This window comes from Panthera onca, chromosome B3 (genome assembly GCF_046562875.1).
Source record: "Panthera onca isolate mPanOnc1 chromosome B3, mPanOnc1 haplotype 2, whole genome shotgun sequence".
Classification (NCBI taxonomy): Eukaryota; Metazoa; Chordata; class Mammalia; order Carnivora; family Felidae; genus Panthera; species Panthera onca.
In genome coordinates this window covers 103,510,837-103,655,015 of record NC_138344.1, presented here as the reverse complement: position 1 = coordinate 103,655,015, position 144,179 = coordinate 103,510,837, and the positions used below count along the sequence as shown (strand labels likewise).

Sequence of the window (144,179 nt, the reverse complement as noted above, 5' to 3'; positions counted from 1 at the left end):
AAAAAAAAAAAAAAGTGAAGTCTTGCACTTGGGTCCCCAAATCAAGTATGGGATGGGGAAATGGTGACATAATAGCACAAGTGCTTCAGGGATTTGGACTGACATCAAAATGAGGCAAAATCTACCAAAAGAAAAAAATTAAAAAGCCACAGGGAACACTGGTTGCATTAATACTTTTGTACAGAGGAAAAGGGAGTTAACTAGACTGTTCTGTACTCTATGGGTCAGACCACTCTTAAGGGTGTTGCATTCAGGTGGGGCACAGCACTGAAAAATACTACTGGTAAAGTAGTTTGAGGCACAGGAGAATGACAGAATATTAAAAGAAAGTGGAAGTTATTGAAGGAAACTAGAAAGAAGCAGTCAGAGAGATGGGTAGGAAGAAAACATTTGCATGTCTGAAAGATTACCAGGCCAGCAGTGGTTGTATGGAACGAACTCATTAGCCGGCACCTCTTGTTTCAAAGGGCAGGACTTGGGTGATCTCCTTCCTTGGCATAGCCTACCATCTTAAAAATTCATATCAGGAAACTTTTCCTTATGCCTACCGCGACGTTATCTTGCTCTAGTGAAAGTCCCGAGGCAGTCATCTTTGAAATGAGAGCTTAATTTTTCGTTTAATCAATGGCTCAGGAATCAGACTTGTTCGAATTCTAGGCACTGACTCTTTTGTGACCCTGGATAACTCCTTAATTGCCTCCATTTCCTCACCAAAAAAGAAGCTGCCAAGGAGGCTCTGTTGTGCATTTAGGAAACACCGGGCTTCCAGAGCTTAGTAAAGTTTGGTGTTTTGTTTGTTTTGCTTTGTTTTGTTTTTCCCTTTTCCCGCTTCTTACTGTTTACGTGTTTTGTAGAAATCAGAAACACCAACATCCCAGGGTTTCTATGTAGATGTGATGAAAAGAAATGAATACTACAAACTCGGACAAAAGAAAGACTGGCTGCCTGGATATTCCATGCAGGGGTTAACACTGCCTCCCAGGAACTAGTGTCTTTGTCGTCAGGTTACCATAGGTCTGTCACATGTTTTCTTCCTCTTTCCTGGGTTGGTAGACTTTTCTGTAAACTGGAATATTTCGCCTGCATTGTGCTCTAACAGAAACTTAATGTAATTCTGAACACCAAGCTGTTTTTCCTCTGCACTCTGGCTCTTAGCTGTGGGATGCCTTTAGTTTGGCCTGCTTACCTGGTGACCGCGTCTTTCTCTTGCTTTTTTGGGAAGAAATTAAGAAATTGACTGACACCTTTTCTGCACAGACAGACTCAAACTGCAGAACAAATAACTTAGAGTCAGGAATCAGCGTTTCCTGATGTTGCCTAATAGTGTTGACCTCATTAGCACACACTGGATACCTTGGTGTGTTTAGCATGGGCAGGTTAAAAGAAAAGATTTTTAATAAAGCTTAGCCTAATATTGTGTGCTATTTTGATGGACTTAGGAAAAACCATGGGTGTTGTGGCTCTAACACATCATTCTTTTTAATGTCTTATAGGTATTGTGAGCTAAAATACAGTTGTCCCGCTGAAATTTTTAAATAATCAATATAGCTCTATGATAAGAACACCAGGTTTATATAGCATATGCCATTGTGAGCTTCAAAAGCAGTATACCCAGAAGACTTCTTAGCGATCGTGCAATTTCTGTTACAGATAAAGAAACCGAGGTGCAGAGAGGTGAGGTAGGTCCCCAGCAGTTGCTGGTGAGAGGGAGATGTGGAGTCTGGAATCCCCAGCTCCTTTCTGACAGACCAGGGGTCTTCCTGCTGGACTGTCCCACAGGAGCCCCACTGCCCCCTGTGCAGCTGTAAGTGCAGAACGGAAATGGTGTTATAATGCCACAGAACAATCAGCTCAGACTTGTGAGCTGAGCCACTTCTAGTGAACAGAAAGTGACTTGGAAGGCAACACTTACTTTAATTGCACTAAGATGCCCTCAAGTGTCAGATGCATCCTTATAGAATTTTATTTACTGAAAAAACTTTTTTAGACTCACTGAGACACTGGTTTATAGACCTTCTGATTCTTGTGGGTAAATGGAAAGAAGATGGGGTGCCTGAGTGGCTCAGTCGGTTAAGCACCTGACTCTTGATTTCTGCTCGGGTCATGATCTCATGATTTGTGAGATTGAGACCCACGTTGGTTCCTTGCTGACGGCATGGAACCTGCTTGGGATTCTCTCTCTCTCCCTGTCTCTCTGCCCCTCCCCTGCTCGGGCTTAACCTGTCTTTCAAAATAAATAACTAAACTTTAAAAAAAGAAGAGATCTCTTTTAAAACGAAGATGTAAACAAAACTAATGATATTTCTTTTTATGTATTTATTTTGAGAGAAGAGCGAGTGTGAGCAGAAGAGGGACAGAGAGAGAGGGAGAGAGAGAATCCCAAACAGGTTCATCACTGTTAGCTCAAAGCCCCATGTGGGGCTCGATCCCACAAGCCATGAGATCTTGACATGAGTCAAAATCAAGAGTCCGTCGCTTAACCAACTGAGCCACCAAGGTGCCCAAAACTAATGATTCTAAAACTTCTTTATGTGCAATGTCCTTTTGCATTTGCAGTGGTTGCTATATACGTCTTTCCCCCCAATGTTCTTTGTGCTATCAGGAATATCAGTGACGCAGTATGACTATTTTTGAAAAGAGTGCACTGTTACGGCCCCAGGATTGGTTTCTTGAGCTACAGACATTCATTCTGCAGGTTTGATCGTGTGCCCAGGTAAAAACAACTATGTCTCAACTGCCACCTAATGACAGCAAATTTAAGATACATTCTGATTTCATAGATGTTAAAATGCTGAAAACATTTAAAGAAAAGAAGAAAGAAAAGAATGAAGGACAGAAGGGACAATGGAAGGGGTCTTAGAATGTATAAGATAGAGCCCTTCATTTGGTGTTCCTAGCATTCCTTCTCCATTCAATGAATGAATGTGTGTGTGTGTGTGTGTGCATGTGTGTGTGTGTGTGTTTGGGAACTGCTGGCAGCCAGGCCCTTTGAGGAAGTACATTTGCAAAGCAAGGGAATTAAAGAGACCCATATGTAGTGGAAGGTACAGAGAAAGTTTGGATGACATTTGCCCCTGGATTCAGCCATACCTGAAGCTACTCTTGCACTTCTCATTTAAGTGAGCCAATCAAATATATTTTAAGGCTCACACTAGCTTGATCTGGGTCTCTTTCACTAGCACCTCAAAGAGCCTTGACTTATATGTGGGACAATCCAATGCATAGTCAAGGAATGTTCTATAGATTTAAACATTTATAGGACGGTAAAAAGAAAAAAAAAATCAAGCCTGGCTACGATGTCAGATATTGTGTGCTATTTCGATGGACTTAGGAAAAACCACGGGTGTTGCTGTTCTAACACACCGTTCTCTTTAATGTCTTATAGGTATTGTGAGCTACTAAATTTTCTTTGTGATACAGTTGTCCCACTGAAATTTTTAAGTAATCACTATAGCTCGTGGACCAAAAAGAATATTGGGAAAATAGAAAAAGAAAAGACCAGGACAAGCGACAAAATAAAGCCGAACTTCTGAAATTTAGTCTGGAAAGTACACACAGAAACCAAGGGAGTGTTTATCGGTAGAATGCATCCAGAACGCTTTCCTTCTGCAGATGCTGCTGACGCTGTGGGTCCATTGTGGCATCTGTGTGCCTGAGCATGGACAGACTCTCGGTCTTCCACACAGACACTGCCACTTGTTGGGAAGAACACATCACTGAAACCTACTCGCCATGCCTGGCCGTCACACAGGAAGTAGCGAAGAAATGCTGGCTTGCCTCCTCTCTCCCACTCCATTTTCTGCGTGTGACTTCAGAGGAAGGGTCAGAATCTAGTTCCTTCCTTTCCTTTCCACAGAAACGTAATGTACACCCTGTCCACGATTGCTTGGGAAGGCATATCTATAAGGAAAGCTCAGGAGTTTGGCTGATGGTTGCATGTGTGTGTGTGTGTGTGTGTGTGTCCTCACCCAACAGCTAGGGTAACTGCATAATTTAGCCTCTAACCTAGGACAGGTTTGAGACTGCTAGGGGACACAAGTAATGAAGACTCAGGGACAACAAGTATGTGGACACTTATTAATAGGGCTAACTTGCATAATGCTTTGTCCTTCACCTTCATCTCCTCATGAGACAAACTTACGTCATCTACTAAACCGTGAGCCCCTTGAGGACAAGACTCAGGTCTTCTTCCTGTTCCTGATGCGAGAGAGTCATACAAGTGCTCAGTGAATGTTGAGTATTGCAGAAAACATCTTGAGCAAGAAGACAGTAGTAGCAAATATGCATGGAAATGCTGCACTTCTTAATTTTTTCAAGTAGGGAGCAGCAACCCCATGCTTCCTGAGCAGTGCGCTCAGGAGATTGGGCAGAGATAAGAAGTTCAGGGTAGCATTTACCCAAGGGATACAGGAGTGCTGATGCATAGGGGCACTTGTACCCCAATATTTATAGCAGCACTTTCAACAATAGCCAAATTATGGAAAGAGCCTAAATGTCCATCAACTGACGAACAGATAAAGAAGATATGGTTTATATACACAATGGAATACTACTTGACAATGAGAAAGAATGAAATATGGCCTTTTGCAGCAACACGGATGGAACTGGAGGGTATTATGCTAAGTGAAATAAATCAGGCAGAGAAAGACAGATACCATATGTTTTCACTCATATATGGATCCTGAGAAACTCAACAGAAGACCGGGGGGGAGGAGAAGGGAGAAAAAAAAAGTTACAGACAAGGAAGGAGGCAAACGATAAGAGACTCTTAAATACTGAGAATAAACTGAGGGTTGATGGGGGGTGGGGGGGAGGGGAAAGTGGGTGATGGGCATTGAGGAGGGCACCTGTTGGGCTGAGCACTGGGTGTTGTATGGAAACCAATGTAACCATAAATTTTATAAAAAAGAAAAAAAAGAAGAAGGAGGAGGAGGAGGAGGAGGAGGAGGAGGAGGAGAAGGAGAAGGAGAAGAAGAAGAAGAAGAAGAAGAAGAAGAAGAAGAAAAGGAAGACGTAGTTCAGGGTAGTAATCCCGAGCAGAAGATGTATGAATAAATCCGGGTATCTGCCACATTCACGGGTATGGGTAGCCGTACCCTTCCTGCCTGGTCGCTGGGTGTGCACGTACATAGTTTACATGACTTTCACACAGTTACAGCCACAGAAGGAGGGAATTGACATATAAAGCAGGAAGTTGGTCTGAGACCTGCAGGCACCTATGCGGGATCCTAGTGTGTGCCGGGGGAGGGGGTCTCCTTTCTGACCCCTTGGGGTAACCAGCCCCCACAGGGAAGACCCGAGGTGTTCAAGCAACATTGGCTTAAAGTAGCGATGCCCCCCCCCCCCTCCTCTTTCTTCTTGGAAAGAAACCAGAACCTCAGAATCAGGAATCCCAGGCTTGAGAGCCACACACACATGAGTCAGGGGGGAGTGGGGAAAGGAGGGACAGGAGAAGTGTCACTGACTTATTGGTGTCACTGTCCCTGGCAGGGAGGGACTTAGGCCACCTCCCCTTCCCTCCCCACCTCCTTCCCTTCCCCCTTGACCTCAAAGTTCCCACCTAAGCCTGGGGGGCCTCCAAGTTACTTCCTACTCTAGCAACCTTTAATGTGTCTATATTCTCTTCTTCTTTTCTCTGTGCTTCCCTTCCCCGAGGAGGTGATAGAAAGGAGCAGGAGCAGAAAGCTGGTGGCAGTTTTGTGAAGGTCCATCCTGACCCAACCCGGCCCATGCGTGGTGAGGGCTTCTCACTGAAGGCTCCTTGGGGCCAGTTCTTGGCAGGGTCTCCCCTGAGCTGGAGTGCGGCAGGGGACAGAGAGGACGTGAGGGGTGACCTGACGGAACCAGAGAGTGAGCGTTAGAGGACCAGGCAGGGGGCCGCACAGGAGACCCCAGCACTGAAGGGGTCAGCAAAGCCAGTGTTGGTGAGGACAGGCAGAGAGGGGCTGGAGGGAGGCCAGAGGGAGGGAGGGGTGCACCTGGGTCAGGGGACCAAGATTTTGCAGCCAGTGAAAATGGGGTCTAGGCACTAGCCAGAGGTGACAGTGCTGTAGGCAGAGGGTCTGGGTCGGCGTCTTGGACCTGCTTTGTGATTTTTGTGTATGGGCCTGGAGGGCGGCTGGTCTGGTTTCCAGGCCAGCACTGAACAGACACTGCTGGGAAGGTTGGAGGCAGGGAAGGAGGCAGAGACACAGTTTAGAGGTAGGTGATGTCCTTTCTTGAAGCCCTCACCTCCACAGTCGGAGGTCCCTTTAAAGCGTTTCTAGGTATTCGTGAGCATGGGCAGCCAATGGTTACCAGTCCTACACAGGCCTGCCTGCTGGGTGGGGGAGTTTGCCCGCAGCTCATTTCTTGCCCAGCCTCTCGTCCCTCCCCTTTCTGTCAATCAGCGTCATCTGTGGCATGGCAAACATGTAAAGTGGATTCGTTTACTGTTCAGTGTTTATAACTTATTAACATATAGCTCTCAAAACATGAAGACACTTGGTACGGAAGACAGTGTGAGTATTGGAATCAAGTCGACCTGGGTTCAAAGCCCTACTCTCGCTGTATGGCCCCGAGCACTTCATCTAACTTCTGGGATTCTACATCCATGCAAACCAGTGTCTGCTCACTCAAATTGTACATAAATTGCTCAGCCGAGAGCCTGGTGCCCAGTGGATGCCAAGCAAATATCCCTCTTTGCTCCTTTCAAATTCCTCAAAATCGTAGATCGCTATTCCTCATTTAATGATCAGTACGTAGTTTGTTTTCATTTGCTGGAGTCCACTTACAGGAACGAGGTCAAAGAATCTTAAACATTAGATTCAAAACTAATGTACTGGAAATCCTGCTTCAGACTACATTATTTTGGTTATTTCAAGTAAAACAATAGTTAAGATTTAGACTTCCACTCACAGAACGAAAAATGGACGGTTTTATCTGTTTCTAATAATTGTTCATAGTAACGCCAGTAATTAACTATGTCCCATCATGACAAAAGAGCCATCTGGCTGCTCTGAAGCCGAAGCAATTAAGCAAACGAGGACAGCAGTAGATTTGTAGGACAGTGTTGTATAGGGAAGGGAAGTAGGTCCTGAGTGGGTGTGGCTCCCCGTTTATGACTGTTGCAAAATTAAAGAAAGGAATCAAAGGAGAATTGGACACAAGTGGTTAAAAGGTACAAACTTTCAGTTAGAAGATAAGTCCCAGGGATGTGATGTGCACATGATGACTATAATTAACTCTGCTGTGTGGCGTATCTGAAAGTTGCAAAGAGAGTAGATCTCAAGGGTTCTTAGCTCAAGGAAAAAACATATTTTTTGCTTTTTCCTTTCCTTTTTTTCCTGCATCTGTATGAGAGGACAGATGTTAACTAAACTTACATGGTAATCATTTCGCAATTTGTGTCAGTCAAATCATTGTCCTATGTATCTTAAACTTAACAGCGCTGTTTGCCAATTGTATCTCAATGAAACTGGAAAAAAGAAAGAAGTTTTCAAGTGTTTACTTATAACTGGAAAATCAAAATTCTTCAGGCACGTGGCAACAAGCCTAGGACTGGGAGGTCGACAGGGCGAGGGCATCTCCTTCGTGGGACTCTGACGGCACTTAATTTCGTTGGTATTCTTTTCTTTCAAGACTAGAGACGCCACATCAGTATGTAGATGAAGTCACGGTAGTAGGAAGAACAGAAGTACCTAATCGCTCTTCTGGAGAATGGGCCAGTTACTTTTTTGGGTTCATATCTGAGAGTTGAGGGAATACAAGGGAAAAAAGGATATGGAAATGGTCCGACAGGGCTGGGCGGGAGAAGGCTTTTCTCTCGCCCTCCGGCCACAGCCCTCCCCACATTCAGTGAGGAGGAAACGTTTAATGAACTTCTCAGAGTCCCCACCACGGGCTGAATTAACCAAATGTGCACCAAGCTGATAATAGAGAAACTCTGGGTTCCTGCCCCCCTCATATAACACAATTTCTTTTCCCCACAATGTTTTCGGTGGGAGATAATGTACAGAAGGGGTACAATACCACCGTTTGTCAAAGAAAAGAAGCTGGGGTCCCTTCTAGTGGGTGGTAGGTAAGAATTACTAATCCAATCTGCTTGAGTTAACTCAAAACAAGGATTAGTGTAAAGTTCCAGAATATGTTAATCTTCCTTTATAGAAGTAAACTTCAGCACTGCCACCAACCCCATGGTTTATAGTTCCTGGGAACAATGAGCCAATTAAACTTGAGAGGGAAAAAGGATCTTGCCCAAGTTTACTGATTGTTACCTAATACTCTGAGTTGCTTTGATTCTTGATTATTTGGCTTTGTGTCTCAGACACAGGAAATAAAACATCATTTATTATTCATTAGAATGTTCCTAAGTACAGTATACCTCCTAATTAAACACATATCACTGTGCCTTGGTATTTTTTGTCTCCGACTTTATTAAAGAGGCTGTTAAAATGGCTTTTGTATATAGCTGATATATTGCTTTGCTAAATATGTCCATCAGTACTGATACAGTGTATTCAAAAACATATTTAGAGCTTTCATGATTAATGAATGGAACAAATTGTAAGTTATTTGGATTCAGACCCACTTGGAAGATATTTCCAAATGGAAAATGGATTCTTATTTTCAGAGTGAAAACATAGGAAAGACTAGAAAAATATCTCCCCTTCTTCCTGCCAACGTGGCATTAGTTGGGGGAAAATCTTTGCACCTAAAACTGATGATGTGAGCTTGATTTTAAGAAGGTTTTGATATCTGACAACATTTTGAAATTATTGGCTTTGTTTATTTATGTATTTGTGTTCCCTAAGTAACGGTTGGCTTATTTTATTGAAATATTGGATCAGGACTAGAAGGTGTAGAATAGCAACTACTTTGATCATTAGTAGTCAGATTATTTATTAGAAACTAATCACTAACTACAAACAACATTTGTTAAACACTGACGAGGTACAAGGCATATTACATATGTAGTTCCTTACTAAAATTATTGAAATCAATTTTAAGGTTTAAAATGAATTTGGACTTTGTGCTGCATAAAACAAAATAGGGACACACTCGTGTAATGCTCCACGTGATCCTGATTTAGAGTGTGTGTTAATATGTGTGTGTGTGTGTGTGTGTGTACATATTTTGTTGTTAATACACTTTTTATAGTGATTTGTTTTTTAAAGAGCTTAATGGTAAACTACCCCTTTTAGAAATTGCAAGCTGGTAAATATATCTTGGGATTCTGTACCTTTTGGAAGATATTTTTATTATTAATCTAAATTTAAGGTGCCAGAATTGAAAACTAGCTGCCTTTGACTCTTAGGCATATTATTCAGGTTATGTAATGACTTGACGACACTATGTGTATTTTTTTTTCTATAATCCAGTTTTCCTGTTTTGTTTTGTTTTAATTTGCAGCATCAGAAGGTTAGAGATATGAAAATGCAAAAGTTCCTTCATTTAAGTACAAAAATCTAGATTCTCTTGTCTTCTCGGTGCCCACGTGTAAACTCCCCACACATCAAGGGGAGCAAAGTCTCCCGCAAATAGGCTCACAGGCATGTGTTTCAGGAACAGTGGGCTTTGCGGAACAGATAGCCTAGCAATATTCTCAAAGAACTAGAAATTGCTTACATTCCAAGTATGTGAATGTGTGTGTGTGGGGGGGGTGGTTTGTTTGCTTGTTTGTTTGGGGGTTTTATTTGCATATCAACATGCAAATGTATTTATTATCAGTTGAATCTCATTGAAATGAAAATGAAAAGGCAATACTATTTCTTTAATATGGTTCACTGACCCTGTTCACACTGAGTTATTGATGCTCACTAGGGGTTGGCCAGCACCAGTTCTACTCAACCCTTGATGATTATGGTGGATTTAATTATAATTGAAAATGTAAAAAAAGAAGAAAGGAAGAAAGAGAGAAAGAGAAAGAAAGAAAGAAAGAAAGAGAAAAGAGAAAGATGGAAATCGAATCCAAAAATCAATTTGGCATAGAACTTAATAACAGATAAAAGCTCAAAATTCTAAACCTACCAAATGAAACCTATCAGCACCAGGAAGTAAAACTAATTCCCAGCATCAATCCCAACACCTGTGTAGATGCTTCCTGACCTGGCTTCTTTCGTCAAATTCATGACAAAGGACGAAGGCAAAAACAGGCCTGCAAACAGACAGCTTCTTCCTCCTCTTTCATACTGAAGCTGAGCCGCCCTTGCATCCATAGTCTCTAGTTGGTAGATTCCGCCTCCTGGGCCTGATATGAAATGAATGGGGAACAGCTTTAGTGGCTGCCCACAAAGTTAAAACAGCCCAGTGATACCTTATGTCTCAGATGGTTCCTCTGTATTTGCCATGCACTCTAACAGAAAAACCACAAGAAAGAGGAAGCAAAGCTTCCTCCATGGCCTTCTTTGGCTTGAATGCCGGAGGTAGGGGCTTATGAGTATGGGCCTACTCTCTGTTTTATACATAATATGAACCTCTTGATATACCACAGTTAGCAAATACTATTCAAAGTGTGACGCGTGTGTCTATTATATTTTCTTGATGCCATTATCCATGCTCTGAGAAAGTTGATTTTTTTTTGGTTGTTTTTCCGGCACGGACAGAGATAAAATACAGAGGTTTGTGAAGTGCTGTCCGTTTAAGCCAAATCAAAACCTACTGCTCAAATTGCAAAGGAAGGATGTCCAAATGGCAGGGGTGCCTTACATATCGAACCCCGTTTTGCCATTAGGCTTCCATTAGGATTTTGTTATTCGACAACTTGAATGTTCCCCCAGCCAGGCTCCCTCCCTAGGCCCTACTGTAAATAAATAAACAATCCCCTCCCCAGGGTCCTGGCCAGCCCCAAGGGAGGGGCCCTGGCCGGTGTGCCTAGACAGCTGACTGGAGCTTTTGGGGTAACACTAGTAATAATGTAACTGTATTATGGTGCTAGGCTGAGGGGAGCAGCGGATCGTTTGCTTGAAAACATGACCTTTTAATTTAAACAAAAGGCTTGAAAAAATAAAAGTGGGTCTTAAATGCAGTTTAATCAGTCAGGCGAGAGATGCCTAATGAAGCTGCCAGACGGATTTGTGGCCAGGCTGTCACTTCGGCCATCATGTTTACAGCTCCGGGAGTCAGATTGGCACCTTGTGAAGGCATAACCTCAGTCAAAATTTTCCGGGTCTGGGATGGCTGTAAATTTTGACAATTTGACAAATTATTTTTCTGTGGTGATGACGGTTTGGAAAAACTGACACGTAAGAGGCTTCCCGTTTTCCCACTGGACCGAGAGAGCATTTTATCAATGCAACAAAGGTAGCAACCTTTAGGAGGGCGTGGAAAGTGCCTGTGTGTGTGCCTGTGTGTGTGCATGTGTGTATGTGTGCGTGTGTGTGTGTGTGTGTTCAAAACCAAAACACTGGTAAGTGGGCTTTCATCCTTTCATCACATACTATTTCAACTAATACTTGCAGGGAAAAATTGCCATTTTGGCCCATATTTCAGCTAAAAGTTCTTCCCAAAGATTTTTTTTGTGGAGGAACAGACACTTGTGCCAGTGTGATTATATCACGTCATAAAGTAGTTCTTCCACAGTTTGAATTTCTGTTGCAATGTGCCATTGCTGCCGGGAAAGATCTGAGTGTAAGTTTCAAAAAGTCCATCTTCTGTTGGCGGTATCTCCTGAATGCTGGGGAATCTCAGGAAATGTGTATTCTCCTGTGCTGGTATTCTTTCTTAGTGCTGTTCAATGTGCCAAATCTTAATTCTCAAATGTTCACTGAGTATTTGGTTGAAGACATGCCACTGAAAGGGGTATCAGGAAACTCAAAGAGAATATAAACTTTTTTTATTATTGTTTTTCAGGAATGTTTTTCAAAAACAGAAAATTACAGGAAAAGGAATTATCGCCCTGGGTGGGGGTGGGGGGGGGGGGCATCATGGTTGAGTTTCCTTTCTTAATTTGCCATATTTATTTGCTGGAAATGGCATGCAGTTGTGCATAAACACTAATATTATCCACTTTGTTCCCTCTTAATAATCTAGGGAAGCCTCAGCTTAATCTCTTACTCATTTCATGCCGAAAGCACAAATGTATTGCTTTTGTTTTACTGCATGTTTCATTCCGTCTGCTGGAAGCCTCATAAGTCAATATTTATCACGTTTATAAATTCTGAATCACCACGGGGGTAAAAAATCGGGTTGGAGAAAAACACGCACACCGTTCTTTTTTTTTTTTTTTTTTTTTTTTTTTACTATTTTAAAGTTTAAAAGTATTGTCTCTGCCATGTTCATTTAGCTCTTTTGAGCTAAAATAATGCAGCTTGCATGATTTTTTTAATTAAAAAATATTTTTAATGACGTGTTCTCGAAGTTTTTCATTTCCCCCAAACCTTTCTATAATTGCCTTGTCATGATTATCATTTTCCTTTCACTGTCGCTTTCTGTGGAAGCCCCGGGAAAGAGTTCCTAAAAATTAAATTTCATGCTTGCATGTGTTTCTGTGATCTGCAGCGTGTATGATCTCTGAGTGGAAAACTTCTCTAAAAATAAATGGATTACCCTTTTTACTACACTGTCTGATGTCTCTTCAACAGATAGCACTGCTTCCCTGTGATCTCTAACCCACCACAATTGAAATGACAAGCGTTGAAATGGAAGCCTCACGGTGGCGCCCTCTACCTTTGCCGGCCCTTTCTGCAGTGTGGAGCCGGTCCCACTGCCGAGCACCGGTTCTCAAACTTGAATATTGCCCGGACCCCTCTTAAGACGGTAGATTAATCTCCGCACAACCCGCAATACATCAGTGGAGTCCACTTTGGGAAACGCCGGCTTAAAAATTAAGATCTCATTCTATAGCTATCTCTTTCCATTCAGAATTCTAACAGCAAAGACAAGTTCTGTCTTTGTAACTGCTAAAAGGTGGAACATTGAACTCTTTAGTCTTTTCTTGAAACAAAGCAATTAAAAATATTTTAAATACCCTAAAAGTCTTGGAATCCTGGAAACATGTCCACGAACCCCCAATTTGAACAACCTGCTCTCCTTTTTGCAGGGAGAAGCATCGCTCCTTGGCAGAAGACGCGCATTTGACCTTTTATAAACTGCTCTGTAAATATCATCGTTGCTTAGTTTGTGAAAGACTAATGTGTTTCCACTAACAAAACTGTCTTTCCAGGGTTGCTGCTCTCTAGAATAATGCTTGTTTTCCTACTGGGCTTTCTATTGCTGGCGTTTTTTAAAGGCAACTAAATTTGTCTAAGGGATTGCACTTTGAGGCAATCCAAGGAATTTTAATCAAGAACCAATGAGAAAGCCAAAGTTTCTAATGGGAAAAAAAGAATGTGACAGAGTGGCAGACCTCAAAAATACGAAGTAAGTAGATTTGCTAATGTTTGATACTTTAGAGACAAACTGTTTTCTAAAACATATTTTTCAGGCAAAGGTTAAAAGCATATTTCTTTTTCTTCTGGGATAACTGGTCTCATGTAGGTAATGTCATCGATAGAGTTGGCTTTTCTCTCCTCACAGCAATCAACAAATTGGACTTTCTTACGCCAGAATAAATGTGTCTAAAGGATCTAGTCTCTCGAAAAGGGTGCATTGCAAGGGAATGCTGCAGGGACTCAGTTTAGAACATTGGCATTCCCATAACATGTTGCCTGCTCTTGTTTGTAACAGAGGAAGGAGACAAACTAATTAATAGTCCTCTTAATAAATGAGCTTTGAATTAAAGTCTGCGGCTAGGAAATTCGGGCCATGTTGCTCCAAGGTACCGGGGGCTACCTTTGATCCTTTATGGTTCTTGGAATTCTAATAAGCGTACAGCCACAGGTGAGGCTAGCACTGTTGTCGATCTCTGAGCCAACTCACACACCTCAAAAACAAACATATATAGTTACTCATGTGCCACCGTGGGAACGTACCATAAAACCAGTGGAAAGAAAAATAATAAACATGTCATCCAATAAGCACGTGCTATGATGCGTAGCCTCGGGTTTTCAATAGCTGAGCTTTATTACAATAACCACAACATGAACAGCTTTGGGAAACAGAACAATCAGGTCAACGTGTAGGCCAAAAGAATCTATCACTCAAATGGTCTTCTTTTCAAAACACAGCTATCTGTGCTGAGCTAGAGTTAAGTACTTGGCACCAAAAGACTTTGCTCATCCCGGTGGCTTCATAGATAAAAATAAAACCGGGGAGCCTGAATTGAAACTCACTTTTAATAGATCATAGAAGTCCTGTAAGTAAATTCTTTGTGATCAATCTTAGACAAGATTCTACTTTAATTAACCTGGCATGTAATCAGGCTATATGTAATAGAACACTCCAGGTATTCTGTCATAAAAGCTTAAAACGTAGAAAAATGTGTATTTCCTGAGTCTCCATAGGCTTCATCTGTAAGACTAGGTAGTGGTTCTTTTATGTAATTATTATTTGGTGGACTTAAAATACTGAATAAGAAAGTATTTCAGGGGTGTCTAGGTGGCTCGGTCAGTTAAGTGCCTGACTTCAGCTTAAGTCGTGATATCACAGTTCATGGGTTCAAGCCCCCCATTGGGCTCTGTGCTGACAGCTCAGAGCCTGGAGCCTGCTTCAGATTCTGTGTCTCCCTCTCTCTCTGCCCCTCCGCAGCTTGTGTTCTCTCTCTCTCAGTAATAAATAAATAAAACTTTTTTAAAAATTATTAAAAAAAGAAACTATTTAGAAATTTTTATTTAAAATGACAATTATAACCTCAATTGACCATGGTGTTGTTCTGGATTTTAAATATATTCTCCAGAAAAAAAAAACCCTAAGCAATTTCTTTTAATTCCAAAATATAATGCCACTGTGCTGATGTTGTTTTATTAAACCAGAATGTGGTAGCTGAAGACAGGGATTTTGTTTGCTTTTCTCACATATCCTTAGCCCCTTTTGTGGGTGCTCAATAAATATTTGTTGAATGAATGAATGAATTTTATGGTAAGCCTATAAAAGGTGTATATTATAGTTGTATACTACATGAAGACTGTAATTATAGTTATCAAAAGAGATTGCCTTTTGATGTTTGCATTTCCCTAAATATGAAGAGGAAGCATCTAGTCTTTTAAAAAAAAAAGTTTTTATTTTATTTTTGAGAGAGAGAGAGCACGTGCAGGGAAGGGGCAGAGAGAGAGCTCTGCCCAAAGAGCAGAGGATCCAAAGCAGGCTCTGTGCTGACAGCAGAGAGCCCGACATGGGGCTCGAACTCACGAACCAAACTGTGAGATCATGACCTAAGCCAAAGTTGGAAGCTCAATAGACTGAGCCACACAGGCACCCTGCATCTCGTCCTTTTTAATGTTGATTGTTGTGCCAAACAGGACTAGTTCTTCTCTGACTTGGAAAACTTTCTGCTTCTATCAAGCATCTTGGTGAAGTGAATGTTCATCAGGGAAATGTCCAATTCTAGTAAATCATAAAGAATTCATTTAGTTCGTATAATCGCTGCTTTGGATCTTTCCCATAATAGATTTGTTTGTATGTGAAATAGGGAGTGTATTTTTTTTGCATCACTGATCTACAGAATTAAAGTGCACTATGTGTTTGGTATGTGAGAGCCCCAGCTTGGATGCGATGTATTATCAACTCTAGGTTAGCCTTTAGGTGTGTGTGAGAGTTTGCGGCCAAAAATAAGGACTCTACTGACCTCCTAGAGAAAAATCAAGTCTTAGTTATCTTAGAAATTCATTTGATTACAAAATCTTAGCACTTGAGTATTTCTCATTTTTTCCCTACGAGGTAGAAAAGCATACATACTAGGGACAGGAGAATTATTGGTAGTGGTTAAAATATCTGACCGTGCAATCCAGGCAGAGGAGAGATTTTTCATCAACAAGTATTTTTAAGCATCCGCAGTGCCCAGACCCGTATAAGGCACTTTGGGAATTCAAAACAGAAAGGATCTGACTGAAGGGACCTGTAGTCAATAGAAGTGAGGCACACGCACACGTGTGCGCACACACATGCACACACACACACAAATTAATAAGAGAATAATTAAAAACAACACATGAATAATAATAATTGCAAGATGGCAAGATTAAAAGCTTATATAGAAATCCACGAGTACAAAGTGCCTTCTGAGAGTGGGATTCGTCAGGAAAAGCCCTCTGAAGTAGTGGGATTTGAGCGGGGCTTGCTAAATGCAATATTTTATGTTGCCTTTCATTCCACAAACATTTGTGAAGGGTCTCTGTGGGCTGGGTCCTTGGTTAGCTAAAGTGTGGGATGGCAAGATGAACAAGACAAGGTCGTATTCCCAAGCCTTGCTGTTCATTTTGACCCTGGCACATACGATGTTTTGGCTCACATTAGAATTTTTACGTAATTCTTTCTACATCTCGGTTCTGATGTTGGCTTTCTGGTCACTGCAAGATCAAGGAAAATCAAAAGGGCTACACAGCCTGCTATCTCAGATGTGTCTCAGAGATAATGTAGATGGGACACCCTAAAACTCTCTACTAAAAGGAGCTTACCAAAGGCCTCGGGCACATGCACGCTTCTTAAAATCATCTGTCAGTTTGGCCAACTCTGTCAGAAAGTATTCCAGTCAGTTATGTGCCATTTGGCTCACAAAAAGTTCGCTTTGTTAAACTTTTCAACTAGTGGGGCAGCTGTTACAGAGATTAGGTTGAAAGGCTCCTTTCCAATTTCTGCTGATGCTTTCACTCTCTAATACTTATGATATTGTATTGAAAGGTTTAAACATTTTCTTCATGGAGAATTTGTTTTTAGCATTTAAAAAAAATTTTTTTAATGTTTATTTATTTATTTTTAATTTTTTTTTTTTAACATTTATTTTTGAGACAGAGAGAGACAGAGCATGAACGGGGGAGGGGCAGAGAGAGAGGGAGACAGAATCAGAAGCAGGCTCCAGGCTCTGAGCCATCAGCCCAGAGCCCGACGCGGGGCTCGAACTCACGGACCGCGAGATCGTGACCCGGGCTGAAGTCGGATGCTTAACCGACTGAGCCACCCAGGCGCCCCAAATGTTTATTTGTTTTTGAGACAGAGAGAGACAGAGCATGAGCAGGGAAGGGGCAGAGAGAGAGAGAGAGAGGGAGAGGGAGAGGGGGAGGGAGACACAGAATGTGAAGCAGACTCCAGGCTCTGAGCTGTCAGCATAGAGCCCGACGCGGGGCTCGAACTCACGAACCGTGAGATCATGACCTGAGCCGAAGTCAGACGCTTAACCGACTGAGCCACCCAGGCGCCCCTTTTTTTAGCATTTCTAATTGCTAACTTTTAAAAACGAAAAGTGGGGGAAACTGGGAAACTGGCCTGGGTCAGCCTGTGTGAAACCCCGCGCTCCGGCTGCCCCCACTCCCCCACCCCCACATCGCAGGGCCTCTGTGTGAGGTTCCCAGTGTATCCCGATTGTGACCCGCCACCTCCCCACTCTGGTCGGCTTGGGCTGGACCCCCATGGCACCCCTCTGCGGGTGCAGCTCCTGGCAAAGTCACAGGTCACTGTCCTACATCTCACAATCAGTGTCTCCAACTCAGAATTGCTATCTTCTCTCCCAAACAGGCGTCCTCTCCCACTCACTCCGTCTTCGCCAGCGTTACCCTTCCCAGCCTCCCAGCACAAAGTGCCACGCGTTCCTGGCTTTCTTCCTACCCGTAGGCACATCTTTCTCCGTCTCTTTTGTAGATTCTTCTGCCACTTATGCCCTAAACACGAGTGTTTGCCAGCTTCTTCCCGGCTTTTCCTTTCGGGTCACTCCACTTGGTCTCCCGTGTGAGCTCTTTCGAACCTGTGTCTCCAGCCCCCATCCCCAGCTCAGTGTGCCCCAAATTGTATTTGTCATTTCTCCCCAGTGTGGCCTCTCCCCTCTCACCGTGTGCTCCCCTGTCTTCAGGCAACCATGTGCACCTGCCCATCCACTTCCACAACCCGGGGAGCATCCTTGACTCTTTCCCGGCACCCCACTTCCTGCAGTAAGTCGATCCCATTAATCTGGCCTCCTTAGGGGTCTCAGGGGCTTATATCTACCCTTATGTCCACCAGATGACCATGGCCTTCTTTCCAGCCCTTGTCATTTCTCATCTGCATTTCCAAGATGCCATCATACTTAATACCCAGAACAGAAGAAAACACTGGAGTTTGGTTAGATTAAGTGCCTGCTGCATATGATGACATGCGTTCGTACCAGGATTTAAGCCAAGATTATATCGTTTCTTTGTTACTCACAACCGCACATCGCCTGAGACCCTGCTAGAAATGCTGAATCTCAAGACCACCCCAGACCCAGGGAATCAGAATCTGCATTTAACAACATGCCCAGATGACCCACGAGCTGGTGAAGCCCTGGGCCCTGGTCCTGGGTGGCTGCTGAGAGTAATGCGTGCAGATAATTAACCCAGTACTTCCTTCATGTCCCTACTCTTTGCTTCCCTCTCAAATGGACTTACCTGAGGTTTGAGGTGAGCATTTTTCTTTTAAGACAGAAGCACTTCTAACCAATGGCCACATGTCTTTCTAACACAACTCAAGAAAGCTTTGGGGGCACATGAGAAGGTGGGGACTCAGGTCACACAGCCGTTCCCTCTAGGTGCCAACTCCAAGCCTGGCCGTGCCCTGCACTGGTTTCTACCTGTGCTAACAGGCAAGGACACACAAAAAAGTTACTTCTGAGAGGCTAGCTAATGTGCAGGGAAAAGGTAGCCCTGCCCATCGGTTTATTGCAGAGTTATATTCCTGCACAGTCATGAAGAACAGCAATGGAGGGGCACCTGGGTGGCTCAGTGGGTTAAGCATCCGACTTCAGCTCAGGTCACGATCTCACTGTTTGTGAGTTCGAGTCCCACACTGGGATCTGTGCTAACAGCTCAGAACCTGGAGCCTGCTTCGGATTCTGTCTCCGTCTCTCTCTCTACCCCTTCCCCATTCGTGCTCTGTGTCTCTCTGTCTCTCAAAAAAATAAATAAACATTAAACAAATTAAAAAAAGAAAAGAAAAGAAAAACAGAAGTGGAAAATACATAAGGCTCAAGTGCACAGTGAGTTGGCAATGGATGTAATCACAAGACCCAAGAATTCCTAGCTCTTATTCTCTGGCTCCAGCAATGGGAATACACACATGAAATCCTTTGTAACAATTATTAAGTCCTCCTTTACAAAAATCTTTTTTCTTTTTAATGTTTATTTATTTATTTTGAGAGGGAGCTTGAGGGAGGGGCAGACTGAGAGAGAGAGAGAGAGAGAGAGAGAGTATCCCAAGCAGGCTCTGCACTGTCCCCGTAGAGCCCGATGCAGGACGATTGATTTTACAATCGTGAGCCAAAATCAGGAGTCGGACGCTCACCCTACTGAGCCACCTGGGCGCCCCTCAAAAATCTTGCTCTGGGTACACTTGTCCCCATGGGTACAATCTTGCTCTGGGGACACTTGTCTGAGGCCATGTGCATGGGAGGGTCATGAATGCCACCTCATCTGCTTGCATAGGGGAGGTTTACTTTTTGCATTTGCACTGACATCCATAACCCGTGTGTCGCTCTCCTGTGACGCCCCAGAACTACATCCAAAGACTGCGATTGTCTTACTGCTTCAATGAGAAAATCCTTACCGTGGCTCTCTGATTACCACAGAAGTGCTAAATGGCCATACTGATGAGTCTAGAGACAGAACCAGAAGTCTGGGGGCGATGTGTCTGCATTTCTGTTTTTAAGAGCAGAGAGTACAATTTTTTAGCACTGAATCCAATCCCATTAAAACGGGTTGTAAAAAAATAAAATAAAATAAAGTTCCCATGCTGCTAAGCCGCTTTCATGTGACAGCGGCCTCTCGGCACGTGGCGTATATGTTTCTGATGCTTCGGTTCCAAATCAAGCTGGCGCCCAGGTAGACTTCAGATCTGCTGTCTTCACTTATGAGTCTTCCGAGAGAGACACCCGCCAACTCCATCTCTCTCCGACTAAGAGACACTAGAGCCTTCAGATGGGGAAAAGGGGAAGTTTAATCAAGCACAGTTTCCTAAATACCTGTGACTCATCGCGAAGCCCACACCGCAGAGAACTGCCAGCGGGGACACACGACGCTGACCTACTTTGCCAGAATAGGATTTACTTTTCTTGGTGGGTGTGAATCTTTCTTCTTTATTAAGGGAGAGGAATTTAATGAACATTAGTTCTTCAGGAAACCAGAAGCAGATACCCGAGGGTGGGGCCGAGTCTCCTTTCTCCTCCAGCTTCCCAGACTGGCCCAGCCACCCGGCCTCCGCGGCAACCTTCAAAACTCTTATCTGTCCGCTGAATGGCAGACTTCTTTAACCTTTGACCTAAATTGTGTCTGAACCTTCATCTTGAGGAAGTAAAGTTTTGAACATTAAGCCACTGAAGACTTCAAAAGCCCCTGGATTTAGGTCCCGTACTTTAGCAAGAATCCCAATACCCTCGTCTTTGAGCGGCCAATAAAGTCGAACCCACTCGGCCCAGTTCGAGTAGTGATGAGTAAGGGATACGCTAGGGGAAGAAATGCCTTCAGGAGGAGGGTACTTATTTTGTTTATTGGTTTGGTTTCTTCCTTCTATTCACAGGATAAATGTGAACCTAGCTTAAGACTTTCATTTCTGCCTCCCCGAGAGCCCTTTATAGGCATTTTAAAAGTAAGTCGTGGTAGTATTTTAGGGTCCCCATTTAAAACGTCCAAAAGTTAGAATATCTCACGATCTTTTTAGAACAGGTTGCATTTGAAGCAACAATGGCTATTTTAATGGCCTGCCCTCTATACTCCCAGTGAAATTCACGGGGGATTTACACGTAACTGTAAACACACACCCAGATGAGGATACGCCTCAAAGAGAATATTGGAAGGGCAAAGTCAATCTGAGAGGATTAACAGCAAAATAAAACCCAGATTAAATCAAATGACCAAAGAAAAATTAGTAGAACAAGAAAGATTTTAATGCTTGTACCAGGGAAAATGCCGACCTCGGTGCATTGAAAAACTAGGAATACCCAGCTGACTTAAATCAAACTCCCAAACTAACTCCGATTCGTATTTGAAAATCTTTGGACTTGCTCTTTAAAAAAAATAATTTACATTAGTTTTATGTGTCCTGTCAGTTAAAGCAGCTGAAGCTGCCAAAACACTGTCATTTCTTATAACTGATTACTCTCCCTTCCCATGGCTGTCATATGTGTCTCAAGTGCATTTGTCTTTGGAATGTTGTTCCTTTATTGCCTTTTGTGGGACCTGTCTTGCTCTGGCATTTTTACTGTGGTAGACACATTGCTATATTACAGGAGGCCAAAGGTCAGCTACACAGCCATCAAGTCGAAGAATGATTTTTTGGTTAATAAAACTAATTTTCTTAGCTGAGGGCTGCTTGCTGTGAGAAGAAGTTATATTTGCCAGGTCATATTTTCAGGAAAGTGATAGAATGCCAGCCATTGAGCTATAATTTATGGTGCTACCGTAGTTTGTCAGAAACAGAATTTTGTTTTTTTAACATGTGGATGTTAAGTACGATAGGAAATCTGAGCTTATGTGGTAGGTGGCAAGATGAAGTAAATATGTGTTTGGGGAGAATGTGTAACAAGCGTTATTTTCCTCCTGGCTCAGAAAGCACCTAGACCGAAAGGACAGAGGTGGAGCGCTGATTAAGAGCCAGGACTGGGAGCCAGAGAGATGTGGAATAAAAAATTGCCTTAGCCATCTGCAGTGACCATAGACAACTTAATTAACTTCTCTCAGCCTAGGCTTTTTCATCCTTGAAATGGGCATAACAAGGGCGCCTGGGTGGCTCAGGTAGTTAAGTGTCTGACTCTTGATTTCGGCTCAGGTCACGATCTCGTGGTTCATGGGTTTGAGTCCTGAGTCAGGCCCTGCGCTGAAGGTGTGGTGCCTGCTTGGGATTCTGCCTCCTTCTCTCTTTGATTCTCTCTCAAAAAAAAAAGGGGGGGGGTGCATAACAATAATACCTGCCTCCTAGATCTATTTGGAGGATGAATAGTGTATGCATAAAAGTGCTTAACTGTATTTAGTGTATCAGTCAGTCTAGGCTGTTTATGCTACATAACAAACTGCCCTATATTCTCATGGGCTTAAAGCAACTAATTATTTCTAACTTAATGCTACACATCCATGTAGGTTAGCAGGGCAAAGGTCCGCCCATGATAGTCATTCAGGGATAGTCGTTCAGGGATGGAGCAGCCACCATCTTGGACCTTGTTGGTCACATGCAGAGGAGAAAAGACCTCTAGGGATTTTATGTCAGCCATTCAACGTTCAGCCCACAGGTGACACTGATCACTTCTCATCAAACCTATTGGCCTAGAAGCTGGGAAACACCCCCTTTCTTTATGCAGAGACTTACCAGATGAGAGAGGGCTCACACATTAAGTCACTGTCCCTTTCATTATGAATTCAGTGGCCACCTTGCCTTCAGTCACCTCTGTAGAACTCGAGGGAACAGAATCTAGATAAAAAAGGTCAGGCAACGAAGAAACGATTGCCCTGAGACCTGAGTCAGGGGCAGGATGAGAACAGCTGCCTCCAGAGTCTCATCGGTGTCAGGATCACGTCTAGAAGGACTCAAGGACCAGGGAGTTGTAAGAGAGGAGGCCCCTGGTGATGTCCACACACCACAGCTGTGCCTGAAGCAAACTTTCTCTCACCAATAGCCCTACAGCAATAAGCTCACAGGGCCAGTTTTTGATAGGAGGAAAGACAAGGGAATGTTGCCTAATTTGTGGCTGGGAGCAAGGTAGCATCAGTAAGCATCACCGTGTTGTCTTCAGAGCAGAACAGTTGCCTCCATTCTCAACTGTAACTTTCTCTGCTTTGCTCCGGGAGCCATCTGGAGGTGGCACGCAATGGGGAGCCACACCAACAGCTAATGTTATTTGAACACTTACTTTGGACAAGCTTTGTAGCGGGCATGTGTTACTTTAAGTAAGCTCTGCACCCAATGTGGGGCTTGAACTCACCACCTGAGATCAAGAGTTGCATGCTCTACTGACTAAGCCAGCCAGGTGCCCCAACACACATTATTTCAATTAATCATTAGCAACCCTCTGAGGAGGGTAAAAAGTTGTTATCTTAACATCTCGGATGTGGAAGCAGAAATTCAGAATTAAGAAAATTCAGACAGAGCCAAAATTCGAACTTCACATATATCTCATCGTAACTCTGATACTTTTATTTTTTAACTGTTTTAATCACTTCTCTCTCTCTTCTCTCCATTTTTTGCTCTCTCTTCGTCTTCTCAATTTAATCACTGCTAGGGAAAAATTTAATATTTAAGGAAAAGAGCAGACAGAAAACATGGAATTTCTGTGTCCTTCTCGATTTTGTCATATGCATCTGCTCACATGCTTTTCCTACTTAAACCCATCTTTGACTTTCTAACACCTACAGAGGAAAGTCCAACCTCCCCAGTCTTGTTTTCCGAGATCTTTATAATCTGATGCCACAGCCTTTGCAGATTTATTTGGCTGCCACCACATCTCCAAGCACAGCACCAGCTACCCAACTTCCTGTTATTTCCCAAACACAACCTGTGCCTTCATGTTTCTGTGCCTTTGCTCATGCTGTTCCTTGTGCCTGGAATTCTCTTTCCTTGTCCACTTGTTTGTTGATTCCACATATATTGAACTCCTCCTATGGGCCAGATTCTGGGGCTATGGAGGGGAGTAAATCTGGGTGTCTGACCTCAACCATCTCACAGTCTGATGGGATGCACTGAAAGAAGGACAGTAAATGATAATACAGTGGGGGTGTGCCCATTAGGACAGCTCACTGAGGAGTACTAACTCAAATTTCAGGGTGAGGAGGGAGGTGCAGGGAATGATAACTCACATCAAGGGGCTTTTCACAGGAAAGATGCCTGAGTTAGGGCTTGAAGAATGTCCCTAGACAAGCAAGAGGGAATGAGAGAATGTGTGAGTATTTGAAACTGATTTGAAACTTTCAAGAGCAGATGAAGAAAGAAAGAGTAAGTGGGAGGGGTGACAGATGAGGCCGGGAGGGTCTTCTGGGTCCTGGACAGGATTTTGGACTTGTCACTTGAAAAAAATGGACAGCTACTGAGGGATTTCTGTACTTAAGCAGGGAAACAACAGCAGTATTTGCAGCTTTGGTTAAATCAATTTGAAAATAGGTTGGGGAAGATGCCAGAAAGTTAAATATTTCTAAGACTTGAATAAAGCTGGTCAAAGTAAGAAAACACATGAGAAAGCTCATCACATCCTCAAAGAAATACATTCCCTCCCATTTTCTTGAAGACATGGCCCCATTCATTATCTTTCATTTTTTGGTTTTTGATAGATACAACAAATGAATGAAAGAAACACTTGACTCTTCTTTCAGCCACAGGAGTAACCAATAGCAAACACTTTGATGAGTGGCAATGCCTCAGTGGGGGAGAATGTGGGGCAGGGGCTGCAGTGAACTCTGTAAAGCAGGTGCCGTGGAAGGGGTACAGCCCCCATTCAGCTCCAGCTGCCTGTTGCCGTGCAAGAGTATAGGAAAAATCTAGACCTCTGCTTTTTTCAAAGAAATCTTGAAATCAAAATTTTAAGGTAAAGATACGATTAAAAAAAAAAAAGCAGCAGCATGCTGGTCAAACTAGGATTGTAAGATTATACACACAAGTATATATATATATATATATATATATATATATATATATATATATATATCAACAAGGCCCTAGTTATAAGACAAAGAAGAAACAAAAAGAGAATTACTTCAATAGTTGCTTTGGTGGCACAATTGACTGGCAAGGCATTTGAGGGACATGTGGCTGCCCCAGGTGCTGCAGGGTGTCTAGCTTCCCTGGACCGTGACAATTAAATGCTTGCACTGCCTCGCAATCTATGTGATAACAAAAAGTAACCCCCCACCCCAGTCACCTTTCCCAAATGCCCCCTAGGTGGGGTGCTGTCCCCAGTAATGAACACCGGTTAGAGAAAGATTGGCAGTCGTGGAGGGGACAGGCAGAGAATGACACTGGAGGTTCGGGAGCACAGGTAGGAAGTGGCTGCTTTTATCTAAGGGAGAAATGGCTGGAGAACCAACTGGAAGAGGAGGGAGCATTCAAATAAGGAATACCGGAGTAGGATTTTGCTTCAAAATCAATGAATTCCTTTTACTGAGTTTGGGATTCCTGTGGGAGATCTAAGGGGTGCTGAGAGCTAGGCTATGGAATGTGTGCGTGTGGTATTCTGAGGTCTAAGGTGGACACAGAAATTTGGGAATGGGCGGCAGATCATCTACACATTATGGAAGTCGTGGACTGGAGGGGATCCCTCCCAGGGACGCTGCAGAGTCTGAGGTGATGTGGTCCACAGACGCAGCCCTGGAGAACACCAAATTTCAGGAGATGCCCAGCCTCCATCACAGAGGTGTAAAACAGTTTCCAGAAACAAAGTGGGGAATCCAGAAGAAGGTGGTATAATAAAAAGGGAAGGCGGAGAGGTAAGTGGGCCAACCCTGCAGAGAAGAGGCAAACTCTACAGAGAGGGCAAACAAGATCAAAGTTGAACACATGTCCGGGGCGCCTGGGTGGCGCAGTCGGTTAAGCGTCTGACTTCAGCTCAGGTCACGATCTCGCGGTCTGTGAGTTCGAGCCCCGCGTCAGGCTCTGGGCTGATGGCTCGGAGCCTGGAGCCTGTTTCCGATTCTGTGTCTCCCTCTCTCTCTGCCCCTCCCCCGTTCATGCTCTGTCTCTCTCTGTCCCAAAAATAAATAAAAAACGTTGAAAAAAAAAAAATTTTAACAAAGTTGAACACAGGTCCAATCAGAAGATCCCTGATGGCCTGACTACAGTTTTGGTGCGTGCTAGGTGTGGAGGCCTACTTAGAGCTGACGAAGAAATGCAGACAAAGTATACAGACCACTCTTGGAAATGTCTTGGCTGTGAAGGAGTATGAGATCTTACTCACTTTTTTTTTTTTTAAGGTTTTATTTTCTTAAGTAATCTCTACACCCAACTTGGGGTTTGAATTCACAACCCCAAGATCAAGAGTTGTGTGCTCCACCAACTGAGCCAGCCAGGCTCCCCTATCCTATTTACCTTTTAAGACCCTCCTCATACGAGGTCTCTGAAGTTTCTCTGGATCTCTTAGGCTGCTTTTGCTGATAAGTACCAGAAAACTGAATTCAAACTGGCTTAAAAAGTAAAATCCAATAGTGGCTTTGGGCTACTGAAAAAAGTCCAGCGTGGACTTCAGGCATAGTTTGATCAGGTTTTGGATCCAATTCTCTCAGTTCTTGCCCTTTGTGACTTTCCTATTTTATTTGTTTATTTAAAAAAATATTTATTGGGCACCTACAGCATGCCAGGAACTTTCTCGGTTCTTGGGACACAACAGTAAGCAAAACTAAATAAAGATCCCTGCTCTTCTGAAGCATATATTCAAATGGGAGAAGATAAACATTAAAAATATATATATATATATATATATATATATATATATATATATATATTGTTTATATTTTATATGTACACTTTGCACATATGTAATTCATATAGCATGTTAAATGATGATGAAGTCCATGGAGAAAGAAAAACATAGTGCAGAGTGAAGAGGATGGAGAGTGTAGGAAGGGGGTGGGGGGTTGAAGTTTATGTTGGTGATCAGGGAGCCTTCATCCAGAAAATGGTATTTGAGCAAAGACATGAGGATGTGAAAGAGAGACATGTGAATGGCTTAGGGAAGAGTGTTCCGGGCAGAAGACACAACCAGCACAAAGGTCCTGAGCAGGAATATTCCCAGCATGTTTAAACAGCATCAGAAGACCAGTGTAGCTGGAATGGAGTGAATAAGGGATTAGCAGCTGGATATTAGATCACGGAAGTATCAGAGGGCCAAGTCATAAGGGCCACTATAAAGACTCTGGCTTTTCATCTGCAGGGTTTTGAATCAAAGAGTAAATGATCCAAGTCAGGTGTGATAGGATCTCTGTGGCTGCTGCTTTGAAGGCAGACTGTAGGGGCGTGGGGATGGAATCTGGGAAATCAGTAGACTCAAAAAAGTCTATTAAAATAATACAGGCAAGAGATAATATGGCTGGACCAGGGTGGTCACAAGGGGAGTGATGAGACATGGTGGGATTCTGGAAAGAGTCCGAGTGTAGGGCTAACAAGATTTCCTGACAGATAGGAGGTGAGAGATGAAAGAAGAGTCCGGAATGTCTCCAAGATTTGGGCCTAAACCATCGAGATGGGGAGGGCCCTAGATAGAGCAGGTTTGGGGAGGAAGATCCTGGTGTAGATTTTGGACATGTGGACTCTTAGAAGTCTCTCAACACCCAGGTGAAGAAGTTGAGTAGGCAGAGGGATCTGAGTCTACCTTTGGGAGAGAAGTCTAGACTGGCAAGATACATTTCAGACTTGTTGGTGTACAGATAATATTTAAAGCCTTCCAACGGGATGTAAGGATCTTTGTACCAGTCCCTACGACCAATGAAAATAATAGCGTCCATTTTTGAGCTAATCGCCCAAAGGGGTCTGGGAGTGGGTTATACTTGTGAAGACTCAGCCCTGGAGCCAAAGTGGGGATAATCCTTATAATCCCACCCAAAGGAAAAATTAAATATTTGGAAGCAGGCAATAAAGTGAGTCTATGACCTTTCTACACATCCTCTAGGAGGAATTGATCATTTGCTCTCACATACTCTGGGAGCCTTTTCCATAGTGATAATTTTATAGTTATTATGTTGCGACACAGTTGGCTATCTTATTTACCGATTTCTTCTCAGATTGTTAGGTCCTTGAAGAGGAACCATGTGGTATTCATGTTTGAACCCCAGGGCCTAGCCCAAGCGATCACATGTTGAAGTGAGTTAACTATGAACGTGTGAAAGTATGTAGATTTTTGGTCTTTCTATGAAGCCTCCAGGGTGATCAAAAGCCTTAAAAGGGAAAAATTTTAAACTTAGAAGAGCCTGACCCATCTGTTACATAAGCACAGGGACCCTCACCTGGTTAAATTGCTTTTATGAAGCTATTTCTTAATGAGTATGGCTGCCAGCACCATTCATTCTTTAGATAGCTCTGAGACAGAGAAATCTGAAAGAGATTTTTGGTAATTGAATACACACACATAGCTAATGGCTGAGAGTTCATGAAAAGTACCTAATATCTAAAGGACCTATAATCATTGGAGAGAGAGAGAGAGAGAGAGAGAGAGAGAGAGAGAGAGAGATATTGCTCGTGAGTACTGATTAAAACTTAAATGATAGGGGCACCTGGGTGGCTCAGTCGGTTGAGCATCTGACTTCGGCTCAGGTCATGATCTCACAGTTTGTGAGTTCGAGCCCCGTGTCGGGCTCTGTGCTGAGAGCTCAGAGCCTGGAGCCTGCTTCAAGTTCTGTGTCTCCCTCTCTCCCTGCCCCTCCCCACCCCTACTCATACTCTGCTTTCTCTCTCTCTCAAAAATAAATAAATATTACAAAAAAATTTTTTTTTAAAAAGAAAAAACTTAAATGATAATGTAGTTGGCCAAAGACAGTGCACAAAGAAAGTAAACTCTTTAGAAGGAAATCAAATAGATAGGCATATGCTCATATAAGCTTTTTCTCTTTTTGCAGCTCTGATTTTTTTGTTGGTTATGATTTGTGCCACGGAATATCTGAATCTATACAGTGAATTGTATGATTATGGAATTCTAGTTAACTCTGCGCTTGGTCACATGTAAAGCAACTTAGACTTTCTTAGAAGAGAATAAATGAGCCAAAATATTTTTCTGTCCAGTATTTATGTGGGGAAAAAAATGACAAAATGTAAACATCCAAGATATTATAAAGTATATTATATCCATTCAATCCATCACTGACTTCACACTTTTTGGAAAGGGTTTCCATTGTTATCTCCTCCCGCAGACATATTAGGATATATTTGTCTACATGGGCATTTTCAGAAATTTAAGCGCTACTATAACTTCTTCAAATTACAAAAGACCCCAAAGGTTTACTTGTTTGCTTGTTTGTTTTTAGAAGATAATGGGAGGACACTGAAGCGGTCCCTTTGAATACGGAAGGCATTTGGTGCAACGAAATATTTGATCCTTATCGAATAAATTGTCAGTATTTAAAATTTCTCTTTGAAGGCAAATTCTTTGGTCCTTATAAAAAGCATTGATCATAAGGACTAAGACAAATGCCAGTCACCGCTATGGAATCTGTCAGCTCAACCTGTACACAGTGCTTCACAGTTCTTGGATTACTAAGCAAGTTACCAATTTTGTCAGGCTAGACTCTCTTCACAGTGAAATAAAAAGGAGGGCGCATCTGAAAGGCCAGATAGTGTAATGAGTAAGGCATTTGGTAAATGAGAGCAATTAAAAATCAAAAAACAGCTCACATCTGAAAAAAACAGATAATAGAGCAGGTAAGACACTCAGTAAATAGAACCCGATAATGATGTTGTAAACCTCACCCTGAGGCTACCCAGGGTGCAACTCTACTCAAATGATTCTTTTTCCCCCTTTACTAGGTCTATTCCAGATTTTTGAAAAATCGAAGTAAACTCCAAAGGTCACAAAGATGTTGCCTTGTAGTGTTCTCCTGACTGGGGTACAACTGGAAGTGCAGTGAGATGGGCACTTTGGGGTTCGTGTTAGAGGGAAGGGGACCTTCCCTTAGCAGCTTTGAGGCGGGGACCCGGGAAAGTGGAACTGTGCCGGCCAGGAGTTTAGACGGAGAGAGTGCAAGGCAGGTGCAATGGGAGGGCTCATGTTCTCCCACGCAGTGCTCTTTCTCGCTGTTTGGTGGTGGCGATGGGGGCTCCCTCATTCTCTGTTCACTGGCCGTGCTAGCACATCTCCTTCCTTTTGCCCTTGAAACTGGCATTAAATGATTCCAGGCGTGTGCGTTTGAGAAAGCCAGCGCAATATCCTAGTAATCCGCTGAGCCACTTCAACAACTTGAAACTGATCAGAGCATGGCTGATGACCGCGTTGGTCAGTTGGCGAGAGCTTTACGCGAAGGCCGTGGGAGTCAATCCATTTAAGGGATCTTCCCTTCTGTGGTCACTCAGACCACCTCTGCCCAACAGCTCGGCGGCCTCCGCGTGGCCCATTGTCGCCATCCTTCCGGGACGCGGGGGCAGTTTGGGGGCGAGGGAGATCGTTGTCTTCTTCTCCCTCCAGGGAGCAACGTCCCTTCATAAGGATTCTTTTTCCCAGCAAGCAAAGATGACCTGGAAATTTGATAGTGCGAGAGTTACAAACTATACTTTCTCAAGGGAGAAATATTACCTTATAGAAACCAGCTTTTATCCTGCTGAGAACCTGTACTGTGCTGCGGGGATTGTCTCTTATTACAGCTGTGAGAGCCGGGGGAAGCACGTACAGCTCTCTTCCGCACACCGAAAAGACTGCTGGAATCGCGGATGACCCTGAAAAGAAACTGCGGTGTCACTTACGGGGGGGAGGTGGGGAAAGACAAAAATGCCAACGTAAGCCAGTACATTCCGCGTGCAGATTGAGCCTGAATACTCTTAGGCACACCAGGAGGAAACTTCTCAAGGTTTCGAAACTTCTAGGTGACGGTGGAGTTCTTGCATTATTTGGTATTATAAATGTCCTTCGAGTCCATGCAGTCCCGTAAGAACAACAAATGGTTACGGGGATTTTCGTATGTAATCTGCAGGGGAGCTAAAGCCCTTTGAATGCCATTTCTCAATGAAAACAATCTCTTATCGTATAAAATTCATTAGAGAAGATTGAGAAATAATTTTATAACAAAAGGGTATTCAATCAGTCTGTTAAATAATACTCAGCGAGCACTTACCATGCTCGGGCACTGTAGAAGGGATGGGATTATGTACTGTAGACATGGTCCCTGCCCTCATGACGCTTACACTTTAGTGGGCAGGATGGGTACAGAGCAAGTGACCTGAGTGAGCCATACCTAACAAACGTCTGGTTAGACTTTACTTTTTTAAAGCTTTATTTATTCATTGAGAGAGAGAGAGAGAGAGAGACAGCACGAATAGGGGAGGGGCAGAGAGACAGGGAGAGAGGGAGAAACCCAAGCAGACTCCACCATTCACTGCAGAGCCAGGCATGGGACTCCAACCCACGAACCATGAGATCATGACCTGAGCGGAAACCGAGAGTCAGATGCTCAACCCCCTGAGCCACCCTGGTGCTCCCGTCCGGGTAGACTTTACAGTCTCCTAGCTCAGAGGTAACTAAGGACATCTCTTTGTAAGATTTAGACATGGAGTATACTAGAAAGAATGCAATCTTAAAAATACTCATGTTACCTCCTTTCCTACTAAGCTGCCTTTTGCTCGGGTAGGAAGTTGGATGATATTTATTTCTTCGTAGGGAATCTCAAGTTCTCATTCTTACACAACACAATACAGTGAACTTGTCCTGTGTCTTCAGAGGCTGTTGCTTTCTTTTTTGGCTTTTCAGACATATTTATTCCCACATCTTCCCCAAATCTGGTTTTTTTTTTCCAAAAGTTTTATTTATTTATTAAAGTAATCTCTATCACCCAACATGGGGCTTGAACCCATGACCCTGAGATTAAGAGTTGCATGCTCCACCAGCTGAGCCAGCCAGGCGCCCCTCCACATCCATTTTTACTGTATGATTTTCTTTCTCATTTTTGAAAACTATGTATAACTAACTATACAGGTTAAACTAGGAACCCCCAAGTATCTGTCTGTCTCAGTCAGAGATACAAGACCTAACTTCCTAAATAATGATAAATGTTCACATTGGCAAACTCGGGCAATATCTATTTGTACCAAAACTGTGAGTAGGAACATTTTTTCTTGAATTTTAGAATTTTATTGTTTAAGTTTAATTACAGATCTTTTCAAATATACACGGAAGTGGCGAGGACAGTCTACGAACTCCTGTGCCCTCATCATTGAGCTTCAATCACTTTGTCAGTTTTATTTCATCAATGTAACTTCCTCCACCACACATAGACGCTTTTTAAAATTTATTTCTGGAGTATTTATTTATTCATTTATTTATTTTTAGGTAATCTCTACACCCAAGGTGGGGCTAGAACTCATGACTCTGAGATCAAGAGTCACATATTCTACCAGCTGCCAGGCACCCTGCGCTCTGAAGTCTTTAAAATCAAATTTCAGACAGAATGTCACAAATACTTCACTATTCACATCTAATAGGTAAGGAGACTTTAAATATAACAGGCCATTTCTACAACTAACAAAATTAACAAAAATTCTTTGGTATTGGATAACACGACCCCTAACCAAGTTCCCCTGACTGATCTAAAAAATGACTTTTTATTGGTTATTCAAATCAGAAACCAAAAATGGAACGTACAGCATACTTCGCTGTTATATTTCTCAATTTTCTTTTAATCTGTAGTGCATCCCTTCCCCTTTTATTCTTACCATTTAGATTTTTGAAAGGACCAGGTCACTGACCCTGTTGATTTCCCCCAATTCTGGACTTGGCTCTTAGCTTCTTCCTGGCACTGTTCAGCTTATTCTTCTATCCCACCCCCCCCATCTTCTGTAAACGAGTACATCTATAAGCTCAATTAAATTTACATTTGTCCTTCCCTCCCTCCCTCTTTCCCTCCCTTTCCTTCCTTCCTCCCTTGGCAAGAATATTTATGGGTGGTGCTAGGTACCTCCTACTGCACTACCTCAAGAGACACTTGGTATGTAGTTTCCCCCTTTTTGTGATGCTGAGGTTACTCTGAGGGCCCAAGTTTTCTCAGACAGATACTGCCATCTTGGTCAGGTTTTAGAATTACATTGTTATGTAATATAATAGCATCATGAAACACATTGGGGGGATTTTTATCTTTTATTATCTAAAATAGTGAAAATGATATCGTTTCAAAGATTAGGTTGAACTCAGCTATAAAATCATATGAATATATTTTTTAAATGATAGAGCTTCAGCTGTAAAGTCACCTGACAGTTTTTTTAAAAAACCAGTAGATCTTCTGGCCACCTGGGTGGCTAAGTCAGTTAAGCGTCTGACTCTTGATTTTGGCTCAGGTCATGATCTCACAGTTCATGAGTTTGAGCCCCAAGTCGGGCTCTGTGCCGACAGCATGGAGCCTGCTTGGGATTCTGTCTCTCCCTCTTTCTGCCCTCCACCCCAAAATAAAGAAATAAACTTAAAAAAATAAAAACAAAAACTAATAAATCTTCAATCACCTTTGTAATCTTTTTTTTAAATTTTTTTAATGTTTATTTTATTATTTTTGAGACAGAGAGAGACAGAGCATGAACGGGGGAGGGGCAGAGAGAGAGGGAGACACAGAATCGGAAGCAGGCTCCAGGCTCTGAGCCGTCAGCCCAGAGCCCGACACGGGGCTGGAACTCAGGGACCGAGAGATCGTGACCTGAGCCGAAGTTGGACGCTTAACCGTCTGAGCCACCCAGGCACCCCACCTTTGTAATCTTTTATATGGTGATTATTCTTTTCAAGTTTTTCATTATGTCTTGGGTCAATTTTGTAATTTATTTTGTTATTAAATCATCTGTTTCTTCCAGATTATCAAACTGTTGCCACAGGGTTTCCCAATGTACATCCCTTTAATTATTTTCATCTCTTTTATATTTGTGATTGTGAACTTATTCTTAATCTTGCATATTTCCTATTTTTCTTACTCCAGTAATAATTTACTGATTTTATTGCTCTTGTCATAACATCATTTTTTCTTCTTCTTCTAGTTTTCTGTTTTCTATTTTATCAATTTTATGTTTTGTCTTTTTAAATCCCTACTGCATACTTTCTTTGATTTATTTTATTTCTTTTTACTAATTATTTAGATGAATATATTAATTTGCTAGGGCCTCTATAACAAAATAGAGTGGGTGGCTGAAACAGCAGAAATGTATGCTCTTACTTTCTCAGTTCTGGAGGCCAGGAGTCCAAGATCAAGATGTTGGCAGGTTTGATTTCTTCCAGGACCTCTCTCCTTGGCTTCTCATCATGGCCTCACAAGGCCTTTTGCAGCGTGTATGGCTCCCTTGTGTCTCTTTGGATGTCCAAATTTCTTCTTCTTATAGGGACTCCAGTCATATTGGATTAGAGCCCACCCTTTTGACCTCACTGTACCCCAATGACCTCTTTCTTTTTTAAATAATTTATTGTCATGTTAGCTAACATACAGTGTATAGAGTGTAGTCTTGGCTTCGAGAGTAGATTCCTGTGATTCATCCCCTACATACAACACCCATTGTAAAGTCCCTATCTCCAATACAGTATGGGGGTTAGGACTTCAACATATGAATTTTGGGTGGATGCAATTCAGGCCATAACAGTGAGTTTAAATTATTTTCAATTTTCTTCAAATATGAAAGAATTTGAGGCTGTGTGTTTTTCTCTGAATATAATTAAGCTGTTTTAATATAAAGTATGTAATGTGAATTATGCTTTCCATGTTTTCTAGATAGCACGCAATGTCAGTTTTAAATTTCTTTGATTTGGAGGCTATTTAGGTAAATATTTCTTAACTTCCAAACTTTAAGATGATTTTAGTCATTAGTTTGTTATTTCTTTGTAATTTTCTTGTGGCCTGTGAATACTCTTACCTAAGTTTTAAGGATTTTTTCTTTTGTAGTCAAATGTATCATCATTTTTACACATTTTATAATCATAAAAAATACATACTCTGTATTGGCAGGATACAAATTGTATGCAATTTTAGTAAGTCAACTTTATTGCTTTTATTATTTAATTTCTCTGTGTCTTTACTTATCCTTTTGTGTATCTTTCCCCTTCTAAAAGTGACATTTTTTTAATTGCAACTCTAACAATGAAATATTATTCAACCTTGAAAGAAAGGAAATTCTGACATATGTTACAACGTGGATTAACTTTAAAGATATTATGCTGAGTGAAATAAGCAAGGAGAAAGAGGGGAAAGAGGGGAAAAAGGGGAGAGAGGGAGAGGAAGAGGAAGGCTTATTACTAAGTTTATTATTCCCACAATGGTAAGCTTTTTATTAAAGGGACCATGCCCAAATTTCAGAATTAGTTTATGCTCTGAATAACATTGGTGGTTATTTGCCTTCTTGTTCATTTATGTGTCTGGCTGTGACTTTAGATAAAGAAATGGATCACCCACATGATGAAGTACAATAAAAAGAATGTTATTAAAAAGTCCAAGAGAGCAGTCTAGATTTTGTTTTCTCTTTAAGAGTCACAGATTTTGCCTAAGACCATAAAAGTATACACATTAGCTTTCTACATGGGAACCTAAACAAAATATTGAATTTTTAAAAAATCTTAGAGCTTTAAAATTTCTGTAAAGATCCTGGTTTTCCCATTTCTGGAAAAATTATATTGTTAAAAATTATTTGGAAAGACTCAGACTTTGTGCAATTTTACTGTAATGAATGGAAAATTAAATATAATTTTGCACTGCAATTGACTTTGACAATGAATAAGATATATTTTACCCCATAATATCTGTATTGAGCTTTTTATTTCTATTTCTTATACTGATTGACTACTTTTTCTATTTTGAGGGAGTTTATTATTTAAAGAAATATATGGATATACTCTACTCTTAAGTTTAGATCATATTCCATGAAAAAATATGTACAGTAGAATTTAGAAATCCAGAGGAGATAATGCCAGTAGCCAGGATATTTTTAATTCATATGCTTGCAGATAGTATGCAGTTCCTAAGATTTGGGGAAAGCTTAAAGCAAGCCAACATTAAGAAACAAGTGTTGGGGTACCCAGAGTAAGGATTGATTGGATTGTGCTCTACACAGACATATATTGTCTGGCATATTAGGAAATTCTTTGCTACTAGATCATGTTTAAACAAACATTTATTTTAGCAAAAGTTTACATCGGGGTTGTGCAAACTTTTCTATAAAGAGCAAAATGGTATCTATTTTAGGCTTTGTAGGGCCATATGACCTTTGTTGCAACTACCGAACTCTACCATTGTGGTGGAAAAGCAGCCATAGACAATACATAAATAAGTGAACGTGGCTGTGTTCCAATAAAACTTTTATTTATAAAAACAGGTAGCAGACCAGATTTGATCCCCATCCCATAGTCTGCTAATCCCTGACTGAGGTGATCATTTGTCAATTACTAAAACTGAACAAGGCAACTTTGGGGAGTATCTCTTCCTCCTATGAAAATTTCAAGAAACTTTTCAGTCCATCTCTTCATCAGCTTAATGCTTTTAATTTTATACCTATGAATAGTTTAGACTTATTTCAGCTGCCATGTAAAAGTGTATTAGCCCTGGCAGTAGAATGTTTGGAAATGCATATAACAGTTTTACTGGGGCTAATTAGAAATCCTCCGAATGCTGGCACAATGGCAGGCAAGCAGTGCTTCTTTCTTTAGAGAAAGTTTTAGGCTGACTTTTATCTCCTGGGGCCCCACTTTTAAGTTTCTGAGTTTTATTAATTCCAGTCCTTTCCTTTTATTTCCGCAGCCCTAGCCGTGGTCACTGCTTCCTGCAGTTGCTGTGTCAGTGAGAGCATACAGTTCTCTCAACTCTCTCTTTTTTAGCCTGTTTAGTTACCAAATTGATAATTTTGTATAGCCAACAATTCTTTGGATTAATTTCTCTGCGTTCAAATACTGATGTGGTTTGTCTCCTAAGTGGACCGTGGATGACACATCTGAAATGAAACTCAATTCGCTTATTAGAAAATGATTAACTATTTTTGGAACAAATTGGGTATATAAAAAAAATCATAAAAATATAATTTATAACATATAAAAAATATATAAATCAAATATAAATTTTGTGAAAGCGAAATACAGATCAAATATTTCCAATTAGTGTCCAAGTTTAGATGTACTATAAATGTAAAAAGAATATAAACTATGTCCTCAATAATTTTTACAGTGATAACATGTTAAAATGATAACATTTTGAATATATTAGGTTAAATAAAATATACTGTTAAAATTGCTTTCATCTTTCCTTTTTACTTTTTTAATGTGGCTACTAGAAAATTTTAAATTACGTATTTGGCTCTCTTTTATTTTAACTGGACAGTGCTGTTCTAGGTTTTTTTTTCCTACATTATTATCATGTTTTACATGAGGATTAGAATCCAAGGGAGGGCAAAAGGACTGCCAGAAGATTGAGAGAGGAAGAAAGGGAAATTTTTTTATCTTCATTTTTAAATACACCTTCAGGTCAAAATGCTTGAGCCTGGTTTTCAAGAATAAATTACATTTCAACATATTACAGGGGGCCATCCAAATTTTCCTTTTGTACAATAATTTAATTCCATTTGATATTGTTTGCAATATCTGAGCCATTGGCTAGAGTTCCCTTAAATATTTTTCAATTAAATAGATTAATTCTGCAACAGGATTAGACTGTATAGGCCTTTGGCAAAAGAAAAAAATTTTTTTTTCTGTTCAACATTTTTTAAAAGTATATCCTGGTTTGTAAGAAAAAAAATTCATACTTTCAATGTAACAAACCCAAATATATACATGACATAAGTACTGTGATCAAGCCGGATTCATTACTAATCATTCCACTAAAGAAATGAATTTAAATTTTGAGTAGAATTTCAATAGCTTTTTTATTTATTTAGAGAGAGTGGGGGAGGGGCAGAGAGCGAGAGAGAGACAGAGAGAAAGCATCCCAAGCAGGCTCTGCACTGTCAGCGCAGAGCCCCAAGTTAAGCTCCAGCTCATGCTTGGTGAGATCATGACCTGAGCCAAAACCAAGAGTCAGACACTTAATCAACTGAGCCATCCAGGCGCCCCTGAAGAGCTTTCAATACAGAAGTCAGTGGTGTCAAACATAATCAGTTTAGAGCCTCAAGTAGTATGTTACCTCACAAGTCAGGGTGTGACCCTGAAAATGGGGCTTTAACTGGAACTCGGCATTTTCTCCTGGAATTTGGGACTGAGACCTAGCCTTTCCAAACCAGGTGTGAACCAGTAAGACTGAGCTGAATGCTGTCTTCCTCAAGTGTCGTTCTTGTTGGTCCACAATCCTTCTTTCTATTGGGAACTGCTCTTGCTCTTTCCCTTGGTTCTGGAGGTAGAGTTATCAGATAAAATACAGAATGCCTAGATAAATTTGAATTGCAGATAAGCGAAGAATAATAAATAAATGGAGCAATCTTATCTGCCAATCAGAATGTCCACCTGGCTTCATATAGGTGGGTACCTGACCCAGAACTGACCAATCACAGCATCCCTAATCCCCCTGTTCACATTGATTGGTCTAATGCATAAGCTTTGTCCCAGGTAGGGCCAATCAGAACCTCTCCATGTGATTTGATACAAAGAGGCTGGGGAAGTGATGGTCTCTTTTCCATGTTGGTTGCATGCTGCAAGGATGTGAGCCTTGTGGGCAACCGCTGTGATTCCTACCATTTGAACACAGCCCGCCTGTAGTAAGAGAATAGAAGGGTAACTAAGAAGAATCAAGAGATAAAGACAGATGGGCGGTACTCTGACAACTGTTTGGAGGTATTCTTGGTGTTTTCTGCCAAGGTTTGATAGTGATTAAGTGCTCATTCCCTACCTATATTAAACTAACCCAATTGCAAGTTCTTACCGTATACTATGTGTTAAATTAAGCCGGCAGCTGGGCCACAATGCCATGGTAAACATTTGTCTTCTTATGTGTTTGGCATTCTTTCTCTAGAGTTCATTGGGCAGGATGGTGGCGTCCAGCTGTGATACAGATCAGAGCACCTCTTCTCTGATAGCAAATATACGGCACTGTTGCCACGAACACTTTGAAAGCACGGACCCGGGTTTCCTTTCCTTTTAAAGAGTACTTACAAGAAGGCAGGGTGTTTTTTATTTCCAACTCCAACTCCAGCACCATTCCATTCATTTTCTGAGATGGCTCTGTCCTTAATTAGGCAGCGCTTGCCAACATTAATTTTGTGGGCATCTGTTTCTAGGATCGTCAAGGCACAAGGCTTCTAGTATTGCCTTCAGAGAATAAAGTGGCCCCCTCACTCTGTCCATGGAAGTGCAGTGTGGTGGGAAAAGGTTTGAAGGCAGGACTGGCTGCTTAATCTGTGGGACCCAATACAAATATATATATGTAGTCCCTTCAAAGATGCTTAAGAATTTCAAGATGGCAACAGCAGGGCACTAAACAAGCACTGAGTCCTTCTAAGCACAGGGTTGAAGACCTATGTAGCCAGCCCAACCTGAGGGTCATATTTTTTTTTTAATTTTTTTTTTAACGTTTATTTATTTTTGAGACAGAGAGAGACAGAGCATGAACGGGGGAGGGGCAGAGAGAGAGGGAGACACAGAATCGGAAGCAGGCTCCAGGCTCTGAGCTGTCAGCACAGAGCCCGACGTGGGGCTTGAACTCACGAACTGTGAGATCATGACCTGAGCCGAAGTTGGCGCTTAACCGACTGAGCCACCCAGGCGCCCCCTGAGGGTCATATTTAATCTCTTGATGCCTTAATGTCCCCATCTGTAAAATGGAAGGCAAAATTGGCTGTGTGCTATAACAAATATTAAATGAGTTATTTGTTAAACTTGTGAAGCTCCAGCCACACAATGGTTCTCAGTAAACTAAGTAACTACTGTCCTGACTCCATTGTATGTGGAAGCCAAGAGTGAGGTCTCTGGAGTCAGTCCGACATAGACTCAAAACCTGGCTAGACGGATTCCTGTGGCCAATTACCTAGTGACTCGAAAGCTGGGATTCCTTACTTACAAAGAGGAGATAATATATTCAAGTACTTATAAACGGTTATTTTGAGGATTAGGTGAAATAATGCATTTAAAGCATTTAGCACAGTTCCTGGCACACAGGGCTCACTAAAATGCTAGCTATTATGGCTCTGTGCCCTGCCCTATGCTGGATATTTTGCATATACTATCTCATTTCAACACCTGCAAACTTACATATTGTTACCTTCAGTAGATTTAGACTGGGGAGGTGGAGTGCATTTCAACTGTTACTATGTGGGGGTCTAGAGTTGAGATTCCGGGTCTCTCTCATTCTGAAAACTAGGCAAACTGCCTTTGGCTCTGTAGTCCTTCTTGCCATTCATTCTCAAATCCTCAGTGTGGGTCTGCCTTCCTGGAGCTGCCAGGGATGAGGGACATAGCACACATGAGGGAGTTTTTAAAGATTCATATATTTGAGGGGCGCCTGGGTGGCTCGGTCGGTTAAGCATCCGACCTCAGCTCAGGTCATGATCTCCTGGTTTGTGAGTTTGAGCCCCATGTCGGGTTCTGTGCTGCCAGCTCAGAGCCTGGAACCTTCTTCCGATTCTGTGTCTCCCTCTCTCTCCCTGACCCTCCCCCACTCACACTCTGTCTCTCAAAAATGAATACACGTTAAAAAAAAAAATAATATATTTGAAAGGCCCTTGTAAGATGCTTCTGTATGCATCTGTCTGTCTTAGTCTCCACCTATCTATCTTATGAAAAGCCAAGAAGGGCTGGCCACAAAAGCACTGACAGATGTAACCAGACATGAATACTTGGGGACGGGTTTGAGACTTCGAGATACTCATCAAACTTCAGCCAGAGCTGGGTTTGTTTACTCCCAATTATACGTTCTTCATTTGGGTGTTTCTGAAACAATACTATGAAGGGCCTTTTATGTTGTTTTTCTCCACTGAGCAATTATCGTTTTCCTTTTGAATGCATGCTGCTATTTCCTCTGCAAGGCCGAGGTGGTGCCGGCCACATCCCAGCATACAGCCCCGGCAGAAAAGCAGTTAAAATTGCACTTGAACCTCTGCTTGTTCACTCTGTTTTCTAACTAGCAGGGGTGTTGCAGTTTGATTTTGCTTTCATCCTGGCGTTAGAATTTGACCCTAAATTCAGAGCCTAAAGAAAGTGGGCGGGTGCGGAGATGCATTTGCCTTGGCTTAGCCGGCCCTGCAGCCCCAGAAGTATTTTTGTAGCCCTGAAAACTAACTCGAGGCCTGCTTTGGAATGTCCAGATGATCAATACTTCCAGGGACTTTTAATAGATTGGGGTTTTTCTCTTGCTCTGAAATGGGTTAAAATATAAGGTGGGGGGCAGAAGAGTTCAAATAAATTTGCCATTTGCATTTTTAGTTAATTAAATGGCAAGCTTTTTTGTTAAATGCCTGCTGTAAACCTGGCACTGTACTAGGATTGGAGAAGAGGCTGGACCTAAATGTCTCGTCGCTAAATTACAGAATTATAGAATAAGCAAAGTTACCTTTTGTTTATTTCTCTTTCTCCTTTCAGTGCCTCTTGCTTCCTGCCTCTCAAACAGCTTTTCTTCCTCCTAATTTCCTCCACAGTAGATATTCTGAGAGGTTAGTAAATGACTTGTGTTTAAAAGCACGGTTCAGTGAGTTTAGAAAAAGCTACATAATAATAAAAACAGTTTTTATCAGGGCGCCTGGATGACTCAGCCAGTAGAGCATGCAACTCTTGATTTTAGGGCTGTAAGTTTGAGCCCCGTGTCGGATATAGAGACTGCCTAAAATAAAATCTTTAAAAAAACACAATCTTTGTGGACTGCTTCTGTGTTGCTGAGGTGCTAGGTGCTTTATATTCATTACTTCATTTAATTCTCCCACTAAACCTATGAGTTAGGGGCTCCTGTGATCCTCATTTTGTCTAAGTTACACAACCGGTGGGTGACAGAGAGTCATTCCTCTTCACCGGACAGTTTCCTGTTTATTTTTTTTTAATGTTTACTTATTTTTGAGAGAGAGAGAGTGCAACAAGGGAAGGGCAGAGAGAGAGGGGGACAGAGGATCTGAAGCAGGCACCTCGCTCACAGCAGAGAGACCGATGCCAGGCTAGAACTCTCAGACCACAAGATCATGACCTGAACTGAAGTCGGGCACTTAACTGACTGAGCCACCCAGTTGCTCCCCTGCCCCCCAGGCAGTTTCCTTAATGAGTCAGCCATTCTCACCTCCACCAAACCCAACCTAAATAGGTTTCTTCACTGCAGGAGTTCTCAGAGCCTTTAGTATGCTATAGTGCCCGTGAGTCTCCAACATGAGAAGGTAATAGACTGTGGCTCTCTTACTTATTTGTCTCCCTCTCTTATTTTTTTTTTTTCAGGGAAGATCTTGAGAGATTGGAGTTTGGCAAAACACATTTTGGGAAATATTGGCCAAGATATTTGTATTTTAGTTAACAACTTGGAAGAAGAGAACAACTTCAGGAGTGATTCTAATAGTGTTTCAGAGACCCACAAAATAAAAAAAAAGGGGGGGGGGAGAGTAAATATGAGGGCTTGCGGTTGCCTCTAAATCACACTGTGTACCTTCTCAACAGTTCTTCTTGCTTATAAGACAGGTGGGCTTTTTGAACTTTGCTTTTCTGTTATTAAAGAAACTAGACACAACAGTGGTCTTCTAAGGATGAGTTAAGTTGTATGGTAGAACACATTTAAAAGGTTTGAAAGTGAAAAATGGTTAGTCACAGTCATAAAGTTCAACCAAGTTGCTGAGTCCTTACTGTGTCAAACACTGCGTTCTGCTGGGCTACCAATAGAGGCAAATGAAGATACCCAGCCTGTTCTCCAGCACAGGAAGTTATGCCGTTCCCAAGGCACTTTTGTTTGCGGGTGACAGACTTAAACTAGTACAGATAAAGAGCAGTTTATTGTAAAGATCTGGTGCTTGCAGAATCCAAGGATAGGATTTAAAGCTGAGTTGGCATTTTGGCTCCTGGTAGGTCCTCAGGAATGACGTCTATGCTGTGTTTCTGGGGCTGCAGGATCTTTGGCCTCTATTCATCTCACATGTCACAAAACATGGCCACCACTCCCACATCCACACATGGCCTTCCAGTGCTGGCAAATACTCTTCATCTCTTGATTCAAATTCACAAGATAAAAAATTTGACTGGCTCTCCTTGGTTAGATGTCTAGCTCTAGTCATTAGCTGTGGCCATGAGGTAGGCTCATGCAATTTATGGCCCCTCCAAGCAAAGACCGTGCCAAAAGAGGCAAAGATAGCTATGTCTGCTATAAGTACTTAAAGAAACAAGGCAGTAAGATTGAGAATTAGCGAAAAATAAGTCTATTTTTTTCTCATTTGATTCTGTGTTTACGAGTCTTCATAGGAGATAGCATTTCAGTTCATCTAGAAGTATATCATGAATATGGTTAGTCTGTTAAATGAAAGATAAGGCTTCATATCATTTACAATTATTAATCACTCTGGGACCTTTAAGGCATATCCTACACCTGGGATTCAGAGTTTATTTAGTTTTAGGGAGTTTTAAATGATAAATATCTACACTGGTATTGAGTATAATCCCTAACTAGATCGTGGGAGAGTTTCTTTGGATTCTTCCACTAAAGTGCAGAAATCTAGAGTATTGGAAGGAATTTAAGATATACCAAACTAAATTGGTCTTTAAGAATGATCTTGTGGGGTGCCTGGGTGGCTCAGTCGGTTAAGCGTCCAACTTCGGCTCAGGTCATGATCTCGCGGTCTGTGGGTTCAAGCCCCACGTCGGGCTCTGGGCTGACAGCTCAGAGCCTGGAGCCTGCTTCAGATTCTGTGTCTCCCTCTCTCTCTGACCCTCCCCCATTCATGCTCTGTCTCTCTCTGTCTCAAAAATAAATAAACGTTAAAAAAATTAAAAAAAAAAAAAAAAGAATGATCTTGTGACCAGGTGTTTTCCAGAAGTTGTTGGTCAATGTTCAGAGAAGTCAGGAAGACCAATGGCCCAATACTATCTAAGCCTCCCAGAATGGGAGGTGTGATAGCAGCATCCTCAGCCTAGTTGTAACCAACTGGTCTACCCTATATTCCCATGTGATATGATGGGAGCATTCCACTAATGTAATACAAATCTTTATTAAGAAAAGTCAGTAGAGAAGTAGATACTATTTTACTGCTGGATGACATCTTTGACTCTAGTTCTTTTGTTGTATCCAAGCATGTCACTCCAAAGTGGAACAGAGAAAAACCACAATAAGGATCTGTTTTAGCTTTCTAGGGAAGAGAGTATTCTAATTAATAGCTCTATTTGAAATAGACTTCAGCAGTTTCCTGTTCAACCTTGGGTGGAGTTGATAAGCTAAGCGAAAGAAGTCTAGCATTGTATGGAATGTGTATATGTATATGGTAAAACAGCGGAAGCAGAAAGAGCAGCAGTAACAGAGGACTTTTTTTTTTTTTTTTTTGATGTTAGGGCAACAAACTTCTATACTATAACTGGTCATCCAGCAATTCACAGGAGTCAGTAAAGCCCTGTGACCTCTGGACAACTACAGACAGTGCCCCAGCAAAAGATGTTAACTGCTTGCCTGGGACAGCAAGGGACTAAGCAGAGGACAATGCAGGTCAGGACAGAAAAGGACAAAGCAGATGAGAACAGGAGAAACAGCGGGGTGGGACTCAGTTGTATGTGGCTATAGATCCACCCTCTAGAGAAGGAGAATTCGTATTGAAACAAGACCGTTGTCCATCTAACTGAGTAATTCTGTGTATAAATTCCTCTATGGTGTTATTCAGGTATTTTCCAATAGTTTATTTGTAAAGGAACCTCATTCAGATTTCATTACAGCAGCACACGTGTGCTGCGGTGACCTTACTTGTGCCACTCAGGCACAGCTTAAATAGGGCATCCTATTAGAAATGAAATTATAGTACAAACCGCTATCCGGGTTGATGGAGGGACTACAGCTCTAGGCACTGATAGGGAGAATCATCAAACTGACAGCAAAGAAGGTAAGATTGGCCATGTGTGCAACAAAAGAATTCACAGGAGGGGCCACCGGCTGGCTCAGTCGGTAGAGCATGAAAGTCTTGATCTCGGGGTTGTGAGTTTCAGCCCACGTTGGGCATAGAGTTTATTTTTTAAAAATGCATGGCATAAGCGCATTATAATAATTACATCTGATTCTGAGGGTATGCATATAACTTACTTTATAAACATTTAGAGATCATTTATAACATGTCAGGACCTTTTTGTAATGTTTCACATGTATCAGTTTACTTAATTCTTACTACAACCCTATGAACTAGGTGCTACTATTATTCTATTATTTTTTTATATAAATGCTATTTTTTAAAGAATTTTTTCATTTATTTATTTTGACAGAGAGAGAGAGAGATGGGGGCATGCAGGGAGGGGCAGAGAGAGAGGGGAAAAGGGAGAGAGAGAGACAGAGAGACAGAGAGAGAGAATCCCAAGCAGGCTCTGCCCTGTCTGCGAGGAGCCCTATGTAGGGCTAAAACTCATAAACCATGAGATCATGAAGTGAGCCGAAATCAAGAGGCAGATGCTTAACTGACTGAGCCACCCAGGCCCCCTATCTTCTTTTCAATTGGACTAAAAAACAGAAACAAGAATGGCTCAGTAATTTGCCTAAGTTTGTACAGCTAGTAAATGGTGGAACCAGGATTCAAGTCTAAGCAGTCTGACTCCAGAGCACAATCTTCTGTGTCTCATTTCAATTGGAAAGTCAGTCTTTATTTTTCTGGAGGTCTTTCTCTAGCTTCTAGGTGTTTGAGGCAATCTACCAGAACTCATCCTAGACAAGGAAGAAGAGTCATGATGAGGAAAGAAGGTGAGAACCCTTTTCTCATGGAGTTTACATACTAGTGGAGAAATTAGACTGTAAACAAATAAACAAGTACATATATAGTAGGTTGAGTAGTGATAAGTGCTATGAAGAAAAATAAAATATGGCAAGAAACTAAGACTAATGGACAGATGGTACTGCCTTAGACAGAGTGGTTAGGAAAGGCCTGTCAACATTTGAGCAGAACCTTTAATGACACATCCTCTTACCTAATGAATAGTTCCTATAACAGAACTTATCTTTTGTATTCTGGAACAGATGTAAGCACTTGTCAGGTTCATGAAAAATATGTAGAGCTAGTAAGGCACATGATATGATATCTGCTATACAGATATCATATCCTTCTACCAAAAGATAATAAGAACACTACCAAAAAAAGGGGCGGAGGGAATAATGGATCACCATCCTTCATAAACATAAAGCAAATATTCTTAACAAAGTATTCGTAAATAATACTCAAATACATATTTAAAATTTTTAGAGAATGAGTGAGTGCAAGTGGGGGAGAGGGGCAGAGGGAGAGAGAGAGAGAGAGAAAGAGATTGAGAGAGAGAGAATCTTAAGCGTGCTCCACACTCAGCATGCAGGGCTGATCCCACGACCCTGGGATCATGACCTGAGCTGAAATCAAGAGTCAGACACTCAACCAATGAGCCACCCATGTGCTCCAACATGCCCCAACAATATATTTAAAAATTATTACTTTATGACCAAGAGGGGTTTTATCCCAGAACTAACTGCAAGGTATTTTTAAATATAAAATCAAGACTATAAGCAGAATCACCTTATTAATACAATAAAGGAGAAAACCCATATAATAATTTATATAGATTCATAAAAAGCTTTTGACATGATTCAATATCAATTTATGTTTTAAAAAAACTCAGGAAAATAAGAAAAGGGAAATTCTTCAATCTGACAAAGGGTATCCATGGAAAACCTATAGCTAATACACTTAATGGTGAGGAATTGAGTGCTTTCCCCCTAAGACTGGGAACATTACAGAGATGCTTGTTCTCACCACTTCTATTCAACATTGAACAGGGAATGGCCTTATTAGCCATTGCAATAAGGCAAGACAAATAAATAAAAGTCATAAATATTGAAGAGGAAAAAAAGAAAACTTTCACTTGCTGAAAACATGACTATTTATATAGAAAATCCTAAGGAATCCAAAACACAACTATGAGAACTAATAAGTAAATTTAGTAAGATCATAAGATAAATTGTTAATATAATAAAATCAATTGTATATTTATATACTGGCCACAAGCAATTGGAAAATTAAATTTTAAAAATCAATTCAATTTACAATTGTGTCCAAAACCAAAAACTATTTACAAATAAACTCATCAGTGCTACAAAGACCTCTGCATTAAAAATTACAGAACATTACTAAGGGAAAATTTTTAAATCCCAAATAAATGAAAACATATACCATGGCCATGAACTGAAAGACTTAGTATTCTTGGGACATCAATTATCCCCAAAGTGATTAATAGAGCAAAAATAATACCAATCAAAACCCCAGTAGGCAATCTTATAGAAATCAGCAAACTGATTTTAAAGCATAAAAAAAAAAAAAATGCCAGTGTTTTGGAATAGCCTAAGCAACTTTTTTAAAGACCAAAATGGGATGATATTAGTATCTGATTTCAACTTACGATGAAGTTATAAAAATCAATACCACCAGTGTGGTATTAATGCAAGTATACACATATAGATCTGCAGAATAAAGAGTCAGAAATAGACCCATATATGTTCGGTTAATGTTTCAGCAAAGTTGCCAAGAAAATTTGACAGGGGAAGTCTTTTTCAACACATGGCACTAGAACAATTGGCACTACGTATGGGGGGAAAAACAGACTTTTATCTTACACCATACACTAAGATTAACCCAAAATGGAACACAGACCTAAAGGGTAAAACTACACGGGCGCCTGGGTGGCTCAGTCTGTTGAGAGTCCAGTTTCGGCTCAGGTCACGATCTCGCGGTCTGTGAGTTCAAGCCCCACGTCGGGCTCTGTGCTGACAGCTCAGAGCCTGGAGCCTGCTTCAGATTCTGTGTCCCTCTCTCTCTGCCCCTCCCACACTCATGCTCTGTCTCTCTCTGTCTCAGAAATAAATAAACATAAAAAAAAAAAATAAAAAAAATAAAGGGTAAAACTACAAAACTTATAAAACAATATGCAGGAGAAAAAAATTTTGCAAACTTGTAATAGGCAAATATTTCTTAGATAGCCACAAAAAGGCACACAACTATAAAACAGAGAATTGATCAATTAGACTTTATCAAAATTAAAAACTTTTGTTCTGCAAAATACAATAAATAAAAAAGCAAACCACAGAATGGGAGAAAATAATGCAATAGATAGATTAATCTGACAAAAAACTTGTATCTAGGATGCATAAAGAACTCTTACAAGTCAATATAACCAAAAAAGAATTTTTTTTAATGGGCAAAAAATTTGAACACTTCACACAACAATATAGAAGAATGGTGGGGCACCTGGCTGGCTCAGTTGGTAAAGCATACTACTCTTGATCTCAGGGCTGTGAGTTCCAGCCCTATCTTGGGCATAGCATTCATTTAAAAATAAAATAATATAGGGTCACCTCGGTAGCCCAGTCAGCTAAACATCTGATTCTTGATCTTGGCTCAGGTCATGATCTCGTGGTTTATAGGTTCGAGCCCCACATCGGGCTCTGTGCTGACAACTCGGAGCCTGGAGTCTGCTTTGGATTCCGTGTCTCCCTCTCTCTCTGCCCCTCCCCTACTCATTCTCTGTCTCTCTGTCCCTGTCTCTCACTCAAAAATAAACATTTAAAAAAAGTTTTTTAAAAAGCCACAATGAGTACTTATTATAATGGTTAACGTTACAAAGACTGACCATGTCATGTCTTGCAAAGGATGGAGTGTAACTGGAACTCTCATACACTACTGGTGAGAAGAGAAAATGGTACAATCACTTTAGAAACTTTTTTGGCAGTTTTTTAAAAGTTAAGCATACACCTATCACATGACCCAACCATTTCACCACGAGGTGTTTACCCAAAAGCAATGAAACCATATATCCGCACAAAGACTTTTATGTGGCTGTTCATTACATCTTTAATCACAGTGGCCAAACACTGGAAACAACCCAAATGTCCGTAAATTGAAGAACGGATCAACAAAATGTGGTATCCAAACAGTGGTAACAGAAAGAAATGACCTATTGATATGCACAAGAAAACGAGCACATCTCAAAATCATTATGCTGAGTCAAAGAAGCCAGAGCCGGAAATGTTTATAATGTATGATTTCATTTATATAAAATTCTAGAAGATGTAAAGTAGTTCTAGCAACACAAACCAAATCAGTGGTCGCCTGGGGCCAGGGGTGGAGGGAGGGATAAATTGCAAAGGGGCATGAGGAAACATTTGAGGCTGATGGAATGTTCTGTCTTGCTTGTGGAGATAGTTTCACTAACGCTTTTTGAGAACTCACTGATTTGTACACTTTAAATGCGTATAATGTATTGTCAGTAAACGATTCCTCAATAAATTAAAAAAAGTGTAAGTACTATTTGGTTCTCTTCCAACTTGTCTTATCTTTTTTTTTTTTTTCTTTTTTTGAGAGAGAGAGAGAAAGAGAGAGAGAGAGCAAGGAAGGGGCAGAAGAGAGGGAGAGAGAAAATCTTCAGCAGAATCCACACTGGGCATGGAGATCGATGTGGGTCTCAGGCTCACGACCATGAGATCATGACCTGAGCCGAAATCAGGAGTCACTTGCTTGACCGACTGGGCCACCAGCCACCCCCATTTTTGATCATCTCTTAATATTGACTCATTTTAGCAATTTCAACTTTAATTAAAAAAAAATATTTTACACCTGTTTATTTTGTATTCTGTATCTGATACATTCTGATCATTTAGTCCTAGAAGTTTCTAACGCTGTTGACTATTTCCACTGACCCTCACTTATAGAGGATTGTTTTCTTGTGTCATTGGTGATCTTTGATTAGAAGTTTACATTTCATTAATCTTAATTCCTTGAAAACCTGGGGGTCTAACCTGATGACGCTTTACTGCAGACATGATTTGGGTTTGTTTTTTTTACAGGGAGCCAGAGGTACTGCTGAGCTGAGAGCACACCAGCTTCCGGGTTTTCCAACTTAATGGTGGGACTCAGGTCCGGCTACCAACCAACCTTGTCTCCAGCCCAAAGCTAAGCCCATCTCAGCCTTGACCTCAGAGAAAACTCATATGCTCTTTCTCCTCAAAGGCTCCAGCTCCAGCTCATGGATTTCTCCCCTCCCTGACACCCAGAGGTTTCTCTTACTCCCTGCAAACTCAGCTACATGATAGAAAGGATGCCACACAGCGGATCAGTTGTTTTACAGCAAAAGGAAACCTCAGTGAATCTGTTACAAGGCTGGCAGGGTATGGCATGTTTACACTCATGTTTTTGAGCCTCAGAGAAAAGGGGGCTCAGCCCTAAACAGTAAAATGATAGCCTTGCCTTTTAAGGGTTTTGAACTAAAAATAGGTGTGATAATATGCATCATATCCCCGAACCCAGGATCTTTCTCCAAATCTGATTATGGGCAGCAAAGCTAAGTGCTACTTATATATAACTATCCGTATTGCGCTCAGGTGGAGGTGAGGAATGTTCAGGGCAGAGATAACAAAACAACTCGACAAAGAACATCACAGAGAACAACCGAATCATGTAAAAATGCAAAGCATCATATTTAACCTAACTAAAATCACGTAGAAAGAGGTCGCCTCTGGCTTTTTACAATTGTCAACATTTCTTTCTTTTTCCCTCTGAATTTTTACCCAGACTATATTTTATTTATCCTCAGGAATTAAATTATAGTAATTTTAATTATTTGGATATTGAATATTCACTCTATTTTGAATGTAATAGACTACTTAAAATGACTAGCTCACCCCCCGGGGTTTTGTGAGGTTGATAGTGGGGGAGAGCTGTGTCTAATTCAAGATTCCAGTTCCCGTCTCTCTTTACATAAGAAATGGTGTAAAAAGTTCATTGAATGTTTTAATTAGCATGCAAGCTGAGTCTTAAATCCAAAAGGAGACCCTAATACTACTTTTAATTGCATCTAACACAAGGCGATGCAAGAATACAATTTGGGGCTAGCGCCGGGTAAAACATTATTATTATTATTATTATTGCTACTTGCAACGATAGTATAATCATTTATTAAGCACCCATCGTGCGCTAGGGGCTGAAGGAACACTGTCTTTTCTTCTGATTAGCACACTGCCACAGTGGAGGATTGCAGCAGTTTATTGTTCTGGTTTATGATCTTGGTCTGAATTCAGAATAAAGCGGCAGTGTGCCAGCTTCAGCCCCTTCGTATACTTCCCTCCTAACCTGGGCGCTTCACAGGGATGTAGGGCCATATATTTTTTTCTTAGTTTGAAGTGGGCAACTAACCTGCTCAAAAACATTGCTTTGGTTAGCCAATCAGGAAACAGAAATTAAGGGAATGCCTCGTCCCGCTCTATTTTACTGAATGAACTTGACTGGAATCACTTGGAGACCAAATTCTTCCTCGTGACAGTCTGCATCACATCCAAATATTAGCTGGTGGGTTTCCTTGGCTGGGGAACCGGGGGTGGCTAATGGCGAGAGGCATATCCAAATCCCAGCAAGCCTCCTCAGGCTTTGAGCTAAACTTTGGGATGTGACAGGACCTGGCAAAAATGGAAATACCTTCCCTGACATTTTTGCTCATGTTTTTCTAAATTCACTTTCCGATAAGGGCAGTGAGTTTGCTCGAGTGGGAAGTGCTGACAGACAAAGTGTAGTCTCCTACAAAATTCTTCCTAGCACTCTAATTATCCTTTCCTTCTCTACTTCAGTATCACATGTAGCCATGTGTAGAATCATAAAATAATTATGCAGTGTACAAGCTTTCTGGGAGCATGTACCACTGTTTTCCTAATTCTTTATCTCTCCCATTGATCGTGGCGTGTGTGCATTGATCCAAGTCGGCCATCTGGTTAGGCAAGATAAGCGTGCTAGTGTCTTTGCATTGCACTGTCACTAGGGGAGGGGGCACATTTTGGCTGTAGGGAATTACGGGGGCAGGATTAGCCCTCTTCCTATGAGGAAACTGAATTTTAAATGCAATGTTGCAGCTGCATGGACCATGTTGCTAACTTCTGTTTTTGCCATGAACTGGGTAGATTTTTCTTCTTGTTCATATTGTCTCCAAAGGTATAGCGATGCCTTGTATTAAATGGGGAGGGGCGGGGGTGGGAGTGGAGAGAAGATTCATTTTTAGCACATGTTAGACTTGTAAGTGACTGATACATTACAGGATTTCTAAATGGTAAAACTGCTTTCAAATGACTACAAAAGGCTGCTGGATAAAAAGCATTTTAAACCGAGACGCGTTGCCTCCCACCACCCCCCCCCCCCAAACAAAATGATTTTAGAGAGGGAAGAAATATTTGTAGTCGTCTTCACAAAAGAAAAATAAAAAGGAAACTGAAAAAAAATTATGTGTGTATCATAGCAGAAGGAATTACTGCATGAAGCTCAGAGCAGGCTGTGGGGTACTCTCTCCGTTTGTCTCTCTCTCTCTCTCTCTTTTTCACGTATTGAAATTAATGTTTGCCCCAAGTTTATGACCACTGGGACTGCCTGAATGTGCTGTTTAATTCAAAGAGACTTTTTTTTCGCAGCCCTGTTGGCCACTGTTGTTTTTAAAATTTGATCGCAGCCATTGTTGTCTCATATTCTGCAAATGTGTGGAAGACTCAAAAGCTTTTCCTCCAAAATTGAACAATTCTGTCAAAAAAGATTAGTTCTATTTTGTCTGCTGGGTGCTGACTATTCATGAATGTAAAGAGAGAGGGCTTGGGTGTCATACTAAGTTGCTAAGGTGGCTGGATTTCAGCTATTGACTTGAAGATACCAAACTGCAGTTTACAAAAGAGCAGCCAGAAGGAGAGGGGAGAGCCGGCCTGCCATGTGTTTGAGCTATACCTTCTTTAGCTGCCCATTTATTTCTTTTGTTGCCAGAACTTTTATTGTCATACAGTTGAAAAAAATGTTAGACACAAGCTTCAGGCAGCACCAAGCAGAAAAAAGGATTAGCATATCACTAGGATCATCTTACACTGAACCAAATTCTTTTCAGGATGTATAATTAGCGAGAATACAGTCTTTTTTTTTTTTTTTTTTTTGGAGCCTATGGACAGAAAAAAAAAAAATGAGCTCAGATCTTTGGCTAGAATATTAGAGGAAATAAAAGACAGTTGCCAATTTCAGAGAGACGTATACATATTAACTGTTTCTTTGCAGAGCCTTTTCAATTCCCTCAAGAAATGTCTGGTTGAATGGGAAAACTTACTATGAATTCCTGTCATTGTCTCAGGTTTTCTAAGAGGGAAATACTGTGTCGTTGAACACGTTCAAAATTTTAGACCGATGAAATCAGATTTGGGATTAAATGAATGTAGAAGGACTCTTCTGAACGGGGTGGGACGTGGGGGCAGTAAAAGGAGATGTGTGGTGTTCACACCCTGACATTTTACTCTGTGGAAGGCACTTGGTAATTAAAAATGTAATTGGGCAATTGGAGGCAGTTAAAATGTGCATTTGGGGTCTATTAGTGAATAATTCTGTGGGGCTTCCTCAAAGCTGTCTAAAACTTCCCTTGTAATTCGTAGATGTTGAATATGTTTATCTGCAAGTAAGAAAATGGAAGTCTTGGATCCCTTCTCTTTATCTGCTTTTCTCTCTCCCTTCTCTTCTCTTCTCTTCTCTTAGAGTTGTACATTTAAGCAGTTTTAGATTCAGCATGGAGGTAAAACTGGATTTGTCTGATTAACTCATATTTCACTGGATGGATATCTACTTATGTTTCCAGATATGTAGGCTTTTAGAGATGCCCATATAGAGTGGAGGGGGAAAAAAGAATGTTTTTCCCAAAAGGGTATTTTTAAGAATTAACAGAATATTCACTAAAAGTAAAAGTGCTTTATCTGAATGTATCTCAGTTTAAATTTCTGGTGTTTTTGTTTAACAGGTGAGGTGGTGTTATGTCCATTCGTGCTCTTCTGGATTCTTGGCTTGGAATCGTGAAGACTGACCTTCATTTTTCCCCCCTCTCCCGTGGATAGCCTCTCCCCGTCCCACTGTCTTTCCCCTACAAATATTCTCCCATGCCCAGCCTTGATTCTGGCTCAACTTCATTTCATGTTTTCTGAGGACATTTTTGGCTTATTTTCGTGGCAATAATTTTGAAAACTAGCTTACTTTATTAACAAGAGGCAGTGGACACTTAGGTCCACAGGAAGTAGTTATTTCAAGTTCCACAGCCCTTAAGATACTGGAGGAAATGTTCACTGAGCTTTTCCTTGGAATTAGAGAACTCAGCTCTGTCTCTTTATTTTCCTATTTCTTCTGGTTTGAAATTTTTCGTCAAATGTCTCCCTTTGGCTAGAAATCAACCGTGGGCCTAGGTGGTACATAGAATTCAATCGTGTTGTCTTCATTTAGGGAAAATCACCTTAGTTTGCATGGGTTAGGTCTCCATGGAAGATCATGTGTGCAGTTAGCAACATGGCAAGGAAGAAAAAATAAAAATAAAATTACTGTAAAAAACATGAATTAGAGATAGCATTCTTTAACTTTCCTCCATTACCAAGGCGCTAATTTTTAAACATTACTCTTTGCTTCCTAGGTTTTTGCAACTTTTATAATTTGTAACATCTATAGCTTTCTCTGCCATTTACTTGTGGACAGAAATGTCAGTGCCTACAAGAAACTAGCTATATATACAGATGCTCATGTTTTAAGACAGTCTTACCTCACTAACACTTCTGCTAATTTTCTAGAGGCGTAGTTTAATCAAACTTGTGTCTTGTTATCCCCAAATCATTGGCTATTTAATTATTCACAGAAGTTTTATGGTCTTCCACCTGCGCAAGGCATACCGCACACTCTTACACCCACACAGATCAGGGATTTGGATGTCCTTTCAGGCGACCAGCCTCGGAAACACGGCTCGCAGTGGTCTACGCAGGGAGAGCATGACGCTCAAATCTAGAATTCAAATTGTCGAATTTAGAGCAAGGGAATGTCAAGCAAACACAGAATATCCACTGCTGCGTAACATGAAAGCGGGTTCGGAAGTCTTGTTTAGAGACTGGAGCTCGGTGGCCCTGAGATGCAGGCGGCATCCTGGAGAGCGGTGCTGAGGTTACTCTGACCCTGGAGAGGCATGACGTCAGCAGGGGGGTGGGGAATGAAAGGGCGTGGCCCGGAGAGAAGACCCTGCTAGGCTCGGGAGTGACACAGGTAATGAGGTGCAGGGGAGCAGGAGCGAGCGGGTGATGACAAACTTTCTATTTTAGATGTGAAGATCAAACAGAGAAACTGCGAATATCGTTCTAAATATCAGATTCGAGCTTTAAAGAAAAGTCACTCATTATCAATCAAACTACGTCAATTGCTAATCTTAACAGGATCTTTAATATTTGTAGCTCCTCGGTTGTCACCAGCAATGCTCTATTTTTATACAGAATTGCATGTGCGTTTTACATCGCGTACACAATGTGCGTTACTCAGATTAACCTATTTGATCTTTCTAGGACATTAACAATGTCCCTTCTAAAGTTTAACCAGCTAATGGCAGGAGCTGTTTAATATAACATGTCATCAAGCCAGTGCCACACATTCATTAAATACCACTAGCAAAAGAATTTTCGATTACTATCATTAGGTAGGCCTTCAAAGACAAAAATAAGATCCTCCAAAATATGGGTCTTTAAATATGATTCTAGCCTAACAAACCTTGTATATCCTATTAGGGAAAATAACAAAGAGACTTAGCATTTTAAACTTAAAATTATGGCATAGTTCCTTTTTTTTTTTTTTAAGCATTTGTTCATTTTAATGTGTACAAGTGGGATGTTTTAAACTACTTTTTGTAAATAGACCCAGTATAACTTTTTTTTCCTAAATGGATCATGACTAAATCAAGCTGTATGACTAAATCAACTGGCTTTTGACACTGTTCATGTACTCCACTATTAAGAAAGAGGAGACTCTGTGCTCTTACAAGTAGAAATTGTTATGATTAAGATAAGATAAGCACGTATAAATTTTTTATGATGTGATAAAAGCATACCTCCCTATCAGGGATAGCTCTAAAGGCAAGTGTTATAGCTAATGTGCAAAAAATTTAAAAAGGATAATATTATGAGCCATTTGTGTCTAACATGTTCTGGTATGTTTTACCGATTAATCTATAATGTGAAAAGAAGAGCTATTTCATTTTATTATTTAAAAAAATTGGGGGGGGGGGCGCCTGGGTGGCTCAGTCGGTTGAACATCTGACTTCGGCTCAGATCATGACCTCGATGTTCTTGGGTTCAAGCCCCATGTCAGGCTCTGTGCTGACAGCTCACAGCCTGGAGCCTATTTTGGATTTTGTGTCTCCCTCTCTCTCTCTGCCCCTCCCCCACTCATGCTCTGCCTCTGTCTCTCAAAAATGAATAAATGTTAATTTTTTTTTTTTTTTTACGGGCGCCTGGGTGGCTCAGTTAGTTAAGCATCCTTGACTTCAGCTCAGGTCATGATCTTGCAGTTCACAACTTCGAGCCCCACATCAGGCTCTGGGTTGACAGCTCAGAGCCTGAACCCTTCTATGGATTCTGTGTCTCCCTCTCTCTCTGCCCTTCCCCCTTGTACTCTCTCTCCCTCTCAAAAATAAATAATATTTTTAAAAATTTATTTAATAGGGGCGCCTGGGTGGCTCAGTCGGTTAAGCGGCCGACTTCGGCTCAGGTCATGATCTCACAGTCCGTGAGTTCGAGCCCCGCGTCGGGCTCTGTGCTGACAGCTCAGAGCCTGGAGCCTGCTTCAGATTCTGTGTCTCCCTCTCTCTCTGACCTTCCCCCGTTCATGCTCTGTCTCTGTCTCAAAAATAAATAAACGTTAAAAAATTTTATTTAATAAAAAATTTAAAAAAAATTTTTAAGGAAAACTCTATGCCCAATGTAGGGCCCAACTACAGCCCCAAGATCAAGAGTTGCATGCTGTACCGACTGAGCCAGCCAGACACCCTTGACGAGTTATTTCATTTTAATGACTGGTATTTTTCGAGTCCTAACCAAGGTCTAGGCACTATTCTAAGAGCTTTACAACAATGATCACATTTAGTCCTGGTAACCTTATGAAATGCCTTATTCAATGAGGCAACTGAGATTCAGGGAGGTCAGGTAACATGCTCAAGGTCATGCAGCTGGTAAGTGATGAAGCTGGATTCAAAACCAGGTAATCCGGCCGGAGTTCCTTTTAACCACGTGACACTAGCCTCTCACACATTCGATAGGATTGAAAATATCAAGTCACATCTAAGCCTGCAGGGTTCTTACAGTGGAAAGCATACGCCCACAGAAACAGGAAGATTTAGATGGGGTCAGTAGGACCCACGATAGACAGCAGTTGTCCTAAGACCCTAACACCCTTGCTGGGAGCTTTAATCCAGACCTCTATGTAGGATGAGAGAGCTGGGAAGGAATTAATAGTTCATTAAGTCTAACTGTTTTATTTTACAAATGAGGGAACTGAGGTGCAGACAGATGAAATGACTTTCGCTGTCAGAGGCAAAACTGGGATGAGAATTCCTAGTTTTCTTGTTTTCTTAAGTCTCAAGCTAGGCCTTTTCCAATATTCAAAATCGGTAAGCTACTTCAGGATTCCTTGGGAGAAAGGAAAGCAGGCAAAAAAACATGTGTGAAGATGCTGCCTGCTCCCGCCAGTAGGCACAGGAACTGCTGAAATGTCCTGAAGTTGCTAAAGGAAGCGTTTATAGGGTTGAACTGGTAACAGAGTGGACGTGAACAATGAAGGAAAAGAACGCTTCAAATTCGGTCTCAAGGTATTGGTGAAACTGGGAGGAGGGACAAGGACAGAAAATAAGTTGTTGAGTATCAGCATACTTGCTTTTATGTGGACGCCGGATCTCCAAGTTCAGATGCCATGTTGCCATTAAGAAGCTTGGAAATGCAAAAGGGAGGAGCGTTCCAGGCCCTGGATGTAGATCAGAGAGTCAATGCCACACAAGAATTGGTATCAAGAGGTCCAACAGATCTTTTCACACGCACGCGCACTCACACGTCTTCACCTTCTTTTCTTATCCTGGTTCTTGCTTCCAGATATCTTTGAGGGACGGAAAATATCACCTTTGTCCTAAATGAGGTTCCAACTCACACTCGCTGAAGTAAAATTTGGTCTGGAAAAATCTCCACAGCCTCTCAGCTAGAACAGTTAAGTAAAGGTCCACAGAATAACAACACAGAAGGTAGAGCACTGGAGAAGACTCCCGGGTTTTCTTTCACCATTTTGTAAGTTCTCATTACCACTGTTCAAGATCGTAGTTTTTGGTTAAGGAGTGTTGTAGGATATTTACTTCAACGATGTTTTGGACTGGCGTTCATAGAACCTGTAGTTCTAAACCTGCTGCCACTGAATTAGACTTTGTTCAAATAAAGAAAGTTAATTGCACATTTTCCCTTCATGTTGTCTATTTTAATTATTACAAAGCTTTTCAAGGCAAACAACTGGGTGGCATTTTTTTGCAGAAGATACACGTGAATTTTTAAATGGCTGGATCAGGCCGTCATCTGTGCATGTGTATGGCTTCCAACAGCAAGCGTTCTCATGTTAGTTTACAGACCCAAGTCAGCGTTTGGGAGGGCAGGAAAGTGGGATGGTCACCAAAGACTGAAGTGCTGTTTTTACTACAGGGAGAATGTAGTCTTAATTAGGTAAACAAAGAGGTTTTTCATTACATTGTAAACACATTTCACAAAAAGGCCCATTTAAGTTTCTTTTTAAAGAAACTGGAAAATATTAAGAAAGTTAATTGGAGGGCACTCAAATGACAATGAACAAACAGGCACAATTATCTTCTGACTAGTGTGTGGCTTAGGGATGTTTTTTATCTTTTATTTATGGCACTATTTTAAAATGTGGGAATGCCAACCTAAGTAGAGGCAGGCACAGTATTTAACGACACATTTCTCTATTTATATTTAAATAACCATCTGCATGAAATTATGCACAAATCATGGAATAATTCCTAGCAGAAATTACTGTTTAGAAAATTAAAAAAAAAATCTGAGATATGGTGCGCTTTTCATATTAAATTGCCCATTTCCAGAACATCACATACACTCGCACAATGTAAAGATGTCACACTGCGGGCCAATACAAATTGCTCACAATGTTAATGAAGATGGATGGGGAAAGCTGAAAAACATTCATTTACAAGCAAAGGAGGAAAAGTGAGCCGCGGTGTTCACAATCTCTACCTTAATTTTTTTGCCTTGATAATATCCAACTGAATGATGGTAACTTTAATAATACAGCTCTTGGGAAGGTTTTATGATGAATTTTCCTTTTCAGTTTTGAATATGGCCTATTTTTGTCCCCCCATTTGGGGTGGAAATTGTGCATGTGAAGTTTGGAGGCTTACTGCTGAGCTAGGAAAAGGAATCTCACTCTTTGAAGACTGAGGAACAGAGTAGACGGACTACAAAATTTAAATAATCTTTAAAATTGAAAAGAAAAGGGGACGCCTGGGTGGCTCACTTGGTTAAGCACCCGACTTCGGCTCAGGTCATGATCTCACGGTTGATGGGTTCGAGCCCCACATCAGACTCTGTGCTGACAGCTCAGAGCCTGGAGCCTGCTTCAGATTCTGTGTCTCCCTCTCTCTCTGCCCTCCCCCACTCATGCTCTGTCTCTTAAAAATGAATAAATGTTAAAAAAAAATGTATAAACATATAAAATTGAAAAGAAAAAAAAAATAATTCCTCATCCTGAAGTGACTCTCTTTCCAGCTGAGCATGGGCCTTGCCCCCCAGCCCAGATAAATCTTCCACTCTTCCCAAAGCTTCCTGGCTAAAGGGTAGCTATGGTTGAGTCTGCAAAGAGTAGGACTTGCTCTATAGACAGGGAAATCTATTCTAGGACTACAGTATGAGGACCTCCCTCAGTTCATCACAACCCATCACAACCCATCACCCTAAACTGTAAGAGATTAGGAACGGGCATACACGGAGTATCAGGAGGGGAGAGAGTGCTCTTTACCAATCGGTAAAGGAAGATGATGCTGGGGATTTGAGGATAACCATGGCCTCATCTCCACCAATTCCTCACCAACTTGTTCCCACCATCCCACATCCAGTATCACTCTTCAGTCAGCCAGGACTCCTTGATAGCACTGGCCAGCCATGGGACATTCCTTTGCTTTGAAGGTAGAATCGACATTTTGCAACATACCTCAGAGAGTGAAATAAAGGCACAAAGCCAATCAAATATATTAAAGGGCAGCCGTTCCTCAAGCCCCAGGATAATTCATTCTTCTTGAGTTCTCCATATTCGATACCCCATATTTGCTTTGTTATTCATTTCTTCAACAAGTGTTTCTTGAGGTCAGTCCTATGCTTGATACTGGGAATATCAACTTTGGACAAGAGAAGGGCAATCCCTGCCATCCAAGGCAGACATGGCAGTGAGTGACACAGGATGCTAAAGGTGAACATACGAAGGGGACATGACCCAGATTAAGGGCGGGGGGCTCTCTGGAGGAATGAATATCTAAGCCTGAATTGGTTGAGTACCTACTTCATGTAAGAAATTGTACTAGACTCTGAGGGTGAAAACAACTATGAGTTAGTCTCACCAGCTGATAGAAAGGATGTAAATAATAACAAGCAGATATAATTAATGCTTAGTAGAAACAGAAGGCTCTTAAGGGGAGGGGCCAATTCCAATGTGAAGTGTAGAGAAAACTTTGCAAACAAAATGGCATTTGGGTTTAAGTCTTAAAGAATGATTGGAATTCACAAGTAGAATCGAAAGCCAGGCAGTCCAAGCAAAGGGATATGAGCAAAACCACAGAAGTGAGAAATCCTGAGGAACCGAGTGGTAGTACTTGGCTGGGCTGGGGGAGGAGCAGGAGGACACCCAATGAAGGACTTTGCAGAAATGGACCATGCCCCTTGGAGGATTGGCTGAGGGAGACAATGACAGGCACTGCCCTCTGAGTGGTGCTCCAGTATTCCTCCCTCTCTGATGTCCCTGAAAGGGAAATGAGGCATGTGTGCCCAGGGAATCCATGGCGCTTAGGCCCCACAATCCCTGCAACTGAGGAGCAGCTAGGGACTGGGTCACTTGGGTCACTCACAAGATCTCTGTCTAGGAACAAAAGGTACTCATTAAGCCCCGAGGTACATAGTAAGATCTCATTGCAGAAAAGCCTGAATGATGCATTGGGCACCCATTGTGTTCCAGCCTCTGTATGGAGATGAACAGACACACACATAGACCCCATCTTCACAGAGTTAATGTTCAGTGAGGGGAGGGCTGTGACCTGTAAGAAATGATTTACAACACATCACAGAAATCGCTTAGAGGACACCTGAGTGGCTCCATTGATTGAGTGTCCAACTCTTGATTTTGGCTCAGGTCATGACCCTAGGGTGGTGGAATCAAGACCCGTATTGGGCTCCATGCTGAGTGTGTAGACTGCCTGGGGTCCCTCTCTCTCTCTCTCTCTCTCTCTCTCTCTCTCTCTGTGTCTCCCCCTGTCTCTCTCCACCACTCTTGCTTTCTCTCTTTCAATCAATCAATCAAATTACTTGAAGGAGGTTTTTACAAGGTACAAAGGGAACATGAAAGGTTATATCTTGTGAGTAGAATCATTGGGGTAAGGGTTGAGGGGAATCAAAAACAGGGAATAACGTAAGTGCTGAGACTCGAAGGTTGAAGAAAAGTGTTTTGAACCTATTAGGGTATTCTTGACAGAGAAACAACATATCATGGAGTTTTGCCAGAATATAGTATGCTCATGAAATATATCCACATATCCATACATACATAGCACTCTCTTCAGATTGGCTCTTGTAGAGAGTGTGTGGAAAGGTGATAGTCAACAGAATGTCAGGAGCCAATCTTAAAGCTCCTTATATGTTAGGACATTGGGATTTTACACAAGGAGAGCCATTGAAAATTCCTGAGCAGACAGTAATGCGATAGAAGATGTGGGAGAAGATGGAGGGAGAGAGAGCTGCAATTATGATAACCCACCACCTAGTCTATTTCCTCACAGGGCCATCAACTTGATAAACAACAGACAGTAGCCATTCAATAAACAGCTGAGGAACTGAATTGAACTTAATTGCTCTAGTGTGGTAAATCAAGATGGAGAGAAGGAGAAAGATGAGAAAGCTATTCAGAGATAGAATGGCCAACACTTTGGATTCAGATGCATGAGTGAGGAAGGGAAAGAGGAAATTCTAAGATTATCGCCAGGTGTCCAGCTTTACACGGATGGTGGTAGCACCACAATATAGCAATAGGAAGACGAGAAACAGTTTGGCACGGGGAAGAGTCCAATCTTGACCGTGTTGCATTTGAGGTGAGCAAGTGGAATAAGGATTGGGATCTCAGGAGAAGACCTGGATTGAGGTGCTGATTTGGAAGTTACTACTTTATACTGTTGGTAGAAGCCATGGATGTGGCTGAAATTGCCCAGAGAAAGTGGGTAAAGTCCAAACACTGCTGAGACAGAACCCTGCAACAACAACAGTGTGTAGTAGGTGGTTTCTGAGAAGGAGCAGCCTAGTTTTGGAGTTGGGGGACTCTGCATGGACTGCAGATAACTGTAACTATGAAGGTAACTGAAGGTCCTAGCTGTAAGACTCATGGTTGACATTTATAAGACTTTTAGACACGGCAGTAGTGTTATCTGGGTAAGACCACAGACCTCAGATACTTACCAAAAAAAAAAATTTTTTTTTTTTTTACATTTATTTGTTTTTGAGAGACTGAGTGAGACAGAGCGTGAGCGGGGCAGAGGCAGAGACAGAAGGAGACACAGAATCTAGAGCAGGCTCCAGGCTCTGAGCAAGAGTTCAGCCCAGAGCTTGGCATGGGGCTCCAACCTACAAACCATGAGATCATGACCTGAGCCGAAGTCAGAGGTTCAACCGACCAAGCCACCCAGGCACCCCCCAGACCTTAGAATATTAAATATTTCCCGAAAATTGAAATAGGTGAAACACGGGAATACATTATAGCCACGTTTCATAGACTTCTAGGCTTCTCTAATTTGAGTTAGGACTCTGCTCGCTCTTGGCCCCGCTAATCTCCAGCCATACCAAGAAGCATACAGTATCCGAACACACTGTATCTTTGGGCTTTGGCATCAGAGATTTTTGTTATCCTGGGGCTCACCTCTCCTCATCGTACAATGCATCCTTGCAACCCCCACCCCCATTTGCCTAGTGGTTCCTTTTTACCTTTCAGTGCCCATCTAAAGCACCCTCTCTTTGAGCAGCCTTCATCCCTAACTCCCAGCACACCCCACTGTCGGATAACCTAGGTGCCTCTCCGGTAGGGTTGGGTTCCCAACACACCTTAACACTCTAGCTAGTAGCAACTGATTTTTCTGGTCTGCTTCCCCTCCCAGACTGTAGGTAGGTAAATACATCTTGCTATACCATATCCCCAGCCCTTAGTACATATAGAATACAATGTCTGACATAGAGTGGGCACTTGCTAAATGGTGTTGGAAGGTGAAAGAAATACATCACTCCCTCACTTTCCTTGCTTTTTTTCTTCCTCTTACTTTGTATGCTTTTTAATTTGATAAAAGATTGAGAAAGGAGTTTCAGAATTCCCTACGAGCTATGTCAACTTCTCCATTTACAGGCTTTCTCCTCACCTCCTTTGTTTACAAGTCCAACCTCAGCCTGCCAGAATACCACACTCCTAATGTAACCCCTTTGTATTCAGCAATCCTGGACAGCACGCATGAGAGATTTTGAATATCACGTGTTGTAGGTTCAGGAAAAGAACTGGTGTTTTTCATTGGCCAAGTAGGAGATGCGAGCTCACATTAAAAAGATCACTAGGCAAAAAAAGCCCCCAAAGTGGAGCCTGGATCCCTTGGGGAATCTCCTTAATCCTGGAATCATATGAAGATCCGGAGGCAAAGAATACTCTCTTTTGTTATTGTTTGTAAGTTCTGGGTGGGCAATGGGTCTGATGGGAAGAGAGCAAAAGGATGGGGAGTGGGAAAAAGAAGTCACAGATACAAAGCTGTTGACTATTGCTTACGGCGTTATGTGATGAATATGGAATACGAGCTAGGAGGTAATAGAACAGATCTGATGAAAACACCGAAAAGAACCTTCAATATGAAGTTAGATATTTATTTACTTATTTAAGATTTTATTTTTAAGTAATCTCCACACCCAACGTGGGGCTCAAACTCAAGACCCTGAGATCAAGATTGCCATGCTCCACCAACTAAGCCAGCCAGGTGCCCCAAAGTTAGATATTTAAAGAGAAGAATGAATCACTTCCGGTGAGTATTATACTCTGACACCCCTAGTGGGATCATTTCTGTCAGCGAGGAGGTCTATTCATGCACATTTATTGTGTTCTGTCCTCCCTGTTCTCTGCTCTCCAGAAGACTAGAATAAAGGGTCAAGAAACCCCTGCTCCCACCCAAAGAACATGTCCCACAGGAGACTGAATGGTGTTCTCTGGAAAGAAATCCAGTGTGGGCAAACTCACCCATTTTCTCCTTTTTGCCAAAGACTGTTCTTAAAAAATAATAGTGTCTTATCTTCATGATCACGGGGGTCCTCAGGGGCCAATCAGAGGAGAGTGAAGTTAGGAAAATAAAATCTAATCAGCACATGCAAGACAGTGGGAGGGAGATGCATTTTAAATAAAAGTGGGGCTGCAGCAAGGAGGCAACTCTGGCGTGGACCAGTTTCACAGCATCTGAAGACAAAATGGCTCGGGGCTTAGTCATTGTTTAAAAGCCATTCCTCAAATTCCTTGTTTACTGTCAGCACAGTGAGTTGTGGACTCTGTGACTTTAGCTGTTAATGGGTCTAAACACTTATGCCAACAGATTAAGCCTTGCTGAAACATTAAGAAAATTGGCCCAAACAGAGTTTGGGTGGATTGCTGGTGAGTGGCTGCTGCTTTTTTGTGGGGGAGGGTGATTGTCCCAAGACAATGGCTTCTTGATACCTGTGAAACAGTGGCACTTGGTGAGAGCCACTGGGCAGATTTTCTGTTAAAGGAGAGAGACTGTTACAAAAGCAAACATTTAATTTCAATCGTTTGGACTGACTACACAGAATATTAATGAGATTTTCTAAAAACAAAACTGACAAATACTTTGAGGACCACCAAAAGTCTTGGCAAGATGTGTTTTTTTTTTAGGTTATAATACATTTTTGGGAGAAATGCAAAATCACTGTTCTTTTCATTGTGAAAGACTCCAGGCAACTGGATAATACTGAAGGCAAGAAAACTTTTCTTTGTGACACCTTTGCCTTTTAAGGTTTGTCAAACCTATTTCTTGTCCTTGAGAAGAGGAACAGAGCTTGCACGGTAAATGTATTAAACCTCAGAAACAGGTTTTTTTCTTTTTTAAGTCTTTCAGACATCATAACCCCCTTCTTGTAAATTTTATCTGTAACGTGACATGTCTTCTTAAGCATGGAACATTTAAGGCGGATTTTATAAATCTTCAAAAATGAATCAAGAACAATTAAGTGTTCCATTTTGCTTCCAAGTCTTAAACGAACGGTTTAGAAAGAATTTTACATTCAGAATTAGACATCGTTCTATTCGTGCTGTCATCAGGAAAAATATATATGTATAATATATATAATATATAACTATATATTGTAATATATGTTATAATATATAATCTATATATAACATCTATGTGTTTAATATATACATATATATTAAAATATTTCAGATTAAGACTTCCCAAATGAGTCAAAATTGAATGGAAAGTTGATTTGGAGTTTGGAAATTGAAAGTTCGTACTCTGTTAACTTTTACTCTCTGTGTACATATGTCATGAAAACTACACTCTCCACATTTGTTGGCTAGAAAAAAGTAGACCGAATGATGAACATCTCTCTAAACCTCCTTACATTTTCTGCCATGGCCAAGCTGTTTATTCCATTCACAAATCACAAATTTCCTTTTTGCTACTAACTTTTTGAATAGTCCTTTAAAGAGAGAAAAGAAGAAAGGAAGACCCAGGGTGCCTGGGTGGCTCAGTCGGTTGAGCTTCCGACTTTGGCTCAGGTCATGATCTCGCGGTTTGTGAGTTCAAGCCCCACGTGGGGCTCTGTGCTGACAACTCAGAGCCTGGAGCCTGCTTTGGATTCTGCGTCTCTCCCTCTCTCTGCCCCTCCTCCACTTGCACTCTGTCTCTCAAAAATAAAAATGTTAAAAGGAAGACAGGAAGGAGGGTAGGAGTGGGAAAGAGAAGGGGAGGGGAAAAAAAGAAAGAAAAGAAATCTTCGGGGCTTTTTCTAAATGCTAACATTCCGAGAGGTGCCGAGATCTCTGTGATTCCAATGTCTTTGGCAACTTCAAACTTGACTTTGATTAACCATGCTAATAACCAGGGAGTTTCTTTTTAGTTTTACTCTTCGTGTCACTTACCAGAGCTGTAAAGACATGCTCATAATATTTGCTTTTCATCTGAATCAAGAAGGCAACGCTAAGCAAAAAAAGTATTTAGCAGTGCACATAGGATTGAAGCGATGATAATCAGGGACCCTGGTAATTGAAGCTTTTGGGGAGGTGGAGAGAGCCTTTCTTCTGGATCCTTCAGTCTGTTTAATAGGATAAAATTAGCTTGAGTGGTTTGGTGTTTGAAGAGGATATGATGTAATTGGAAGTGCCTCCTGGGTTTGCTGCTGGACAAAGCAATCAGGTGGAGACGCGGGAGGGCAGGGGAAGCTCTGAAGTATGACTCTCCTCCACCATCCTAATTAGCCTAAATTAGCTATGCCGGTGTTCTGCTTGCTTTTGAATTTCCCCGCTAATGCTTCTCTCGGAACTGAAAGAAAAGAAATAGGACATGCCCACCGAGTTCCCATCTCATAGATGAGCGGCGGCTTCTAAAACCAGAGGGTCAAGTTTTACGGTGAAGGTCTCAAAAAAAGCGAGCCACTCGCAGGAGATACAGCATGGGTGTTGGGCACAGATCCTGGGTATGGGAGGGACGACGCCTCAGCTGGTTCGGTGTGATGAGGAATTTCTCAAAGCATCTGTAAGGTTGGTTATTTCAAGAATTTTCCACGCAATCACTTAGAAGCCTCACCTGACAGCACTCACATTAACTAACTTGATGTGAACTAGCTAGGCCTTCTCACAGAGATTCTTCTCAGACTGGGTTTCAAACTCCAGGAGGGTCCGGAAGAAACATATCTTGTGTGCACGGGAGTTACTGCCATTTGAAATGTTTCACTTCTGAAAGCAATTAGTCAACTTTAACTGTGCAAAGGGATTTTCGATACATTCCAAGATAGTTAAATGCATCTATTTTTTTAAGTTTATTTTTTTACATTTTTAGCAGTAATCTTTACACCCGACGTGGGGCTCAAACTCACAATGTCAAGATTAAAAGCCTCATGCTCTTCCAACTGAGACAGCCAGCTACCCCTGGACAAATCAATTTTTTCCTTTTTCTTTTTATTGTTTATTTATTTATTTTGAGAGAGAGAGAGTGAGCGAGCTTGCAAGTGCCCTGTGAGCATGCATGAGTAGGGGAGGGGCAGAGAGGGGGGGGGAGCAAATCCCAAGCAGGCTCTGCACTGTCAGCATAGAGCCTGATGCAGGGCTCGATCCCATGAACCGTGAGATCATGACCTGAGCTGAAATCGAGAGCGGGATGCTTAACAGACTGAACCAACCAGACACCCCTCTTTTTTTTTTAAAGTAGGCTGCACGCCCAACGTGGGGCTTGAACTCAGAACCGTGAGGTCAAGGGTCGCATGCTACTGACTGAACCAGCCAGGGGCCCCCTGAACAAATCTATGTTAATTGATTGGGTAGAAACAAATAATATGTCAATCTAAAAGTCACAGATTTTTTTTGTTCCCAATGAATAAAAAAATATATAATGGTATATATGCCCCAAAAAAGTTACATAATTGTTTCATGAGTCATTGTGTACTCTGTCCCCTCCTCCCTCTGCCCTCGGGAGGCACCCGCGCAGGTTGGCTGCTGGAAAGCTCCATCTTCAACGGGCGTCAGGGCAAATCTGCTTCTGGCTAGGACAGCTGTTTTCAGGCGGGTCTTCTGTCCTCCTTCCATACTCAGGAGCCCTCTGATTCCTTCCTTGACAGCAGTTATGCTGACCACTTAATAAAACACTCTGCGAGCCCTTCAGAGACATACACTTCGTGATTTCAAAATATTAACATTATGCAACTTGGTTCAGTGACTCAGCCACCAGGAACAATTGTGGACTACACAATGGGCGTGATTTGGTTCGTGTTTGCAGCATTAGCAAACAGATCGTGTGAAACTGGGTGGTGCCCAGTGGGGCAGGTATGATACTGAACGGCAGTGTGCTTTGCAATTCGCCACGGTGCAACACTATACACAGTTCCTGTTTGCTCTGGCCCCTCGGGCCGTTTCTGGGATCTCCCCGTCCGGGGACTGGCTCTTAGCAATAGGGAATGGAATTGTTGAAAGCTTTCAGTTGTGAAATTGTGTGTTTAAAGAACGCACAGAAGCCATGTGTTGAGTTAAGATCACGTATTGTTCTGAAGGATTCAGTAATTTTCAGCCTTCAGTTTAAGAAATGAAATTTTGTTCTCCCTGCAGTTATAAATGGAAAGGCAGGCAGCGCTGTGACTTTCTTATCAACCCAACTTGACACAGCAGTCAGCCATTTAGGACCTGGGTTTCCGTGACATAGCTCCTTCCCATACCCCAGTGCAATATTTTTGTTCCATTTACACTTGGTCCAAAGCAACATTAGCACCGGGCAGCTTGAAAAGGTAGCAGGATGCCGTTATCCATGCAAGCTTTATGAAAATTATTAATCGACTCACCTTGAATTCCAATTCTTATGACACATCTTTTCATTTCAATTGTGTTTGGTCTTCACTGTTTGAGGACCTAAGATAACGGTGCTCTGCTGGCTCAAGGCTACCAGGATTTTTCTGATGCCTAATACAAACGACTGTGCACTTGTTATCTAATGCATGTGTTATTGTTGAAGCATTGATCTCAGCACAAGCATGTAACAAACAAATGGGACCATTTCATATAATGTAAAAGGCTATGAAAATAATAATCAGGTGAATCACAGTGATATACCTCTTCACACCCATTAGGATGGCTATAATTTCAAAAAATGGAAAATAACAGTGTCGGCAAGGATATGGAGAAATTGGAACCCTCATACCTTGCTGGTAAAAATAAAAAATGGTGCTCGGGTGCCTGGGTGACTCATTCAGTTAAACATCCGACTTCGGCTCAGGTCATGATCTCATGGCTCAAGAGTTCAAGCCCTGCACTGGGCTCTGTGCTGACAGCTCAGAGCCTGGAGCCCGCTTTCGATTCTGTCTCTCTTTGCCCCTCCCCTTTTTGTGCTCTGTCTCTGTCTCTCTCTCTCAAGGATAAATGAACAGTAAATGTGTGTGTGTGTGTGTGTGTGTGTGTGTGTGTGTGTGTAATGGTGCAGCTGCTATGGAAAACAGTTTAGTAGTTTCCAAAGATAAAACACAGAACTACCAAATGACCGAGCAATTCCACATCTAGGGATGTACTGAAAAGAACTGAAAGTAGAAACTCAAACAGATACTTTACATACAATGTTCCCAGCAACATTTATGTACAATATCCAAAAGGTGGAAACAGCCCAAGTCAGATGAAGGGATAAACAAAATGTGGTGTATGCATGTAATAGAATACTGACCAGTCATAAAAAGGAATAGACTTTTGATATATACTACGACACGAACGCACCTTGGAAACATTGGGCTTAGTGAAATAAGCCAGATACAGAAGGACAAGTGTTCTATGGTTCTACTTATATGAGGTACCTAGAACAGACAAATTCTTAGAGACAGAATGTAGAATAGAAGTTACCAGCAGCTAGGGGGAAGAAGGAGAAGAGAGTTATTGATTCATATGTACAGAGTTTAGGTTAGGGATGATTTAAAAAAAAAGGTTTTGGGTATAGATAGTGGGGACGATTGCAGAACATTGTGAATGTATTTAAACTGTACACTTATGAATGGATAAGATGATCAATATGTGTATTTTACCATGATTTAAAAACTAAAGCTCAGGGAGCTGTGGTAGAGAATGGAGGAGCACTTTCTAAGGCACTGAGGTAGGAGTAAACTTTTCAGGAAGAGAGAAGGCAGATATGCCTGGAGTGGAGGGCCAAAGGGGGCCTGTGGCCAGAAATGGGTTGGAAGCCAGTAGGGTATACACCTTGGTGCTCCCCGTTTACACAGGCTCCTGCAAGGGCGCTGTACTTAATTGTATATTTGAAATTTTTAATTTTTCTTAAAGAGGAGCCCTTGAATTGTATTAACTTTGGGTTCATCAAAACCTGGATCTGCTCCCAGGGATAAATGGTATAAAAATGAGACCTGAATGTGAATTTAGAAGAAGCTGGTGTCATTACGTATATACTGCTTCTTTGGGAAGTTAGATTTATGTGTTTATTCATGTATTCACTCATTGTCACTTATGTAACAGACGTTCATGGGGCCCCTAATATGTGTGAAATCTTGGAGGAGGTACAAAGAATATGCCCACGGCCCTTAGGTTCAAGACTAAGGGGAAAAAAAACACACCAAAGCAATTACAAGATAAAGTTTAGAAACATTTCCAAATACTTCAGTTTATTTGATTGTCACACTGGATTGTAAGTTCTGGGAAGATAAGACCTATGGAGTCATCATAATTTACAGCTACAAGGATCTTAAGCAATCACTACATCAAACCTTTTGTTTTAGATCCAATAAACTTAGGCCCAAAGAAACGAGATAATTTGTCTAAGGTCAAAGAAATAATTTGTAAGACCCGAGCCTAGAAGATAGGTGTATCTGTCCACGAGGGTTGGTCTTGTCCTACCATTCCATGCTGCCATCCCGCTTTGGATGCCCCCCATGTCTTCTGCGTCCCCTTCACTGGGCAAGTGTCTGAATCTAGTGTTCCAAACACAATGAGCATTGAAGAAACGGGAATTTGATGGTAACAGTCACGTGGATATAGAGTGACAGCTCCAGAACATCTTCCTGGGACAGCCTTCAGGATTGCGATCTGCCTTTCCTTAGCAACCACACTGCCCTTACTCAGATAAAATGTTTATTCTGGGTGGCTTAGAGGAAGCAGTTCTGATCAAGATTATGAGAAATTAAACACTCTCCAATGCACCCCCTGAAACCTGACCTCATTGCCAACACAGGACATATAACAAGAGTCGCTGGTTACTTGGGGTGCCTGGGTGGCTCAGTCAGTTGAGCTTCCGACTTCGGCTCAGGTCATGATCTCATGGTTCGTGAGTTCGAGCCCCGCATCGGGCTCTGTGCTGACAGCTCGGAGCCTGGAGCCTGCTTCAGATTCTGTGTCTCCCTCTCTCTCTGCCCCTTGCCTGCTCACACTCTGTCTCTCCCTCTCTCAAAAATAAATAAACATTAAAAAAATAAAAAAAAAAAAAGAGTCGCTGGCTACTCTACTTCCCTTACCCTTAGTTTCCTCCATCACTTGTCATGAGAATTAGATGAGGTAATATATGGTAAGCTCTCAGCACAGTTAATATCAGTTTCGTCATTAGTATTGTTGTTATAAATGCTGGCAATGAATTTCAGTGAAGGATGTTTGTATAATGGTCAATTTTCTAAACCTAAAAAACCCAGTTGGGAAATTTTTTTCTCTAAAATTTAAGAGATATGTAAAAATTGAAATAGCATCCCAACTAAGAAAGCTTATAAATAAATATTGACCATCCCCTATCACCATTACCATTTAAAATCCGTTCAAAATCGCATTATCCCAGCTAAGGAGTCACCCAAATAGTAGGGTAACTGAAAACCACATTCTCTGGCCGTCCTTGCTATTTGCCCCAGGCTGTTTTGAAGGCTGTGAATAGATCTTAAAGATGAAACATTGGCAGAAGTGTGTAGACAAGAGGCAGGAAAATCAAGAAGGCTTGAAAATGATTAAGTCTTTACTGTCAAGATCAGACCTTGGAACAGTTTGCATTTCTCTCTCTCCAACTGCTTTATCTCCTTTTATGTGGACGATTATAACAACATTACTCACTTCACTCATTGGAACTTTTACTCAGTGAAAAGAAAATATCTCTTGTCATACATTGACTCTTCTCCTAGTCAGTAATCGATTTAGGTATAGAACGTATAGGACGGTGAACTTTATGGGAACACAGGACATGCTTTGCTGTATTTTCTGTCGAGAGAAGGGAAGTTGTGTGAATCACACTTCCTTCCTCCTGGGTTCACACAACTGCACGCTCTGCAAATCAGTGTTGTGTCCCGAGTAGAGGCGATACTTGGCAAACATACGACAGAGGAGAAGTTGGTGGAAATATTAACCCACATGTCTCCCGATCTTGACTGGGCTCGAGAAGACAATGACAGGTGTTATGCAAAGCTGTCTGACATATCCATAGTTTTTCTTCTCTATTTTTTCAGATTTGTTCTTTATTCATTGAAAACCCAGGGTTCAATTTGCAACAAGCACCAATCTGGATGAATTTCTTTTGCAAAAGTTATAGGTATCTTCTTTTTTGAATATAAAGATAAGGTGTGAATTACCTGAGCGATTACCAGATTTATATCCCCCAAGCTCCCAAGCTTATTAAAAGTAAATAATGGAGTAGAACCAGCCAATATGACAGTCAGAGGCAGGAAAAGCAAAGGTAGTAGAAGGTGAACTTCTTTTTGGTGAATGTCATATTTCATTGTTTTTAGATGATTTATAGCTAATTTGGAATTGGCTTGTGAATAGGACATTTAACGTCCGGTCAGTGAAGTGTTCTAACACATCACCCTGTTTTATATTCTTTGCAGTATTTACGACCATCTGATACCTTGGATCTGTCTGTGGACTTGCTAACTGGTTGATTGTCTGTCTCCCCACACCAGAAAGGAAGCGCCATGAAAAACAAGAGCCTTGCCTGTCTTCCTTACCTTTATATTCCCATCACCAGCACAGCGCCTGGCTCCGGGAGGCTCCACACAAATGTTTGCTGGTGAATCAATGTCTGTGCTCAATAGAGCTGTGTGTCTCAAATTATGTTCCAGAGGATCAGAGCCTTGGGGAACTATGAGTGGAATGAGGTGTGATTCATTGTTATGGTTGAAGAATGGGGTTCCTCCTGCTTCTCCATTTCCAGGGGGAAAAAAAAGATAGTTAACGTATAAAGTTTCACAATTCAGAATTTTCTCCTTTAAGGTTTCTCAACCCTGAGGTTTTTGCTACCTCTATGTTTGCAATCCATATGAGGAGAAGCAAGTAGCAAGCCAATATTTTCAGAGAAATTTGGGAACAGACAACAGTACTAAATTCAACAGGCTCTTAATATGTTCATGTATTTGTTTTGCCACAATAAAAATGGCTCACATAAAAAATAGAGAAAATTTTTTGAAGTTCTGGAGATGGATGCACAGCGATAGTTGTGCATTGCACAGCAATGCAAACGTACTTATACATTGAACTGTACATTTAAAAATAGTGAATTTTGTTATGCAAATTTTACCACAATTAAGAATGGTTTAAAAAATATACAGGCAGTGACTGCTGAGTACTGAAATGTGTGGCTAGTGCAACCGAGGGACTCAATTTTTAATTTAATGCCTTTTTAATGGATTTCTATTTAAATTTAAATAGACTCATTTGCGTAATGGCCACTGTATAGGACAGTATAGAGCTAGATAACCTCACTTAAATAATGGCAGATTTTTAAAGTTATCATTTGTATGGATTTTTCCCTGGTCTTCTGACATTTTATTATGAAATTGTCAAACTTACACAAAAGTAGGGAAAATAGTATAATGAACGTTCATCTGCTCAACACCCAGATTCAACAACTTAATATTTTACTGTATTTGCTACATTAATACTTGAGATTCAACTACGTGAATGAGTTGAAACCAAAGGTATGAAACTGAGAATGGCTAAGTCACACACACATCTTTCTAGAGTCAAAACCAATTTCATTAGCAGCGCCCTTTCCTATTGTTAACTAGTTACATTTTTTCCCGGTAGTTTCTAGAGTGAATTGTGCCAGAAATGCCAATAATGTAATGACAATTACTGGGGAATACAACATTTATAACTTCTGAAATCTTCTCAGATCTGAGCAGGGATTGCTTTGCTATTAGACTGTGACTTCTTTTGGCACTCAGGTATTAACAGGAAGAAGGCACCTACCACTGAGTATGGGACACTTCAAATGAGACAGATGGGGTGCCTGTGTGGCTCAGCCGGCTGAGCGTCCAGCTCTTCATGTCGGCTCAGGTCATGATCTCTCGGTTTGTGAGGTTGAGCCCCACATTGGACTCTGCACTGATAGTGGAGAGCCTGCTGGGGATTCTCTCTCTCTCTGCTCCACTCCCGCTCGTGCACACACACACACTCTCTCTGTCTCTGTCTCTCTCTCTCTCTCAAAATAGAAAAAATAAAAAAAAAAAAAAAAAGAGAGAGACATAGATGTCACCCAGAAAATATGGCCAAGATGATAGGTTAATTAGTATCCCAAATTTATATTCACTTCTAATTTGGCCGGGAGGTACTTCTGCATAATAGTTATATCTATAAACCTTTCTGTCCAGTGCTTTACATCATGATGTAGTTGCGGTCATGAATGTTAGCGTGATCATAGAAAGCAATAGGCTTTTAGCTTTACCCTTCTCTTTTGGGGGTTGTTAGAAAGCTGGTTAATTGCAAATTAAAACTTGCCAAACTAAAATGAAGGAGGAAAAAAAAGCACAGTATCTCAACAAGGCCTCTAAAGAATGCAATCCCAGAACCATAGGGAAACGTGAAACTTGACCAATGAGTCTCCAACACATTTTTTATATGGCAAGTATGGTCTCGCTGAGAGAGACTTCTTAGTTTCAAATCCTAGCTCTGCCACTCACTGAATATGGACGTTGGCTAAGTTAGATAAACTTTCTATTCTTCAGTTTTTTCATCCGTTAAATGGAACTGATCACAGAATTAAATGAGATACTTAGTATAGTGTGTTGTACATGGTGTGCATTCAATATTAAGTGATGCAGCAAAACAAAAAGATTCACATTTAAAGTTAATAGCACTTTGAGGAAAAGAATAAATAAGGGCAATTTATATTGTCTTTAAAACCACGGTCCTCATGGTCTAAGGAAGCTTCACTTTCCAGAAGGCAGAATGTAGGAAGAAACAAGGGAGAGTCGAAGGATATTTGTGAGCTGTCTCTACAGGTTTCTAGAAGCTGCCACATGATACATAATTCTGAGATCCAAAAAGCTCTAAAAACCAAAATTCCTTTCATAGTTTTCAACAACAGTTCATTTGAGGACAAAACCTGACCTGGATTGCCATTGAAGAGACTCCATTTTAGAAAGGCTCCGTCTCTGCTGTTTTTCTGGTAGGTCCCATTAACTCGTGATCCACATTTTGCCCCTGTATAAGCCAAAGAAGCTATGTTCCCATTTCAGGGAAGAAGCAAGAAAGTTAATCATTGGCTGAGTTTTGTCCTAGGTCCCAAACACCTGATAACACCTACGAAGAGCCAGATCTCAAACGTGTTCCAGGACATGAGCTTCAAACAAACCTCAGCTCATGCTGGCCTCAGTGCCCCTACCTTCAGTAATTTATGGAAAAGCACCTATTGTTCATCTGACAGTTGCCTCTACCCTGGGTTCCTGGAGGAGAACGTACCCTAGACCCTTTCTTAATATAAACCCGTAGCCCCAAGCACTGACGAGACTCATTCTCTGTTCCTTTCTGAGTCTCCCAGGCACTCTTCTGTCACTTACACTGTTCAAGAAACTCTGCTTTCACTTTCTCTGGTTCCTGTTTGATTTCTATGCTACATAAAGCCAAGGACCCTGTTAGCCGGTCCTATGGGACCCTCCCCTGGGTCTTGGGCTCAGCCAGCCTGCATCGCCATGAGATCATTGTCTTTATCCCATTTAGAGTGAATATTACTATGCTTTGCTGCAGTTGATAGTGAGATGCTGTCCCTGCCTCCAATAGAGATATTCGATAATAATAAGCAGAATATGCATCGTATCACCTTCAAAATCTGAAAAAAAAAAAAAAAAAAAAAGAAATCTGAATTCCATACCATATATGACCTCTATTCGGGATAAGGAATTTTGGACCAATACTCTTACATTCTATTGGCCAGAATTTAATCATGGATCATTACCAGCTATGAGGACTATGCAAAGGGCTATGGGAAAGGGCCACATTGGAAAATGCAGTCTTGCTCTGGGCAGCCATGTGCCCAGCAAAAATTCTAATTCTATGGGATAGGGAAGGTTAGATAATGGGGTCCAGCCAGGGCCTCTGATCCAATCTCGTTTCTCCCTCGAAGCTTTATCATAAAGCCCCCATACAACTCCTTGGATGGAATCAGAATAGATAGGAATCATCTCTTTGGTCCTCTGTAAGTAGTCTACACTGACTTCAAATGACTTGGTTCTGGCTTTGAAAGACCCAGACATGGCTGGCTACTCTTATTTCTGTAGAATGTGGCAATGCCTTCTTAGGCAGATCATGATTGTTCCTCCTATAAAACCACCTCAACTTCAAAGACGTTTCCTAGTCTTCCAGTAAATTCAGGACTAGACCTTTGGTTTCAACTGGCCAAGGTCTCTACAAGTTGAGACCCTCTTATGAACTGCCAATGTCTCTCTATCTTTCCTGGCAGAAAAGATGGAATGTCTCTTTTAGAACATTCAAGAAACTTCCAAAAGGAATATCCAGATTCAAACATTATATGTTTGAATTCATCAAACTCAATCAAATGCAAATTCTACTTCCCTTAAAAAAAAAAAAAAACTATTCAAATTCAAGAGATTCAGCTCTAGCGTAGAGAAAGCATTGTGTTCTAGGAACCATGGAGAAAAAAGATGAGTGTCTTTGTCTGCTCATTGCAATTGGACACAAAAGGAGGAATTTTTGGTGAACGTTTAAAGAAGGAAAACAATTAAAATTAGATTTTATTTTCATCTCAGAGGGTAAAGAAATTTAGGGTATAGAAAGGGTAAGGGTAAGGGTAAGGGTAAGGGTAAGAAAATGGATGTGGATAGTACCTGGTAATAACCGAAACTTAGTGACTGGCAACATCTAATTTTTCGAGTATAAATGAAATGCAAGATGAACAAGAAAGAGAGTCACAGACAATAACAAAACCAGATTCAGCCTCTGGTTTGGGTGCAGTAAGCAGTAAATAGATCAATGTTTACAGTTGTAGGAGAGTTACCTAGCTGGCTTCTGGAATCCTACTTCATTTTATTCATTCCTAGTTGATTCCTGTAAGAATGAGCTTTTGAATGTCCAATAGTTAAATCATCAAATGGCGATGCCAAACTTTATGTATTCCATGGGTTCTTTTTGAACTTTTTAAATGGTGGTTTGTACAAGTGTTCCAAGTAAGTTTAAATAGATAAATATGCTGGAGAGTGTCGGTATTATCCAGCGTAAAAGCTAAGTGTAACGTAAATAGACTGTACTTTGTGCATTTCATACATTTTAATGGCCAGTCACTATTGATTGCTGTGCTTTTTTCTTTTTTTTTGCAAGTAAGGGAAATTTACACATCACATTGTATACTTCTTTGAAATGGAAAGTTATTTTGGTCACACCTTACAAATGATCCATACTGATATTAAGTTTACAGTGTTGGGAGGAGGAGGAGAGAGTGAACTTAATTTGAATTTAGAAAGTCTCTAAATGATAATTGAATCACAAGTCTGGATTATAATTCTAGGAGCAACACTTGACTTGGTCAAAATCACTGTTATGAAGAGATGCAATTTTTACACAGTACTTCACATTGATTAAGTAATGTGTGAAAATGGAAAAAAAAAGTATTTGAATCTTAATCACAGTCATTTGCATGAAATAAAAGTCTGTGTCAGGGGAATGCACATTATAATAACTCCTTGGTGTTTTGGTTGCATCAGTGAGCAAAGAAGTTGTATGCATTTTTTTTCCCTTGCTGATATACAAGAATTCCTTTTATATTTATTGTATCTTTGATTGTACAAAAATTCAGCAATATAGGATTTTGGCTGGTGAGAGACGACAACTGATTAACTACCTCAACAATGGCTGTAATTAAAACAGATGTTTGATAATGCATGCGCCCGAATTAAACTGGGAACATTCAAAGAGAGAAAAGAGAAATAGGAATTTGATATGAACCTCATTCTCAGTCAGGCTCTCCATTAGATGGCAAGGTAATAAATGGGGAATGCATTTCAGAAAATTCTGCCAGTCTCTCTTCCACATATGTCCCCTCTGCTGCTTTGGGCAGTAGAAAACTGGGGTTCTTGCTCATAAGCTTTCCCCCCCACCCCGCCCAGCCCTCAATCATACCTGGGACCTGGCTGCAAATCTACGGATCTTATTCTTCTGCACCTATGCATATAAATACGTGCAACTTTACTACCCTGCTGAGAGTCTGCAGAACCCTCACATTCACACTGCCCTCTTTGCCTTCTTCAGACTTCCACATAATGGCAATCACCTTTTAAGACCATGAAATCTCCTACTTGGGTTGATACGCATTTCCTATAATGTTTGTTGAGTTAGTTGTTTTGTTTTGTTTTGTTTTTTTCTTATTTTGATTATCTCCCTCTAGTCAGAGGCCAACATTATTTGGGAGTAGAAGAGATTTCCGTGTCTAAAGCTTTTCACCTTCCCTGTTTCATGGAGGAAGAAAGAACCCAAAATAAAACAAGAGCTTTGATCCCCAAAGATATGGAAACTCCTAAAAGACAGTAATAACTATTTTCAAAATGTATGATTTTAATTGCTGAACCCAGGTCAGGAGAAGAAAGTTTGCTAGAGAACTCTGCCAGATACGAGCCGTGGTAAAGAATAAAAGTGGATCCGAGATAGGAGAGTGATGGATGTGGTAGTGTAATCAGAACTGAATAATAGTAAAAGCAGAAAAATAACAACAGAATAATGATAAATACATATATATGCTCACTAACTAAAACCAAGTAAAAAAATACAAAAACGGTAAAAAAAAAAAAAAAAAGAATACATTTCAGTGATAACAGAATAATCGTGAGCTCAATCTCACCTTTAAGGGAGAAACAAACACTCCGAGCAGAATATGGAGTCCATACAGTTTCAAAATAAATGTGCTGAGACTAGCTCCTGAAATTATTAGAGACTCAAAAAGTTAACCGTCTTCCAAAATGCAAGCTTTCCTTCTCAGCAACAGCACACTTTCAACCTCAGAATCTAGGAGTTTGCTCTGATTCCCTGCACTTTATCTTCTAGTAAGTTGTGGGCACTCCACAACATCTAATGAAAGAAACAACCCCTCCTTGCAATCTCACAAGACCCACTTCTTCCTTTAAAAACACATTTTTAAAAAAGCACTGCTTCCTTTGGATACTCTCTACCACCAGACTAGTCAGGCCCTCGCACTTCCCAAAATAATCTCTCTCTCCTCCTCTTCATCTCCAGAATCCCTCCCTCCTCCAAGGCTTATTCAGTTTCCACCAGAGAAAGTTTCTCTGACGGCTCCAGGCCTGGAGGTTCATTCCCTCTCTGCTCTGCTTAGGCATCAATGGACAATACTCTCTTGTTCAGCACATAATTTTTCTTTATATTATTTTGGTTTCCCCCTCTCTAATTATAAGCTCCCTGAAGACGGGAATGATATCTTACCTTCCCTCCTTTCTTCCCACTTTCTTTCCTCCCTCTCTCCTTCCCTCCCTCCCTTTCTTCCTTCCTTCTTTCCTTCTTGCCTGCCCCCTTCCTTCCTTCCTTCCTTCCTTCCTGCCTTCCTGCCTTCCACAAATATGTATTTAGGAGCTACTTTGTGCCAAGCAGAACACTCCCTGGGTTTCTCCTACAGCACCTGGCAGCATGACACCATGCAGTAGAGCAGACGTGAAATACACATGCAGATTGCTTGCAGAAGTTGATCGAGCAGCTCCTATCATTCTAGATGAATCAACTTCACTCATCTGCTCCTTCCTCCCAGCATATATTTAACCCCTCCCTTTGGATGAAAGATCAGACCTTCAGTATCACCACTAAGGCCCCGTGGCTCTTTCTGATAAAGGAAGCGGAGAGATTTATGCCACAGCAGCAAAAGCCTGTTTATGAGACCTGTTTCTGTCCCCAGTTCCACCCAACTTCACATGTGCTATTGCTCAAATTCTTTGACTTCCTTGTGCTATCATGTCCCTTCCATAAAATAAAGATAATAACATATTCCACGCACCCCCAACACTCCCTAGGGTGAGGGTTAATAGGATAATGGCTGTAAAACACTTTAAGCTCATCCAAAGAAAGGTGTCACACTGCATGAAAATGTAAAGAGTTATTATGCAACTAATCAGATTCAAAGTACAGGTTGCAAATGGACCTGTGGAGTGTTGAAATGAAGCCTCAAGGAGAGATGCTAATGCTTAACTTGCCCTGCAGGCCTACGCAGCATTTCCAGAACTTTCTTTTGCATGAATTAACTTCAGAAAATACATTTTAAATCCATTTTTTTTTTTTAAGAGAGGGGACTTTGGAGCGCCTGGCTGGCTCAGTGGGTAGAGCATGTTACTCTTGATCTCAGGGTTGTGAATTCGAGCCCCACATTGGGTGTAAATAAATTAATTGATTAAATTTTAATGTTTATTTATATCTGAGAGAGAGAGAGAGCATGCACACACACATGCATGCCAGTGGGGGAGGGGCAGAGGGAGAGGGAGACAGAGGATTCCAAGTGGGCTCTGTGCTGAGAGCAGAGATCCTGATGCGGGGCTCAAACTCACGGACCATGAGATCATGACCTGAGCCTAAGTCAGATGCTTCACCCCTGAGCCATCCCAAATTAATTAAGTTTTTAAAAAGTAAAGGAAGGGGAATTTATGCCTGCAAAACAAAGACAAACTCAGACAGCAAGTATTCAGATTCCTGCTATTTTTCCCATTTGAGGAGGTGCCATCTTTGAATTTATACACAAACCACAAGAAGGCAAACTCTCCGCATGGATGGCAAGATGAGAAACAATTCCATCCTTTAGTCTGAAAGCTCTGTGAGGGCAGGAACTTATTTCTTGTCCACAATTATATGACAAGAACCTCAAATAACTCCTAGCACATAGCAGAGTGGAGCTTAATAAACATTGTATGTTCTCCTTATTGCATGAATAAGTCTGGATTTCTAGACCTTGAAAGGAGGAAGCTCAAATAACAGGGTACCAGCAGGTCCAACACTTTTATTTGAAGAAGGGGTTGAGAAAGTATATCACCTACTCTGCTGGCTGTGTAACAGCCACATTATGTGGGCATTACCACCAGCTGCTCAAGTCTACAGGGCTAGATGGGTCCAGAAGCAAAGATCATTTGAATACCACATTCTCCTGGAATGTGCAACTTGCAATATGTCTGGTATAAATAGGAAACATGCAAGGATCTTGAGCATAGAGTTAATGTATTATTGATCTTCCAACATTATGAGAATCTGGAAGGAAGGTGGTTAGCCTAAATTCATATAGAGTCAGAAGAGCCCCATAGGAGAAAAAGAATAGGAGTGTAGCTAAATTTTCCTCCCCACCAGAGGTCCAAAGATATTATGATACATCTGCTAAGCCAGAGTGTCTGACTAAGGACATGTTGTAAGAACAGAGACTCCTAAGAAGAAACTCACCACATGGGATAACTTAGCGTGCTCTGCTGGCCAGAGTCAGCCCCAGAATCATCAGAACTGTGCTGGTTTCAGGAACAGTGCACAATGGATGTTAGAAACTCATGCCAACACAGCACCATACATGGACTTTGGGGGAAAAATTTGATGCTTATGAATTCAAAGAACTGCAACACTAAGCAATGATTTGGAATCTAGGAAGCTGTTCTGTTGAAAGCTTTAATGGAGGGTAAAAAGGAGGAAAGAATATCTTCCCTTTCAAGGCATGAAACTGGTTGGTCTCTATGATTCATGGGGCGGCCCGTGTGGGAGCCAGCAGTTGTGGAAAGAGTAAGTGTGGAGGCAAGCAGGGTCGAAAAGATAATCTCAGCCAGAATTATACACGTGGCAGATGAAGCCCATTTGGAGATTTTTTTTTTATTAAAGTAAGGAAGAAAGAAAGGAGAGACGGAGGGAAGAAAGGAGGGAGAGAGGGAGGGAGACATAAAGAAGAGACATATAAAGACATACAAGAAGAAACACATTTGAAAGAGAAATGAGGGGTGCCTGGGTGGCTCAGTCAGTTAAGTGCCTGACTTCGACTTAGGTCATGATCTCATAGTTTGTGAGTGTGAGCTCCACATGGGCTGGCTGCTGTCAGTGTGGGGCCCACTTTGGATCCTCTGTCCCCCTTTCTCTCTGCTCCTCCCCTGCTCTCTCTCTCTCTCTCAAAAATAAATGAACATTAAAAAAAAAAAGCATTGAGAAGCAGGAGAAAATTTGATAAAATAAATGCTCCATACTTAGATATAATTAAAGACAGCCGGACTCTATGAGAGATGATTATCAAAGATAAAAGGATAAGAAAACATGAAATTTAAAGGAAGCTGGCAAAGATGAAGGAAAAAAATTTCATTGCAGATATAATGAATGAATTTAGAAACACCAAGAAGCAAAACTGATTGTGCAAAATAATAAGTCTCACCGGTAGACTGGAGAAAAACCATACAGGATGAAAAGGAAAGGAATAAAAATAAAAATTATTACGCAGAAGTTAGTAGATATGGAAGACAGCCAACCTAGTTACAAAATATACATAACTATTCTCTCCAAAGTACAAAAAAGAACAGATATTTAAAGATATAATAGAAGAAAAATTTCTGAAATTACAAGAGCTAAATCTTCAGATTAACATAATTAATACACTATAATTAATCCAAGACATTTCCCACTGAAATTACTGCACTTTGTGGATAGAAAAAGAATCTTTCTAACATCTAGGCAGATGAAGTAAATCAAAAGAGGAAAATACCAGACTAGGCTCCAACTGGTCCATGGCAGCATATAAGGCCAGTGGACAGCAATAATTGAACATTTTTGAGAGGAAAGTCATGTGACCTAGTCAAATTATTTTCAACAAGTAAAGATAACAATATTCTCAAATATGAAAAGACTCAAGAGATTCTATCCATAGTTCCCCCCTGAAAAATGTATTTGATAGTATAATCTATTTAATCAAAATATAAGTTGGGAGCGCCTGGGTGGCTCAGTCAGTTAAGCGTCTGACTTCGGCTCAAATCATGATCTCACAGCTTCTGGGGTCAAGCCCTGCATTGGCGTCTGTGCTAACAGCTCAGAGCCTGGATCCTGCTTCAGATTTTGTGTCACCCTCTCTCTCTGCCCCTCCCCTGTTCATGCTCTCTCTCTCTCTCAAAAATAAATAAACATTAAAAAAAATGGTAGCACACCTATATAGCTGCTACAAAGTGGTTAAGAAAGTACTATTCAGGGGTGCCTGGGTGGCTCAGTCGGTTAAGCCTGTGACTTCGGCTCAGGTCATGATCTCACGGTTCCTGAGTTCGAGCCCCCGTTGGGCTCTGTGCTGACAGCTCAGAGCCTGGAGCCTGCTTTGGATTCTGTGTCCTCCTCTCTCTCCGCCCCACCCCTGCTTGTGCTCTGTCTCTCTCTCTCTCTCTGTCTTTCAAAAATAAATAAACATTAAAACAAAAATTTTTAAAAAAGTACTATTCAAAGGCCAGAACCAGATGGCTTTCCATGCATTGATAGAATATTTGTCATTAAATTGTGTCAATTTAAGGGAAGAATTTTTCCACAAAGCCAACACAACAATGATACAAAAGGATGGCAAAAATGGCAAAGAAAAGATTTACTTATATTTTAAGTTTTATTTATTTTTTTAGTAATCTACACCCAACGTGGGGCTTGAACTCACAACCCCAAGAGCAAAAGTCACTTGCTCAACTGACTGAGCCAGCCAGGCAACCCCTGACTAATCTCATTCATGAATAACATACAAAATGCCAAATAAAATATTAATATATTCTATTATATAAATAGCAGAGTAAAGTAAGAACATACCACAATCAAGTGGGTATAATTTCAGATTTCTAAAGATAGTTCATTAATGCAAACTCTTTTAAAAGACCTTATCGTATAAATAGGTTAGAGAATTAAAACCACATGATTATTTCAATATTGGCTTTCCTTGCCCCCCAAACACTTGACTTTTTTAAAGATCTGAATACTGTAGTAATAGAACAAAACTTATAAGCCGTATGTTTAAAAAGATATCTAATACATACCTACGCGTCACAAACTAACAGCCAGCATAACACTTACTGGTGAAACCCTAGAAGTAGTCTCATTAAAGTCAGGAACAAGACAAGGGTACTTGTTATCACCACAATTATTTAATGATTGTTCTTGAAGTGCTTGCCAATGTAATTAGATGAGAGAATGAGATAAGAAGCATAAATATTGGGTAAGGAAGAGGCAGAAGGTATCATTATTTGCAGATTCTAAAGATTATAGTCTTAAAAACCCAAGTGAATCAACTGAAAAACTATTAGAAACAGGAGCGAATTCGGTAGATTATCTGGTTAAAATATAAATCTATAAAAGTAATAACTTTCCTACTTGCCTGCAATAACAAGTTAGAAAGTATAACAGATACAGTAGATTCCCATTCACAAAAGAACAAACAACAAGAAATGTATATGCTTTATATTAAGGAAATTATAAACCTACAGAAGGCCATCGTGAATATGGAAGGACAAACAATATTTTAAAATGCTATTACAGGGGTGCCTGGGTTGCTCAGTCGGTTGAGCGGCCGACTTCGGCTCAGGTCATGATCTCGCAGTCCGTGAGTTCGAGCCCCGCGTCGGGCTCTGTGCTGACAGCTCAGAGCCTGGAGCCTGTTTCGGATTCAGTGTCTCCCTCTCTCTGACCCTCCCCCATTCATGCTCTGTCTCTCTCTGTCTCAAAAATAAATAAACGTTAAAAAAAAAAAATTAAAAAAAAAATGCTATTATAGACGAGGGACACCTGGCTGGCTCAGCGGGAACAGCGTATGACTCTTGATCTTGGGTCAGTTCAAACCCCACATTGGGTGTAGAGGTTACTTACATAATAAAACTTTTTTAAAAATAAAAATAAAAAATACATTAAAAACAAAATGTTATAACAGAGGCACCTGGGTGGCTCAGTCAGTTAAACATCCAACTCTTGATTTCGGCTCTGGTCATGATCTCACGGTTCTTGAATTCGAGCCCCATGTTGGGCTCTGAGCTGCCAGTGGGGAGCCTGCTTGGGATTCTCTCCCTCTCTCTCTGCCCCTCCCTTGTTCATGAGCTCTCTCTCGCTTTCTCTCTCTCTCTCAAAAATAAATGAGTAAATATTTTAAAAAATAAAAAATACAACGTTATTATAAACTAGGGCACCTGGGTGGCTCAGTCATTTGAGCATCCAGCTCTTGATTTCGACTCAGGTCATGATCTTGAGTTTCATGAGATCGAGCCCTGCATTGGGCTGTGCGCTAACAGCACGGGGCCTGCTTGAGCTTCTCTCTACTCTCTCCCTCTGCCTTTCTCCCCTGCTCATGCTTCCTCTCTCCCTCATAATAAATACATAAACATTTAAAACCAACAAACAAATAAGGGGGCCTGTGTGGATCAGTTGGTTAAGCGTCTGACTTTGGATGAAGTCATGATCTCACAGTTAGTTCCTCAGTTCAAGCCCTGTGTCAGGCTCTGTGCTGACAACTCAGAGGCTGGAGCCTGAGGATTTTGTGTCTCTCTCTCTCTCTTCCCCTCCCCCACTCACAATCTGTCTGTTTCTCTCTCAAAAATAAATAAACGTTAAAAATTTTTTTAAACAAACAAAACATTATTACAGACGAAACTATAAATACAATACAAAACAATCAAACTCCTAGCAGGTTTTTTTTTTTTTTAACTTGATAAAAGTGATTCTAAAATGTATTTGTAGAATTAGCATGTGAGAAAAACTGAAACAGATCTGAAAAAGTAAGAATGATTAGAAAATTAATTTTATTGTATTTTATTTATAACCTATTGTATACTGCATAAATTGATAATACGTTAATAATTTTAATTTATTTTTTTAAGTTTATTTATTTTGAGAGAGAGAGTGTGCACTGAGCAGGGAAGGGGCAGAGAGAGAGGGAGAGAGAGAGAATCACAAGTAGGCTCTGTGCTGTCAGCACAGAGCCTGCTGTGGGGCTCAAACTCACAAACTGTGAGATCATGACCTGAGTCAAAATCAAGAGTTGGATGCTTAACTGACTGAACCACCCAGGTGCCTCTTTAATTAGGTTTAAAAAAAATTTTTTTTAATGTTTACTAATTTTTGAGAGCGGGGGGGACAGGGGAGGAGCAGAGAGATGGGGAGACAGAATCAGAAGAAGGCTCCAGGCTCTGAACTGCCAGCACAGAGCCCCACGGGGGCTCGAACTCACAAGCCACCTGAGCTGAAGTTGGACGCTTAACCGACTGAGCCACCCAGGCGCCCCACCTTTAATTAGTTTTTAACTAGGAATTAGAAGAGTGTGGTCAGGAATAGGTAGAACAGAAAATCCAGAAATAGATCCAGCCTTATAATACATAAGAAAGGTGATTTTTTCCTGATTGGCAAAAAGATGAATCATTTAATAAATTATATTGAGGCATCTGGCTCAGGCTAAATACCCAGGTGCCATGCTGATGGCTTTCTTTCCCTCACAACCATCCCCTCCATCCACCTACGAGTCCTCCCGGCTTTACCTTCAAACCGCACTGAATCTGGTAACTTCCTTCTGCCTCCGCAGCTACCAGCATCTTCACCTTTTGCTTGGGTTTCTCTAGGGTCCCAGTCGATCTTCTGGTTTCTCTTGCCTTCCAACAATCTTCTCTACACTGCAGTAGAGTGAGCTCTCAAAAATGTAAATCAAGCGATGTCACTCCCTTCCTCAAGACCTCCCAATGGCTTCCTGTCAAGGAAAAAAAAAATCTCACCTCCTTGCAAAAATGTAGACCTCCTCCCGCGTACCTGGCCTCTGCCCATTCCTTAACCGCCTCTGCTGCTCACTTGCTCTGCTCCAGACACCCCAGCCTTCTAGAACACACTGAACTTTCTCTCACTTTGGATCACTGCGTTGTCTTTTCTCTCTGCCAGAACACTATTCCCCTGGATCTTCAGATGGTTCACCCTTCACATCCTTTGAGTTTTCCTCAAATTGTCTGCTCCACAAAAAGGCCAAGCTCTACCCTCCTGTCTAACACACTCCCTTCCCATAACCCTCTGTTTTATCTCCTTGCCCTTATCAATCTCTGAAACTGTTACTTAAAATAGTCTTGTCAATCATCTGTCTCTCCTACTGGATGATCAGCTCCCTGAGGACAGGGACTTCATCTGGTTTGTTCACCACTGTAACCCCAGTGCCTGGAACATGATAGGTGCTTCATCAATGTTTGTTCATCACTGATGAATTGCAGTAAGAATAGAGAAAAGGGAATGGAATCGAGTCATTTAAGAGGTAGAATTATTAGGACTTTGAGACTTATTCAACGGAGGAATTCAGTGAAGGAAGCCTGAGGGCCTGAGGATTATTCCAAATTTCTGAACCAGAGAACTGAAGAGATATTGCACATTCTTATGCTAAGAAATTGAAGATGAGAAGCTGGATTCGTGAGGAATAAGTGGGGTTCAGTTTGGGGTCTGAGGTGACTATGACACATTCCTATGGGGATCTCCAGGGGGTAACTGGTCTAAAATAACTTAGGGCTCACATTTTTTTAAACAACATGTACTGAACTTTTTAAGAGAGAAAAAGGAAGGAAAGACTTGCAAAACAAACAGAAAAAAACAAAAAACAAACAAACAAACAAAAAACTGGGTAAAGATAGCCCCAAGAATGTAATTCTCAAGCTACGTTCCCTATTTTGCCATAGTGGAAAATTTTCACCTAGTGTCAAATTTTCTTTTGCCATGGGTGACTGAAATGACTTACCAAATGTAAGGAAGATTTATTCTCTTAACTATAAATAGACTTCACTGTCTTAACGATAGAATTGAAACGCATCTATCCCGATAAAGAGATGAGCCTATGCCAGAGGTTTGAACTCGCAATATAATGATAAAGGATACACTTCAGTTGAGTGTTCAAAGAACATCTGTTGAATAACTAATGAATGCTAGTTTTTTCTCTTTCAGTGGCAAATATAAGGCACACACTGAGGGTGGATCACCTCTGTAAGTCCTTCCAGTAGTTGTAAACTAGCCATCAGGAGCCCTCCCCTTCGTGGAGCTGACCATCCAGGGGGAGAGACGAGTGAACATATTATTCTATGTTGCCTGTTTACTCATTAGACATATATATTTTTTAAGATTTTATTTTTAAGTAATCTCTACGCCCATTGTGGGGCTTGAACTTACAACCTCGAGAACAAGCGACCCAAGCTCTACCAATTGAGCCAGCCAGGTGCCCCGCCCCATAGATGTATTTTAAATGACTAAATCTTTACCAGTGTGATGACAAGCAGGACGCATGAAGAACAGGCTCTTTATAGTAAAAGAGCCTACCCACTCTTTGTAAATGGTGACTGGCTTAGGTAACGTGTGTGTACTCTCCTCTAGGTTTCAAACCGGAAGAGCTGCCCCCTCAGTCCTATATCTGCCTCTCAATGGGAGCCCAGGCATTCCGCCTCAGCTGCTTATCAGACCATCTGTTTCTGTGTTTGCTTTTTGTTTTTTACTTTTATCACAATTTTAATGCCCTGTAGATAATTTTTAAAATACAGAGCAATATTTTTTAAATGTATCTGAACATATCCAGAGATCATCATTTATTAACATTTTGGCAAATCCTCTCCCAGGTAATTATATCCACACATATAATCCATTTGTTTACAGGAGGATCAAAATTTACATATTGTTTTATTCCCTGACGGTAGAGCACAAACATCTCCCTGTGTCAATAAATATACATTTACAGTATTGTTTAAAATGGCCATAGCATTCAACTGACGGATGTCCCAAAATATATTGAGCCAATTCTCTATTATGGGATATTTAAGTTATTTCATCTGATCAGCTATTAGGTTTGCAGTAGTGTGATGCGCCGTGGTAAATTGCCTTTCACGTTTGAGTTTTGCCCACTTATCCAAATATATTTACAGAAAGAATTCTTAGGTGTGAAAGTGAGGGTTAACGAAGACGCACATTCTAAGGCTTCTGCTTGGTGTGGCTCCAGTGCCATGGGGCTAGGCTCTTGACTGTGCTTTTTAGTTTGGGCTCATCAGGCACATGTGTGGACCCCACTCTCATTTCTCTGCCAATAGTATAATTCACCTAAAAGCATTAGGTACAGATGCATCTTCAGAGCAACCAATGAATGCCTAGAAGTTAATCAGCAAAGTTTCCTTTTTAAAAATCTTTTATGAAAGGGAAGGATGTCAGTATCAACCTTCCACATTGCTCATTTTTTTTTCCTCTTAGCGACCTGAAGATCACTCTCCTTTCTTCTCCAGTGTCCCATCTCTTGCTGGAAGAACTAAACATCGCATAACCAAAGTCCTACACTTCTCCACCTAACTCTAAGTTCCAGGGCCTGCGTCCTGGTCTAATATTTTCCTTTTCGTACTACCATTGCTACTCCCCGTGCTTATGCAGTGAATCCTTATCTGCTTAGCACAGGTTCAGAAATCAGTTATGGGTGGTTCTGCTCAAAGAAAACTGGCCCCCTACACCACAACATCCACAAGAGCAAAAACTTCAGCAAATCTCCAAAAGTCTCTGAAAACCAAAGGTAATGGTTAAGGTAGAAGGATCTCAAAGGGTGACAGCTCGTAAGACAAAACTATAAGACCTCTTTCCCACACCTTGCAGTTTTAAAAATATACTATCTCCAAAGTGCCTATATCATTCATGATTGTTCTATCAATAATGATGATGATGATAACAGCTTATATTTATTGAGTGCCCTCTGAGTTAGACATTATTCTAAACATTTTAAAAACTTTCATTTTTTTTATTTTTTTAAAAATTTTTTTTAACGTTTTATTTATTTCTGAGACAGAGAGAGACAGAGCATGAACGGGGGAGGGGCAGAGAGAGAGGGAGACACAGAATCGGAAGCAGGCTCCAGGCTCTGAGCCATCAGCCCAGAGCCCGACTCAGGGCTCGAACTCACAGACCGCGAGATCGTGACCTGAGCTGAAGTCGGCCGCTTAACCGACTGAGCCACCCAGGCGCCCCATAACATTTTAAAAACTTTTAAACTTCACCAAAGAAAGAAAGAGAGAAAGAAAGAAAGAAAGAAAGAAAGAAAAAGAAAGAAATCCTACTCCTATTATCCCTGGTAGGAAACAAGTCACGGAGAGTTTAAATAATTTGCCCTAGAAACCACAGCTAGTAAGTAACAGAGCTGGGCTGAAAGGAAGGTCCCAATACAGCCATTGCAGCCCCTTGCCAAAAATAAAAATAAAAAGGTTATGAAGTCTCAAAGTTCATATTTGTATGATTTGGGTGAAGTATTTAGAAAGGAGGCAAGATGAATATTTTAGCTATTTGACGTAATTAAATATTTTTTTTTCATGTATCCAAAAGTATTTAAGGGCCACATATTAAGCTGGAGCTCTCATGCCTACCACTACAAACAGGAACTCATTTAATTCATTCAACAGACATCTATAGGGCAGTTTCTATTTCTATCTTCCCTGTGCTCTGCTGGGCTCAGGGGATACATCAGTGACATCCCTTGAGGAGGTTACAAAGAAGTCCAAGGACAAGTAAATATTGCAGGTTGTGTAGTGCTCCCACAGGGGAACAGTTTATAATTCCACATTAAGAAATGGGATTATTGAGTGGATTATAATAACTATCATGGCGGGGGGGGGGGGGTGGAAATGAGTGCTATTATCCAAAGAAGACTGAGTTGACTTCCATAGACTTCTATGTAAATGGTTCATACCAGGTCAGATTTGGGCTCTAACCTGGAGCTCTTGATAAGTATCCTATTCTTCAAGGGAGAGCCATATTTTAGGAGCTGACAGAACATCTGAGAACAATCTCGGATCTGGAAAGGCACATTTTAAATCAAGTTTTAGGAAGGCTGGTCTCGAAGGGTGCAGAATGGACTCAGTGGAAGCCTAGGGGTGGAGGGGGTCTATGGTGACAGGCCAGACATGAGCCTAAGACAGGGAATGTGGCAGCGTGAAGGGAAAAGAAGGGAGAGAGAAAGAACACTGAGGAGGGAAACATAATAATTCTTGGAGAAATGCAGAAGTAAAGCAGAGGCTTTGGACTCAACCAGCATTGGATGTGCCACTTACTAGTTCTTACCTTGGGCAAGTCCCTCTGCTTTTCATCTAGAAAATGGGTACAATATTATCAACACCACAGGTATTCTTTTCATAAAGATTCAATGAGGCAATAGTAGTTATGATTACTATTGATGACTGTCTTCAAACTTCCTCCATTGCCCTCTATTTCCTTAGTCCATCTCTTGTCAGAGTTCAAGGTGCCATTGGAAAAGAACCATAAATAAGGACATCTATAAGGATTAAGGAAGGGGTGCCTGGGTGGCTCAGTAAGTTAAGCAGCTGACTCTTGATCTCAACTCAGGCCTTGATCTCAGGGTCGTGAGTTCAAGTCCCATATTGGGCTCCACACTGGGCGTGAAGCCTACTTAATTTTTTTACATGTTTTTTTTAAATGTATTTTTGAGAAACAGAGAGAGCACAAGGGTAGGAGGGACAGAGAGAAGGAGACAGGGCATCTGAAGGAGGCTCTGCACTGACAGCAGTGAGCCAGATGTGGGGCTCAAACTCACGAACCCCGAGATCATGATCTGAGCTGAGGTTGGATGCTCAACCAACTGAGCCACCCAGGGTTCCCATGCAGCCTACGTTAACATTTTTTTTAATTAAAAAACATTTTTTTAAATGTTTTATTTATTTTTGAGACAGAGAGAGACAGAGCATGAACAGGGGAGGGGCAGAGAGAGAGGGAGACACAGAATCCGAAGCAGGCTCCAGGCTCTGAGCTGTCAGCACAGAGCCAGATGCGGGGCTCAAACTCACGAACCGTGAGATCATGACCTGAGCCGAAGTCGGACGCTTAACTGACTGAGCCACGAAGGCGCCCCTAAAAAATTTTTTAATTAAACATTTTTTAAATTTTTTTTAAAAAAGGGTGGTCTCTGATTTCCCATGAATTGGGTTTGATGAGAACCCCAAAAATATCACTTCTTCTCACTAATTCTGAACCAACTAGAAATCGATAAAATAGTAAAGCAAATAAAGACCAAAATGTCACCTTCATCACTGGCAAAGCTGATATTGGAGAATGTGGCTTTTACGTGCAGACGATACTTTCTAATACTGAACACAACGACAAACAGGCCTCTGTCCTACTGCCCCACAGGCAGAGGCCGCACGGGAGGCCATGGGACGGGCCTCTGGTTACTTACGCTGCAGACAGAAGGATGGAAGGGCTCTGTGTTGGGCGGCTGGCTCCTGAGAAGAAAGGCCTAGGTTTCACAGATTTACTATAACTAGCTATGGCTCTGCTTCCACGAGTGAGGGCACAGGAGACCGGGGTGTTATATCAGGGCAGTGCGTTCTGAGTAGAAGGAAACAGCAGCTTTACTTTAGGAAACAGTGACCCCTACTCAGCACCCACTTCCCTCCGGCTCTCCATCACTTCCTTATACCTTACTGCTCCCCTTCTCCCTGGGCTCCCAGTGCCTTACTCACAGGGAGGCACAGCTGCCTCCTTTCCCAGGGGGTTGGACCCTGAACAGGAATTCAAAAAACTTAAATGAGAGGAATAAATGTCCTGTGGTAGAATTCGGAGTGGTAATTTGTGCGGTCAGTCAATGAATCCTTTGTAGGGCTCCTGAAAAAAATACTACCTTAGGTAGCAATCTACTGGCCAGTACTCCCAAGATATTTCACTTTGTCTACCCAGAGCCTGGTATGGAGTATTTGTCTTCCCTAAAGGTACTTTTCTTTTCCTTTTTTTTTTTTAATTAAAAAAACACTTTTTTTATATTTAGAGAGAGAGAGAGAGGGAGCGCATGTGTGCATGACTGGGGAAGAGGGGCAAAGGGAGAGAAAGAGAATCCCAAGCAGGCTCCACGTTTAGTGAGGAGATTAATGCAGGGCTTGATCCCATGACCATGAGATCATGACCTGAGATGAAATCAAGAGTCGGACCTTCAACTGACTGAGCCACCCAGGCACCCCTAAAGTACTTTCCTGGCTCATACGCAAAGCTCTTACTTTGGGGGAGATACAGGAGTCTACTGGGGCTAGTTCTTACAGAAGCATAAATTTTGCACAATGAAAATACAGCTAGACAACTTAAAAAGAAAAATGAGACACCTGGCTTGATTGAGTGCCTCAGTTTACAATATGACCCAATGCCAACCTGGTTTTGTTTTTTTTTTTGTTTTGTTTTTTGGGTTTTTTTTTCATAATTCTCCTCAGGCAGCTATCATGCAGTGGGAAAGCCCTGGCCATAGAGCAGGAAGTCCAGCTCTGCCACTTTCTGGCTGTGGAAACATTGATATCTTCCTGAGTCTCCATTTCCACCTTCGAAAAATAGGTGAACAGAGAAACTGTCATATACTCACCCAATAGAATATGATTCCGTGACAAAAATAAATAAGCTCTCAAGCCTTGGAAAGACATGGAGGAATCTGAGACCCAGATTGCCAAGTGAAAGAAGCCACTCTGCCAAGGCGACATGTGATACGATTCCAACCGTATGACGTTCTGGAAAAGGCAAAACTACAGACAGAGTACATAAATCAACTGACAGAGGGAAGGGCAGTGAACTATTCTGTATGATGCTGCAATAGGAGATACAGGACGTTATGCATTGGTCCAGAGCTGCGGAACTGGTCAACGCAAAGACTGAACCCTAATGTAAACTATGGGCTTTAGTTAGCAATAATATATCAGTATTGGTTCATTAGTTTTAACAAGTGTACCGCACTAATGCAGGATGTTAACAATAAGGGAAACCGGCAATCGGGATGTGGGAAGTCCACATTTTCCACACAATTTTCCTGTAAAGCCAAAACTTCTCTAAAAAACAAAGTCTGTTAAATTTTTTAGATAGATTTGAACACCTACCTGCCAGTGTCATCAAGAGGACCAAAGAAAGTGTTGGGCATGAGTATGCCTGGCACCTAGAATGTACCCTCTAGCATTCTGCCTGTCAAGTGCCCTTGGTTCCTGCGGGCCCCCTTTCTTTTTCCTAGTCACTGAAGGGGGTTTACTTCCCTGATAGTGATCACACCTAGAACTCTTCACTTTCAATATATGCACATCACGATCACCCATACATCTCCATACAAAACCAACCATGCATCTAGCTGATTTTCAAAATGCGTATGTTCTAGTTGTTTCCCACTACCTACCAAGGGACTGGGTGATGGTGGGCAAGTTGTCTGACCTTTCTCTGCCTCTGTTTTCTCATCTGTTAATCAGAGGTGATAAAAAAATAATACCTCCTTCATGTGTGTTGGGTTTTTTTTGAGACAATTAAATGAGATGACCTATATAAAGCACGTAGAACAGTGACCAACAGCACTCAGTAAAAAAGTAATTTTCCTAAGTGAACGTTCACATATTGAAGTTTTTTTCGAGGTCCATTGGTTTTCTCCATATGGCTTTGCCCACAGTCACTCCTGTGCCACTCCATCCACATTCTGGGTAAACTCTAGGATTTTATCAAGCAGACACTGAAGAAGAAGTCCATGTGTGAGTTCTTCTGCCTGAGTCCATCAGATCCAGATCCACGTTAGATGGGCCCAATAACCAGATCCACTTTTAGGATAATATCTGGATCCTCGCCATCCCTTAAACAGTTCTGCATTTTCAGCATCTTATTAGGTAATGCGACACACTTCTGCATTTTGGAAGTGTGCGGTTTTCTCTTTTTCAGGAAGGAAATAAAGATCTTTCAGACGAAGAGCCCGAGTTCTTTTGAATTGAATGGAACTACCATCCTCAAGAAGGGAGCTACACGAAAAGATGTATGCTTGTTATGTTTACATTCAGCACGTCTAGATCATCTGGGACTTAGACCCACAATGTTGGTGATAGAGAGAGCCAGATATTCAGTCACATCAAAGCAATTTGCTAATTGCAGATGCTTCCTTTCTGTTTAATGTTTCATGTGCAAGATTAGGTGGTTGATTTAACTGGTTCATAGTGCCTGTTTTATCTCATTAGCTATCTTTAAAGGAAATCAAATCATGTTAAATATAGACAGAGGACATTAATTATCTGGCAAATGTAATAGTATAACCTGTATATGAACGTGAGTGTGAGAGAGATCATTTAAATCACTGTTAATGTCCTAGCATTTTAAGTAAATGAGAACTCGTATATATGTGCATGTTAATCTATAGGAGTATCCCATATATGAATTATATGTCTGGGCATCTTAATGATAACATGCATGCAACATAATAATTATCTGCGCTTTATTATAGCACAGATAATCACTTAAACGTTAAACTAGGAGTTCTAGAAATCCAGGTCATTCCCGTTTTCCTCATCTCTTTTATCTTCAATACATTTTCAATCTTAACTCTAGCAAAATGTGCAGATAGCTTTAACATAGCTCTTAACTGTCATTTGCTCCAACTATGTTCCTGGTCCAAGCTCTATTTTCATGGACTCTAACTAACCTTTAATTCAGTATGTATATGCAATTTAAACATCTAATCCCGAGACAAAGTAGCGTTATCATATTTGAGAGGGAAAAAAAATTAGCCATCCAGCTTCCAGAGGAAAAAGAATGCCACAAAATCCATACTTTAGAAATTCTTCCGGTGATGTTGACAGTGGTGAAGGCTGTGCATGTGTGAAGGCAGGGGGTGTTTAAGAACTGTCTGTACTTTCTGCTTAATTTTGCCCTGAGCCTAAAACTGTTGTTCAAAAAGTAAGTCTATTTAAAAGGGGGGAAGAAAAAGAAAACTTCCCTGTAACATTAGCATAAAACAGATGCGTTCCGTGTACTAGACCAGGGCCTTGCACGTTTCTCCCGCAATAAGGACCAATGTTTATAGTGTTTGTACCACTGCACCACCACCATAGAGATGTCACAGGAGCCAGTAACGACTCCTTAGGGGAAGTTCATCATGGCACTGAGCTTTGAATTCACAGAGCTTCACCAAGCACATCAGCCAGAGGATTATCGAGAAAGGAATTCTTCATGTAAATGCTCCCCACTATTCTTCACATCATATTGATCCTGATTTTTTTTTTTTTTTAGTCTCTGAAAACAAATGAGGACAAATGCAGAGAAGAGCACGATGTCTTCTTCTTCTATGTCTTCCACTCCTACCACCAAAGAAGTGAGTTCTTTCTACGAACTCTTGGGACCTGGTGCTCTCACCCAGGCCTTGTAAGTGGATGCAAAGGGATCATTCATGCTTCCCAGCCTTTATCTTAGCAATGGGCTCAGCACTATATGGGCATTAGTGATGCCCAATCCAATGGGATAGACCTTGTCTACTTTGATACATGCTCTTGACACAAGGATTAAAGCAGATGGTGCAGATATTGATATTTTAAATCAGTTCCTTTTTAAGTAAGAACGACTAAGCATTCGAAGTACTTATATCTTACAACAAATTTTTTCACGCAACTAATCATAGTTCCCTTCCAGAGTTCAACGTATCCTCGGAAGCCACTCTTTGATGAGACCAGATCTTTAGATGCGGATCCTTAGACAGTATGAAGCGGTGTAAGGTAGGCGATGCACCAACCCATTTAATTACAGAACATATTGAAGTAAAAATGATAATAACTACTAATCTTTTTTTTTTTCAATCCGAAAAAATCTACTGCCCAGTGTACAAAGGTAATGGCTAAACTTAAAGGTGGCTTTCTTCACAGTGTCACTTTCCACTCAAGGGACAGGGCATTAGTTCCCAGGAACATCCTCCAAGCACTCACAGCATCGGGCCCCATATAATGTAGACATTCTGGCTGCACCATACCTGGCAGGGCAGATTTTGAAGATCCTAGCCTCTTTTAAGAGGAAAATAATTTCTTAAATGCACTGTCACTACCTAAGTCTCCCAGCCATTTCCTGCACCGCAATTTTTCTCATGTTGCTTCCTTTGTGTTCCATTCAAGGTTTTCCTGCACTGAGACAATCTTTTCCATTTTTTTTCTTCTTCTGCCTGCATCAAAGTTAGGACTTTGTTAGGGATGCTTTGCTATCGGCATCTGTTACCTCTTTTTCTTAGGGGCTAAGGAGGAGGCTGCTGTGTGGCTGAAAAAGACTCTCATTCAGTTTGGAATTGCCTCCCTTTGCTTTCCTGTCACACTGTCAAGCTCAATCAGAACGCAATGAAAGTGATACAGAGGCAAGGCTTTGCTGGCGAGACTTAGAACAAAGACAGCTCCATAGCCTAGTACAGATTTCACATCCAATTTAACTCTTTGGAAAAGGATTTCAGGAAATACATAGTCAAGAGTTGAAAAAATGGAGTTGGGTCTACTATAAAGGCTAAAAGTATTATCCTGGCTTAGATAAGCTACAAAGATAGGTTGATACTATTTTCTAGCATAAACCACATTAGCCGGCATTACACATTGAGCTTTCTTTACTCGTTAAGTTGCAAGGAGATTTGAGAGGAATTTAGCAGCTACATAAAATGACTCTTTCATGATGCTAGCTTTACCAGTCATTTTAGTTGTACGAGGTGCATGAATAGCAAGGACCTAAATCATGTTGTTTAACAAATCTGGTATTAGAGGGTTAGTCTCAGTTTACTTATTAAGAATTTAGTTGAGTAAAGGATTTTAGGACTCAGTTCTTTGTGTAGATGACAATGAACAGGCCAATAGTTGTATTTTTGGGGGGAAACATACGTCAGTGACACATGTTTGGAACTGTGCTTTTAGGCCCATAACTAATGTTTTGCATTGAATATATTTTTCCACGGGCAACTAACTGTACAGAAGAAAATTCATTGAGAAGGACATAGGTCGATGGTGACTTCAGTGGCCTCTATCATGACTTCCTTTCTGAAGCCTTGTTTCCACGTGTTCTTTATCTTACAAGAGACTTGGTTTATTTCTCTACATTTTTCAAATTTAGGTCCTGACAAGAAAGAAGTTATTAGATTAGTGATTTGATTTTAAAGAATGATGGCCTACAATTTCTCTTGATGGATTCGGAGCATACTGAAAACGGGTTCGCACAACACACACCAATGGCGTATCTTAGACATTCTACAGAGCGGCAGTAACACTAACGCAGTGGTGAGGAGAACTTCCTACGGTTTAAATTCACTTTTTTTAAAACTATTCTTTAAAAACCGCCACGATCACAGATACTGTCAAAATACCGATGTTTGTTGTTTAGGCAACGACAGGTTTTTGTGGTTTGTTTTTTCATGTTTATGCACTTTTATCTCATTGAAAGTAGAAAACATTTAAATAACTTTATATTTATAAATATTTATACATATACACATGCATATACACGCATAGAGACAGAAAGATTGAAATTAGTTTAGGGACACAATTGCATTTAAGAGGAACACATTTCAAATGACTGGTACCACATCATCATATTAAAGAAGATATCTCTTTGGAAAATTTTCCACGAACACGAGATGATTAGAAGCAAGCATATGATAGACACCAACATTTCATCTCTGCATGCAATTATGATACAAATTAGAAATGCTATTATGTCGGTGCTCCATAATTAAGTAAGCAATTAAAAACAAAACTAGTTCATTAACAAATTGTCATAGCTAGGCCGACGAGTGCCCAATGAGGTCACGGTCATGGCAAATGCAGAAGATGATGACTAAGAGAGTTTTCCCGAGAGCAAAACTCCCAACCAACAGCAATCGTTCCATTTCTAATTCATGTGTTATGTAAAAAGCAATTTGGGATGGAAAAACTGAAATAAATGTTGCAGGCGAGTGTAGGGAGGAGGAGGGCTCTCTGTGGTAAGTTACGTATGCCATTTTGTTAAGAGTATGGTTGGCTGCTAAAAGGAAATGTTAGTTTTATTCAAAACATGAAAATAAAATCTCCTTTGATACTTGATATAGCCGTGGTAATTTTCTCATAAGTCTTTGGCCAGTTGGCTCATTCATTCTCTTTGCCTTTGGGGAATCTATGCTTCAATCTTAATGACGATGGTGACTCGAAATTAGCAGTTACTGGTGGAAGCTGCGAGATCCAAATATTTGTGTGGATTTTTCTTTTAATGGCCATCAGTTCATAAGTATTTTCATTTAAAAAAAAATGTTTCCCATTATTTCCAGTGAAACCAGATAGCGTCACAGGAAAAAATTATATCAACAATGAACACATTTGATAAATAAGAATGAAAAAAAAAAAGTAAAATGGTTAATCCCTGTACTAATTATTTGTCCCATTTTTGTTAATACAAATTAAATGTTTCACTTGGTTAATGACAAGTTTGATCAAACAGTTCATAAACTGATGGATTGACTTTGAAATGAATTCAGGGGAAAAAAAATGACACGATGTGGAGCTGGCAAAGGGCCGCCTCTAGCGGGAACAGATGCCCAACAAATTTGGCGAGTAGTTTTGTTCTCTTCTATCTGTTGCAGTTCACAATCCTAATGAATGTTATGTTTAAATAACATGAATAAAGATAAAGTGAAAATGAATTCAACTCCAGTTTGAGCAGCAGAATAAAAATGAGCAAACTGTATTATCTTCTGCCACCTAATCTGGGTTGAATTTCCTCTGTATCTTTTTTGTTTGTTGAAGAATCCTTTTCTTGAGTCTCCTTGGCCATTGACAAGGTCTTTTGAGATGAATATGAAAAGATAGATTTAAAGGTTAAGGCCAGGGTCAGATGGTTGCAGATGTTTTGTGAGAGATTGTTCGGTGCAGTTTGTGGTACTTCTCCTGACTAAGGTATTTCAAACAGGCAGACTCATGGCCAGCAACTGTCAATGAATGTTGTTTGTCTCACAATTGATCCATGCAAACACAAACACAGAGTAGAAGGACTGTTTGTTTTTTCTTAGGCGGACAATTTTCCCCCAGCCCAAAGACTTTGTCGAACGCCAGAGAAGAAGATGCCGTTTTCATTTCTAGAAAGTAGGATATTTTAACTTTGACTCTTCAGATGATCATCTGAGACCATTTTTCAGGGGACAAATTGTGGCACCATGTGACAAAAATTTTTTAACTGTAAAAGGTTTGCAAAATCTTAGAAGTGTTAGGGAAAAGAAGTAGAGCTTGGACCTAAGAAAAAAAAAAAAGATAAATGAACTAGTGTCTTATCTCTTGATTTCAAATTTGAATTAACAGACAATGTAAAAATACTGGTTGCCATTGGGATATTTCATTATTTGGTAGATTTAGATCAGACACCGTCTGCCCATAAAGAAGGTTAGAAAATAGATGTGTGTGTATGTGTGTGTGTAATACATTGTACATAGTACATCGTACACACATATCCTTCTAACAGTTAAATAATATTAGATGAGCAATATTTCCTCTAACAATGTCTTAGGGGTTTTCATTGCAATAATTTTTATTTATTATCTCCACAAGTCTACAGATGTGATTACAACATCTCCATGAGCCATTGCCCATCCTCTTTCTTGAGTGTTTTAACTTTAGGAATGAGCACTGAGATTCTAGAATTAGTTGGCTAAGGCCAATGAGATGGTTCCTCTCTACAATGTGCAATTCGGAACCCACAAGATTGGAATTGTCTCTTTCCTAGAGCTTGTAAAGAAGTCTTTAAATTAAAGTATGTTTTGTAAAATTCTATGTAAAAATATCCAGAATCTTGAAAGATACAAAGACTGGGAATTTTTCGGTCAATACACTGATAGGAAGCTTTTATGGCTCCTACTTTCCTATCATCTATTCAACATCAGTCACTCTTTACATTTACCACTCTTCTGAATTTTATCCTGCATAATGCTTCTAGAAAGATTGTGTTTATTTTTCTGACATGATTCTTTGTGAAATAGGTGCTTGATAAGGATTATTTTGGAAAGACCAAAAGCCCCTTAAGTGATTACCCTCTCAAACTTCTTGTAAAGAAGGACAGATAGTGATCCTTGTCATCATTGAAGGCAAATCTAGAATTTTCCAATGTTTTCAATACTTTCATGCCACACAATACAATCAGAGTTACTTTAGCTAATGTGAAAAATTAAATTTTTTTTTCTTCCTAAGGCCTAGTGCCTCTTTTGAACATTTAGTCATATCGCAAAACACATATTGCATTTTCTGGTCACTCTTATATATTTAAATCACTTGAGAATACTATAGGTTTATAAAAATTATAAACAAAATCTTTCTTATGATTATCCTTATAATAATGAAGGTATTTGGTAGTATGAATGGAAATTTAATTTTCAAACCTACTTCATGTTATCAACACATGCATAAAAGGTATGATGAATCACTCTTAACAGAAATTCATCAATTTGAATTTCACTATTTCAGATGGTAGAATGAAATGATTAATTTTTTTAGCACAATGTTCTTCATTTTACAACCTCATCCAACTAAATCATTTCACTCTAGGACACTAGGTGTTTATAATTGCGATTTTGATAGAAAGAGGGTTATCCCTACCACTTTCCTGTATGAGTGGAATGATATTTGAAATATATATTTCACTTTTTTTGGCTATTCTGAAGGCAAAAGAAAAAAAATATTCAAGGAACCAAAAAAGAAAAATCTCACAATGAAAACAAAGAACCCTATATAACAGTTACAGTTTTTGCGAGTGCTGGTTAAAAAGCCTTATTTGAAGCGACTTTGAAATATTTTTGTGATAAACAGGAATCAATATAATGTATTCATATCACAATTTTCCAAAGCATGTTTACTAGTTCTTTTCTCATTCACACCCTGCCATCATTCTGGTTTTATATATGTTCATTTAAAAAGATCTGCCAAACATAAATAAGAACAATTACAGAATTACAGAGCAGGATTACTTCTGAAGGGAAAAAAAAAAAAAAGATCATCGGTTGTATTCTCTTCCGCTATCCTTTTTGACTTCATCATTAAGAAAAGTATTCAGGATGTCTAGTGGGTGAGGAGAGCAGAAGTGTGTTTTCATTTTGATATGATAGCTGCATTCAAGTTATTCTCCTCTTTACAATAGATTTTACCTAGCTTTATCTTCATAGGAAGCTGCTTTCAGTTGAAAAGCAGAAGTGAATAGAAGTGTCATGACATGGGATTAACAGTACAACCGGTTAGTAAATCAAATGTTTGAGGTGAAGAAAGTGGAATGTGACATGCATCAGCAGGATGGACGGGCAGGATTTTATGGAGACAAGTGAAAAGAAAAATTGTCATCATTGGTCGATGTGCCTGATATCTGCACAATTTTGAAAGCACGTGGTCCATTTAACCAGTCAGTCACTGTAATGAATCTGAGTGCATTAAGACATACCCTGCAACGTTAGTTCCTACTGAGTAGTGAAAACCACAGGAAAAAGTAGCCCAAGTTCTGTTTCCAACAAAGAAAAAAAGGGAAAAAAAAAATTGTGCCCGAGGCTGAAAAACTGGTCAGTGTGGTTCACTCTTGAGATGCCACTATGGAACATCCACATTATTCACACACACAAAAATGACCTTATTGAAGAAAACTCTCACGTTGCCGCTCACACAGATTTTATACAGTACTCATAGTTAAGATTTTAAAATTTTGAGAGCGTTTGCCCAGTGTTTTAAACAGATATAGTAAGCAATCTATTGGTAGCACTTAAAAAGGCATGTTTAATAAGCACATCCATGGATTTCTTTTCTCCTTCTGGTAAGTATCCACACAAATATGTAAAAACTTAAATTGAAATGGGTAATGCTTAAAGATTTATCTGAGTAGCTTGGGAGATTATCTAAAAGGTTAATTTAAAGGCTTAATAAGAGATACTCCCTGTCATCATCAGTATCTTCACATGGAAGATTTTTTAAAATTCCACACAGTTTGGTCTTCATTCCATAACTCTGTATTTTCCAGTCTCTCTTTTTTTTTCCGAGCAAGTTTCCCTAAGAATAGGGTTAAAACTGTTACATGCCTAATATTTACTTAAAACTTTGTCAAAAAAAGAAGAATTCACACACACAGAAAAGCTCATTAAATATTCACACTTTAATATATGTTCCTCAGAAACAAATGTACAGTTAGATAACACATAAAGAATTATGAATGACTAATTATATTTTGCATATTTACAGCAAAGACAATTAGCAAATAGCTTTTATATGCAAAATAAATGAAAAAGTAATTAAGATGCACTAACCAGAGCAGCAATATCAAGTCTGTTGTCTTGTGATTCATTCCTAACAAACATAATAATTATGCATTCATTGTCATATAATTAAAACAGCTCTGTCCTTTAGAAAAATGGTTATTTACTGTATAATAACCTGAAGAGTGGCAGAAGTTCCTCATAATGGTGAGCAGGATAATTAAATATTTCTTCTTAAGAAATGCTCACCCAGTTTAGTTTATTATCATAAACAGCTGTTCCTCAGGAATGCCAAGGGTTCTTCTCTCTCCGGTCTGGGAAAGTTATTTTCTGTTTTGTTTGTAAGCTCTCGTTCTTTGCCTGACTATTGAATTGAGCAGGGATGCTCCTGAGCCACTCTTCCCCTTTCTGAAACTAGTGCTTCTAGAGGCTGTCCCAAGTCCCAGAGGACCTTGGGAAACAACGTCAAGACCTACCCGTTCCTGCTTCTCTGTCAGAATATATTCTCCTTCTGAAGCTATTCTGGGACTTACTTTTGAATCATTAACATGGACCTAAATGTCAGCACGAGCCTTGAGGCAATGTATTGGTTAATTAATTAATTAATAACATTCAGCATCTATCATGTTAGATAAGCCACCTGCATTTTAGAAATACCGCAACAAATTTCAAAATGGTTCACGTATTTGGTACTTAGTCTCATTTAAGTGATATAGACTATCCTCTGTGGTCCCCACAAATCGGCTGTGGGAGCCATTTTGTTTTACCAATGTCGAGAAGAGGTATATATTTATGACCTCCAGTTAATTTTTACTGACTGATATAAGCAATCAGAAATTATTTAAGCAGGAGATATAAATTATTTTGTGTCTACTTGGTGTGTTATCTTCATATATTGATACTATTATGTTGTCATGTACATATAGTCAACAACATTTACTTCTTTTATGGAATGAAATCATGTGTCCAATGGGGGTGGTGAGTGCAGGTGTAATTAGGGAAAGCAGTGTTTGTTTATTCTAAGTTACTGATTTTCTAAAAAAAGAATAGCAACTTTAAAAATGATTTGTAACATCTTAGGTATTAGAGAAAGAGAAACCTTAACTAGGAAAATATGTGTTGAATTTTTCATTAAAATTTTCCTTATTATTTAAAATGTCCTTTTCATTATACTTATTCATGATTTTTTTTAACAGTATTAAATATAAACATCAACCTCAGAGAATAAGAAAATAAATGGTTTGGGTTAGGTTTTGTAGTTTCACTTTATTAAATATTTGCAACTAATTATTTCAGCACTTACTAAAATATAATTTCTTTCTTAAGTTCAAGAAACCAATAGCAAACAGCTAAGCAAAAAATGTTGTTTAATTTAAGGAGCCACGGCCTTATTTGGAGCCGTTTATCCTGAACTATTTATATATTTTCTAAATATTCCACACTATAAGCTCCTTTTGGCATGTAATGAAATGGATACGGACCAAGGAGAACCTAGAGAGATAATATATGCTCCTTGTCCCTGTGCTACATTTAGGAGAATTTAACCATAGCTTAGAATGCTAAAAAGGGATAATTGCCCCGAAGTGAAACTGGTTAAGTATATTATTAGAGCTCCTGTATGCTACGCACAGAATTTGGGAATAAAAAGAAAACAGAACTTGAAGCCACACCAGGGCATTCTGATAGCTCATTTTTTAGTAAAAGGCAGAAGAGAAAAACAACGTAATCACATCTTCAACTCTAATGCCAAACCAGTGCAGGATTACCCATTACCAGCATACCAGAGGCATCAGGGGAAAGAAGTAAGAAAAAATATTTTAAATTTTATAATTGATTTTGTAAAGAATTCCAATAATCTCAACATAATTCTAAGTAGTCATCATAAAAAAGAAAAACCCTATCTTTGTTCCTCCTTACATCTGTTGGTGATTTGGTATTGTTTTAAATTTTAGTTACTTGGACTGCAGAAGGGGCAAAGAGTACAGGAGTTCCGTTGTTGGTTTTAATCCTTAGTGCTTATTAAAAACGTTCGTGTAACCGTCCGTACATAGGTATTTACCTAATTTATATTCCTAATTTCATCTTGCAGGTTTAAAGAATATGGGGTTTATTCACCATTATAGTGGCAGTATCAGTTTATGTATCTGCTATTACAGATAGTAAAAATGATCAAACATTACATTCTTAGAAATGAGCCTATTTCTTTTTCAAGGAACAAAGGTCCCAAGAGTGGAAGATAAGAACCAAAAAATGAATGCATGCACCTGTTTATGTGCCTCTTTCTCATCTTCCTTCTCAGAGCACACATTCCTCAGCAAAATGGGAAATAGGAAGCCCAAGCCCCAACTTCCAGACCACATGATGAAAATTATAATAACTCAAAATTTACAATTCATCTTGAAATTGCCTGTACCTTTCAATGTGGAGTCTCATCACTTACCTTGAGCTAACTGTTTTATGTGTTTCTATTATGCCCCGCCCCCCTCAGACTACCGAATGGAAGATCCTGGGAGATAGGGACAGTGGTTCTTTTTTTTTGAGTAAGTGTTCTGCATGGCACATGTAATGAGGTAGTTGCTTGAGAGATACTGCTGAATGAATACTTCCATCATATATTCAACAGACACACACCAAAGGGTCTTTGCCCCTTTTCAAAAACAGTGCTAAGGGGGAACTCTGTTTCTGCCTCCAAATTATTTATCCCCAACCCACTCCTTGCTTCCTCCGATTACATATAGTCTCAGGCTCCACAGACTTCCAAAAGTACACATAACCCAAGCTATATCTGTTGTCATGTATATGATATATATGCAGTAGGACCTCAGTCAGTAGTCACTGAGTAACTAATTGACAGGCTAAATAAGTGACCGAAAAAGATGAACGAACGAATGAATAATATAAATATTAGTCGAGTGTGCTCATGGAGACGGATATCTTCTCAGCAGATGTAAATATCTTTGTTCTGTCTCATCTTTGACTTGTATGAAATGTGTGATGTGGCCATCAAAGTCATGGCAGTTTGAACACTCATGAGCCAAGCCCATGAAGTCTTTCTAGGTGTGTATTTTTGAAAATACATGTTTTGTATCTTGGGGTGAAAGATAACCAAACGGGGAGATTGGAAAAATAATTGTTTCTGTTTCACATATAGATCCTCCCTTTGAAACTCCCTTTTGGCTCTTAGGCCAATCCCTGCTAAAATTGTTGACTTACAGGGTTCTGTGTTCTCCCATAGAGCTCACTATACACTTTGAATAATCAATCATCACTCCCCTGTGTGCAGCTGAAACCATTATCCTGCAGAAAAGTTTACCAAGAAGAGCTCTGACCAAATGCAACTTTTTCAAATTGATGGCCTTATTATAAAAATGTCTTTATAAGGAATTCCCTAAGTACTTTACTAAAATTCAACATAAAAATACTCATAAGCCTAATATTTATGCCTATGTCTGATAACCCAGAACAAAAAGAAAGAACTTTAGAAGGTTGGCATTCAAAAGCAGGTCAGAAAAAAAGATCCTATGTACAGGTAATCGAAATCATCTCAAAATACACTGTCCAGCTCGCGTAAGTTTTAATAAAATGGAGGGTGATTGGACGCCTGGATGGTTCAGTCGGTAGAGCCTGTGACTCTTGCTCTTGGGGTCGTGAGTTCAAGCTCCATGTTGGGCATACAGCTTACTTAAAAAAATAAATAAATATAATAAAATAGATGGTGTTCATGAACACAGAAGCAGGAGTGTTTTTATTGCTTGCAACCTTCCTTTCTGACTATTGGTTTTCATTGGCTTAATGGATCTCCTAAGGAATAAATATGAGCAGGTGCAAAGTAAAAGGAAATCTATTTATAAACTCCAAATGAGGCCATGTAATAGAAAATTGGGCCTAGAATCAAACTGGCCTAGAATATCTGAACGCAAAACAGGTGAGTCGTAGAGATTACATATAAAATCTTCATGGTCCTCTTTACACAATGGGTCAGCAAGCACTTTTTGGACACCCTACTTCTGTGCCTTAAGACTCCCCTGAAAGTTTTGGTTAATGTGAAAAACAGCATAGTCATGTAAACCCTAGAATAGCTGTTATGTGAGTATAAACAACAAATTATCAAGCTGGAATGCTGTGGTAAAATCCAGGATTCATATGTAGAAATTAAATATAGATCTTTTCATTTTTTTATTTTATTTTATTTTATTTTATTTTTTTTTAACGTTTATTTTTGAGACAGAGAGAGACAGAGCATGAACAGGGGAGGGTCACAGAGAGAGGGAGACACAGAATCTGAAACAGGCTCCAGGCTTTGAGCTGTCGGCACAGAGACCGACATGGGGCTCGAACCCACGGACCGTGAGATCATGACCTGAGCCGAAGTCGGACGCTTAACCGACCAAGCCACCCAGGCGCCCCTCTTTTCATTTTTTTTAATATTACATGTGTGTTTGTTAGTTTTGATAGGATGGAATCGTGATAATCACTCTCAAAAACAACTGGAGAATAACCCACAGGGGTGCCTTTTCCACGGCACATGCCATGGGTCTATCAAGACTTAATACTCCATGCTGGGTACCCCCAAACTCCCTAAACTCCCAGCTTCTGAGCCTGGCAACTCCCTGTGCCTCACTTATGTCCCAGATGTAAGGGAAATGCCAAAAAGGACCTGAGTCTTAGCCAGTCACCCACACATGAGGCCGGTTATTTCATCATGAGGAAGCAACCCATCAGGGCTGTTTCAGGCAAGGGAAGGGGCAGTGACAGGCAAGAGGTGCTGGTGGTGGGTGCTGCTGGCATGCTCAAGAAAACCCATTTTCTGCCTGCTCAAGACCCCCCAATGTAGGATGAATCAAATTCCACCAGCTTCAATCCGGCTACATTGTACTTGAATAATAATCCTGAAATGTACATTGATGCTGAAGAAGTCGCTTCTTCAAAACTTTAAGGCAACAATTAAGTATTCCATTGTCATGGCTCAATTAAATGGTTTGGCCTGAGAAAATTGGGGATTGTAAAGTGAGGATGGAATGTGCTTTGATCCTCTTTCCAGGGTTATTGTTTCATTAATAAATGAACATGTCATTTGTCTCACCAGAGGGAGCTCATGCCCTCCAGGCTTTTTTCCCTTTTTTGTTCAGGTTTTATAAAGATGAATTTCCAGTGCTCTGAAATACCATGGATTAGTAGTTAAGCCTGACAGCACTTCGGGGAGTAGCGAGCTTAAAGTGCCCCACACAGGTCTCCAAAGCACTTGTTTACTAATAGAGGAAATCAGCCACCGTCTGCAGCTGCTGATATCGCATTACCATTTGGAAAGACAGTAGCTGAGATAACAAATCACACAGTTTTAATAATTACTCCTGCATTCCCGTTTTTTGTTTCCTGCATAACTGTAAAGGCTGGATTTCTTCCAAATAAACAGATAAAAACAGTATGGAACTTTTATCTTTTAATGATAATGACAACACATCATGTTTCACTAAAAGTTTCCTGCTGAATTTTTTCTGATTTCTAGAGTTTCAATAAAATGTAATTATACTTTATAATGCCACTCTTTTAATCTTCACTTCAAAAACTATTCATAGTGAGCAAGTTTGCCAGGCACCAAGAGTAGGGGACAATCCACCAGGACTCACCCATGTTGACTTGCACCGTTCTGTCTTGGGGTAAACCTGTCATTGAAATTGCATCCTGTACATTGAGCTGCTTTGCATTCAAATTAATAGCTAGTTTAATTTGAATGTAAAATAGCTCCATTTATGCCATCATTTAAAAAAAGAAGTGAGGCATTTGGCAATGAATGGATGTTTAAGATATGATACATTTGCAACATATTTTTAATCCTAAATTGAACCTATATTAGGATGGGGACATTTTAATATCAATAGATAAGTCATAAAAGAAACCCTTTTAAAAATCTGCATAGTAAATATGTGCTTTAGGGGTCAAAACTACTCCATTGTACAGATACAGTACAGGGTTTAGTTCATATGGTTGGTGCTGGGCATTTTCCGGCAAATCTGTGTATTGTTACATTTCTATAGTCCAAGAATGGCAATTGATTTTTAAAACACATGCTGCAACTTTATTTGCTCAGTAATTACATGGACTTTATTTGGAGGTCAGTGAAAGAACAACTAAATAGGAAAATGAAGTCTTCCTCCCTTGTGCCATGAAACCATAAAAGTTGGCAGACAGAAAGGAATGCTAAACTTTTTCCCAGAGCTCTGAGTTTGGTTTCCACTGGTCCATGTTCCATTGGGTGATTAGAGAAAGCTTTTTTAAAGCCTTACTTCAGAATGATCTTAATTGGTGCAAGGTTGAGCCCTTTCTAGGAGGGGAGGGAAAAGGTTGAATAGCCTTTTCAAGTCACATGAAAGTTTCTAGGATGAATGTACGATAATTAGATTAATAAGTAGCTTAATTTATCACAGCTGAGGATTTCAACAGCCACACATTAGAGCAAGAAAAAAAGATTAGTGTGATTCTAGTTTGAAAAAAAAAATTGTACTGAAACTTGATTAACCTTAAACACAAAGTGCCTTTCTTCCTCAGTCTAAATGTCTGATGGGGGGGAGGGGGTGTGGCGTGGGGAAGTGGAGAGAGCTCCTGAAATAATCAGGAAAGTCCTATTTTATTCCTTTCTGTCTCCCAGTTAATGAGCAGTATCAGGATTGCTTGAACCAACTTTTCCCTTTACCGCTCCTTAGCCTTCAAACAATGGGTTGGGCATAAGCCTGTAGAATCCTAAATTACGTTGCCCACCCACATTATAGAGATATACCTTCTCTGATGCGCAATTTGTCATAAGCTGATTCTCTTGTCACAGCTGAAAAAAGAAGTCATGTGGTTGGGAGGAGAACAGGATTTGGAGGAGGCCATAATTCCAGTTAGTATGTGGTGGGAACAGCGAGACTCAGATTGTTGGATGGTATTTCCAAGAGTTACCTCAGGCCTTTAAAGTCTGAATCTAGTCCCATGCCTTCAAAACGCATAGGCTACCCAAGCAAGGGGCAGCAATGAGTTAAGGTAAGCAGTATTCATTGATAAACCATGCTGCATCAAGACAATTATAAAAGCAAGATTAATTGACTTACAGGGGGTTAAAAGATCAGTCGGAAACGGACGCTCAAAAAAATACGAACCAAATCAAGCTCTTGTCCATTGGGAGTCTTTCCTCCATCTTCTCCACATATGCACAATAAAATATTTTGATAAAAAAGAATCTGCTGGACAATCTGATGGTCATATCCAACAGGGGCGGGCTAACGTCAGATTGGATTAACCTTAACATTTTCCTGACTCCTGTCTGGCTACAAACGAAACTTCAGCGCCGTGTGGAACAAAGCCGCTGGGTTCAGCGTCAGTTTCTCAATGGAAGAGCCTGGAGGGTGAATCTATGGTACCTGTCAACACTCAACAGTCATGGTGGTTGGGAGTCCAGCTAATGCGAGCCCAGCAGTGGACTGGTGCATGGGGCATTGCCCCTGTGGTTGCGTGACAAAGGTGTGTGGCTGGATGTGGGTAGGCACTTGTGACACCCTCCAACTGGAAGAGAAAAATACCACGCTAAAATACCAGACAACTGCAGGAACTGCACTACCTCTAGCACAACAAAAATCGCTGTGACTTTCTCTTCAGTCTCCGAAGCTTACACAATGGAGTCCTGAAAGAGGTTCAGGTGTAGAATAGCCGGGCGGGCATATGGCCCCAGCTAGGATATCGGAAAGTTACCTGTGGCCCAGCCGCATCAACTTGGCCGACGCCAAGAACACTCAGGCACCGGTGGTGTGAGAAGTTCAGTAATTGGAGCCAGAGCCCGAGGTGAGTCTGTCTCCACTGGGGGTCTTCTCTCAGAGCACGAGTCTTCTTTTCTGCTGGGATGAAAGAGAAGCTTTATTTATTCAGTTTTTAATTATACAATGAAAAACGATATCACATTATCACATTATAGATGGAATATGGTTTAAAATAGTGACGTTTAAAGCACCAGTGTAATTATGGACTCTGAACACTTGGAAACCCAAGGCACAGCTCAACCAGCAGCCTGAATCTGAAAGTGCTTATATCTAAAATGGATATCTCATTACTGGTTAACATTATTTAGTTAGGAGGGGATATGACCTCTAATTTGCCTTTAAATGATTAATTTGGTGTTTAAATAAGTGTCTTTTATTTAATAATGTTTTCTTCCACCAATTCACTTATGTCAATAAACTCTTTGTTTAACCTTCTTAAAGGAAACATTTTCTCTGCTCAGAGGCAATTAATGAGCGATCAAATAAATAGGTGCAGGAAAATGAACTAAAATTAAGGGCTGCCCAGGACAGCAAATGTGCTTTACTCTATGGCGTGGATATTGTATGTTGCTGTCCCAGCTGTGACACAGGAAGTGCATCAGTTCAGCCCCAGTCCTCCCAGTGGAATCCTTCCTTTCATGGTTCAGGGCAGAAGCCACTCACATCATAGAACCTGCCAAGATGGGAACACCCCATACACAGAGGCATTTTCTTTTGACTGCTCGTTCTTCAAGTTTGGTAAAAATGACTCTCATTCGGGGCACCTGCGTGGCTCGGTCGGTTACGTGCCCGACTTCGGCTCAGGTCATGTTCTCACGGTCTGTGAGTTCGAGCCCCACATCGGGCTCTGTGCTGACGGCTCAGAGCCCGGAGCCTGTTTCAGATTCTGTGTCTCCCTCTCTCTCTGCCCCTCCCCTGTTCATGCTCTGTCTCTCTCTGTCTCAAAAATAAATAAACGTTAAAAAAAAAATTTAAAAAAAATGACTCTCAGTCTTCAACTAAGGAATGGGTTGTTACTTTTTAATGAGAAATTAAGGGAGAAGGAAAATATATGCAACGTTAATGTAAAATACTAGTATGGCTAACATTAATATTAACATCAGAGTGTCAAATAGTACCTTTTGCAGTCTTAAGGACATAAAAGTATATCCTGGATTACTTACTTTATCTTTGTCTAGGTAATTTGTTTTAAAATAAAGTTTTTCTCCATAGTTCTCTATGGAATTAGAATGGATTTTGCTTTTTGTGTTATTACTTAGAGTTATAAGCTGTCAAATTTTACTTAGCTTTCTATGGTATGTGAAAAAAATTCTTTAACAATTTTAATTCTTTAAAAATCCAACAATATTTAAAATTTGGATGCTTTTTTTGGGGGGCACCTGGGTGGCTCGGTGGGTTAAGTAGCTGACTTCAGCTGAGATCATGATCTCCCGGTATGGGAGTTCTCGCAGTATGTGAGTTCCAGCCCTGCGTCGGGCTCTGGGCTAACAGCTCGGACCCTGGATTCTGCTTCTGATTCTGTGTCTCCCTCCCTGTCTGCCCCTCCTCTGCTTGCTCTCTTTCTCTCTCTCAAAAATAATAAACATGAAATTTTTTTTTTTTTAATTTTCTTGGATGCTTTTCTAACAGGAGCAAATGAATCACCAAGATTTCTCTTTCTCATAAGAGAAGCCTGCGAGTATGGCAGAGACTGCTGGTCGTATCCTAATAATCATGCCCTCTTTTCCATAGTTATGGATTTTTGCCCTAAGGCATGCAGACAGCAAAACCAGAGATGACGTTTACACATCTTCTTATAACTGCCGAGTGCAGCTCTAAGGCTAGGCTCTGGCAGAGATGAAGCGAGCAGAAGTGACGTGTGCAACCTCCTCCTTGTTGGGTCCCTAAGTGGCAGGTCTTCTTTTCACCCTTCTCCCTCCTCAAATCGAAGTAAAAGAACCCTTAATGGTTTTCGGGAACAGAGTTGCCATCTCAGCTCAACCTCTATGTGAGAGAAAAAATATGCTCCTATCTTGTTAAAACCCCTGTGTTTTCAGCTAAGCCTACATCCTAACTAATACACTGACAAAACATAGGCAAAATTGAGGCGCCTGCGTGGCTCAGTCAGTTGAGCGTCCGACTTCAGCTCAGGTCACGATCTCGCGGTCCGTGGGTTCGAGCCCCGCGTCGGGCTCTGTGCTGACAGCTCAGAGCCTGGAGCCTGTTTCGGATTCTGTGTCTCCCTCTCTCTCTGACCCTCCCCCGTTCATGCTCTGTCTCTCTCTGTCTCAAAAATAAATAAATGTTAAAAAAAAAAAAATTAAAAAAAAAAAAAAACATAGGCAAAATAAATCCAAACTTAGTGCCATGTTGAACCAGTCAGTAAGTCTTCCCCCCATGCCACCTCTGTCACTGTTTCTGCTTTTTAAGCTACTCTTCTCTAAAAGACACTTTGATTTGAGAGTTCATTCAAAACCTTTTGAATGGCTCTCCATTGCCTTCCTAAAGAAGGACAGTCCCTTACTAGACCTTCAACACTCTGATTTTTCCAGCCTCAGCTACTCACATTATTTCCTACACATATCTCCCCACCTTCTCTGGTCATACTAGAGAGTTGCACTTTGGGGGCCACTCCTGTCCTTCCTCTCTGCCAGTTTAAGTTTTATCCACCATGTTGTTAAAAACCAAAAAGAGCGGCACCTGGGTGGCTCAGTCGGGTAAGACTCTGATCTGACTTGATTTCAGCTCAGGTCATGATCTCCGGGTGGTGAGATTGAACCCTGCGTCAGGCTTCTTGCTAAGAGTGGGGCCTGCTTAAGATTTCTCTCTCTCTCTTCCTCTGCTCCTCTCCCCTGCTCCTACACTTTCTCTCAAATAATAACTAAATAGATAAATAAACTTAAAAAAATTTTTTTAAAAGAGTCGTATAAAAACTTGAGAGCCTTGGAGTCACATGGGCCTCACTGAAGCCATGAGGTGCACGTAGGACACCCTGACTTTCCCTGCAGCACTTCTCACAGTTTGTTATTGTACATCTGATCACTGTCTGCCTCCCCTAGAAGTCCGTAAGTTCCACATGGGCAGGGAGGATGACTGTTTGTCTCACTATTCTGTCTCCAGGAGTAGCATGGCGACTGGCAATTGGTAGATAATAAATATTTGTTGAGTGAGTGAACAAACATCTCTGAATCTGTTTTTGCGGCTATTAAATGAGGCTAGCGATAACTAACTCACAGGTTGTTGCTAGAAGTAGATGAGAAAGTAAAATGGGGTAATGCATGTCAAACAATTGGCACATGGTACATGTGGGAAGCAATATTGTGCAGTGATTGGCAGCGCAAATTTTGGAGCGAGACCTCCGTGGGTATGGCTATAGCCACGCACTTGTAGCATGGCACTGGGTAAGCTATTTATCTTTTGTAGTTCTCCATCTCTTCCTCTATAAAGCTGACATAAAATGTACCTCGTATTTTTGTTGAATGCAATACATTTGATCACCTATGTGCTGGCCACAGTGAGTGTTCCATAACTGGCATTCAGTAATAGTACCTAGTGCCGTCCATCATTCATCTAATTGTTCATTTATTTACTCAACAGATTTTTATTGATCGCATACTATGTACCAGGCACTGGGCTTTGTGCTGGGAATACAATGGAGAGCAAATCAGAGTGGACCACGGGGCCCACCTCATGAAATCAATAGCTTGGTGAGATGGATCATTAAATAAATAAACATGCAAGTAGCTGCTGAAGAAGAAAAAGGGTGCCATGAAAGGGAGCAACAAAGGACAGGGAATTACAGAAGTAGCGATTCTTCAGGATCCAGCTCACATGATCCATGAAACCTACCTTTGCCCCTTCCCATTCTCTCCCAACTATATGGTCTTTCTCCTTCATCCAAACCCCATGCCACATTATAGTTTTATTATGATATTTGTTTCTTTTTACTCATAAACTCATAAGTATAGCTAATAATGACAGCTATTGCTAGTCTAATTTAAGCCCCTGTCTAATCCTTACCAGCTGGACTAGAAACTTCTTGAAGGTAAAGTCTGTTTTACCTGCCTGCCTCTGCTGCGCCTGTGGAATCTAAAGAGTTCCAGGCATAAACTAAGGGCTCCAGGAATTGCAGAATAGAACTATATTGTACTCTCTTCTTTGACTTCCTAATATGAAAAATTTACCCTATTTCAAAAGATTCTGTCTAATCTTTACACTATTTCATTCATGAACTTTTATACATTAATTTCTTTCACATATTATAGATGATAAATAAATCAGAAAAAAGTTACAATGGAATTTTAATCATGAAAAAGCTTTAGTATCTTATAGCAAGAGGGCATTCTTAGAAGAATCCCAGACTGAAATCCCTTGGCCAACCCCTGAAGATACTCTGTTTTCTGCAATCTGAAAGTATCTTCCCAGTATAAAATTCTGCTGCTGCCTGTCCCAGGATCTTTTCAAAAAGAGGAGTCATCATTACTTAAAACAGAAAGCATAGTAATGGCTCTTTCTGGCAGCATAATCTCTTTACTGAAGGGAAAATATTTACATTACACTCAGACTGACAGTAAATAATACAGAAAAGAACATTTATCACCTCACACAACCAAAAAATCCAGAGATAGGGATGTTGTAGATGAGGCTTAATCTGATACCTCAAGGATATCCAAAAGATCTGGCGAGTTCTTTCCAGCAATTCATGTCAGCTTCATCCAAGACTAGCTCCACGCCTACTCCCCAAATGGCTGCTCATAGTTTCTGGAGCCATATGCCTTCTTTTTTTTGTGTCAGGGAGAGCAACTTTGTTCCAGCATTCCCAGAAAACCCTCTATAGCCACTGTATGGTCAGCTCAGTTCACATGTTGACCCTTGCTTCCACTGCTGCAGTCAAGAAGATAGAATGCGGTGATTGGCTTGGCCTACTCTAGGATGCAGTGAGGTAGGCTTTCATAAAATTACATAGACCCCCCCAAAGGAAACTAGAGACTATTGGGAAGAGTAAAGGATGAAACTGATGCTGACAAAGCATCTAACAAACATTGACTCTGTGAGATCTTGGTCAGACTTGGTCTATGAGGCTCAGGAGGACAGGGCCACTCGTTCATATCAGCAAGAGCAAAAGAAAAAGGTATGGACTTCTTCCTTCCCTTCTGAAAATGGCATTATATTCTGGGTGGACCTTGGGTGGGGGCAGGAATGAGCTTTGGTTTTGTATTTGTTCTGCTCAGGGGTAAATGTTATGATCTAATATAGTAAATACTTTTATTTTTTTAATTTATTTTTAAGTAATCTCTACACCCAATGTGAGACTCGAACTCATGACCCTGAGATCAAGAGTCGGATGCTCTACTGACTGAGCCAGCCAAGTGCCCCTAATATAGTCAGTACTTTTAAATAAAATTATTCCTATTCTGAATTTTTGAAATCATTATTAAGTGAAGGCCAAGTAACAATATACACTCCCTTAAGTTATTAAATTTCCTAGTAGAAATGTTGACATTTTACCTCATCTTCAAGGAAAAATAACTTGAGAGAACCTTCAAGGGAAGACTTTAATTTGTCTCCACTTATTTTGATCAAGTGAAACTGCTAGAAAATCCACTGAATATCACCTATTATCTTTTTCTCTTTCTTTCCTCTGCTTCTCCCCAGCCCCCCACCCATGTTTGTCTGTCTCTTTTACACACACATACTTCTTCCTTCTCTGTCCTTTCTTCCCTTTTCCTCTTCTTCTACAACTGCCATTCTTTTCTGTAATATCATTGATTTTTTTAAAGTTTTTATTAAATCCATTTGATTTTTTTAAGTAAGCTCTCCGCCCAACATGGGACTTGAACTCACCACCCCAAGATCAAGAGTCACATGCTCTACCGACTAAGCCAGCCAGGCGCCCTCACCTACACCCTGCCATTCTTCCTTCCCTCCCTGTCTCCTCGTTCTTCTCTCTCTTTTCTCTCATGTTGTTCACTCTTCCTGTCTCTCCAAATGGTTCCCAAGAGATGGGTTAATTCAATAGAAGAAAGTGAGCATCATGGAAATAAAGATGAAGCTATAGTGACAATGACTTAAGTCTGTTTTGGGGAGAGCCATGCCCACTTCTCTACTGTCTCCGAACTGCATCATAGGACAAAGTTTCAGCCATCTGGTAAGAAATATGATGGTTTCGCCAAAATGTTGTGCATTAGCCATTAAAGGGGAGAAACTCCGATCTGTTTACTGGTGAACCCTACGGTCTAACTCTTATCTCCCTAATCTGCACACCACCCTCCAGAACTAAGAAGACAGCTTAGTTTTCTCACCTCCATTTCAGAGTCTTGAAGGACCAGTAAGCATAGGCACTAACAGTGCGATAGAATGACCAGATTTTTAGGCTTAAGGTATTATTGTCTTTACTTCTGGCTGATTTCTCAACTCTGACATTCCTCAGAGTAGCATGAAATCTGTTTTCCAAATAACTTTATCCATGAACCATTAACATTATCAAGGACAGTTCGCAAACAAAGGCAATGACTTTAAAGTCAAGTAAAATGTAATAACTCTTGCTTATAAAATAAAAGTATTATGTTTTGGGATCAGCCTAAGCCAAATACAGTCCTCAAAAAAAATAAAGGAAATTCCTTGCATGTTTTTTCAGGGAACCTGACACCATAAAAAAGTTTTGATGTACGGTTTTAAAATAGCTATTTGGAGTTATCAAAATACCCTTGTTTAAGGGATAACTCTGAGATTAATATGCAAGTTTTTGTAAGATCTATAATATGAAAGTTTTGAGCAACATTTTTTAAAATAGAGACTCAGTTGCTAGTGGTAAAAGAAAAAAAATCTGTCCCGTAAGAGGTAATTTAATACCTAGAGCTTGCTTACAAAAGATGGAAGGGTAGGAGTGCCTGGGTGGCTCAGTCGGTTAAGCGTCCCACTTCAGTTCGGGTCATGATCTCACAGTCCGTGAGTTCGAGCCCCGCATCGGGCTCTGTGCTGACAGCTCAGAGCCTGGAGCCTGCTTCGAATTCTGTGTCTCCCTCTCTCTCTGCCCCTCCCCTGCTCATGCTTTGTCTCTCTCTGTCTCAAAAATAAATAAAAACACTAAGAAAAAAATTCAAAATATGGAAGAGTAATGAACCTTTATGTTGCTTTTATATCTAGTTTTATGGCTTGTTCCCATGATGACAAACAAATATACTATTTTCTGGTGGTGAAGGATTTTCATATAGCCACCATTTAATTTCACTCAAGGTTTTTTTTTTTTTTTTTTTTTAATTTTTTTTTTCAACGTTTTTTATTTATTTTTGGGACAGAGAGAGACATAGCACGAACGGGGGAGGGGCAGAGAGAGAGGGAGACACAGAATCGGAAACAGGCTCCAGGCTCCGAGCCATCAGCCCAGAGCCTGACGCGAGGCTCGAACTCATGGACCGTGAGATCGTGACCTGGCTGAAGTCGGACGCTTAACCGACTGCGCCACCCAGGCGCCCCAAGGTTTTTTTTAGTGATTCAGCACAGCCATTGTGGTTTAAGGGCATTTTTACTAATGGAAGGATCAACACTGGAGTCCAGTGAGCATTCAGCAAATATGTATTGAGTGCCTGCTCACTTGACAACATGCTGCATATCTGGCATTGGGCCTACATAGTTGCTGAACTCAAGGATGCCACAGTCTCTTGAGGAAGCATTTATTTAAACAATTAAATTACAATAAGGTAATCTCTATGTGATAAGCATGCGCAGTGCACAGTAGAAATATAAGAAGAGAATTACAGTTCTATGATGGAGTCTGGAAGACTTTATAGAGGAAGTAGCTTTTGAGATAGAACTTGATAAAATGAATAAGGAGGGGTCCTTGCTGGCTCAGCTGGAAGAGCATGCAACTCTTAAATTTTTTTTTTTTAACATTTATTTATTTTTGAGAGACAGAGAGACAGAACATGAGCAGAAGAGGGACAGACAGAGAGGAAGACACAGAATCCTTACGAGGCTCCAGGCTCTGTGCTGTCAGCATAGAGCCTGATGCAGGGCTTGAATTCATGAACCGTGGGATCATGACCTGGGCTGAAGTCAGAAGCCTAACCGACTGAACCACCCAGGTGCCCCCCTCCCCCCACTTTTTAAAATTTTTTAAAGAGAGTATGCAACTCTTGATCTCGGGGTTGTGAGTTTGAGCCCCACATTGGGTGCAGAGATTACTTAAAAATAAAATCTTAAAAAAAAAAAAAGAAAGAAAGAAAAATGAGCAAGAATAAAAAGAAGCAAAAATAGTAACTGTTCTAGGTAGACAGAATGTCACATGCCAAGACATAGAGCTATGTATGATTTAGGCTGCTTAAGAAAACACAACTAGTTTATTATTGTTCAAACAAAATGTGAAAGAAACGAGGTATGAACAGGATTCTGAGGACAAATAGCAAAATTCATTTTATGCTATGCTTAAGAATGTCTTCAGAATTAATTTTTTTATAAAGTGAGTATTCTTTTTATCACATACTATACCATTAGTTTATAGAGTGATTTCTACCTCCTGCCCCAGCAATTTTTTGAACATGGTAACTTCACATCTCAGACCTTCGTCTGCTCTGCTGTTAAATATTAAAAACTAAAACTTTGGCTGTTTCTGCATTAAAAAAAAAAAAAAAGAATAGGGGCGCCTGGCTGCCTCAGTCATGAGTTCAAGCCCCACACTGGGCATACAGTTCACATTAAATAAAAATGTGGGGCACCTGGGCAGCTCAGTCGGCTAAGCATCCAACTCTTGATTTTGGCACAGGTCATAATCTCATGTGAGATCAAGGCCCATGTCAGGCTCTGTGCTGACAGCACGAATCTGCTTGGGATTCTCTCTCTCCCTCTCTGTCTCTGCCTCTCCCCCACTTGCACACACACAAACTCTCTTGCTCTCTCTCAAAATAAATAAACTTTAAAAAATAAAATTAAAATACTTTAGTAAAAAATAATAATAAATAAATAATTTTTAAATATGTAATTTTTATTCCATAGACTATAGAGGTTAATTGAAGAATTTCAAGTAACGTGATCAGCTTTTTATTTAGAAAATGTATAGAATAAATTGGGGGAGGACAGACATGGAGGCAGAAAAAACAATGACCAAGTACTTCAGTAGTGCAGACAATGGATATGAAGAGCTGAACCATTCCAGAGGTACTAAGGTTGGAAAAGAGGAGAAAGATAAAACATACATTTAGAAATCAGAATCAACAGTAGCTATTGATTAATTAGATGTGAGTCGAAGGGGGAAAAAATCTTGAAATAACTGTCTGGATTTTTCCTTAGGCAATGATGTCGACAGATACTCGTGCCACTTATTTATACTAAGAAAAATGGAAAAGGAATCTGATGGGGCGCCTGGGTGGCTCAGTCGGTTGGGCGTACGACTTCAGCTCAGGTCATAATTGTGTGATTTGTGAGTTCAAGCCCCGCGTCGGGCTCTGTGCTGACAGCTTGGAACCTGGAGCCTGCTTTGGATTTTGTGTCTCCCCCTCTCTCTGCCCCTCCCATGCTCATGCTCTGTCTCTCTCTGTCTCTCAATAATAACTAAACATCAAGAGAAAGAAAGAAAGAAAGAAAGAAAGAAAGAAAGAAAGAAAAGAAAAGGAGTCCGAGATGGCTCAGTTGTAAAAGCATACTACTCTTGGTCTCAAGGTCATGAGTTGGAGCCCCACAATGGGTGCAGAGATTACTAAAAACAATAAACACATAAACTTGAAAAAAAAAAAGGGAGAAGCAGCAGGTTTATGGAGGTAGTTAGTAATTTGGGGACATTTTCAGCTTGAGATCCTTTTGAGATACCTAAGTGGTGATGTCTGATTGTGTATACTCTTCTTCCTAGACTCAAAAAGAAGTCATAACTGGAGTTATCCTTAGCGTTATGAATGTGAACACCAGAAAATGTTTACTGTAAGAAGAGAAGAAGACTGAGCACAGAATCTTGGAGTGCTCCACCAGTAAAATGTCAGGAGAAGGAACAAGAACATATAAAGAAGCCAGAAGAAACTTGCAAAGAAAGTGGGAAGAAAATTAAGAAAGAGTGCTGTCATGAAAAACCAGAGAGAGAAATATTTTATTTACGTTCTTTAGCAAGCATGTATTTCTTTCTTTGTGTGAAAAATATCAGATAAAAACATGGATTAAAAAAAAATGATAGACTTCTGGCTGGCTCAGTCAGTGAGGTGTGTTACTCTTGATCTCAGGGTTGTGAGTGTAAGCCCCACTTTGGGCATAGAGATTACTTAAAAATAAAATCTTTAAAAACAAACAAACAAACAAACAAAAGAATGAGACACTCAACAACGAAAAGACACTCAATTTAAAAACAGGCAAATGACGTGAATACACATTTCCCCAAAGAAGGAATACAAGTGGTGAACAGGCATATGAAAAGATGGTCAACATCATCGGATGTTAGGAAACTGCAAATCAAATCAGCAATAAGATACCCCTTTACACCCACTGGGATGGCCATAATTTGAAACCAAATAACACAAGTCTTGGCACTGGTGTGGAGAAATTGGAGCTGTCATACATGGCCGGTGGTAATGTAAAATTGCACAACTACTGTGGCAAACAGTTCGGCGGGTCCTCGATAAGTTAAACTTAGTATTACCACATGACTCAGCAACTCCGCTCCTAGGAATAAACCCCCAAAGAATTGAAAACAGGTGTTCAAATAAAAACACATTCATGAATGTTCACAGCAGTTCTATTCAATAATAGCCAAAGGTGGAAATGACCCAAAAGTCCATCAACAGATGAATGGATAAACAAAATGAGGTATATCCATACAATGGAGTATTATTTAGCTATGAAAAGAATGCAGTGTAGATATATGCTATAACACGGTGGACTTCAAAAACGTTATGCTAAATGAAAGAAGCCAGTCACAAAAGGTCACGTATTTTAGTAGAGACAATAGGCGAAATGGGAAAATCCCTAGAGATTAGTGGTTGCCTGAGGCTGTTGGGGTTTGGGGAGTGGAGAGTGCCTGCTTAATGGGTAGGAGGTTTCTGTCTGTGATGACGAGAAGTTCTGGAACTAGATAATGATAATGGTTATATAACATTATGAATGTATGTAATACCATATGTATTCTTTAAAATGGTTTAGCACACATGTTCTGTTATGAATATTTTACCCCAATAAAACGGGAAGGAAAAAGAAAAGAATGAGAGTGAAGTCAGCAGTGTCCTGTTAGGTGAGAACCATAAGACAGCAGCCCTTATTGACATTGCGGAGAACAGTTTCAGGGAGATGGGGCAGTGCCACACTGCAGGGGTGGGGGCGGGGAGATTAAATAAAATGCGTGGTATGAGGAACATGGGCGGAGACAGTGTTTTCTGAAAGCTGGACTACGAACTGCAGGACCATGAACTGGAGCGTGTATCAGCACTTCACCTGACAGTAGTCACATGGGGAGACACAGAACCATGAAAGGGTCTTTTTATTTTGGTTTGATTTGGTTCTAGGGTGTGTGTGTGTGTGTGTCTGTGTGTGTGTGTGTGTCTGTGTGTGTTTTAAGATGAAAATAATTTGAATATATTTATTTACGGGGAGAAGGAAGCCTTAGAAAGCAGAGAGGATGGGGGCGCCTGGGTGGCTCAGTCGGTTAAGCGTCCGACTTCGGCTCAGGTCATGATCTCACGGTCCGTGGGTTCGAGCCCCGCGTCGGGCTCTGTGCTGACAGCTCAGAGCCTGGAGCCTGTTTCAGATTCTGTGTCTCCCTCTCTCTGTGACCCTCCCCCGTTCATGCTCTGTCTCTCTCTGTCTCAAAAATAAATAAACGTTAAAAAAAAAATTAAAAAGAAAGCAGAGAAGATGAACATACAGGAAGAGAAGTAATTACTAGAATTTGCTCCTCAAGAAGGCAGGACACAATTCCAGGGGTAAGCCTTCAGCTTTGTAAGGATAAAGACATCTCATCTTCAGAAAAGGGAGACAGTTGCCCCTGAAGAGATATATATGGGCAGGAGATCAGAGGTTAAGGAGTTCATGCCTGAGGACTTCTAGCAGATATTCTGGGTACTGGAAGAAACCTTACACACCATCGGGTAAAATCGCTCTCAATCCTAACTGCACGCTAAAATCATTTGGGGGAATCTCTTCTTAAAAATACTGATTCTGGGCCCTATACCCAAAGATTCTGATTTAATTTGTCTGGAAATTATTTTTCGAAAGCTCTTCTTTGAAGAGATGCTTCTTGAGATGATTCTTTGAGATGATTCTCATGTGCAGCTGTGACTAAGAACCTTTGATCTGGTCATCAGCTCAGTTTATGCAAGACCCTGACTTTTAGTCATCCGTGTTGGTACTTCTTCTTTAGGATAGATTGGAAGCAATATGGTATCTTTCTTACCTATTGAAGTGGGCCTGCAGGGAACTAATAAAGTCCTAGGTGGGCCCCCCCCCCGGGCCCCCCCCCCCCCCCACCTAGCATAAGGCCAATTGACCCTACCCTGGCCTAGCCATTTGGAATCCCATGTCAGTTGCAAAGAAGCAACATGTTAATAAGTAATAAGAATAAGAAAGTATGAGTTACAGAGCATTTACTATAAGCCACATATGATGCTAAGCATTTTGTTTGCATGATCTCATTTTAATCCCACAACTGTCCAATGTGGTAAATAGCACTTATATTCCCACTTTACAGATAATGTGTTACCCTGGTGAAGAATTTGCTCAAGATCACAGGTAGAGGTTGGCAAAGACATTCCTGCCTGCCACCAGAACACGTCATTAATCACTATATTTTCTAACGAAAACTTTGCAAAGGAGTCACAGCTCAGGCCATTTCCATTTTCAACATCAGTGTAGATCTTTTTAAAATATAAAGTTACATCCTTCTTTTACATGAATATGATTTTTAAGATATTCCATTATATTAAAAAATCAAGGTTTGAGTTACTTTATCTGGTCTATTTTAGCTGAAAATAGTTACAGGCTGGAGAGGTTTTATGTTATGCATCCCTAACTCCATCTTCCATAATTTATGTCACTTCTCTCTTTTTTTTTTTAAGTTTATTTACTTACTGAAAGAGAGAGAGACAGAGAGAGCAGGGGAGGGACAGAGACAGAGAGAGAGTGAGAGAGAATCCCAAGCAGGTTCTGCACTGTCAGCATGGAGCCCAACATGGGGCTTGATCTCATGAACTGTGATATCATGGCCTGTGCCAAAATCAAGAGTTAGATGCTTAAGTGACTGAGCCATCCAGAGAGGATATGTGGTATGTGGTAGAATGACTTAACCCATGGGCTTTGGAGTCAGACAGACTTGCTCTGAACACCAGCTCCTGTCCAGTATATGCTAACTATGTGATCTTGGACTCCTGCAAATCCTCAACTTCTTCAGTTGTACAATGGAGATATTAATACCTACGGCACAGTGTTGATGAGAGGGGAAAATGAGACGCCTTTGAAAAGAGATTAGTACAGTTCCTGGTGTAGTATTAAAAAAACAAATAAATGGCCATAGTTTTTATAATTATTGTAACGGTCAATCATCATCATCATTGTCATCAACATAATTGAGGTTCTTCAGGAACACCATGAAAACCAAGGAGTTGTGTTGCCTCTCTCACAGCTTATGACTTTCTAAACCAGTGCCATTCTGCAGCGATGGAAATGTTACATAATATGTGCTCTCCAATCTAGTAGCCACTAGCGATATGACCATTGAGTACTCGAAATTGGTTAGTGTAACAAGGAACTGAATATTTTATTTTATTTTCGCTATTGTTAAATTTAAATAGCCACATGTAGCTGGCATCTACCTTACTGGACAGTCTATGCTAGACTAAAGTCCTTGGACTACACCTAAGGTAAAGTTTAAAGGGATGGATTCACAAGGTTTTTTGAAATTTCTTAGAAGATGTCACTAACACCCGATTGGGGTCAAAAATCTTGGCAAGGGCTTCAGTCCCCAGAGATTGTCATTATTGTGCATCGTTGATGAATAGCATGCATTTACCATTAGTAACTGGGGATATTGGAGTTAATCTAATACTTGTGGATACACTGCGTTATAAAAATCTTGGATTTTTTGATCAGATACAGTTTCGGAAGACCAGGGACAACTGTCTAGTGAAAATACACAGAAATCAACCTGGGCTATTCTTTTTTTTTTTTTTTAAGTTTTTTTTAGTGTTTATTTTTGAGAGATAGAGAGAGAGAGAGACAGAGCACGAGTGGGGGAGGGGCAGAGAGAGAATGAGACAAGAATCCGAAGCAGGCTCCAGGCTCTGAGCTGTCAGCACAGAGCCCAAGGTGGGGATCGAACTCACAAACTGCAAGATCATGACCTGACCCCAAGTCGGCCGCTTAAGCGACTGAGCCACCCAGGTGCCCCGGGCTATTCTTGATCAGGGTCTTCTTAACAGGAAAAAACTGAATAAAAAATATAAGTTATCTGTGATGATGTTTTGAAATCTGACTTTTTTAAATTATAAAGACTTTGGGGCATCCAGGTGGTTCAGTCAGTTAAGCGTCTTACTCTTGATTTCGGCTTGGGTTATGATCTCATAGTTCATGAGTTCGAGCCCCACATTAGGTTCTACACTGGCAGTGCAGAGCCTGCTTGGGATTCTCTCTCTCCTTCTCTCTCTGCCCCTCCCCTTACTCATGCTGTCTCTCTCTCTCTCTCTCAAAATAAATAAATAAACTTAAAAATATATATATATATTATAAAGAACTTTAAACTTCCAAAAGCAGCTTTCAATATACACAGAAGTGATGAGAATAAAAGCTAACAAAAGGCAGAGGGCAAGGAAACTCCATGAGCCACATAATTTTGTGGGCAGAGACATACACAGCGCACATGTTTAACAAGAAGAGTCTTGGGAAATGTACAAAATTAAAATCTTAACACAGTCTTTAAAAATAAAATTAATTTAAATGTATATCCAGTCTTTCATAGGATAACAAACAGCAGCAAAAAAGAATTCAAAACTCTTTATAATAATCATATTACAAGTCGTAGCTTTAGTACTATTATTCTGTGGAATGTAGAATAAAGAAAATGAGAAAATTTTTGACGATCTGATTCTATCATCTGTGGTGTCCTTGAAAATCAGAATTCTTAGTGAGAGAAAAAAGAGATACAGATATAACATAGGAGAGTTTGAGCATCAAAACATACAGTCCTGAACGTGAATCAGAAATATCAGCATGGAGGCGCCTGGCTGGTTTAGTCGGTAGAGCATGCGACTCTTGATCTTGGGGTTGTGAGTTTGAGCTCCAAGTTGGGTACAGAGATTACTTAAAAATAAAATCACTTACAAAAAGAAAAAAGAAATATCAGTATGAACTCATGATATATTTTAACTTAAAAAAATTTTTTTTAATTTCATATATTGAAAAAAATTTTTTTCCTGGGGCACCTGGGTGGCTCAGTCAGTTAAGCATCTGACTCTTGGTTTCGGCTCAGCTCATGATCTCACAGTTCATGAGTTCGAGCTCGGAATTGGGCTCTGCGCTGACAGTGCAGAGCCTGCTTGGGATTCTCTCCCTCTCTCTTTCTCTCTCTCTCTGCCCCTCCCATGTGCTCTCTCTCTCAAAATAAATAAAAAAAAAACTTCAAAAACAATTTCCTGACTCTATTCACTGAAAGGATTACAATAGTTTTATAATAATAATTAGTATCCCTAACATTGAGATGGTGAGGTAGAAGTTCCATTTCCCTTAAAGAAACATACCAGATTAGCCTGGAACATATTTCCATCCTACCAGATAGCACAGTAAATATGATTAAGGGCATGTCAGAAAGACCCAGGAGTCAATTCAAAGACTCTCTTTTGCCAAGGACGGAACAATTTGAGGTATCAGTAAATATATGGTTTGAAGTCCATCAAATGAGTTCAAATTCATGAATTCATAATGATCACTTTCAGAGAATGTTTGTCAACTAACTTCATTATTTGAAAGCTGGCAAACAAAGAGAAAAAAAAGTTTATCCTGACTTTCCTATTCACCCTATACCACTAGTTAACCAATTAATATATAAGTAAAATTTCTTTTTTTGGAAGCATTGCAGCTAAAAAATGAAGAAGAAATAATAGAATCAAATACTGCCGTTTCGCAATCTCCTAATGAATTCATGGGTCTAGGCCCCAAGCCATCAATGACCAGTAATATCACAAAGAGAGACAATCAGACATTATGTGCCTTCTGATAAAAGAATAAACACCCGGGCGCCTGGGTGGCTCAGTCGGTTGAGCGTCCGACTTCGGCTCAGGTCACGATCTCGCGGTTCCTGAGTTCGAACCCCGCGTCCGGCTCTGGGCTGACAGCTCAGAGCCTGGAGCCTGATTCCGATTCTGTGTCTCCCTCTCTCTCTGCCCCTCCCCCGTTCATGCTCTGTCTCTCTCTGTCTCAAAAATAAATAAACGTTAAAAAAAAAGAATAAACATCCATCTTGTGAAGCAACCTAGTCAAAAATTTCAAACCTGAATCTGATCAAACCTTGAGATCCAACTACTAACTGATAGGGAAAAGAATCAAACTACACCATGAGGATGCAGCCAGAAAAAAAAAAAAAAAAAACAACAAAAACAAAGGACTCAGCTTCTTCAACAAATAAATTATAAAAGGAAAAGAGAGACAAGACTATGCCTGGGAAAATCTATAGATTAAGAGGCTTAAAAAGCTTATCACCTATTGTGATGGTTAATTTTATGCGTTGACTTGGCTAGGCCATGGTACCCAGAGAGTTGATCAAACACCAGTCTAGATGTTGGTGTGAAGGTATTTCTTAGATGAGATTAACATTTAAATTAGTCAATTTGGGGGGCACCTGGCTGGTTCAGTCAGTAGAGCATATGACTCTTGATCTCAGGGTTGTGAGTTCAAGCCCCATGTTAGGTGTAGAGATTACTTCACTAAATACAACTTGAAAAAAAATGGTAGATTTTGGGGCACCTGGGTGGCTCAGTCAGTTGGGCGTCCGACATCGGCTCAGGGTATGATCTCATGGTTCGGGAGTTGGAGCCCCACGTCGAGCTCTGCGCTGACAGCTTAGAGCCTAGAGCCTGTTTTGGATTCTGCTTCTCTCTCTCTCTCTGCCCCTCCCCCACTCAGTCTCTCTCTCTCTCCCTCTCTCTCTCTTGCTCTCTCTCTTAAAAATAAATAAACATTAAAAAAATATTTAATTAAAAAATATTAGTAGATTTTGAATAAAGCAGATCAACCTTCATAATATGGGTGGGCTTCATCCAATCAGTTGAAGGGTTTAAGAGAAAGAGACTGAGGTCCCCCCAAAAAGAGGGAATTCTTCCAGACTGCCTTTAGACTTGAGCTGCAACATCAACTCCCCTGTGTCTCCAGCCTGCTGGACTGCCCTGGAGACTTTGGTCTAACCAGGACTCCACAACTGTTCTCTCTCATATAAACTCATATAAAATCTGTGCTGTTACAAATCAGAATGGTGACTACCCTTGTGGAGGGCAGTAGTGATGGGTAATACTATAAATACCATTACTATAGTAATACTATAAACATAAGTATAAATAGTGTAAAAATTACTGTATTTACTATTATATTTATAGCATATGTATACTACATATTTACTATATATAATAATTTTTACTATATTTGTGTAAACATATAGTAATTATCTTTAAAAGGGAGAACTAATTCACTAATACAACTTAAAAATCAGAGGTTGGCTCTTTCAAGCATTAGGCATGAATGGATCCTGGGCCAATAGATTATTATTTTGAAAAATTGAGATGCCAAAGAAAGAATAAGATAAAACTATTGCTTCAGGGTATACAACGCTCGGGGGAGGGGGAGGGACAACTGTACAGAGAAATTCTTGAACATGTTTGAAAACCAGGAAACTTTGAAAAGCAATTATCTAGAGAGAGGTTAAAGCTTATTTCCTACAATGTAGTAATTCCAACTTTAGGTAAGCATGCCTGGTGAAATCTCAAACAGGGGTTCCTGGGTGGCTCAGTGGGGTAAGCGTCACTTAAGCATCAAACTCTTGGTTTCGGCACAGGTCACAATCTCCCAGTTCATGGTTTCCAGCCCTGCATCCAGCTCTGCACTGACAGTTGTGGAGCCTGTTTGGGATTCTCTGCCTCCCTCTCTCTCTGCCCCTCCCTTGCTCACTCTCTCTCTCTCTCTCAAAATAAACAACTAAACATTTTTTTAAAAATCTCAAGTGGAGGCACAAGAAGACTTACACAAGAGTGTTCTCCAACATTGCTTGTAAATGAGAAACAACCTAAATTATGGACCGGGGGAGCAAATAAATAAAATGTGATATGAGGGATAGTCATGCAGTTGATTAGTACATAGCAGCTAAAAATGAGCCAGCTATATTAATTCACCTATGAGTGAATTAATACATATTGAGTACTTACTCAATGCCAAATACAGTACTGTTCTAGGTTCTGGGGATTTAGAGATAAGCAAGCCAAAACCCCTGCTGTCAGGGAGTTGACATCTGGATCCACACGTATCAGCACAGACAGAGGGCAGAAACACGTGGAAGGAAAAATGTCGGTTGTAAAACATGAAATGTGTAAGTCCTTAAATCTTCCACAAAATAATCTTACATGTCATTTATGTATACACACATGTAAATAAATACTTTTAATAAAGTTAGAGAACCCATAGAAAAATCATACATAATAGGGCTGCTTCTGGGAAGGGGAAGAAAGGAATAGCACTGAGGATGTAGGTCAAAGGGAACTTCAACCTTATCTGTAACTTTTTTTTTTAATTTTTAAGTTTTTGGGGGTGCCTGGGTGGCTCAGTCGGTTAAGCGTCTGACCCTTGATTTCAGCTCAGGTCATGAACTAACGGTTTATGAGTTCAAGCTACTTGCGATTTTCTCTCTCTCTCTCTCTTCTCCCACACACACTCACTTTCTCAAAACAAATAAATAAACTTTAAAAAGTTAAAAAAAATTAAAAAATAAATTATAAAAAATTTTAAGTAAGTTCTATGCCCAACGTGGGGCTTGAACTCACAACCCGGAGAATAAGAGCTGCATGCTCTACTGATCGGGTCAGCCAGGCATCCCTGTAACTTTTCTTTTTATTACAAAAAAGATAAGCTAATGCATCATAACAGTGACAACGGTCATGCTGGGTATTGGAAACACCCATATTTGTTGTATTCATCTCTGTACTTTATTCTTTGTTTTCTCCAAACTAAAGAACCTATGGCAAGGGAATTTAGAGTTTCAATGAACGGACGTTACAGAGAAAAGTCCTGGATGAGTTGTGCTCAATCTAGAAATAAGAGAGATGCCACATCCTTTGAGGCAGAAGGGCAGAAGAAGCAATGGATGAAGAAAAATAGAAAAGATTGAGGGAAGGATAGGACATCGAAGGAGATTTACAGATGGCCTTAAACAACCAAGGGAGGAAACTCATTAGTGAATCTCCAAGAGAGTAATAAACGAGTACAGAGCAGCAGTAAGAACTAAAGGAAGTTTGGAAGCATGAATTTTTATTGACCTGAATCAGAATGGTTTCACGTCTTTCTCTAGCAAAACTTGATAGCCTAGGGGGAAAAAGAGAAATTAGTTGGCAATGGTGAACACGATTTAGGGAATGATATGGTGGGCACTTACCATATGTAAGCAAGGGACATACACTAGGATGCTAATTAAAGCACCCTTTAGGGGAGCCTGGATGGTTCAGTCGGTTAAGCCTTCGGCTCAAGTCATGATCTCACGGTTCATGAGTTTGAGTCCTGTGTCAGGCTCTGTGCTGACAGCTCAGAGCCTGAAGCCTGGAGCCTGCTTCGGATTCTGTGTCTCCCTCTCTCTCTCTGCCCCTCTCTCGCTCATGTTCTGTCTCCCTCTCTCTCAAAAATAAATAAACATTAATTTTTTTTTTAATAATAAAGCACCCTTTAAAGTTCTCAACTTGAGGGTCAGATTGGGCAAAGGAAAAACAGATCTGGAAAAAGCTTTGGCTCTCTTGGATTACGGGTTGGCAAGGCACGGCACACACACCAACCATTCTGTTCCCAGGCCACTGGCCGACATCGCTAATTGATTTTGGCATCCTTTCTTACCAGAACTAGATATGAGCCCAAAACCCTCCTCAATTCACTGCTCCAGCAGTCCGGTCTCAGTCGCTGAGAGTGAACAACCAATGTGAAAACCACTAGACAGACCCACACTAGACAGCAGGCTCAACCCAGGCAGGAAGCATGTCAGATTAATCTTTGACTCTCCAAGGGCTATACCTGGCACACAATAAACTCTCGCTCAAGAAATAATTATGGAAGAAGGAAGGGAAGGAGGGAGGGAAAAAAGGAGGCAGAGAATGGAGTCCCCCCCCCCCTCCATGAAAACAAAGAACAGATTCAAAAGACCTGAAAGAAAAGGGAAAGCGAAAAAAGGTTGTTTGGGGTCAGCATGGGGAGCTCAAAACTGGTGACCTTTGAAGTGGAACTGTTTCAAGCAGTGAAGAAAGTTAGAGGTTTGCCTCTTGTAAAGAATGAATAAAATACAAAATACTGTGAAACTCTAACTCTAAATTTTCTTCTGTGAAGTCTCCTCATTTCTTTCTTTTCTGTTCTTTTTTAAGTTTATTTGTTTTGAGGGGGCGGGCAGAGAGAGATGAAAAGAGAGAATCCCAAGCAGGTTCTGCACTGGGCTTAATCTTATGAACCCTGAGATCATGACCTGAGCCAAAATCAAGAGTCTGACGCCCACTGAGCCAGGAACCCCTCCTTTGTTTTAAAGAGTTCCCTTATAAGGTAGCTTAGAAAAAGTGAAATGTAGAGGTGAACTTCTCCTTGAGGCATAGTACTATCTCTCTCTCTCACTCTGTCTCTCTCTCTCTCTTTAAGTGAGCTCTACACCCAACGCAGGACTCAAACTCCACCCCAAGATCAAGAGTCCAGGCTCTACCCACTAAGCCAGCCAGGCACCCCAGCAGGGCACTCTTTAAATAAACTTGCCACCAAAACATTTAAAAATCAAGAGTTCAGTAATGTTTTGTTTACATAATACGGATTTTTATGAGAAAAAAAAATGCTTTCTGTCACACGGCTACAGAACTGTAGAATTTTCAGTTGACAAAAGTATGGGGTTTTTGTGTCAATGTTTTCCGTAAGAATCACGGAAAATGAGCTGAAATCTGGAAGAATACACAATGAAAGGAAAATGTTTCTCATTCTTCTGATTCTTAGCTTAAAGAGAAAATTGAGGCTACCTCAATTTTTTACCTCAAGTGCTTATTGTCCAAAATGCCTGACACTTTGTCATGGGGCAAAACTCACCAACCCTTCTTACCCACTACCTTACCTGTGGCGGAACCATAGTTTTGTCTGTTGATGTCAACTCAATAAGACTTGAGTGTGGAGGGAACTCTTTAGGGAATGTGGATAAATTATATAAAATAAAGGTAGGTATGTACATACAGTGGAATATTATCTGGTCTTAAAAAGGAAGGACATTCTCATACACACAACATGGATGAAGCTTAGAGAAATGACGCTGAGTATCAGACACAAAAGGCCACATATTGTACAATTCCACTTAAATGGGGTACAGAGTGCTCAAATTCATAGAGACAGAAAGTAGAATTGTAGTCACCAAAGGCTGGGGGAGAGAAGGGAGAATTATTATTTAATGAATGTGGTTTTGGCTCGGGAAGATGAAAATTCCCAAAGATGGATGATAGTGATTCACATCAATGTGAATATATTAACACCACCGAACGATACACCTAAAAGTGGCCAAAGTGGTTAAGTTTTATGTTATATATAGTCACATATATTTGACCACAATAAAAGTAAAATAAAATAACAATAAAAGTATCTACAACTATATTTTTAAAACCAAAGGAAACTGATTTTGACTCATTATAATATAAAGTAACTAAAAGACTGGGGTGCCTGGGTGGCTCAGTCAGTTAAGCGTCCCACTTCAGTTCAGGTCATGATCTCGCAGTCCAGGAGTTCGAGCCCCTGTGTAGGGCTCTGTACTGACTGCTCAGAGCCTGGAGCCTGCTTCAGACTCTGTGTCTCCCTCTCTCTGCCCCTTCCCCGCTCATGCTCTCTCTCTCAAAAATAAATATTTAAAAACAAATTTAAAGTAACAAAAGATAGATTTTTTTCTCATCAAAACATTGTTAAGCTCAAAAAAAATACATTTATTTTATTTTTTACAGTTTATTTATTTATTTTGAGAGAGAGAGCAGGAAAGGGGCAGAGAGAGAGGGAAAGGAAGAATCCCAAGCAGGCTCTGCACTGTCAGCCAGAGCCAGACACAAGAGTTCAAACTCAACGAACTGTGAGATCATGACCTGAGCCAAAATTAAGAGTCAGATGCTTAACCGACTGAGCCACCCAGGTGCTCTAAATACATTTATTTTCAATGGTCATTAACATCTTGGCCCCAAATTCACTTGATGGAAAAGAAAACTGGATAGGAGAGTTAATAAGAAACTGCCATCTGAGTGTGAGTTAAAAAGGAAAAGAATGATGACAGATACCCCACATGTTCAAGAATAATGCACTGGGTGGACCTGGAAGCTTTGGAGAAATTAGACTGGAATTTGACGGAAGCTACATCATCTTTTTTTTTTTTTAAATCATTAAGTTAAAATGTTTATTTTGGTCATTAGGAAAAATTAAAGGTAGAAACACCGAAAAGGAGACTTTTTTTTTTAACATGGAGATTGTTAAAGTGAGGATAGAAAAGTAAATGATATTAATGCGTTAGCGTTCTGTTTTCTTGGCCTAAAATTATTCCACATGTGAAAAGATTCCCAACTCTGTCAATAACTATAGGAAACTGATGATGGCTCAACAGCCCCCCTCCCCCACTCAGCACCCCCACAAAAAATAAAATCAAATCTGAGCAAGTGGCTACACAGTGTTCTCAGCGGCTTTGTTACTCTGAGAAATGCAGAGGGTCGGCGGAAATTATCTTGTAATGAGCAATCCATCTGGCTGCACCTAAAAATGGAATAAAAATGCCACCCTTGACTTTTCCATGGTAGTAAATTAAAGCCTAATGTATAGTTCTAATTGCTAACATTTTCTCTCTAATTATGGTTCAGTTTGGCTAGGATTTCCGACAATCCCCTTGTTCCCCTAAAGCAAACACCAGAGAATGTTCTAACCCCACTGGTGGCATTTATTAATAACCCCCTTGACAGAAGAAAAAAAAATCATTATTCTATATTAGAAGGGAAAAGATTTTCCTAGAGAAAGCTAATTGATAAAAAAAAAAAACTATTCAGACACTATAGAGGAATTAATTTTAGAGAGGGGGAAAAATACAATAGTGTCAAATAAAAACAGGCTCATGCATAGGATAATGCTGCCTGGGCACTGTTTGGGGTACCAGCTAGGGAAAAACAACTTGATAAATGTATGAAAAAATATCCATGCATACTCATATACTCGGATGAAGAGATGAGAGGAAGAGAGCTCTCTTGTGAAGGATTCTTACTTTATGCCTCCATGAAAGAGATAAGATGTGATAAGTTGGTTTCTATAGATGGCAAATACAAACACACACATACAAAATGGTTGGGAATGTTTCCACGTTCTTCTATTTAATCTCTTTCTTTCTTATTAAAAAAAAAAGCATTATTCCTTTTAAACTAATGTACAAATACATGCTAAATACAAATCAGTATTTATCTATAGGTCTAGGTCTCATCAAACAGTATACAGCGTTCTGAGTGACAATTAATAATTCAGAAATACTAAACAAAAGTAAGATTTCTGATATACTGAGAGGAGGCATGGTAGAAAAAAAGAAATGCGCTGCAAAAGATTATTTCCGAAAGCTACACTCCAAAGTGCGCCAGGAGAAAATAGAAATACAAGTTTACAAAGCAAAGCAGAGGTGACCAAGGGCAAGGAGGGAGTGGGGGCAGGGGGGTGGGGGTGAGAAGGGGTGGAAGCGGTGGCCCCTGGTACAAACACCCCTAATGCACAGTCTACACAGAGTGCAAACCCAGTGTCAAAACCAACTGAAATCTCATCTGCCTTTCAGTGTCATCATGCACTGCCCATTCCAAGTGATATCAGGAGTAAAATGCTTCTCTCTGCAAAAATCCTGTTTGTCTTAAGTTCTAAGCAATTTCTGAGGTTACTGTCAACTTTTAATTATGTTATGTGTACATTTCAAGTTAGCACATTTTTGTTTCTTTTTTTTTTTTAATTTTTTTTAACGTTTATTTATTTTTGAGACAGGGGGAGACAGCATGAACGGGGGAGGGTCAGAGAGAGAGGAGACACAGAATCTGAAACAGGCTCCAGGCTCTGAGCTGTCAGCACAGAGACCGACGCGGGGCTCGAACTCACGGACCGCAAGATCATGACCTGAACCGAAGTCGGACGCTTAACCGACTGAGCCACCCAGGCGCCCCACATTTTTGTTTCTTAGGCCTTATAATCACTGCACGTTCCATAGAAGTTAATTTGGGAAACTACCAGGTGCACTGTCCCGGACCCACACAGACTTAGCCTCACATGTTTGTTACTGCCACAGACAAATACGTAAGTACAAGATTTCCTCTTTTGTCAAAAAATGCATTAATGTGTTTTAAAACTATTAATCCAGGGGCGGCTAGCTGGCTCAGTAGGAGGAGCACACAGCTCTTGATCTCAGGGTCGTGAGTTCGAGCCCCATGTTGGGTGTAGAGATCACTTAAATAAATAGAAACTTTTAAAAAAAATTATTAAAAAGACACATAAAACTATTAATCCATTTTTCATTTTTGTATTGTAATCTCTATTGTATTTATAATCATTTTTCCTTCACTTGTACAACTATAAACACAAAGTATGATTAAAAAATATTCAGTGTCTTCATTTCTTTTCTGGACATTATTATTATTATTTGCTTCATTTCATAATTTTTACAAAACATAATTTTGTTGTGTAAGACAAGAAAAGTATGAACAAGTGATCTGCTCCAGGTATCAAATATGCTATGTGCTCTACTAAAGCAAAGAAAATAAATTATATCATCTGAATGATTGGAAGATAAGGTCTTCTGCTTAAATAATCTAGCTAATGGCTTTCTAATAGATTGTCAATTCTCATAAAATGATAATGAAAAGCAAAAAACAAATAAAACTAGATTGTGTCCAAATAATTCTTTCTTTGATAAATAGAAAGGTCTTTCACTGACAAATTATTATTGTGATCAATGATCACATCAACTGTTGTTGTATATGTATGCAGAAATGCTCACAAGTAGAAGCATTAGGTAATACAATGATAGCAGAGAATTAAGAAGTTAAAAAGAAGGCTTTTAGTGAATGCTGTTTAATGCACACTTCCATCTCTCAAAGACTATAAAAGTTGTCTTCAGTTTACTGTGATCAGTCTCAAAATTTTCATCACCCTGACATGTCATTTCAAAGAGTACTTTTTATTTAAAAAGAAAGGAAGGAAGGAAGGAAGGAAGGAAGGAAGGAAGAAAGGGAACGAAACAAGGAAAGAAAGAAGGAAAGAAGGAAAGAAAGAAAGAAAGGAAGAAAGAAAGAAAGAAAGAAAGAAAGAAGGAAAGAAAGAAAGAAAGAAAGGAAGGAAGAAAGAAAGAAAGAAAGAAAGAAAAAGAAAAGAAAAAAAGAATTGTCACATTTACCATTGTCCTCAATGCGATTTATGTTTCATGAACTAACTGATATTTTAGGTCTTTCGTAATACGGAAAACTTGGTCCCTCCAAATCAGCTGATTACATAAATTCTTTTGCAACTCTTTGTGGATCCATGCCATGATGAAGATCCCTGGAACACTCACGGATAAGTCTGTGAGGCAAAATAACTCCAACGAGAAATTACAGACGATTTGATGGAAAGATGTCAGCGGTCTGCCATTCAGATCGCTTTGAATTTACTTTTCAGTTGTTGCTGCAAGCCAATTACTACTGGTCAAGTGTAGGCTGTGGACCTGGGTCAGGTTTTCACAAGGGCTTCTATTTTCTACCCCAGTAGCCTCAGGCACAAATAGGCACCTACAGATTCATTTGGGCATCAATGGAGTGGCATAAAGCTCAGTATTCATGCTGAAGCTGCATTAGCTACACAAATCTGACATCCTGTCAACACATTGACCCAAATTTGTATATGCAAAGGTTTGCCTTAGCAACCTGGGCAGCTATGGAAGGGGATCTCCTCTGAAAGGAAGCCCACTCCTTGGGGGAGGAGATGCTTCCTCAAAACCCCGTCTTTATCAAATTTCTCACCTAAAGAGACATTCATTGCATTTCATCACGATTCACAACTTCCATAAATAGTACCACGTGGTTTTCATTGCAACTGTTGCTGGCTAGGAAGAAAACAACAGCCTAAGCCAAAATAACAATCCTGTCAGGCCCCAAACTAAGTAAGCGCTGTGGATCTAGGAAAAAGCACACGGTAGGTACTCATGAAGACAGGTGCTTATGAATAAACCTATTCAATAACAATACTGAATACAATTCAATAAACATAGTCACCTCGTTAGTCTACCATTAGTCACCATTAGACTACATGCATGTATGCGTATGAAGTCAGACCATCATCAAAAGTCTAAGTGTGATAGATTCCAAGTGAGTGGTATGGAAAAGTAAGTGTTCGACATGTGCATAAAAAAAGAGAAATCTCTGCAGATTGGGGAGGTAGGTGGGCAGGTTTGCATGCTTTAAAATGAGTCTTGGATTCATTGGAACATTAAATTGGCCAGCGCACGGTATAAACTATAAAAAGCTTTATGAAAAGTAAAAGTTTTGAGTGGACAATAGCAATGCCTCCTGACTATGTTAAAGCACGGTATCTTTCTATTTAATGCTAATACTTCTATGTTAAATCATATTCAGTTACTGGCCCCTAAGATTTCCAAGTAGTTTTCAGATCTTCTCTCATAAAGTGAATTATTCTGTATTTTCCACTCGAATCACAAATGATTACTCCACCTTCTTACTGGGCATAAAGTGACAATGTTCCTTTTGTGCCTTCCACAAGTGGAGCGTGCCCCTTCATCCATCGCCCTGAAGAGAAGGTTGACATGTTCCTCACTTCATTACTAAATCAACGCCCCCCCCCATCACCCTCCAACTTCAAAGTTGTGAAATCTGTGCCATCTTTTCTTGCCACCCTTCCCCTTGTCACCCCTGCCACTGACCACCCTCCGGCACTTTGCTCCAAATGTCTTGATCCCACCCCTGCCATTCCTCAGTGACTCATGGGGCCTATTGATCTCTTCAACTTATCGCTACTCCTTTCTCTTCTTTCCATTCACGTAAGGACTCCTAATTGTAATTTTTACTATGTTGTCCAGAAAATACAACTGGGAGCCATTTGCCATCACCTCCAAATTTAGAACTTCTGTGTGATTAAAAAAGATTTTTTTTAAGGTTTACTTATTTTGAGAGAGAGAGAAAGAGAGAGAGACAGAGTATGAGTGGGGGAGGGACAGAGAGAGAGGGAGACATGGAATCCAAAGCAGGCTCCAGGCTCTGAGCTGTCAGCCCAGAGCCCAACACGGGGCTCAAACTCATGGACTGAGAGATCTCATACCTGAATCCAAGTCAGACGCTTAACTGACTGAGCCACTCAGGCGCCCCTGTGTAATTTTTCATTAGTAACAACTTAGTAACTACTAAAATAAAACTAGTCAATATTAAAATAAAATTATTTTTTGCTGATTAGTGACTAATTAAATAGGATTCATTTTCATGTATGTCTAAAGCCATAAATTGGGGTCTCTGGCCACACTTAAGCTGCAGCACGGTGGATGACAGGAGAAGGAGGTGGGAGAGAGATGGGGTTTGAACTCAGAAGATCTGAGTTTAATTCCCAGGGTTACCACTTAATGGTACTGTGAACTTTGACAAATCATTTCTTAGTATTCGTATCTGTAAAGTAGGGATAATGAAAATATTAGCTCAGGATCACTGAATGCTATCAAAAGAGGAAATACACGTGACAGTAATTTATACATTTTAACAAATGGTAGTTGTGGTTACTTCACAATATTTGACTGAATAAAATTTAACATAGTGGCTAAAGCTATGGTTTCTAGGCCAGACTGCCTGGATTTAAGTACCATTTCCCCCAGTTACTAGATTTGTGACCATGGGACTCCTTTAACTCCTCCAAGCCTTAGTTTCCTCCTCTGTAAAAAAGGATAGTACCTATTTTTTTTTTAATTTTTTTAACGTTTATTTATTTTTGAGACAGAGAGAGACAAAGCATGAACGGGGGAGGGTCAGAGAGAGGGAGACACAGAATCTGAAACAGGCTCCAGGCTCTGAGCTGTCAGCACAGAGCCTGACGCGGGACTCGAACTCACGGACCGCGAGATCATGACCTGAGCCGAAGTCGGCCGCTTAACTGACTGAGCCACCCAGGCGCCCCAGGATAATACCTATTTAAAAGCGTGTTGTGAGGCTTAAGTGAGATACAATGCAGAGCATTTATAGCACCATCTGGAAAATTGTAAAATACTAACAAATGTTCATTCATTCATTTACTCCGCAAACATTTATTGAGTGCCTACTCTATGCCAGACCTATTCTAGGACTAGGGGTACAGTACAGAATGCAAGAACAACAAAAAAGTCCTCACTCTCATGGTATATCTTAGCTGGGGTGGGGAAAGTTTTATTATAATTACAAATAATCAAATAAATATAATTGGAGGTGATACATGTTATGGTGAAAGAAAACAGGGCAATATGTCACAGGATGACTGAGAATCTCTGTTATTACTAATCAGAAGTGAGTTACTACTACAACTCGTATTACTACCTGACTCTTCCTTCTCTACACAGTTCGGGCACTTCTTAGGCATGAGCTCCACTTGTGCTAAGAGAGACGTAAACACTTTTAAGGCATTTCCCCTCCTAGCAACATGTAAGAACAATAAGATCCCCAAACAATATTGGAAATCTGAGCACCCTGTGATGAAGTTACAGTTTGTAGTCAGAGAGATGGACTAAGAACTCAACTTTAATCACACTTAAACCTACATAGGATTCTGAAAGTCAATCTTTTATATATGGAACTCCAATACTTTTCAAATCAACATATGGGCATTAAGCAATTACTGCAGGAATGTCCCTACAGGAGACATAAAGTGATCCAAGAAAATAATTCATGTCAATCAAGAAATTAATAATCAACTTCGGAAAAGAAATGATAGTACCATATTTAAAGTTAAATAACTAAGTTAAATAACCTAAAAGATTTTAATTACATTTCAAACTAACAATAAAAGGGGCATCTGGGTGGCTCAGTCAGTTAAGCATCTGACTTCAGCTCAGGTCATGATCTCACAGTCCTTGAGTTCGAGCCCCGCGTCAGGCTCTGTGCTGACAGCTCAGAGCCTGGAGCCTGCTTCGGATTCTGTGTCTCCCTCCCTCTCTGCCCCTCCTCATGCTCTGTCGCTCTCTGCCTCAAAGATAAATAAAAACATTAAAAAATATAACAATAAAAATCACTAACTACCAAACCAATCATTTGAATAGGTTAATTCAAAAGAGAGAATAACATCTTTAACTTAAGTAGGGAGGAAAAACTGACATTTGAAAAACTGTGAAGAAGAGAGTATTTCAAGTGGACAGAATAGTTTAAACACATGTCTGTTGACAGCTGAGCTGAGCGTTAACTACATTCCAAGTAGAATGAGTGAAGCTATTTGCCCACAGACGCATTCAGAAAAAGGCAGCATCAGAATCTCGAGGGGGAAAAAAACATGAATGAAATAAAAGTTCACATGCAGTAAAAATCTGCACCTTGAGAATGTTTATTTTGTCTGTCTATAATGGAAATAAAGAAAGGACATGAAAAGGAAAAGCAAGTCAAGCAGAAGGAGAGCAAAGGGAGAATATACTAAGAGATTAGATTCTTCTACATCTTTTTTTTTAAGTTTATTTATTTATTTTGAGAGGGAGGGAGGAGAGGGGCAGAGAGAGGAGGGAGAGAGAGCGAATCCCAAGCACGGTCTGCAACAATAGCACAGAGCAAGACGTGGGGCTCGAGCTCACGAACCATGAGACAATGACCTGAGCCCAAGTCAGATGCTTAACTGATGGAGCCACCCAGGCACCCCAAAACTCTTGTATACATCTTTTTAAAAATCTTTTTAATGTTTATTTTAGTTTTGAGAGAGAGGCAGAGACAGAGTGTGAGTGGGGGAGGGGAAAAGAGAGAAAGAGGAAGACACAGAATCCAAAACAGGCTCCAGGATCTGAGCTCTCAGCACAGAGCCCGACACAGGGCTCGAACTCATGAACCACGAGATCAAGACCTGAGCCGAAGTTGGCGCTCAACCGACTGAGCCACCCAGAGGCCCCAAATTCTTGTACATCTTAAGGTAGAATATTGTGTCGTCATAAAGCATCATTATGCAGACTTTGCAGAAACCTCAGGAAATGTTTGTGATATCGTGGCAAATGAACAAATCAAAACTTGCCATGTTTCTCTACTATCAACGCATGCTAATGAAGAAACTATTTACAAAGGCTATTAACAAAGGGTGACGGGAAGCCAACAAGGGATGGCATGGCGAGGGGCCACTGGGCTCTAACAGTGGAGAGCCAAGACCTGTTCCAGAGTTGAAGGAGCAGGGGCAGGGAGCGGGTGTGGGTTGTGGGAAGCTGGAAAGAGCTGTAGCATGGGAGGGGCTCAGCAGCAGAAGCTGTGGCCTTAGGTAGAGTAGGGCAGCCACTGCCAGAAGCAGAGAGGGTGCCAGGAGAGTAAACACCCTGACTTCTCCCTCCTCTGGCCCTGTGATCTCCCACTGATGCCTCCTATTCATAGTTCCCAAAGAGAAGCAAGGCCCGACAAGGAAGCCTGAATAATGTAGTTCACAGAGGTCAGCCTCCCCCTGCCTCCCAGACAAGGAAAGAGAAAGTGAAGAAAAGCAGAGAACTAGTGTGGAGGGGCAAATATACGTGCATGTCTGTAAGTGTGTGTGTGGGAGTGTGTGCTCACACACACGCAGGCGCATGTGCTGATGCATGTAGATTGTTCTGGGGAGCGGACTAGTTGGGGGTAGAGGATATGAAGGTAAGAAAATCAATTAGCAAGAGACTACAGCAGGGCCACATTATGACATTCGTGGGCCTGAGGCACCTTTGTCTTTGTGGCACTCTTCCTCCAATTAAAAAAAAAAAAAAAGTTTCAAATTCAATTTTAAATTGCATCAATATAAGGAAAAATATAATTCATCCTGGATTATATCAATTTTTCATTTCTGGTTTAAAAAACAATTTAGGGCTATCTGGGTGGCTCAGTCGGTTAAGCATCCAACTTCGGCTCAGATCACGATCTCATGGTTCGTGAGTTCGAGCCCCGCGTCGGGCTCCCTGCTGTCAGTGCAGGGCCCACTTCAGATCTTCCGTCTCCCTCTCTCTCTGCCCCTCCCCTGCGAACACTGTCTCTCTCAAAAAGAAATAAACAGGGGCACGTGGGTGGCTCAGTCGGTTAAGCGTCCGACTTCGACTCAGGTCACGATCTTGCGGTCCGTGAGTTCGAGCCCCGCATCAGGCTCTGGGCTGATGGCTCGGAGCCTGGAGCCTGCTTCCAATTCTGTGTCTCCCTCTCTCTCTGCCCCTCCCCCGTTCATGCTCTGTCTCTCTCTGTCTCAAAAATAAATAAACGTTAAAAAAATTTAAAAAAAAAAAGAAAGAAACATTTAAAAAATAATTAAAAAAAACTTTTAAACATTTTCATGGGCCCCTAAAATTACTGCTGTAGGCACTTGTGTCCACTGTGCCAAATGAAGAGGTAGGTCCTGGACCACAGAAGATCAGACATGAGAGGTTAACACCTGACCTGAATGGTGGAGTTCTAATAGAGAACAGAAAAGACATTCAAGAGAGTTCATGGAGGGGCTTATTAACAAAGTTTATTTACCAGAGGCTGGAAAAAGCTGCAGAGGAGCTGTCCTTAGGAGGTACATGGCTTTGACTTGAGGGACACAGCTGGCCTGGAATAACATAGCAGGGAAGAAGCCAGGATTATAAATAACAGGTCCTTGCTCTTCTCCTCTCTTCCCCACTGACTGAGCCCAACCAAAAGCCAAGGGCATGACCAGTGCTGATGCTGTTCACACATGCTCATTTCCCAGGGCAGAGCACTATTGGAAGGGCAGATCTGCAGGACCCGTCGGAAGCTATGGACAGAGGTGGTCTCTCTAGCGTTGGCTTGGGCTAACCTCAGCCATGATTCTTGGTGTCAGAATCAAGGAGAAGGCTTGTTACGCAAGATTGCTTACTCCCACAACCCAACCCACTCCCTGCCTGAGTTTTGGATTCAGTTGGTCTGGAAGTAGGTCTTAGAATTTGAGGTCCAAGAATTTGCCTCCCTAATAAGTTCCCAAGTGATGTTGATCTAAATAAAGAGCGAGCTTTGAGAACCGCTGTCATAGTGTGTTCTCCATAGACCCTTCAGCCATACATGTTATAATTGATCACCACATATTCAAGCATTTAGCATAGCACTCGATAACATAAAAGGTACTGGGGGCATCCGGGTGGCTCAGTCAGTTAAGCATCCAACTCTTGAGACAGGCTCAGGCCATGATCTCAAGGTTCCTGGAATTGAGCCCCTAGTCAGACTCTGCACTGACAATGTGGAGCCTGCTTAGGATTCTCTCTCTCTCTCTCTCTCTCTCTCTCTGCCCCTCCTCTGCTCAAGCTCTCTAAATAAATAAATAAATAAATAAATAAACATTTTTTAACATAATAGGCACTGAATAAATATCTGATTAATTAATAAATGAACAACTAACCCAAATAAAACTTTAAACAAAGCAAATTCTCCTGACTCAATCATCTATAAAGCACTCAACAATCCATGATGTACATTGAGATGGTAGCCAGGCAAACACAACAGACCTGAAAGAACAACAGCTGTTCTGACTTCTCCCTCCTCTAGCTGGCAGCATCTTCTAAGTCAGGGCTCTGTCCTGGACCCCTTCAAATCTTCTCAGAGATTGTCACAGAGGCCTCTTTACTATGTTAACATATGCTTCAAATGTTGTATTCAGCATGAACAGCATAGTGAACAACTCCATCATTGGTGTTTCCTTAGTATATTAAAAATAATCATTCAGGGGCGCCTGGGTGGCTCAGTTGGTGAAGCGTCCGACTTCGGCTCAGGTCATGATCTTGCGGTCCGTGAGTTCGAGCCCCACGTCGGGCACTGTGCTGACAGCTCAGAGCCTGGAGCCTGTTTCAGATTCTGTGTCTCCCTCTCTCTCTGACCCTCCCCCGTTCATGCTCTGTCTCTCTCTGTCTCAAAAATAAATAAACGTTAAAAAAAAAATAATCATTCATCCATCAAATACTAAGTTACAGGGCTAAGGGTCATTGGAGATGCTAGTCCCTGGGGAAACAAAGATGAATGACTTCTGTCCTAAGAGCTCGCAGTCTAATGGGGAAAACAGATATTTATACAGAAAAACTGTAGTAAAGATTATCTTAGGAGTACACTGTGGTAAATATAGAAGTATAAATAGTAGGCTAGGAGCAGAAAAGAGGAAGGAGGCAACTCTGCCTAAGAGCTTCAGGAAAGCTTCACAGAAGTGACTCTGGGGCACCTGGGTAGCCCAGTCAGTTCAGCATGTCGGCTCAGGTCACGAACTCACCGTTCACAGGTTCGAGCCCCACATCGGGTTCCGCATGCTGACAGTGTGGAGCCTGCTTGGGATCCTCTCTCTCTCTCCTTCTTTCTCTGCCCCTACCC

General features: G+C 40.7%; 2 long non-coding RNA genes across 4 annotated transcripts; one reads left to right on the top strand and one right to left on the bottom strand.

Annotated features, from left to right (window-relative positions):
- Positions 1-28,127: 28,127 nt before the first annotated feature.
- LOC145715567 (uncharacterized) lies at positions 28,128-87,196 on the bottom strand. Of its 3 annotated transcripts, XR_014137818.1 has the most exons (3): positions 86,259-87,196; positions 57,414-58,214; positions 28,128-30,141 (listed from the first exon to the last, which is right to left on the bottom strand). It is a non-coding gene; the product is annotated as an uncharacterized LOC145715567 (long non-coding RNA). The 3 variants fall into 3 exon arrangements; XR_014137817.1 differs by lacking the exon at positions 28,128-30,141 and having other exon boundaries at positions 53,136-58,214; XR_014137819.1 differs by lacking the exon at positions 28,128-30,141 and having other exon boundaries at positions 53,136-57,504.
- LOC132669900 (uncharacterized) lies at positions 30,141-42,603 on the top strand. The gene is made up of 3 exons (XR_009606271.3): positions 30,141-30,486; positions 31,946-32,097; positions 41,954-42,603. It is a non-coding gene; the product is annotated as an uncharacterized LOC132669900 (long non-coding RNA).
- Positions 87,197-144,179: the final 56,983 nt, after the last annotated feature.